This window comes from Odocoileus virginianus, chromosome 30 (genome assembly GCF_023699985.2).
Source record: "Odocoileus virginianus isolate 20LAN1187 ecotype Illinois chromosome 30, Ovbor_1.2, whole genome shotgun sequence".
Taxonomy (NCBI): domain Eukaryota; kingdom Metazoa; phylum Chordata; class Mammalia; order Artiodactyla; family Cervidae; genus Odocoileus; species Odocoileus virginianus.
In genome coordinates, this window is record NC_069703.1 from 6,289,013 (window position 1) to 6,409,311 (window position 120,299).

General features: G+C 39.8%; 3 protein-coding genes and 4 pseudogenes across 8 annotated transcripts; 4 read left to right on the plus strand and 3 right to left on the minus strand.

Annotated features, from left to right (window-relative positions):
• Nucleotides 1–8,167: 8,167 nt before the first annotated feature.
• LOC139032130 (uncharacterized protein C6orf136 homolog) lies at nt 8,168–8,979 on the minus strand. The gene has a single exon (XM_070458429.1). The coding sequence runs from the start codon at nt 8,883–8,885 to the stop codon at nt 8,367–8,369; it is 519 nt and encodes a 172-aa protein (XP_070314530.1). The 5' UTR covers nt 8,886–8,979; the 3' UTR covers nt 8,168–8,366.
• Nucleotides 8,980–9,172: 193 nt separating this feature from the next.
• LOC110142543 (zinc finger CCHC-type and RNA-binding motif-containing protein 1 pseudogene) lies at nt 9,173–19,598 on the plus strand (annotated as a pseudogene).
• A 7,402-nt stretch (nt 19,599–27,000) lies between these two features.
• LOC139032309 (small nucleolar RNA SNORA70) lies at nt 27,001–27,145 on the plus strand (annotated as a pseudogene).
• Nucleotides 27,146–37,363: 10,218 nt separating this feature from the next.
• On the minus strand, nt 37,364–96,173 carry SF3B1 (splicing factor 3b subunit 1). Of its 5 annotated transcripts, XM_020901773.2 has the most exons (26): nt 96,014–96,154; nt 71,739–71,904; nt 61,077–61,243; nt 59,666–59,770; nt 59,197–59,311; nt 57,276–57,355; nt 56,053–56,223; nt 52,114–52,351; nt 50,661–50,873; nt 50,287–50,408; nt 48,663–48,860; nt 48,461–48,562; nt 47,105–47,284; nt 46,374–46,460; nt 45,981–46,251; nt 45,547–45,692; nt 45,297–45,443; nt 45,028–45,153; nt 44,039–44,260; nt 43,575–43,757; nt 43,378–43,489; nt 41,801–41,921; nt 41,373–41,504; nt 40,062–40,334; nt 38,129–38,345; nt 37,364–37,845 (listed from the first exon to the last, which is right to left on the minus strand). In XM_020901773.2, the coding sequence occupies exons 2-26, from the start codon at nt 71,764–71,766 to the stop codon at nt 37,687–37,689; spliced, it is 3,915 nt and encodes a 1,304-aa protein (XP_020757432.1). In that variant the 5' UTR covers nt 71,767–71,904; nt 96,014–96,154; the 3' UTR covers nt 37,364–37,686. The 5 variants fall into 5 exon arrangements, with proteins under 5 accessions (XP_020757432.1, XP_020757434.1, XP_070314597.1 ...); XM_070458496.1 differs by lacking the exons at nt 37,364–37,845; nt 38,129–38,345; nt 40,062–40,334; nt 41,373–41,504 and adding an exon at nt 42,315–42,384 and having other exon boundaries at nt 41,858–41,921; nt 96,014–96,162; XM_020901775.2 differs by lacking the exons at nt 59,197–59,311; nt 59,666–59,770; nt 61,077–61,243; nt 71,739–71,904; nt 96,014–96,154 and adding an exon at nt 57,663–59,144.
• On the minus strand, nt 86,429–96,018 carry LOC139032166 (ubiquitin-conjugating enzyme E2 J1 pseudogene; annotated as a pseudogene).
• Nucleotides 96,174–96,393: 220 nt separating the features above from the next.
• On the plus strand, nt 96,394–113,555 carry COQ10B (coenzyme Q10B). Of its 2 annotated transcripts, none has more exons than XM_070458499.1 (5): nt 96,394–96,621; nt 101,537–101,686; nt 105,588–105,780; nt 110,358–110,459; nt 112,478–113,555. In XM_070458499.1, exons 1-5 carry the CDS (start codon nt 96,479–96,481, stop codon nt 112,643–112,645), a joined length of 756 nt encoding a protein of 251 aa, XP_070314600.1. In that variant the 5' UTR covers nt 96,394–96,478; the 3' UTR covers nt 112,646–113,555. The 2 variants fall into 2 exon arrangements, with proteins under 2 accessions (XP_070314600.1, XP_070314601.1); XM_070458500.1 differs by lacking the exon at nt 96,394–96,621 and adding an exon at nt 96,895–97,249.
• On the plus strand, nt 108,489–108,585 carry LOC139032301 (U6 spliceosomal RNA; annotated as a pseudogene).
• Nucleotides 113,556–120,299: the final 6,744 nt, after the last annotated feature.

The following is a 120,299-nucleotide window of genomic DNA, read 5'->3' on the forward strand; positions in this document are numbered from 1 at the left end:
AAGGAGAAAGTACAAGAGTGGGGAAGCACGTTAGGGAAAAGGAAAAAGCCAGGCCAAGCTGATGAAGTCCTAGCCTCAGCCTGGTTGTGAAACTCTGATCAATTACATCACAGAATCTGTCCTGCCTCAAGGCAAAGGAGCTGAGCTTTCTACTCCTGTGTTAGTCAGTCATTGACTTTTGGCTGCCCTGAGGGCATGAAAACTCCCATTACATTTCAACTATGAGGAGTATTAAGCTGCTTGCATAGCTCTGCGGTAGCTCTCTAAAGGAGTCTGCAGGTGCAAGCTATTAAGAGCGAAGCCCCCCAAAGCAGTAGATGGGGCGTTCTACTGGTAAATGTTGGTAGGGGCACCAGTTATGTCCTCAGTATTCATAGATGGCTGACTTTTCTCCCCATTTGGATAATAAATTTGTATGAAAAGAAGCATAGGTTTTGTAGACCTGGATTTTCATTCTAGGCTCCGTCAGTTATGAAGTTTGTGACCTTAGAGTGTTCAACTACTCTGAGTCTCAGTCTTTGCACCTGCAACGTTTAATTGACTGACATCAAATAAACAAGGCAAAGTTTAATCAGATGAATATATTTTCAAGTTTAAAATCTTTGAAATAAGGATATGTCTTATAATCACCATTGGTCAGACAGTAATCATGACAGAGTTGTCCCTGCCTTTGCCTGGCCTTGGCTGTTCACATCACTGTCGCCTTAATTGAGTTATATGCACTGTTGATAGTTCATATGTTTTCATCACCATTTAAGATATCTGCAATATGATTACATTACAGTGCAACTTTGATATGAAAAGTTTCTTTAGAAATACACAGAAAGTAGAAACAATAGTTGAATACAAATTTGGCATCAAAGATACAAATGTTCCTCTTAGGAGTAATGACCACATTTACCTATTTTCATCAAAGCAATAAACCAGCCATGGTCTTTACAGAACCTAAGAAAGGAAGACACCCACAGGTAGATGAATCTATATTATGTTCTATTACAGAGACATGTACGGAAGGATTGCCTATTGTGACAGAGACATTGCCCAATCCTTCAGAATAGCTGAAAGAAATTTCAAAACAAGAGGTTAGTGTGACTGACTCATAATGGCACAGCACTTCATGTGTCACATTTTAGTTGACAGGTTTTTTCTTTCTTCCTGATACTTTATGTATATATTATATATATATATATATATATATATACATATATATATATATATATATATATATATGCAATGGTGAACAGGCATCTAACGATGCCTTAGATTTTATGAAATTCCCCCAGATTCCACAATCACGTTTGGCTGTTCTCTGGAGCTGACAGTGAAGAATGTGAGAAAATAATGCTACCAGGAAAGAAGAGGCTGTCTGGAAACATCAAACCTCATGCCTGGGACCTGGGTGGCAGCAAAGAGTGAACATGGGGCTGACTCATAACTGATGGGAAGGAAATCTTTAAAGTATGAGAGTAGCTAGAGATGGCACATGGCAAAAAAGCTGTAACCTCAGAGCTGCTCCCTCTGCCCTATCCTCACTAGGATTTCCTTTCCTCCAGGGTGATGTGCAGAGACTTAATAATCCCCAAGCTGCCCAAACAGAAGGCTCCCTGAAGCCCCCTGCTGGGCCAGGTGTAGCCCCTCTGGTTGCTGCATGGGGTGAGACGGGGGTGGGGGGTTCTCATAGGAAGAAAGTGGGAGAGCAGCAGCGGGCCGAGAGAGGCTAAGGATAGTGCAGAAATACTTAACACTGAGAAAGTCATTTTGGCCATGTTGGTGTTTGCCAGCTGAATACCAGTCCTGTTATGACTCTTTCTTCTGTATCTCTTCTCTGTAAAATGTGGAGAGACTGTACAACATGAAGGCATGAGTCAGGCAATAGTTTGCCATGGGCTTGAATCTCTGCTGGATGACTTTAAGCAAGTTATTAACTTCTCATACTCCCTACTTTTTCATTTATATAATACAGAAAACACTTGATCCTATAGGTTTGGATAGATGCTTACACATAGGGCCAGCACATGGCAAGTTCTTCATAGAGAGAAGCTGCTAGAATAATTATCTGTTTCTTTTGCACACACACCCGCACACACACAAAACATCAGTACAATCATTCCTCGGTATCTGTAGGGAATTCCTTCCAGAACCCTCACAGATAGTAAAATCCTCCAGTGCTAAAGTGTCTTATAAAAATGGAGTAGTATTTGCATATAACCTATCCACACCTCCTTTATACTCTAAATTATATGACTTATATTAACAATATCTATATTGTATATGTCTAATAATATCTATATTAGATATTATTAACATATAATACAGTCCAATTCCCTACAGATACCAAGGGATGATTGTACCTGTAAACGCTACATAAATAGATGTTATATCATATTGTTTAAGGAATATGACAAGAAAAAAGTCTGTACCTGTTCAATACAGAAAATCATAGTAGGCCTAACCTCATAGAATAATCCAGAAACAATGTAACATAGTCTATCCCCAATTGATTGAATCCATGGATGTCAAGCCCTGGATTTAGAGGGCAATTGTAACTTGTCCAGTCATTAGTGGATGACTCACCTTAGCTAGGTCATGTTGAAGATGTGGGTTTTAGGCTTTGACTGCTGATAACCATTAAAATACAACCACAATGAGAACATCTGGTTTCAATAGAAATTCTAGTTCCTTTGTTTCTTTGAACCAGTTTAGAGTTTCTTTTTTTGCCCTCCAAAACAATTGAAAGCTTTGTACTAAAGTTACCGTTTCTGAGTAGATTGAAAACTTTCTTTATTGAAAAAAACAAGTAGGCTCCAGGAAAGTATGGGAGAGAGTTTTGGCAAGTTGCATTTCCATTAAGTGCATCTTACACAGTTAATTCACCATGGTAAAGCAGTTGAGACATTTCTCACTGACCTTTCTGGCCCCAATTATCTTACGCTCAGCAAAGCTTTCATGGAAAATATCATCACAACTTATAGCTAATGAATTAGCTGAACACTGTGTCTTTAAAATTTACCTCCTCATCCTATATTAATGTTCATTTAGTACTATTTTTCACTATTATTTATATATTACAGTGAACATGCTTGTAGTCATGGCTTTGTGCCTTTGTCTAATTATTTCCTTAGACATTCTTAGAAATAGGAAACATGTTACATAGTTTTTTTAACTGAACATGTATTCCCCCCCCAGAAAGTTTTTACTAATTTATAATTTAAGCAATAGTGTATGAAAATACCTTTCCTCATAGCCTCAATAACATTTAAATCTTGAGAATTCCCTGGCAGTCCTGTGGTTAGGACTCAGCGCATTCACTGCCAGGGGCCTAGGTTTGATCCCTGATTGGGGAACTAAGATCTCATAAGCCACGTGGCATAGAAAAAAAATTTAAATCTTTACCAGCCTGGTAGATGAAAATATTGTTTTACTGATTTATTTTGCAATTCTTCATTAGTTAAGCATTTTTTTGTTTGTCTATTAACCACATGCATTACTCACTGAGTCCTTTACTCATTTTTCTACAGACTTCTGGCATTTTATTGTTATAAACTTTAATTTATATATAATAAATATGAATACATGTCATTTCATGAATATAAATACAAATGAACAACTCATATAATTTTATTGAGTGAGTATTTTAAGATTTAAGGTAGTATAATCTGGCCTGATAAAAAGAAATTACAAGTCATTCTTATGTTTTAGTTTCAAATATACTATTTGGAATAAACTTGAGATAATTTTGTATTGGTCAACAAGACTTAGCCACAGTGTTTTGATTACTACTTTGGGAATTGAAATAAGCCAATGAGCTATTATTAATTAGTCTTGGCTTCTCTGAGCAGGCCTAAGAGTAAATAAATAGGCCATGCCCTTGTGGTGACAACCTTGGGGAAGGGAAAAAGGAGATTGGTAGTAGGAGGCACGGCAGCCCTGCTCCACATTTGGATTTGTTGAGAGAGGATGAATGGGTCAGGCTGGGAAGAGAGATGCAGCAGGTAGGATCCTCTTCAGGGAGACAGGAGGACTAAAGATGAGCATCCCACTACAGGCCAGGCCAGCCCCCTCCAGCTGTGTGGTGGGGGCAGTAGGCCTATGGGATGACCATCCCCACCAGAGCCTGAAAGCTTTGGGAGGGCTGGTGGGGCCTCAGTGGTATTGGTGGGGCCTCTGTTGATTAAGTTGCCTCAGGAGTAAATCTGTGTATATGCTGAGCTCATGGGTCCTTCTCTGGTTTCTATGCAGTGATGAAATGTATAATGTTGGTATTGTTTTTTATCACTTACCATTTTTATTCATGCTTGTATACATGAATCTCTATTCTTTTCCAACTGGGTTATAAATTCCTTGAAGGTAGAATTTCTTTATAAAATTCTTAATTTTATCAAAGTTTTAAGTACACAATAAATACTCAAATATCTATTTCTATATAGTAGCACACAAACTACTAATACCTAACAGAATTTTTTAAGGTTAAACAATGGTATATAAAATAAATACTTTATTATTGAACTATTGTTTGTTTTCCAGATCTGTAAAATGGGAAGGAAGAAGAGAATATACATAGGAAGGCAAATGGAAAACAAGATGTTCTTTCTAGGTCACAGAATTTTATAATTAGAGAGGGTCATTGACATCATTAATCTAATACTTTTATTTTACAGAAGAGGAAAATGAGACTCAGAAATAAGGAATGAGTAATCTTTTTGCTCTTTTTCTTTTAAAATAAAATAATATCATAGATAGCAGCTTTTTTTCTAATAAAACAAGAATGATTCCCCACATCTTTAAAGATTGTCCTATAGCATCATTTTTAATAACAAACATTTTCATGTAAGACTATGCCACATTTATTAACCAATCCTGGGAAGGCATTTTATCCTAAATAGAAATCTTACCAATTCTTGTAGTAAAAACAAAAAGAATAAAATGAATATTTTGTTACCTTGGTATGAAGATTTAAAGTTTAAAGTTGCTCAGTCATGTCCAAATCTTTGCAACCCCATGGACTGTAGCCTACCAGCCTCCTCCATCCATGGGATTTTCCAGGCAAGAATACTGGAGTGGGTTGCCATTTCCTTCTCCATCCCGACCCACGGATGGAACCTGGGTCTCCCGCGTTACAGGCAGATGCTTTACCGTCTGAGCCACCAGGCAAGCATTTAAAGTTGGGTCTCCTGGAATTTTGCTTTGGCAGCAGACGGTCAATATGCAGATGATTAAGAGGAAACCAGGGGTCTCCTCAGGCGTCCTTCTCTTGCCTTCTAACTTCTCAGCCATTCCACAGTTTCATTCACTCCTGCAGCTTGAGTCACCCTAAAAACAGACTTGACTCATGTCATTGTATGACAAAAACCAATACAACAGTGTGAAGCAATTGCTCTCCAATTAAAAATAAATTAAAAAAATAAAAACAAACGAAAGAGTACTAGTTCACTGTTGTTGGTAAGTCCCTTCTTCCCCTGGCCAGGCCCAGCTCTCACCCTCACCTGTCACCTCACATATCCCCCCAAGGCCCTGCACTCCAGCCTTTGCCCACTTACTCTCCTGCTCTTTAGCACGTGTTGCTCTCTTTGCTAACAAGCCCGTCCTCTACCCCTCTTATGCCTGTCTTTTAAATCACAGCTCAGATACTATTTCACCTGAAGGCTTCCATGGCATTATACCTGCTGCCGCTGCAGTGGGACTAATCCCACCCAACACTCTCCCTGCTCTCTCCAGGACCATGGCATGGAATCATAACACTGTTTCCTTGTCCTCCTCATCCATTTAGTTATAAATCCTTAAGCTTATGGGGATCTTCAGCATCTTGAACATGCCTGGTGTGCTGTAAAGTGCTCAGTGAACACCTAGAGAATGAACTAGGAACTGGTCTTTTCAGTTTCTCACATCATTTCATTCTTTGGCTCCCTACTGAGTACAAACCTCCCTGCCTGCTTTCAATGTCACAGGGAGTCCATCCAATAGTCCTATCCCCCTCCACTCCTGGCATGCACCTCCCTCAAGAGGACAATCTACATGACATCCCTGGTCCCCACCCTCCACATTCCCACCTCTAAACTGCTCTCCCGCCTGTCTGTCCTCACAGCCAACAGTCAAGGACAAATTTGAGACCATCCTCCCACTTAAAGTTGTCCATGATGACTCTTTTCAATGTGTCTGTTTAGTTATTATAGACTTTCTTTTTCTAACAGGCTGATTTCAAATACTTAGTAATCTCTTACTTGTGTTTTGATACTTAGTTTGGAAACCATGCTCATTATAATCACCTGGCCAACCTCTTAACGACTTATCCTGACAATTAGCATGCACAGGCATTTTCTAATTTCACTTAAAGCACACAAAATATAAATAAACATAATTTCTGACTCTCTTATTGCATCCTAGATTTATCGGATCTTCCCATATGTCTTTCCCAGAGAAATGTATGTTCCTTCTATATTTCTGTTATTATTGCTTCATAAAACTCCTAGAATAGTGTCATACACATAATCAACAATAAACTATTAATTTATTTGTTGACTTTATTGTTAAAAAATATTTCTAAATGTTTCAGAAAACATTTATTGAAATATTGGAAAGTAATACATCATTAAAATATTATAGAGGAAAAAGTCATCCTATTCCACTAACAGTATTTAAAGTAATTCTAAATCAATTAAGGCCAAAATAATGGAGTTTTACTGTATTTCACAGAATCAGTCTTACAATAGGAAAGAAACTTCAAAACTGCTTATTCCAACACATCCATCCCATAGCCAGATCCCCTCCAGTAGCCTTGTGGCAAAGCATACAGTGACAGAGAGAGCCCCCCTTCTGAAGGCAGCTCAGTTAGAAGGTGCTTCCTTATGCACGTGTGCATGCTAAGTCTCTTCAGTCATGTCCACTCTGTGTGACCCTGTGGACTGTGGCCTTCCAGGCTCCTCTGTCCACGGGGGTTCTCCAGGCAGGAACACTGGAGCGGGTTGCCATGCCTTCCCAGCCCCGGGATGGAACCCACGTCTCATGTCTCCTGCATTGGCAGGCAGGTTTTTTACCACTCGCGCCACCTGGGAAGCCCCTCTTCCTTTTGCTGACACCTAAGTAGACTTCCCTGCAACTTCCTCCCACCTGTCTTACTACTACCCTTTTGGCACCAAACAGAACAGACCTGGTTCTTCCATTCGGCAACTTTTCTAATATTTGGACGTAATTGTGATGGCCTCTCTCATCCTTCCCCTGCCTCCTCCTCTCTAGACTAAAGCTCCAAATTCCTCAAATAGTGGCCATGGTTCCTGTTCTCTCGCCATCAGTGTGTCTGTGTATATGCATGTGTGTTTCCTGACTATGATCCAATTTGTCCACATCCCTCAAAGAGTGGGCCCTCAATTCTCTTGATTAGAGTTGCAAATTTAGATACTCCCAGGGCCCAGACCCTATCAAAGGTAAATGTGTGGCTATAGCCCGTTGTAAAAACATAAAGCTTGATAGGAGCTGGACTTAACCACTGACTTAAGGCTTTCATGTTTTAACTTTAAACCCATGTGCTGATGAAACAATATTGGTGCATGTGAGCCATAGTTGCCCTTCTGAGCCACCAGTTATTTGACTAAAGTAGACTGTCACCCCTCTGATACAAAAGAGAGAGCTGACATTATGCTAGCTATTATATGTATTTGTGCATGTATATCCATATTGGTATATATAATATTACATATGTTATATGCACTATGTATTTTTTATTTGTGGCTTTTATAGTTTATAATATTTTTATGTAATAGCTATGTACTATAATTTGTATATTATATGTAGCTGAAAGTGAAAGTCTCTCAGTCATGTCCAAGTCTCTGCAACCCCATGGACTGCGGCCCTCCAGGCTCCTCGGTCCACGGGATTCTCCAGGCAAGAGTACTGGAGTGGGCAGCCATTCCCTTCTCCCGGGGATCTTCCCCACCCAGGGACTGAACCCAGGTCTCCTACACTGCTGGCAGATTCTTTACCATCCGAGATAAATGTTGAATTTTATCCTAGGTCCTGTAACCATGGAAACCAACAAAGGTTAAGAAACCTTCCCTCTTATGGGAGGAACAAGATAGGGTTATGGGATTAAGAGATACAAACTGCTATATATAAAATAGATAAGAAATAAAGACATGTACAGCACAGGGTGTTATAGCCATTATTTTGTCATAACTTTATTTTTTTTTTCATATATTCATGTAGATTTTATTATTTACAAGTTAAATTACACAGCAGCTTTACATAGCATGAGATGGAAAGTAGAGGGGTGGAGTGAAGAGGGGAAGTAACTGGCTCTGAGGCTCTCAGCCGCCTCCACCGCCTCTCTTTGTGCGTAGCAAAGTCTTCAGTGCTGCCTCTGCCCCAGTTCCTGATCAGTCCTCGGAACACAGGTGTAAGTTGGGTTCTGGTTCCGACAGCCCCAGAGCCACCAGGGCTCCCACTAACAGCTTCTTCACAGGTGCGGGGGGTGAATGTGAAGGCATCAGTTTGTCTAGGCGATGGCGACAAATGAGGCCGTTGGAATTCAGGTAGAAGGTGGAATAGGCATCATAGGTCCGGTAAAGCTCCTCCTTGTCACGCTTATAAAAACGAAGAAAGAGCAGGTGGATGGGCAGTCCCACAAGCCGCCAGCGGGCTTGCAAGGTCCAATTCTCAGGGTGGCGTGTCAGCTGCAGAATTTCCAGCCGAAGCTGTGCAAAATAGTTCCAAGCCAGGAAGCGGCAGAGAGTCAGTGACAGAATGTACCATGTCCGGCCTTTGGTACGCATGTTCAGGATCTCATTGATGAATTCCACATCCGATGAGTAGAGAGCGTAGTCGTGGGAGTGAAGGAAGAGATTGGGAATCTCTTGTCTCAGTCTCTCATACATGACAGCCAGGTGCTCCTCCATACTTGGATCTCCTGACGGAGTGGCAGGGGAAGGGTGGGCGGTTCCAGGGGCTTGGAAAGGTATCAGAGCTCCAGGACAGGGGCAGGGAGGTCCCTCAAACAGGCTCCTGAGCCCATCCAGGCAGCCGCTATGTAACTCGGGTCCTGGTCCCTCCTCCCCCTTTCCTGGGGGGAGAACCACCCATGGTGAGGTGAGGGCTTGGACCTGAGGGAGAGGTAGTGGGGGAGCTGGGGGAAGCAGTCGGGTGGGAGGGCTTGGGGGTGGGGGAGACCAGAAAAGAGGCAAAGATGGAGAAGTGGTTGTTGTGGAGTGAGGCCAAAGGGGTGGGAATGGTAGAGCCCATGGAGAAGACTGGTCCCCACCACGCCAGCCTCAATCCCGCCTGCCCCCCAAGATCCGGAAGACAGACGTCTCATGCGCGACAGCAGGCTGGCAGCGCCGCCCTCCGGTCCCTGAGACCCCTCGCCCCTCCACGCGCTGCTCCGCACAGGTGGGAAGCAGCGGTGGGACGTCCTTGTCATAACTTTAAATGGAGTATAGTCTTTAAAAATACTGAATCATTTCATTATATGTATAATGAAACTAATATAATATTGTAACTCAACTATACTCCAATAAAAATGCAAATATATATTTTCAATGGAAAAAAAGAAATCTCTCCTCTTTGTGTTCTGAAGAACATTTTACTGCAAAGAATTGCCACACCTCTCCCCATATGACTTCAATAAAACTCACGTATGCCCTCCCTTAAAACTCAACATTCAAAAAACTAAGATCGTGCTACCTGGTCCCATCTCTTCATGGCAAACAGATGCGGAAAAATGAAAAAGTGACAGACTTTATTTTCTTGGGCTCCAAAATCACTGCAGATGGTGACTGCGGCCATGAAATTAAAAGATTCTTGCTCCTTGGAAGAAAAGCTATAACAAACCTAGACAGTGTATTCAAAAGCAGAGGTCACTTTGCCAGTAAAGGTCCATATAGTCAAAGCTATGGTTTTCCAGTAATCTTGTACAGATGTGAGAGTTGGACCATAAGAAGGTGGAGTCTGAAAGAATCGATGTTTTTGAACTGTGGTGTTGGAGAAGACTCTTGAGAATCCTCTGCACTGCAAGGAGATCAAACCAGTCCATCCTAAAGGAGACCAACCCTGAATATTTAATGGAAGGACTGATGCTGAAGCTGAAGCTCCAATATCTTGGCACCTGATTTGAAGAGCCAACTCATCAGAAAAGACCCTGATGCTGGGAAAGATTGAAGGCAGGAGGGGAAGGGGATGACAAAGGATGAGATGGTTGGATGGCATCATTGACTCAATGGACATGAGTTTGAGCAAACTCTGGGAGATGGTGAAGGACATGAAAGCCCGGCGTGCTGCAGTCCATGGGGTCACAGAGAGTCGGACACGACTGAGCAACATGCCCTTCCTAGTTTACAGGACCAACCTTAGACCCCCTCCAAATTTCCTTTCTTTTCCTCATAAATGATTAGCTGAACTGCTCTTCCCAAATAAATTGTGGTTAAGCTTCTCTCATTCCTCCAGGCCCCCAAACTTCAGCCCACTTCAGTCTGAGCTGGTTTACAGTATTCAGTGTTCCTGAGAAGAAACTGGCTTCAGAACAACCTCTGAATCACTGTCTGATCATGCTACCCTCTCTTCTCACTTTCCCACACCTGATTCTTTGCTTAGTTTTCTCTAAAAAGAAAAATCTTTTTCCTTGATTTTTGAGAAGCTTGAGGATCTCATGCTCAAAGCATTCTCCCTATCTCAATACAGTAATCTCTTTCCCTTCCTGGCAAAAATGCTTTTCAAATAAGTGTCTCCTTCCTAAGTCTGGATTTGTTTCTTCATTTGACAATGTACATTATAATATGTTAGACATTAATAACACAGTAATATTACTATATTTGATCATCTAAGTTTGCATTCATTTCAGTGATAACCTTAGCACACTATTGAATCACAGTGATTATAATTCTGAATCTTTTCCCAGTATATTGCTGATAAATCTCAGTTTCCCTCTTTGAACAAGTCCTCATATCAGTTGATTTTTTTCTCTGACAGGATATCTCATTACTTCTGGCTGGTCAAGATATTTTAGGATCTTAATTCTATAATATCACTGAGGTAAATAGTTTTCTAACATTTACCAAATTCACCAAAGAAACTTCAGTCACTTCATTTATGTTATCAATAAAACATGTTCATGATACAGAGCCAAAAATTGAATCCTCAAGAACATTTAGAAAAATTTTCCTAGTCTCTTTTGTTAATAGTTAATGTAAAGTTAATATTCCCTGGAGGAGGAAATGGCGACCCACTCCATTATTCTTGCTTGGAGAATCCCATGGACAGAGGAACTTGGAGAACTACAGTCCATAGGTTGGCAAAGAGTCAGACACAACTGAGTGACCGTGCGCGTGCACAACACACACACACACACACACAGAGTTAACTCTATAGGGAAATAAAGAGGTAACATGTTAAATATGAAAAATCATTGGTACTTCCTTAAGACAGAGGCACAAGGTGAATATCTATGGAATGAATGGTTCAAGAAAGAACCACATTTCAATGTAATATCCTTTGATTTAACTGAGCATTTTTATTGTTTTATATTTACAAATTAAATATCAGTATAGTCATGGTGAAAAAAAAATTGCCCAACTAGCTCTGACCCATTCATTAATCTTCTGAGCACATGATAGTAGAACCAGGTTTTAAAAATTTGCATTCATTCATCCAAGAAATACTTATTAATATTCATTGCATGCCTTCTGGTACCAGATACCATTTTAGGCATGGAGGATAAATAAGTAAGCCAAACCAAGATCATACCCTTGTTGAGCTCACATTCTAGCAGGGAGCACGTAATAAATGTCAGTCAGCTATATAATTTAATAGCTTATAATAAGGGCCTAGTAGAAAAGTAAAGCAGGTTGCAGATAGAGAATAAAGGGAGGAGGTGATATTTACGACGGAGTGATCAGGAGAAAGCTCTCTGAGGTGACATGTAAGCAGTGACCTGAACAGAGCCAGCCACACACATACCTGAGAAGAGAAAATCCCAGGCCGAAAAAGTGCAAGGGCAGCGGCCCGAGCCGAAAATGGTTACCTTACTGGGGGGTGGCAAGAAAGAAGGCCACTTTGGCCACACAGAGTGAGAAGGAGAAGAAAATACGACAGACAGGCAGGGCCCAGGTCACACAGAACCCAAAAAGACATCCTCAGAACTTTGGATTTCATCAGAGGTGACTGGAAGCCGCTGGAGAACTGAGGCCAGAAGCACGCCAGGGCCTCCTCTTCCTTTTGCAGGGTCACTCTGGCTGTTGTGCAGAGAACAGACTGAATGTACTGTGAGCACCAGAGAAGACATGAGTTTTTTTTTCTTTGTGCCTTTCTTGTATCTCTTTTACAACTTGTGTAAGGACCCTTTTAGGGTTTTTAAATATTTTAGCACCAAGAAATGGATGGAATTAGTCAAGCATCCAATCAAAGTTGCATGAGCTTTAGAATAGTTGCTTCAAAAGTTATTGTAAAGTTCACCCATCCATGAAATGTGAAATGCTTAGGTTGAAAATTACTTCCAGCTGTTCATGAAGATATATGTAATACCAGGAAACTAATGTAGTTTTGCCCATGCTAGAACCCTGGAGGCAAACAGCTGGGGTTTGGTTTAACAATGCTTCTCTTAAGAAAGTAGATGCCAGTGGCCATTTCAAAGAAAATTATGTGGAAGCTGTAAGTATATCAAGACTGAAGTAAAGCAATTATCCTTCAATTAAAAAATAAATTTAAAATAAAAAAAAAGACTGAAGTAAAGAAGTAAGAGGAAAGGTAGTAAAACTGTCTGCATTTTAAATATGCTTTGTTTGCTATTAACAGTGAAAATTACACTTATATTAAAATAGAACTCCAATTTATGATACTCACTGCTAGTGATTATTCAAACAGCACCACCATTCTCCACCTTCTACCTTGCTGACTGAACCCTGATTTGGTTTAGAGAAACAATATACTCAGTAGTCTCAGATGGATCAAAAGTGGCCTAAAAATAATCATTATCATCTTTTCTTCCTCTTCCACCATCCTATGCAGGTAGAGGGGCTTTATGACTCACTTCTGGCCAAAGAGGCATAAGCAGAAATCAACCTGAGAGCAAGGTCAGAGAAAGCTTTAGCCTTCCAGATAAAAAAGGCTGGATATAGCTGGCCTCTCCTTCCCCTTCTTCCCGCCTTGTATTTGGGCATGTTGGCCACTATTTGATATCCTGCAACTCTGAGGGAAGGCCAAGAAGTTTATCAAGACATTGGCCACCATCTTTGGCCACAAAAACACCACCATCAGATGCCTACTTCCAGACTTCTCATTGAGTAAGAAATTGAAATTCAGAGTTCCCTGGTGGCCTAGTGGTTAGGATTATGGCTTTCACTGCTGTGGCCTGGGTTCAATCACTGGTTGTGGGGAACATCCCATAAGTTGTTCAGCAGAAAAAGAAATAGAAACTCATGTGTTTAAGCCTTCATAAACTGGATTTTCTGTTACTTAGAGCCAAATGAACTTTTAACTGAGACCCTTTAAGTCACCAATATTCTAGGGGGAAAAATATCCACCATTATGACTTATAAGTTAATATGAACAAAGTATTATATATCAGTCCAAGTTCAGCAATCATCAGGAAATATTGATCGTACTACCTAAATCCTTCCAGGATATCATCAAGGAGCATCTATCCTGATCTTTCAGGATTCTCTTAGATTTGTGTTGGCTTAATTTAATTAATGAGTTATAAGTCAAGATCAAGATAGGCGGGAGAAACATCAACAACCTCAGATATGCGGATGATACGTCTCTAATGGCAGAAAGCAAAGAGGAACTAAAGAGCCTCTTAATGAGGGTGAAGGAGGAGAGTGAAAGAGCCAGCTTAAGACTAAATGTTAAAAAAACGAAGATCATGGCATCTGGTCCTATTACTGCATAGCAAATGGAAGGGGAAAGGGTAGAAGGAGTGACAGATTTCCTCTTCCTGGGCTCCAAAATCACTGCGGAGAATGACTGCAGCCATGAAATAAAAAACAATTGCTTCTTGGCAGGAAAGCGATTACAAACTTAATGTGTGTTGAAAAGCAGAGACATTACTCTGCCGACAAAGGCCCGTGTAGTCAAGGCTATGGTCCCAGTGGTCACATACAGTTGTGAGAACTGGACCATAAAGAAGGAGGAACACCAAAGAATTGATGCCTTCGAACTGGAGCAGACTCCTGAAAGTCCCTTGGACAGCAAGGAGATCCATCCAGCCCATCTTAAGGGAGAAAGACCCTGGATACTCACTGGAAGGACTGATGCTGAAGCTGAAGCTCCAGTATTTTGGTCATCGGATGCACACAGACCACTCACTGGAGAAGTCACTGACGCTGGGAAAGATCAAGGGCAGAAGGAGGAGAGGGCATCAGAGGATGAGCTGGCTGCAGCATCACCGACACAAGGACCATTAACTTGGTCAAACTCTGGGAGATGCTGAGGGAGAGGGAGGCCTGGCGTGCTGCAGTTCACAGGGTGGCAAAGAGTCAGACACGACGAGGCGACCGAACAACAGCAACAGTTTAATTAAAAGCCTTTTGGGAAAGATAGCTAAACTATAGGTAGAATTTTATTTATTTATTTATTTTTTTCCCAATGGAACATGCAATTTATTTATTTATTTATTTTTTATTTTTATAGGTAGAATTTTAATAAGGAAGGAGTGAGTACCTGGTGTGGAGAGATGGACAAACCCAAGAATGGACTTGCATTTGCTCTGACTACGTTGGCAAGTTCAAGTCCTAGTACTTTGATGGCAACCAGTCACATACCAGCCCCTCTCTATGTTGTGAATGCTGAGTCTAGGCTTGTTAAGAAAGCACCTCCAGGACACAGATGTTCACTTTGATTAGCTCAGAACCAGGATGGAGAAGCACAGAAATCTTCTGAATACGAAACATATGTTACATATAGTCTACTACCTACTGTCACTTGTGCCAAGTGAATAAATACTCAAGCAGGATTCTAGTGGACATGTGATTTATTAGCATTTGAGTCCTTTCACCTGATTGATGTGGAAGGTGAAGAGGTGTACCCTGGTTCAAGACTGCCTTTTTCTCTTTGTTTTCCTTTCTTTTTTTTTTCTTTTTGGTGGCATCTGTAAAGCATTTTGCTTTCTAATTATGGATTACAGAGTGCTTTCATGGCTCATGTTACTGTCTTCAACTTTAAGCCCCTCTTTCCACCCCCACTCTTAAATACGAAATAAAACAAAATGAAAAAAGAAGCCAGTGGAATTTATTTTCCTCTCTCTGTAGCAGATGTTAAACCTTTAAAATGAAGGAATATTAAAAGAGGCCTCTTTTTATCCCAGAGCAACTGCCCCCGCATCCTGAGTCCCAGCCTCAAGAGGAAGCCTCCCTGGTCTTTTTATGCAGGGTGCTGACAGAGGCCTGGAGTAGGGCTGGCTTAGCCGCTTTCCCGTCGAGGGCCTTGGGCAAGACTTTGAATCTCTCTGGGTCTCAGCTTACTCATCTGACGGGGGTTGGATGAAAGAATCTCTGAAGTTATTCCAACTCCTAAGGGTCAATTAATTTTCTTAAAAGTTCAAATGTAAAACTACTGTCCATTCCTATGAGGAAAGTCACTTTCTTTTTTCCAGTTCCTCTTCTCAGTAACCAGGGAGCATTTCATTACTTTGAGCTTATTGCTTTGTTTTGGTTTGTTGCTCATCTCTGTCACTTGTGGTGAAAGGTCTCTATTAAAGTAGACGTTCAAGAAGCTGTTCGTGTAATTCAGGGATGTAGTTCTAGTCTGTTTAGAGAGTTTCACAAGACGAATATCAGTGCTTCTCTGCTTCACTATTTCTGATGTGAGAACTATTTATTGTTCATGTCTGATCATAGCGCCTGTAAGTTACTAAGTTCTCTTCCCAGAACCTCTCTTTCTCTCCCTACCCTGTGCACACGTGTGTGTGTTATGATCCCTCTATCTAACTCAGTTCTTCAAATTGCTGGCAAGAATTGTTTTACTTCCACCCCGGCTTGTGTGTATGCATGCACGCTCAGTGGTGTCTGACTCCTTGTGACCCCGTGGACTGTGGCCGGCCAGGCTCCTCTGTCCATGGGATCCTCCAGGTAAGACAACCCGGCGTGGGTTGCCATTTTCTACTCCAGGGGATCTTCCCAACCCAGGGATCCAACCCATGTCTCCTGCCTTGACAGGCAGATTCTTTACCACTGCGCCACCTGGGAAGTGCCATCCTGCCTAGGAGCACCATTCAATTCACAGGGGTCCATCTTTCTTTTTTTTTTTAAGTTATGCACAGTCTGATAAACATCATTACCTCACAATGCTCAAACTATAGATCTTTATGGATGGAAGTTCTTGAGTGTGCCTTTTTAGACAACCTGATCAGATTCTTCCTATAAAAGTGGGTTAGAGAAAAAATAATGAGCTAAAAAGAACTTTCTTTGCTCTTTCTCCTTAGAGACTAGAATTGTAAGCAAGAGCACTTTTGCACACAGTCACGGACAGCCAGCATAGTAGAGGATGGTAAGAAAAAGCAAGATCCACATTCACACAACTCTTTTTCAACTCAAGTAAATGCCTGAGGCCAATTCACTTAAGACTTATTTAAATTTTATAGCTTATTTTTACAGCCTCTGATTCTGAGCCTCTGATTCTGCCCAATTTTGTTATATTTCAACAAATGAAAGGTGATTTTGCTGTTAAGCTGCCTCAAGAACTGAAACATTTGCTCAAGAGAAACACAAGAAGCCAGCAGACATAGGCTGGGTTCATATTTCTCATCGTTATCACCCAAGAACATCTAGCAAGTTTTTTTTCTTCTTCCTTGTGGGGAAGTTTGAAGCTTCAAGGCCCAACTCAGAGCCACATGGTTTTCATTTCCTGGCCTCCTCCCTCGGCTGCTGCAACACCCGCAGCACACACAAAAGCCCCGTCCTCTGTTTGCAGACTCAAGACACTGTCGCTTATACATTTTTCACAGAAGCAAATGAGGCATAAAAAGTCCACACTCTGCATACATATCAGCCTGCATAATAAATGGCCGCTTGCTGGTCCCATTCCGTCTCTTGATTTGTATGAACATTTGTAGTTTGTTCAGACCTTCACAGCTTACAAAGCACTTTCACATTCATTAATCTCACAGAACCCTTGCTGCAAGCCTGAGAGAAGGATACACTTTTCTCTTCATGTACAAATGGCAAATGACTGTGCCGAGGTGAGGTGGCTGGCCAAGGTCACACAGTCAGAGGCAGAACCAGGACTCAACCCCAGCCTCTGACCCTGAGTTCGGGGGCTGTTTTTCTCCCCCACAACCATAACCTGTGCACTGTTCTCTCTAGTTAAATTGGAGATATACATGAATGAGGGCCTGCATGGGTAAGGCTGGGTTCCAGAAAAGCTTGTCTTGGAAAATGCAGTGTGAAGGGGTGCTAAGAACTCAGGCTATGGAGCCAAATTTCCTACATGTGAGCTCTGCTTCCTAATAACTGTGTAATACTGCATAACTCCAGGGGGCTTTGCTCCAATGGAACTTTATGTCAATGGACTCCCTAGAGGTCTTCAGTGCAGCTGTCCTGGGGATTACTTACTTCCCTGTGACTCTGCTGTCCCAGCTGAGAAATGGGCAGAGTCATGACTATTTCCAAGGCTGTTGTGGCAATAGAATAAACTACAGCATGGCCTGATCCAGTAAAAGACACTTCAAGATGCCCTGTCCCCCTGGAAGATTATTCCCCTGACCCCCACTTCCTTGGCTATGTCTCCACCCATATCCTTTTCTGTGGAAATGTTTGCCTCTGATAAAAAATGTCCCCTTATTTTCCCCACATTCTCTCCTACACCAACAGCTGGGCCACCCTGTGATCCCGTCACGGCAGTCACCATGTACTGGGCCAGACAGTGTGCTCAACCCGAACATGCATGCCCTCCCTTGACCCTGTCTTTCTGCATCTCCCCTGCCCCATCACTATGCCCCATTCATCCCACTGATGAATGAGCGTGATGAGTGTCCAGAGGAGTCTGGATGAGGAGATTCTCATCCGGGTTCTGCCAGTAACAACCGAGGTGACCAAAGGACCAAGATGTCCCCTGAGTCTCATCTAAGTCATCTAGCAGGAGAGGTTTCTAATACCTGTCCTGTGCCTAAGAGAACTGCTGTCTCTACAAGTAGGATGAAACATGAAAGCTAATGAAAGAAGCTCCGAATTATTATGGAAAGAAATGGCCAGGCTCCTATTACCTGCAAAGGGCCCAGTTTTAAAAACTGCCTCCAAGTACAAATGGAACTTAACAGACAAGGATGGGGACAAGGTCTAACCACCAACATGATTAAAAAAACAAACAAACCGGGATGCTCTGGTTAACAAAGGTACTGCAGCAATCTGGAAAGAGGGACATGGGGGAATTGGAGCTGAACCACCTAGGATTTCCGGACTAAGAGAGAGAAGGCATCACAGAACCTTAGAATACTCTGTTGAATTCTTTTCTATTCCTAGTTCTGAGCTGACCATGTGGGCTAAACATCAGCTTTCTGCCACCCAGACCCAGCCCATCTGCACGTCTCTCGCCTGCGCGGACCCACGGGGCGACCACATGGACTCTTGCCGTTTTTCTTCCCCCCACTCTGCTTTCCAGGATTTTAAATAATAGGACATTAACAGAGTCCCTCAGGTTTAAGAGGGAATAGTATGTGTCTATGGCATGTTTCTAAATGCAAATTCCTCACTTTGTGTATTTATGGGACAACGAGATGTGAGAAACAACTCAGAAACTCCCTGGAGAAGTTACATGTGATCAGATCAGAGGTGCTTGCTAAATCCCACACGTTTGCTGGGCCGCTGCTTGCTGCATGCCAGGCCCTGTACTATCACTGAACATAAAAAGCGCGTGAGTGACAGGGATCTGTGATGCCAAGGCAGATGCAAGGAGCGGCAGACAGTTGGGGTTGAGCCCCTAGTGAGCGGAGGGTTTGAGCTCTTCTGGTCTCCCGGGCCCACCCCGCCTGAAGACTTGAGTGATAGCCTGTCCTCAAGTGCGAACACAGTGTCTGTATCCAACCTGCCCTCGTCCCTGGTCAACAGTGGCTTCCAGCAGATACTTTCCAGGTACGGTGAAGTTGTAAAGCTACTATAACGAGAGATAAAGATACCAGGAGGGGCACAGGGTTGCATTTATTTTATTTTTGGATAAAGAATCTGCACAAAACTGTACCAAGTCAATAAACAACAAACAGTTGTTTTGTAGAGTGATGAAAGCAAGCATTGCTATTGGCAATGGAAGAGCAGCTGAGTTCATCAAAGATGAAACTGTATAGCTTGATAAGCCTAAGTGTTATGAATGTGGAGAAAGTGGACACTTAAGTTAATGCCTGTCCTAAAAATACACTTGGAGGACGTGAACCTCCAAAGAAGAAAAAGAAAAAAAAAAAAAGAAAAGAAAATTCCTAAGCCAGAAGAAGAAATTGAAGAAGACAGTGAAGATGAAGGGGAAGATCCTGCTCTTAACAGCCTCAGTCAGGCCACAGATTTCCAGCAAGTCAAAATTGAAAAACAACAAAAAATGGAAACCCAGTTCGGGGGGTCCATCAATATCAGATGATTCAAAATGCCCAGGGATAAAGAAAAGAACCATATTTCAATGATGAGGAGGAACTTAGTGATTAAAATTATATATATATATATATATATTATGTAAATATCATTAAAAAGTTTTTAAATCTTGGAGTACTAGGTTCCATTGGGACTAAACATTATTTTAGAATTTGAACATGAGAATGCTTAGTACCAAATACTTTTCTGCTTTAAAATGCTACATAGGAAAATGAAAAGTAATTTTAAAGTATCACATTTATTTTGTATCAAGATTTGCTAAATAATCATTAATCTTGAAAGTAGTTCATTTGAATAAAAAAGCAAATTTAATACTATCATAATAATGCTATCTCCAGAAGAAAGGTAGATAGTAAAAAGATTTGTTTGAGAAGTTCGTTATAAAAGATTATTCATGATTGGTTTATATGAGGACTTTTGAAATGAATTTCATCTTTAAAACAAAAAGTTAATTAAAAAAAGTACACGAGGGACTTCCCTGGTGGCGCAGTGGATAAGAATCTCCCTGTCAATGCCGAGGACACAGCTTTGATCCCTGGGCCAGGAAGACTGCACACGCCGTGGAGAAACGAAGCCCACACACCACAACTTTTGAGCCCAAGCTCTAGAGCCGGAGTCACAGCCGCCGAGTCCAGATGCCACAGCTACTGACGCCCGGACCTGGAGCCTATGCTCTGCAACAAGAGAAGACACAGCGACGAGAAGCCTGGGCGCTGCAACGAAGGGTAGCCCCCTGCCCGCCACTACTAGAGAAAGCCCACGCGCAGCAGTGAAGACCCAGTGCAACCAACAATAAACAAAAGCTTTTTTAAAAATTGCATGAGGCATGAGACTGGCTCATATGTTTGTGATGGGTAGAGGAGAGATGATTTAGACTCTATTTGCTTGCTATTACTATAATTGATTTCATTGTTTGTTTTCTACTTTATATCTTTTTTTCCCAAGGCAGCAAAGGGGAAGGTAGCCACAGCATCTGGTAATAATTTGCAAATCTTGACACTCTCCCTAAGACCAGATGGAAACATTTCATGCCTTAACATAATTTTACAAGTTACTGGCAAAAAAACATAAGCACCCATCTTTTTAAAGATTTTGTCATTGTGAAATAATAGAAAATATTGACTTTTGCCCCAAGTTCCTGAGACATAATTCCTAAATCTCTTGGAATTTCCCGGGTGAATAAAGGCAAAGTTTGGTGGGCTCCTGGGTGAGTGATAGTCACTCAAAAAACCAACTATGGTTAGAAGTTTGGAGCTTTCAATCCCATCCCTTATTCTCTGGAAAGGGTAGGGAGACTAGAAATGGAGTTAGTGGTCAATCATGACCTTGTGATGAGGCCACCGTAAAAATCCCAAATGTGCATGTGGTTTGGAATCTTCCAGTCTGGGGGCATGTGGAGGTGCTAGGAGAGCAGTGTGCTAGAGAGAGAGCATGAACCTCTTCCCACTCACTCACCTTGCATCTCTTCCATCTGGTGTTCACCTGTATCCACCTGCATGTTCTTTTATAACAAACCAGTAAGTGTAACTATTTCCAAATTCTCTGAGCCATTCTACCGAATTATTGAACCCAAACAGGAGGTCGTGGGTACTCACATTTACAGCTGGCGGGTCAGGAATACAGGTGACGACATGCGACTTGAGATCAGCATCTGAAGTTGGCGGCATGGCATGAGTCTTGTGGGGACTGAGCTCTTAACCTGTGAGAGATGATGCTATCTCCAGGGAGATACTGAATTTGAATGTACAGGATATCCAGCTGGTGTCATAGAGAATTCCTTGATGGGAGGGAAAAAAACCCAACATTTGGTGACCAAAAGTGTCAGCATTGCAGTGCCCTGTGAGTAGCAAAGGTGGAGCCCCTAGGAGGAAGAGTGAGGCTTTCCTACTTTGTGACAAAATGAAGGAGATGATTTGCACTTTAAAAAATGACCATTTTTATCCTTTTAAAAGACTGTAAATTATTTATAGTGCCTTCAAAGAATATCATTAATAAAAGCCAGCCTTTACCTCGAAGTCTTTATTGCACAGTGAGGTTTGTCAGATACCAAGGGCTAGTTTCTGCTGAAAATTGTTAACGGTCTGGCTCCAAACGTCTGAAAGCCACCCATCGAAGGGCCTGCCTCCGCTTTCATGGACTCTGCTGCCCCCTGTCGGAAACTAGAGCTGTTACAGGATATACAGTTTTTTGAACAAAGCTTTTCCTCAACCACATGATGAAACAGGATATGCCCATACCTTGTGAATTTAGACCAGAGAACTATTTGCTTTAAAATGAGCCTGCTTGCGTTGCTTCCCAGAAGTTACTGTACAACAGCGATAATAATCACAGCAGTAATAGTCTGTCTGAAATAATTTGGAGCAAGATGGAGTTCCTCAGCCCCTGGGCCCATGCAGGCGCACACCTTTCACAGACCGCTGGGGAAGACGCACAAGTGATCAGCAGCTTCAACACGGATAAGGAGAGGCGTGCGGGTGCTGGGTGCTGGGGGAGCGCACCGAGGCGGCACCTTACCCAGCGGGCTCCAGACAAAGTGAAAGGACCCGTTCCTGCAGAAAGAGCAGCGGGCAGCCAGATGAAGACGAGAGCGAAGCCTTCTCCAGAGAGAGCAGCTGTGTCTGCCAGGGCAGGGAAGCCCGTGAGAGGGTGGCAACACACACATACATGTGTGTACGTATATGTATGCAGTCCTGATACATTCTATGTGCACAAATGTATACTTTATCACAGACTTTCCTAAATTTTAATGCAATAAGTTTAAAAACCTCAATAAACTTATTAAAAAAAAAAGGAACTGAATTATGTATTGAGCCGATTCCCAGCAGTCCAACCGTCAGTGGTCTGCCTGAAAACTGCTGCTGCGAGGCCTCTTCACCTCCCTGCCTCAGAGAGCGGCTGAGTCAACGTTAAAACGAAGCGGAGCAAGAGGGACTCCCAAGGAGGTCAGCTGAGCAGAATATCCAGCCAGCGGCTGCCCTGTGTTCTGCATGCATTCCATGTACATCCACCAGAGGTGAAATAGTTAGCTAACTGAGGACACTCTCAAGACTGGAATCGGGAAGGAGCGCCGTCACACTGTCAGTAAGGATTTGCACATTTTCAGAAAGACTGCTGGGCTTCCCTGGTGGCTCAGTGGCAAAAAATCCCCCTGTCAAGGCAGGAGACAGAAGTTTGATCCTGGACCAGGAAGATCGCACACGCGACGGGGAAACTAGGCCAGTGTAGCACAGCTATCGAGCCTACGCTCTGGAGCCCAGGAGCCACGACGACCGAGCCCGAACACCGCTGCCCCTGAAGCCTGAAGACCCCAGAGCCTGCGCCCTGCAATGGGAGAAGCTACCACAGCGAGAAGCCCGTGCACTGCAAGCAGAGAAAAGCCCAGGCAGCAACGAAGACCCAACACAGCCAAGTAAATAAATACTTCTTTTAAACAGAAAGAAATACTTTTCACAACAGAAAAAAAAAAAAGGAAAAAAATCCAGTGATCATCTATGAGATTTCAAAACATCCTTTGAGAGATGCTTAAAATCTACCGCTCATTTCACCTGTTTTCCTTCAGTGCTGGGCATGTTGCTTCACTTCAAGAAAGTAGTTTTGTCTTTGTCAGAATACACATGCACCAAGGCATGAATTATTTACAGTTTTCCATTATTTATCTCATTTTCGTTTAGTGCATCATCTTTCAGCAAATCTTATGTTTTCCCTTTGAACAGCATTTTGGCCAAGTTTTTCCATTATTCCTTCCCTTTTCTTTAGTGTACTCTTGATCAAATATTAAATATACATTTATTTCTATACTCTTCAATAATATTTTCCATTCTCCTGGTCTCCTAGTGATTTATTTGACTTGACTGGTCCTACATGATTTTGGTGAAAAAAAATTATATGCTTGCATCAAAAAAATATGTATTTCTCATTAGCCTAGAAGAATAAGGTCAAAAACTAATTTTAATAGATAAAATAGTTCAAGTGGTTAAAAATAACACCAAACGGGAATGTAGATTATTACAGTCACTGTGGAAAACAGGATGGGAGTTTCTCAAAAATCTAAGACTAAAACTACTAATATGATCCAGCAATTCCACTCCTGGGTATATATCTGAAAAAAACCAAACCACTAATTCAAAAAGATACATGCACCCCAATGTTCATAGTAGCATTATTTAAAATTGCCAAGATACAGAAACAGCTCAAGTATCCCAAAACAAATGAATGGATAAAGAAGATGTGAATAAATAAATATACACACGCATGCATGCACACACACAATGGAATACTACTCAGCCATAAAAAAGATGAAACTTTTGCCAATTGCAGCAACATGGGTGAAGTTGGAGGGCATTCTGCGAAGCAAAGTAAACAGAAAGACAAATATGGTTTGATGTCACTTGGATGCAGAGTCTAAAAAATATACAAACTAGTGAATATAGCAAAGAAGAAGCAGACTCACAGAGAATCAACTTGTGCTTACCAATTGGGGGAAGGGGGCAGAATACGCATAGGGCTGTGGGAAGCACAATCTGTTGGGTGTAAGATAAGGCTACAAAGATAGGCTACAAGGAATATAACTAGTATTTTGTAACAATATAAAAGGAGTGCAACCTTTAAAAACTGTATTTAAAAATTAAAAAAAAAAAATCCAACACTGAATACCTGGACCAGTGGAAAGATCATTGGTTTGGGGTCAGACCAGCCATGGTTCAAATAATAGCACTACCACTAAACCTCTCTGACATTTCATTTTCTCCTCTGCACAATAGGCATAATAAATATCTGTCTTTATGGCTGTTGTGAGAAGCAAATGAGGAAACTGATGGTAAACTGCTTTAGAAATTGTAAAGCATTAATCAGATGTAAGGCATAGTGTTTAATTGCTTATTGAATAAATTCAAGTTTCATAATTTTTCCTTTGAATGCCAAGGTTCTAATCTTGAAAACATTCTTTATTTGCCAATATTTCATTGTTTTAGGACCTTGCCAAAATCAGGAATGATTTCATTCTTTTTGCTGGCCTCAGTTAATTGATTTTTGTTAAACTACCAAGACAAAAAATTTCAGCACATAAGAAAACAGTATTACATTCAAAAAGGATTTTTCTTCACATCCTTTTTTTAATCCAAGATAATATTAAGGGAATTCCCTGGTGGTATGGAGATTAGGACACTGTGCTCTCACTGCTGAGGTAGGTTCAATCCCTGGTTGGGGAACTAAGATTCCACAAGCTGTGTGGTGCAGCCGAAAATGAAAACACAAAATTATTTCAAAGAACAAAAATCTATATACAAGATAGTATTAAGTAATAAGTAGCTCTTATCCATCCCTTTTCAGGCTACGTTTTTGTTTGTTTTACAAATTGTTTGGAACTCTTTAAGACAGAGGGGTAACTGGTAAGCCATAGCAAACTTCCATGGACTATACTCAGTGACTACAGTAAAGAGACTAAGTAGCTTGATCCCCTTTAATAGCATTTCTTGGGCAGAGATGATTGATACCATTCACTTCTAATTATAAACTTATTTTTCTTACTAGAGCAAGAAGAGGCCATTTTTTTTTCTCTAAGAAAAAATTAAAAAGTAGGATCCGTGTATGATTTCAAGCAGAGACAGTGAAGTATCATTAAAATTTATAGAGCATTAATTACTTCTGTTTCCTTGCCTTGTTATGACAAGTGTACCTGATCTCTTGGGGTGCCTGGCCAGAGCGTTGCAGTGCCCCGCTCCAAGAACAACAGTGACTGACAGCTCATCCATCCCAACTCCCCTGTGGAAAATGTCTGAGAAGTTGCTTAGGCTGCAAGTCAAAGTAGCCATGGTCTTTTGGAAGGTTCACTATTAACCCTTTCCCCCTGAAAAATACAGGATATTCTAGATACTTTGTGGTATAAAAAATAATTTTTCTAACATCCTCCAGACCTCTAAAGACTAGACATCTAGGAAAAGTAGCCAACAAGTAAGTAATTTGAAAAGCATGAAACCAGCTTATATCAATTCCTTCCACAATTGGCCCATTTCTTTTGCAGCAGTGGTCTAGGGTTGAGGCAGCAACCAGCAGGGCCATAGTGTCACGGTTAAGGAGATAGGAGTAGGGTCTTTGGGTAGGGTCTTTGATTTAGTCGGCTTGAATGTCTTCTTTAAACTAATTCTGCCCTGAGAACACTTTCTGAACAAACTTCATGTGTCTATGCTGCTGATCCAGGAAACGAACCAGGAGTATTGGTCTTCCTGCATCATCGTTCAATTCATACCATTTCCTTACTTGAACACCTTGAACAAATATTTGTTGAATAAGTGAAGTTTGAATAGTCAGTGGTTACCCGCTGCCTGTATAAAGTTTAAAAGATGGCCTAGGAAGTGCTCCATAAACTGAAGCAAAATTACACCTCATTCATTCATTTGCTCAATAAATATGTATTGGGTACCTAGAGGAAGGATCTCTACTTGGTGCTAGAGGGTCAGATATGAAGACAAATCAGATACTGGCCTGAACTTCTAGGGCTATCTGATCTTCCACTATTTCATATCCCTAGGGCTGCCCACTGCCCCACACTTTCTTCAACACAACGCAAACCTCTCTACTTTGTTAGTTTTTCTTCCTTCCTCCAACATAATCCAGGCAATTCTAACTTATCCTCAAATTTAAGCTCAAGTGTGCCCTCCTCCTCAAGCTGCCTCCTAAACACACGTTCTCTCCCCTCTTCAACATGAAGAAAGCTCTGTCCTCTGAGTTCATGGAGAACTCGACGAGCAGTTTTGTTTGGGCATTTTCTCTTCTATTACCATTACATCAATATTTTCTCCACCATCTTGAAAGGAAGGACATTTTCAATTCTGTTTAGAGCAGCTGGACTTCAACTAGTTGGCACTTAGTAAATATTTGTCAAATGAATGAATGAATAAGTGAATACCTCATGACTTAAGTTATAAATACTTCTTTTATACCCTTGAGAATACATTTCTCAAATCTCCTTAAAATTATGCTTTCACAAACTTAAAAGCCTAATAGGTCATTTGCTGAAGTTTATTCAATACAATGAAAACGTAGAAATGCCCATGAGAAAATGAAATATGTTATACCACAAATCTCATCAGTTATGTATGTAAGGCAGAATTGTGTCACTATCTCCAAAGACTTGAAGTTTGAGAAGTGAAGTGTGCTTCTATCTACTGCGTGACACCAGTTCTTTCTAAAATGATTCGAAGATTTGAACAGTAAACCTATGCTTTTGGGTCTTCAACTGAACTCAGGCCAGTGCCCTAGTCCTCTCGCACCTTCTGCTGCACCTGACATCAATCCAATCAAATATTTTCCCCAGCCACTTGGGCTGCTGAGCAATGCTAGAGAATATCTGCAGTTTCATGAGACTATCAGGCAATCCTGAAGGGCCCCATTCTTTCTCAAGAGTGTTTTACAAAGTCTTCTCCTCAAGCCACCTACCAACATCCATCTCTTCCAACTTTAGCACGACGAAACGGGTTTCCTCTGTCGTGATAATAAACACTACCATGAGGGCCCAGTGTGCAATGGTTGCAAACAGCAGCCTCCTCAATAGTGTATGCAACCTGCTCCCGCATAGGTTGCCCTAAGGGACCTTGGTGGCAACCCTTTCTAGTGGGCGTTCATGACCGACCCGCTGTCCCCAGTCTAGGCTCCAGACAGGTATGCGCTGTGCCTTTGGAAAGCCCCAGGACATGTGGCCAGGGCCCATATTGGCTAAGTCATAATATCCATTCGCACCAAGTTGCAGAACAAGGAGCAAGTGATTGAAGCCCTCCACAGGGCCAAGTTCAAGTTCCCTGGCCCCCAAAAGATCCACATCTCCAAGAAGTGGGGACTTACTAAGTTTAATGTGGATGAATTTGAAAACATGGTGGCAGAAAAGTGGGTCATCCCGGATGGCTGTGGGGTCAAATACATCCCTAATCACGGTCCCCTGGACAAATGGTGGGCGCTGAACTCATAAGAGCATCTGTGCTGTCCCCTCCTTAATCACGCTCACTAATAAATCCTATTTCCTGTGAAAAAATAAATAAACTATAGCAACATCAAAGCTGTTACTTTTATTAAACACTATGCTTAGGCTTTTTACCTTATAGGCATTATCTCAGTTAATTTTCCCAAAGATCACCACTTATTGAAGCAGATACAATTATTATCCCCTTTCTACAAATTAGGAAACTGAACTTGGGAAATGGAAGCATAGAGGGGTCAAATAACCTGCCCAAGGTCATACAGGCCCTAAGTGTTATATCCAGGTTGTAAGTCCAAGTCCCAGTGAACTCCAGAGCCAACTGGTAAACCTGTATTATAGTTGATTCCCCGTTTTACTCTTCCCTTAGAAGACGGTGAAGGAGGGAGAGGATTCTCACCAGGACGTCTGGCTCTTATCCCAGTCCAGTTCATACAGGCCTCTAAAGAGTACGTTTCCATCCCGTCAGCCTAAGGTTCTCCTACCACCAATGTGAACCAGTTAACAGGAGAAACAGTGTGGATATACCCGTTACATTGACCTAACCAGCTCTTCTTAGTTTCTGTCACTCTAACAGAATATCAGAGACTGGGTGGCTTAAAAGCAAGTGGCTGTTCCTCACAATTCTGGAGGCTGGGAAGTTCAAGATCAAGGTGTGAGCGAGATCCAGTGTCTGGTGAGGGCATGCTCGCTTCCTGTTTTAAAGACAGCCATTTTCTCTTCGCATCCGGCCAAGAGAGAGCACAGACAGAGGGTCAGCTCTCATATCCCTTCTTATTTTTTATTTTTTTAAGTTTGTTTTATTGAGGTGTATAATTGTATTAATTTCTACTGTACAACAAAGTAATTCAGTGTATATATATATATATATATATATATATATATATTCTTTTCCATATTCTTTTCTGTTGTGGTTTAATCACAGGATATTGAATAGTGGGGCTTCCCAGGTGGCTCAGTGGTAAAGAATCCGCCTGCCAAGTGGGAGACGTGTGTTCGACCCTTGGTCGGGAAGATCCCCTGGAGGAGAAAATGACAACCCACTCCGGTATTCTTGCCTGAGAAATTCGGTGGATGGGGAGCCTGGAGCCTGGTGGGGAGTTGCAAAGAATCAGAAACAACTGAGCAACTAAACAGCAGTGGCTGCATTGAATACAGTTCCTGTGCTACACAGGAGGCCCTTGTTGACTCATTCTATATGTAACAATCTGCATCTGCCTACCCCGACTCCCAGCCCAGCTCCCTCCTCCGGTCCTCCTCCACGCTCCCTCCCGTTTGGCAACAAGTCTGCGGGCTATGTTTGAGTCCCTTTCTGTTTTGTAGATAGGTTCATTTGTGTGATCACATTCCTTTTATAGGAACACTAATCTCATTGATGAAGGCTCCACTCTCATGGTCTCTTTACCCCCCAAAGGTCATTTTCTAATGCTATCATGTTAGGGTTAGGGTTTCAGCATGTGACTCTGGGGGGAGCACATTCAGTCCTCAGGTCAGTTCAGTTCAGTCGCTCAGTCGTGTCCGACTCTTTGCGACCCCATGAGTCACAGCAAGCCAGGCCTCCCTGTCCATCACCAGCTCCCGGAGTTTACTCGAACTCATGCCCATCGAGTCGGTGATGCCATCCAGCCATCTCATCCTCTGTTGTCCCCTTCTCCTCCCGCCTCCAATCCCTCCCAGCATCAGGGTCTTTTCCAATGAGTCAACTCTTCACATCAGGTGGTCAAAGTACTGGACTTTCAGCTTCAGCATCAGTCCTTCCAATGAACACCCAGAACTGATGTCCTTTAGGACGGACTGGTTGGATCTCCTTGCAGTCCAAGGGACTCTCAAGAGTCTTTTCCAACACCACAGTTCAAAAGCATCAATTTTTCAGCGCTCAGCTTTCTTCACAGTCCAACTGTCACATCCATACATGACCACTGGAAAACCCATAGCCTTGAATAGACCATAGCCTTTGTTGGCAAAGTGATGTCTCTGCTTTTCAATATGCTGTCTAGATTGGTCATAACTTTCCTTCCAAGGAGTAAGCGTCTTTTAATCTCATGGTTGCAGTCACCATCTGCAGTGATTTTGGAACCCCAAAAAATAAAGTCTGACACTGTTTCCACTGTCTCCCCATCTATTTTCCATGAGGTGATGGGACCAGATGCCATGATCTGTTTTCTGAATGTTGAGCTTTAAGCCAACTTTTTCACTCTCCTTTTTCACTTTCATCAAGAGGCTTTTTAGTTCCTCTTCACTTTCTGCCATTCAGTCCATAGCAGAGCCTTATTGGAAAAAGCAGTTGATTCTATTACCGTAAAAAAGCAAACATTTCTCCTCCTTTTGTTCTCTCCTTTTTAATTTCACCCAAGTTTCAGCAGGGGAGCATCCCAGGATGTTCTGACCATGTTGTGGCTATCTGTATCTGTAGGCCAACCTGCTTTCACACCTACACTCATGTTACTGAAGCTCAACTCTCACCCTCCAAGGTCTAGGTCCGGGCTCTGTTGTTGTTCAGTTGTTCAGTCGTGTCCGACTGTTTGTGACCCCGTGGACTGCAGCATGCCAGGCTTCCCTGTCCTTCACCATCTCCTGAAGTTGCTCAAACTCATGTCCATTGAGTCGGTGATGCCATCCAACCATCTCATCCTCTGTCATCCCCTTCTCCTCTTGCCTTCAATCTTTCCCAGCATCAGGGTCTTTTCTAATGAGTTGGCTCTTCCCACCAGGTGGCCAAAGTGTTGGAACTTCAGTTTCAGCATCAGTCCTTCCAGTGAATATTCAGGGTTCACTTCCTTTAAGATTGACTGGTTTTATCTCCTTGCTGTCCAAGGGACACACAAGAGTCTTCTCCAACACCACAGTTGAAAAGCAGCAATTCTTCCGCACTCAGCCTTCTTTATGGTCCAACTCTCACATCCATACATGACCACTGGAAAAACCATAGCTTTAACTATACGGACCTTTGTTGGCAAAGTAATGTCTCTCCTTTTTAATATGCTGTCTAGGTTTGCAATAGCCTTTCTTCCAAGGAACAAGCATCTTTTAATTTCATGGTTGCAGTCACCATCTGCAGTGATTTTGGAGCTCAAGAGAATAAAGTCTGACACTGTTTCCTTTGTTTCCCCATCTATTTGCCATGAAGTGATGGGACCAGATGCCATGATCTTAGTTTTCTGAATGTTGAGTTTTAAGCCAGCTTTTTCACTCTCCTCTTTCACTTTCATCAAGAGGCTGTTTCGTTCCTTTTTGCTTTCTGCCATAAGGATGGTGTCATCTGCATATCTGAGGTTATTGATATTTCTCCTGGCAGTCTTGATTCCAGCTTGGGCTTCATCCAGCCTGGCATTTTGCATGATGCACTCTGAATATAAGTTAAATAAGTAGGGTAACAATATACAATCTTTCCCAATTTGGAACAAGTCGGTTGTTCCATGTCCAGTTCTAACTGTTTCTTCTTGACCTGCATACAGGTTTCTCAGGAGGCAGGTAAGGTGGTCTGGTAATCTCATCTCTTGAAGAATTTTCTAGTTTATTGTGAGCCACACAATCAAAGGCTTTAGTGTAGTCAGTGAAGCAGATGTTTTTCTGGAATTCCCTTGCTTTTTCAGTGATCCAACGGATGCTGGCAATTTGATCTGTGGTTCCTCTGCCTTTTCTTGAACATCTGGAAGTTCTTGGTTCACATACTGTTGAAGCCTAGCTTGGAGAATTACATCCTGGCGAAGAGGAGGCAGATCTCAGTTGGTGGTGCCCTCAGGGCCCAGTCCCGACCCTGCCCAAATGTCATTACTAAGGAAGCCAGGCGCCCGGGTCACACCTGGCCCTCAAGATCCTCAGGCCACACAAACGGCAGGGGATGGGTCCTGCAGGCTGTGACCCAAGCAGACTGCCACTGCCATTAAGTCACAGAGACGGGAACAGGGGAGAGGCTCACCGCTTCCTCAAGGCCTGCGCCAATCAGTAGTTGGTCTTGGTGGGGGCTCTGGAGCCTTGCAAGACACACCTCCCAGCCTGTTTCCTGGGTGGGTGACCTGGGGAGAAAGCGGGGATCCACCTCTTACCTCACTCTCCTCTCGACCACCACCTCTTGGCCTGACTGTTGACTGAATGGGCCCACTAATGGCGGCTCACTGACTGTTGCTTATGGGAGAGACCCACTGCAGCGCCGACCAGTGGCTGAGCAGGACCACCAATGGTCCCTAGCAGTAACCATTGCCTGGTAAGGCGGCGCAGGGTAAGATTGGCACAGCAATGCCCTTGTGCTAAGGGCTGCACTTGGCCAGGCTAGATTACAGTAGGAACTTCCACCCCTTATATCATTACTACATTGGGAATGCAGTGGTACTGCAGTCTATGCTTCTCAACCTTTAATGTACATATAGGTCACCTGAGAATCCTACTAAAATGCAGATCCTTTCAGGAGATCTGGGGTATGTATAGTATTTTGCTTTTAGTACTAAGTCACATTTGACTTTGTGACCCCATGGACTGCAGCCTGCCAGGCTCTTCTGTTCACGGGGTCCCAGGCAGGCATATTAGAGTGGGTTACCATTTCCTTCTACACTGTAGTTTTAAAATTTTTATTTTTGGCTATATCCGGTCTTGTGGTATGCCATTGCTCCAGGAGGGCCTCTCTCTAGTTGTGGCCTGTGGGCTTTAGTTGCCGGGTGGTCATGTGGCATCTTAGTTCCCCAACCAGGGATAGAACCTGTCCCCTGCATTGGAAGGTGGATTCTTAACCACTGAACCACCAAGGAAGTCATGAGTCTATTTCTCAAAAACTGCAAGTGACACTAACACTTTTGATCTCCAGGCTAAACTTTCAGGAGCAATTGAACTTGACATCTGGCATCTGAAGTTCTTCCCGGGTGATCATTTTGGAGCCAAGTGATTTTCCTCCCCTATGTGTAAATTCTACATTCTGCTTTGGTGATCAACCTACACAGAGCATCCAGTTGCACATTACACTTTATACACATGACATACTACAGATGCCAGTTAACTACCAGGTTTAGTTTTGGGGGGTTTCAATTTTTTGTACATGATTTTCCTCATTTATGACTACTTGTTTCTGAAGTAGTGGTATTACTATTTCTATATTTTGATGCCCATATGCCATGGACAAACTTTTCATGCCTACAAACTACCACATTGCTGTCTTCCTTATGGACACAGGAAAAGATGTTTCTCTTCCTGTCCAAGAAAATCCCTCCATCGATGCCCTGACTTCCAACTCACTGAAAACAGTTACTTGTTTTCTTTTGCTTATCAGCCTGCTCTATTTTATCTAGTCCCAAACTTTCTCTATAGTAATATTGGTAAAAAATTGTTTCATGAAATCACATTATTTAAGAACAGAAAGTGAATGCAACAGAATTTTATTTTTTTTTCCATTTATTTTTATTAGTTGGAGGCTAATTACTTTACATCATTACAGTAGTTTTTGTCATACATTGAAATGAATTAGCCATGGATTTACATGTATTCCCCATCCCAGTCCCCCCTCCCACCTCCCTCTCCACCTGATCCCTCTGGGTCTTCCCAGTGCACCAGGCCCGAGCACTTGTCTCATGCACCCAACTTGGGCTGGTGATCTGTTTCACCCTAGATAATATACATGTTTCAATGCTGTTCTCTTGAAACATCCCACCCTCGCCTTCTCCCAGAGTCCACAAGTCTGTTCTATACATCTGAGTCTCTTTTTCTGTTTTGCATATAGGGTTATCGTTACCATCTTTCTAAAGTCCATATATATGTGTTAGTATACTGTAATGGTCTTTATCTTTCTGGCTTACTTCGCTCTGTATAATGGGCTCCAGTTTCATCCATCTCATTAGAACTGATTCAAATGAATTCTTTTTAATGGCTGAGTAATATTCCATGGTGTATATGTACCACAGCTTCCTCATCCATTCGTCTGCTGATGGGCATCTGGGTTGCTTCCATGTCCTGGCTATTATAAACAGTGCTGCGATGAACATTGGGGTGCACGTGTCTCTTTCAGATCTGGTTTCCTTGGTGTGTATGCCCAGAAGTGGGATTGCTGGGTCATATGGCAGTTCTATTTCCAGCTTTTAAAGAAATCTCCACACTGTTTTCCATAGTGGCTGTACTAATTTGCATTCCCACCAACAGTGTAAGAGGGTTCCCTTTTCTCCACACCCTCTCCAGCATTTATTGCTTGTAGACTTTTGGATAGCAGCCATCCTGACTGGTGTATAATGGTACCTCATTGTGGTTTTGATTTGCATTTCTCTGATAATGAGTGATGTTGAGCATCTTTTCATGTTTGTTAGCCATCTGTATGTCTTCCTTGGAGAAATGTCTGTTGAGTTCTTTGGCCCATTTTTTGATTGGGTCATTTATTTTTCTGGAGTTGAGCTGGAGGAGTTGCTTGTATATTTTTGAGATTAATCCTTTGTCTGTTGCTTCGTTTGCTATTATTTTCTCCCAATCTGAGGGCTGTCTTTTCACCTTGCTTATAGTTTCCTTTGTTGTGCAAAAGCTTTTAAGTTTCATTAGGTCCCATTTGTTTATTTTTGCTTTTATTTCTGAAATTCTGGGATGTGGGTCATAGAGGACTCTGCTGGCAACACAATTTTAATTGCTGAATTTAGCTGAAGGATGTATGGATTTCATTGTACTATTCTTTCAACTCTTCTCAGTATTTGTAAATTTTTAAGTTTGGGAGGGTAAATACAGGAACAATTAACAATTTATCCTTTGTTTCTTCCTAGCACAAAGATACTCCCAGATAACATAAATTCCTTCCAGAGCCTCTCATTCATTAAATATTTCCTCCCACAAATTTTTTTTCCAAAAATTTTAAACATCATTTTGTCTAACCTGACATATAAGCACGTCCTTTTATAATCTTTCTGCATTATAAACTATTAACAAATTTTTAAAACTTCAGCTTTTCTAGCATGAACACTAGAAATGTCGTTTACTCTCTAGTAACTCTTACCTACATTGTAAATCTGTATTCTCTATGTATTCTGCAGTCACCTTACACTCCACAGCTTCCTATCCACTTTTTTACCCTCCTCCGCCAGTCACATGTAAGCAGGGCCCTGAACACTACATTCAAGGCAGGGCACCAACCCGCGTTCCTGCCTGTGTGCGCGCCTGGTTCCAGCCCGGCCACAGCCGGGTTAGTCACTCAACCGTGTCCAACTCTAAGCGACCCCATGGACTGCAGCCCACCAGGCTTCTCTAGCCACGGGATTCTCCAGGCAAGAGTACTAGAGTGGGCTGTCATGCCCCCATCCAGATCCTCCCGACCCAGGGACTGAACTGTCTCCTGCATTACAAGTGGGCTCTTTACCACCTCAGCCACATGTTCTGAGGACCAGTCAACATCCTACGTTTTCAGCTTGCTTACCCCAGGACTGATGCAGGTTTACCCAAGGTAGGTGTTTTTAATATTTATGAAATAGTAAACCTAGTTTCTACTGAGGTAATTGCTACCTAAAATGAAATGCTTTTTTACATTACCCTTTCATCAGACATATGTGAGTCCTGCTTAAAGTATCAAAATAGTTCTCAAGCTAGGGAGGTTTTGCACGCCAGGATATATGTGACAGTATCTGGAGCCATTTTTGGTTATCACAACTGGGGTGGGGTGGTGCTGCCATCTACTGGATAGTCAGGGATACTATACATCCTACAATGCCAGCAAAGTGACCCACACAATAGATGTGTCTGGCCCAAAATGTCAATAATGCCAAGGTTGAAAACCCAGCTGTAATTTCTGCTTTACCTAAGCTTGTAAGATTTAGGAAGCACTGAACACCAGAGGACCAAACAACTGAACCTATATGGCTCCAACTGTTTTTTTCAGTTCTTCATTAAAAACCAGTATTCTTTGGTTTTTCAACATTAAGTTCCCTTAACTGGAAAAAAGCCCCAGAGTTCAATACCATTAAAATGGCACAACCACAACAGTGTAGTGCAGTAATAATACAAAGTCAACTAAGATTAAAAACTGGTCTAAGACTTTGGATATAATAAGTTTTATTCATCTGGTGGTACTTGATGCTCACAGGGCACCATACAACAAACTTTAAAAATACAATAAGAAAAAAATTGAACAGCCAGAGAGATCAATTCCATTAGAGGGCCCACAGGAAAATCAACAAAAGCCCACAGAAAAACCCACCCACTGTCCCCTCAGAACATTAATTTCTTCCTTTTTAAGTTTGGCTTTAAGAAACACCAAAGGAAAGTGCGAAAGAAAAAAGTCTTTGTTAAAACTTCACATAGCGTCTTTCACATATGTATCTCACAAAATGCTTTCCTTATTACAGAAGCATATAAAATAATTCAAACATTTGTGAGCCTCATTTGGTCCCAACTTTTACGATCACAGGCCTCAGTATTGGCCTCACCTCTCTGTCCTCAAGTTTTTGTATCAGTAAAAAACCACTTCCAATCATCTTTGCTCCACACTGCCACTACAAAGCATAGATGTTTTACATAAACAGCAAGGGCCAAAACAAAGTGAACTTATGCAAGAACTTGAATATGTAACTAAATCTTCCAACGACTGGTTTAAAAGCAAATTTTGGCTTTGAAATTTCATTGTATTCTTTAATTTTCACAATTAGTAATTACTGAAGGTCATTTGACATCGAGCATAAAGGAGAACAGCAAGATTTAAAGTTGCATGAGGGATACCGTTACAGTAACTTCTAAAAATAGATGAATTTGGAAATTTTGTACCGTAGACATGTTGTCATGAAGGTATGTCACATAAGTAACTAGTTACTAATTCTGCCTGATCAGCTAATGCTCAATATCAATTTTGTACGTCAGCCAATTATGCTATTTCTCAAGGTTTAAGCCTCCAAAACAGGGAGCCCTAAGTATTAACAGTTCAATAAATTAACCTAATCTCAGGATATTGGTTTTCCTTACTGTGGCAGAGCCATCTTATGTTTAGACTGCTGCAGCAGCTCATTTCTCATTAGAGTTCACGTTAAGTACTATTACATAAGGAGATAAGCTAAAATAGCTATGGGAAGATTAACAACTAAAACTAAAAAAGTTTATACTTTATTATAAAAAAAAGTACTCTATTAATGCTTGGTTCTTCTAGATTTGAATGGCATTTCAGTTTATGCTCAACACCTATTGATCAATTATTATCTCATAATTGATATTATCTGATACTTAAGCAAAACTAAGCAAACCTAGACATTTCAGCTGCTGCCATTGTGTAGTATTAGTACATAAGTAATCTGTAACTAGATGTTTCCCCCTTTCCATTATACTGTATTTCTTAAAGGCAAGAGGCAGGTCAGAAGTACCTCTGCATCCCTGCAACTAACCACAATGGCTGACATACAGTAGGTGCTTAACAGGTAGTGGCTTATGACATGACATGGGCAAAGATCTCAAAGATTGTCTTATTCTAACTAGCATGACTTAGAGGTAGCCTCACTCCCTACAGAGAGAAGTTGAAGCTACTTTTCCCACATTCTAAACAGAACAAGAGTCGGATATGACTTGAATTACTTCCCTTAAGCAAATTCATAAGCATTTTGAGAAATCAGGAGATGAAAGGCGCTATGCAAGTGCAAAATAATATTAAAGACAGTTCAGCAAAGGTGCTATATTTTCTAAGGTGATGGAAGGGTTGTGCTAGTTTGAGGTTAACACCCCCAAAGCTACTCTTCCTAATGTCTTTATCAACAGAGCAATGGAATTTTGACAAAGATACCATCACTTTATATAGCTTGTATTCTACTAACTACTTTCTATAAACCAGGTGACAGAAAACAATATTAAGTCACTTATTCTACAGAAACCAGTACTTTATCAAAGTTCCGCATTTTACAAGTCATGTTCAAAAAACACACACGAGTTAGCATTTTGTACACAAATGTTTATTTCTCAATTAAACATTCCCTTTAAACACAAGGAATGAATCCTAAATCTTCATAAACATGAATTAAAAATGAAAGCCCTCCAGTATAGTGTGTGTAATCACCGTTCTTGGTCACTACTGGCGTTTACTGCTTAACATCAAAAACAAAGGTTATTTAAAAATCATGCTACTGGATTTCTAGCTCTTCCTCTATGACCAGTTCTACGCTGATCTGCAATGTTTAAAAGTTTACATCACCAAATCAAAGCAAGTTTAATGTGTGAAACAGCTGTGCATTAAACACAAAATAAACAATAAAGTTACAAGATATAGTCAAGTTCGTAACGAATATAGGTGTTCTTATCATCGTTGTAGATTCTTGGGTAATGTGCTATGAGAGCATCCTGTGAACCGATGTAAATGGAGTTGTAAATTTTCCAATACACATCTCTGACTTTCCGGGCTGGGTGAAACAAACCCTAGAATAATTAAAAGGTTACATTATTTCAAGAACTACATAACCTTAACACAACAAATAAACCATAAAGATGGTTCTAAACATCTCCCTTTGAGAGAGAAAAAAAAGATGTCAATTGCATAAAACTGCAGTGGGCAAGGACAAAAATCTAATCTTCTCTCCCCTCATAACTGTTTTCCCATATGGTACAAATATATCCTCCCTAAATGATAATTAAGAACAGTGAGTTAATTCAACTAAATTACTTTTTTCAATGAGTACTGTTTAAAAAACCTTTAACCTACCTGTAAACAATACTGTAGCATTCTACATGGTCCAATAGCAACTCTCAGACCCTCCAGGGCCCCCATAACTGCCTGAATTACATGGGGAGATGTCTCAAACACATTGGGCCATACATAGTTCAACAAGTGATTCAGCGAATCTTCGCAACCAAATCCATAAACCCCAAGTGACATGTGTTGCACCACTGCACTAGCAGTCTGTCTGTGTACAAGGTCCCTGTAATGGAGAGGGAAAAAAAAGCTTTTTATTAAGATGCAGTGTTAATTTCACAAAAAATACCTGCCTGCCTGTTAAGAAACTAAATCACAAATTCAATGCTTGGAATGGATGCAGAGTCATCCTTATACCTCATGTATCTGACATAGGATACCTCTAGAGTGACTAATGATTCTACTTGAGAACTTTTGCTTTAATGATTCAAATCTGCTCACTATGGCTCAAAAATAAGCTGTATTTTTCTTTCAGAGTAATATGAGCAAGAAGGCCCAGCACAGTGTATATTTTTGCAAGCTACTAAAAGTAAGAGGGGATGTATGACTCTTGACATACGAATGATTAACAGTAACATCTCATTTTAAACTATAAATTTAAAATCTTTTAAAGTAATTCAATACTGTATACAGTAGATAATTAAATTGAGATTAAATCCCTTCCCTTGAGGTTTTTTTAAAAAGATTCATTCAAGAATTCAATTTGGGGAAAAGGAAGAGAAGGACTAATAATTTTTTCAAACCCAGAAAAAAGAACTTTTATCACCTCCCATGTTTTGACTGACTTTATGACAAACCATTGACTTATTTATTCCACAATTTATTCAACTGAGTACAAGTATCAGATAAAGGTCTATGATAGGTATAAAAACAAGTTCATACGTTTTGCCCTCAAAGGCAGAAAGAGAACCTTAAAAGTATTTAAGATAAAAAAACACCTTTTTCTCTTAAACCTTAAGAGAAAAAAAAAAACACCTGAACCTACTTACTAGCATCTTTATTTCTTATTTATTATAATAATATATTAGGCACAGATTATAATGAAGCTGTATTCCTCCTTGGTAAATTTCCCAACTAATGTTTCTTGGTATTAGGACTCGATCAATCACCTCAAGCAATACTTTATCAGGGGTCACCATCTGAGTAACTGTAGGCCTGCAGTGACAATAGTGTGGCTCTGGCAGGCTATGATCAGTAGTTAAAAGTGTCTCTGCTTCACCTGCCATAACAAAAAGCTAAAAAGATCAGGTCTCTTTGTTGTATCAATAAGCTCATGCTCATCATCATCTTTTTTTTTTTTTTTTAATTTTTTTATCATCTTCTTTTTAAAACAAAAGTTGATTGGAAATTTCCTGATGGTCCAGTTGTTAGGACTCAGTGTTTCCACTATTGGTGCCAGGGTTCAATCCCTGGTCAGCTAACTAAGATCTCATAAGCCTCATAGAATGGCCAAAAAAAAAAGGGGGTGGGGGTTGAACAAAGACGGGGCACACGGGGAAAAACTGGGGGAACCATTACAGCATATATCTTTCCCCTTGGGCGTGCAGGGTCTTTGTTGCTGTCCAAGGGCTTTCTCTAGGGCAGAGAGCAGGGGTGACTTTCTTAATTGTGGTGACTTCTCTTGCTGCAGGGCACGGGCTGAGCAGTTGCAGGGCACGGGCTGAGTTGCCTCCTGGCACTGGGATCTTCCCAGACCAGGGACTGAACCCATGTCCCCTGTATTGGCAGGTGGATTCTTAACCACAGGGCCACCAGGAAAAGTCCTATATCATATACCTTATTTGGAGATAATAGTCACATTTATAGTTTCATAAAAATCCAGGCTAGTAGTCCCTTCTTTAACTACACCACAACAAGCAGGTCCTGTAATGATTACTTCAGTAAGTTCTAAAATAAAAGAATTATTTTAACTATTTTCTTGTGCTTAGTTCAAGTCACTTACCTATCCATTAAAGCATCCTCAAGTAGTGGTGTTACAGCATAAATGTAGTCCTTTCCCATTTCACCAATATATTCAAACAAGAAGGAAAGTGATTTTAACACTCCATTTTGAACATTCAGTTCAGGAACTCTGTATTCATTCATTAAGGCAGGTAGTACTGTGAAGGGTGAACATGTTTCAGCAACAATAGCTATGGCCACAGTTGTACAAACTCTGTTCTGCCTTTCCTGAACTTTTAGGTTGTTGAGAAGTGTAGCCAATACATCATGAGGGCTGGAAAAAAATAAATGTGTCAGCAAACTGTTAGTATACAAGTCAAAATTTTTTCACAGGGAGAAAAATAATCAAAGGATGGGAACTCAGTAATTTTATGCTATGGCATTACTGTTTCTACTTAAGAACTTCATTTTAATTAAAATGTTTACTTTAATGAAAATATTCAAATAGATTCATTTTCAAATATAATTTAGTTTTTAATAAATTTCCTGAAATACAAAGAAATTTCATTACATGTTTAGTCTGAGTAATTCTTTGAGTAGTCAGAACGTGGTCTCCCATTCCATAACATACAAAAATCTGTTTTCCTTTTATCTTCCCACCCACACATCTTTACCACATTTATTCTCCTCCTTTAAGGATTTATCTTACCACAAATTTAAACGGACATAGGAACTAAAAGGCACAGCTATTCACTGCAAATTGCTTGACTTTCATCACAAATGAAAACATACTACAGCTCTACCAAAAAAGGGGTGGAGGAGACTCTAATTATATAATCAACTTTTGTTATGTTTCAGAGTATCTTGTTATTATCCATATGTACATGAAATATCTCATTTTCTACAATGACTGTTCTAAGTTTGGTTCTGGTGGAGTGAAAGCAAATAACCACAGATTATCTAACAAAATAGCTATAATTTTTAGTTGTCAGTGGATTAATTCTAGAAAAATATTTTCAAAACACATGAAGTATTAACATAAGAAGTAAACTATGTTAACTGTTTTAGCAATATCCAAAAAGAACTGGCCTTAATTTTAAACAGTAACCAAAAAGAATCAACAGTCTGAAATCCCTCTGAAATGTTTCCCTCTCTGAAAACACTGAAGTGTTATTAAATGAAATTTTACACCCTTGTTTTAAATCAACTGAAGATGAAAGAAAACATTTCAAAAACTGAAGGTCAGTAGTTAAAGTCTATTTTAAACTGCATTACTCACACCTTACCTTAAAAGAGCTTACAGAAACATCTTTTAACACTAAATCAGTCTACTATAAAGTAAAAAAAAAACACAGATGTAAGTAATACTCACCCAATGGCCTTTGCAATATAACCAAATGTGTTGACTGTGGCTCTACGAATAGCTTTTTTGTGTGCTTTTAAGAGCTCTAAAAGCTCAAAGCAAATCCTCATCCATTCTCTTGCAGACACATATTCAGCTCCCCTAGTTTTAAAAATAAAAGTTAATTTGTTTGTGACAGTAAGTTTTAAAAGGTAAATTTACAAATTTTCTCAAAACATGATTATCAACTCATTTTAAGCCTTATGTAAGTTATTACTGTTCAGAAGAGATGGATTATTTTTAAATAAAAGCAAAATTTAAAAATACACTGCTACTCCCTCATTATCAAACTGAAATTTCACTGAAAATATTAGCCTGACTATATTAGCAAATTTGCAAAGTGAGTAAAAATGTGAAAACCAATACTACTTATAAAAATATTTAGGTAATCTGCTTACCTATCAGCAATACGCCCAACAAGATCAATACAATTCTCCTGTACTTTTTCATGCCTATTCTTTAAGATGGGGGTGAGTCTAGGCAGCAGATCTTTAATTGGTGGGGTCATCTTATGCATACCTATTTAACAAAAGTCAACACACTATCAATTAACATGTAAACTGCAAGCTTTGCTCATTTTATCTTTTACTTAACAATGTAATATATGTGACCAGGCATAAATACAAACTTACAGCTGCCTATGTAAAGAAAAAGTCCCGGATTCTGACCAAACGCAGAATTTTTAACTTTTCATTAACAACTTCTGATTATGTATAAAAATGGAAGAAATTAGTGAAGTGATTTAAAGAATGATGGATACTCAACAACAAAAAAATTCCATTTAGTTCTGAAATGTATTTGTACACTGACATTTAAATATGGGGACAGCTTATGTTCCGGCCATACACAACAATATAAGCCAGAGGGAGACATGTAAATTAAAGCAAAATTTTCCAGAAAGGGCCCCCTTACCCTTTAACTGCAAAACAAACAGATCTCCAGTCTCCCTGCAATGCAGGGCATACTTGGATGGTATTTACACCTATGAAGAGAGAAAAAAGGAGGCAGCTGGCAGGGGCTCTTGTTCTAACTAGAATTGCTTGCTCTGATTCTCTCTCCATTGCTTTTCCCATGTTTCTCTGACCAACAATATGGTTTATAATTCCCTGCAAACCAGAGCCCCACAAGTGGCCAAGTAACTGATTTTTAGCAAATATCTCCAAATATAGAGGACAGGGCTGAACTGCAATTTATATGTAAATGCAATGGTTCAAAGACCTCCTATATTGCATAAAAACCATTTACTAAAATGAGAAAAATAGTGGCTTATTTCAACCTCCTGATAGGTTATTTCTGCCCCTCTAAACTCTGCATAAGTCTGCAATAGTTCTATTCAATTACAATGAAACATAAAACACAAGACCATATTTATTGCTCCATCATAAGACCTTCAAAGAATAAAAGCTTTATTCTCCACACCCAAAAGAATTTACTTGTTTTAACTTTGGGTAAAAAGCTGAAAGGGTAGTTTAAAAGAATTGGATTTAAATAATGAGATTATTTGATCGATTCACTTTTCTCCCTGGTTATCATTCCTTGAACTTAATGGCAAGCAGGAAAACCTGCCATAACCATTTTATTCAAGTTGAGTAAATATACCATATTTAGTCTTAAAATTTCAGAGTTCTCTCCACCCACCATTGCCCTCCTATATATATATTCCAGGTGAGACACTGTATTTTTAGGGCCCTCTTACCCCATGACTTCATAGTTTTTGGGTTGTGACTATTCGCTCCTCTCTTGCAGGTCCTAAAACTTGCCCTCTTTTCTCTTTTAAAGTAAAATATAAATAGGTTTTGGGAGATAAGACTCTTGTGACATCCCAACTTAACTATATTTTTTAGCAGTTAAAAAATTGTATCAGATATCATCACTCAACTCCTAAATGGGATTCTGTATTTTACTTTCAAAAAATCCAAAGAAGTTTTAAAAAGTGAAAAACAAAAAATTCTTCCATAACCAACGAATACCATACCTATTACATTTACAATGGCCTTCAGTGCTCCAAGAATGCTGCCCAAGACTTCAGGGTACTCTTCACCCAAATACTCATACAAAACAACACCCAAATGTCCCATCAATTTTTCCTGTTTTAAAAAAAAAAATGATGAAATGTTACTGTTTATCCTATTTCTTTTGGTGAATAATTAAGAATCTGATATAAAGGTTTACCTCTTGACAAGTCTTCATGACAACAGCTGTTCGAGAGATCAAGTCAGCTGCCTGCTGCCTAACTTTTGCTGATTTGTTATTTAAACGCCACAAAACTGTACCACAGATCTGAGGCAAGTAAGGTTTGACTCGTTTGCCGAGAGCATTGACCACTGTACCAAAGCCGTTCAACATTACCGAGTCCTTATAAAGTAAAATTAAAAAAAAAAAAGCCAAGTTAAATTTAAAAACTATATTCAATGTGAACAAGAATTCAGTTTGTGACAAAACAGTTAAAATATACTAATATTCAGCTTCCAAAAATCTATTCTAAAACTGTGATATAGAAGCACATTTCTTTGTCGTTAACTGCATAAACATGGGCATTTAAAATTTTTAATTACTCCTTAGTGATATTTGCTTGAAACTACTTTTTACAAATATGAGAGTCAATGGCAACTTGCCATAATAATTATTATCATTACCTCTGTAGTCTGTTCTTGGAAAGCATAAAGAATGCCATCAATCAGTTGTTCTTCAAGTTTATGATCAATATCTGCTGCTCCCAAGTTGCCCATAATTTTCTCAATTGTCTCCATCACCATTTTTCTGTACTGTTCAGCTTCATCTTTTAGATCATCCACAATCCTGGATATAATTTCTGCTGCACCTACTTTGTTTGCCAACTCCACAGTAGTATCAACTAACTAAAAAAGAGGGAAAAATTAATTTACTGCTTTTCCAAGGAAATACAGAGACATCATGAAAATGGAATATTCTAAAGATACTATTTAGCTAGTCAATGTGCTGAAAACAGCTGGCTCCTACTGTTAAAGCTTTAAGATGGGACTTCCCTGGTGGTACAGTGGGTAAGAATCTGCCTGCCAATGCAGAGGGCATGGCCAGGGAAGATCCCACATGCCCACACCAACTAAGCCTGTGCACATAATTATTGAGCCCACACTTTGGAGTCCATGTGCTGCAACTACTGAAGCCCAAGAACCCATGAGCCAGAGCTCCACAACAAGAGAAGCCACCACAATGAGAAGCCCATGCCCCGCAACAAAAAGGAGCCCCCTGCTCACTACAACTAGAGAAAGTCCAAGAGCAGCAACAAAGATCCAGCACAACCAAAGACATTTTGTTTAAATAATAAAACTTGAAGAAAAAGGTGGCCAAAAAAATTAAGTATGAGTCTATGTCAAGGGGATTAAGGTTAAGATTATATTCATGCTTCATTTAAGCCTGATTAAGTAGTTCATTTACTAGATAAAAATGTCAATTCATAGTTGGCTATTTATTCTAGAATGCAAACTCAAAATGAAAATTGACTTGCTGACTAAAATCCATCCTCTTTCAAAATCAAGCAAACAATCTATGAGATCCTCAAGGCAAAGTATGATTTATGTAATATGTAATCAAACTAATGGATTAAAGAATTTCTGAAAATATTTTTTTTACAATAAAAACTTACCTGTCGGTAATTTCTTCTATCCAAAGCCATTCTATGTTGCCAAAAGTGTTTAAAAAAGGGAGGAAGGATCTCTGTTTTAATGTAGTTTGCTTCTACACCATCTGTTCCACAACACTGCTTTACCACCTAAAATGTTCAAAAAAATAATAATAGCAGCAGCAAACACAGTCCTGGTCTAAAATATATTTTTTAATGATATAGAATTCTCTTTCAACAATGAAACACATCCAATTTAGATTAATAAATATGGAACAATCTGGAACAAGTACCTTTAGCACAATTTTCTTCATTTCTTCATCAGGAGACTGGAATTCTCGAATAAGAATTAACATCACTTCTCTAGTATAGTAGTTGGCATATTCTGCATCCATGAGAGGAATAAGATACCCAATAGCCTTTAAGAAAGCGGCAAGACCCTATTTTAAAATAAAAAATATATATATACTTAGTAAATTAGATTTAGGTCACTTGAACTTCAATGGGTAGAAATAAAAAACACAACCAAACTGGTGAATTTACCTTTCCTCTGTGTTGGCGGATACCCTTCCATAGAGGCTTTAACACAGAATCAAAAGATTCGATACCATAAGGGGTTGCTGCTTCAGCCAAGGCAGCAATGGCCAAAGCACTAATGGTCCGAACTTTCTGCTGCTCATCCACAAGACCTATAGAAAGCCAAACACAGGTTTCAACTAAGCAACACTGCCTAATTTTAACTCAGATAGTACTACTGAGATCCCAGCAATACATCTAACCATTTAGTCAAACTGTAGAATCTGTTCACACTGGACAAAGGCAAAAACCAGTATGAACTACAGCCTATTACACCAGCTAATATTACAAATCATAAACTATATGGTGTTTATGTAGGTCACCTTCCACTTCTCTCTTCAAAAATCAGTAGCCCAAATTTCAGGAAACCTGTCTGAAAACAAAGTTATCATTCAACTTACCATGTTCAATGATTTCAACTAAACTTCTGAGATGTGGCAAGATGGCACAGCCCATGAGAATAGCTATCTGCTGTACAATCTTTATACCAGTGTGTCTCGCTTGCCAGGACTTCTTGCTTTTGCATACAGCTTTTAAGAAAGGCAATAATGAAGGAATGCCCAGAGCAGAGGCTACAACAGCAAAAGCTCGAGCTGTTGTGTTACGGACATACTCGTCCATGTTATCTATATCAGGTCTCATGGTAGAGATCATAGTAGCCAGTCCAGCAGCCTGAAAGTTCAAGAAAAAAATGATAATAATGAGTTGATAACATTAACCTTCAATCATTTTGTTCTAAAATTGAATAACCCTATCAACAAATATAAAACTTTCTTTTCCAGAAACATAAATACCTTTGCCAAATTAGAAATAATCTCTCTGCCTTCCACTCGAGCGTAGTAATCTTCATCAATCAACAATGGTTCAATGACCACTAGGATCTGAAAAAGAGGAGGAGCTACATTTTCACACCAGTTACTGATGCAATGCTCATGTAACAGAGTACATATAAAGAAAATTTTAATTTCCAGGACTGTGTTAATTAAGGGACAAATTAAGATTTTTAATCACACAACTTTAAACCCAACATAAAAATCAGTATTTGGGAGAAATGGTAATACAAAAAATTATTAAATACAACATACACACATACCCCTATCTGCATTTTACAATTTTAAGCCATAATTACCATCAGCAAAAAGATGGTTCTTAGTACTAAATGGCTAATGATACAGAAACATACATTTTCACATCCTACTATCAATAAAAGCAAATTAAAAATGAGTACTATGAACCCATTATATAGGATGGCCAAAAGTAACATCTATTTATACATGTATTTGTATATGTACCTACATGCAAAGAAAAAGGTCTGAGGGCATGTAAATGAAACAATGGTTAACTGAGCATTCTTTAAAAGGAGCTGAAGTTTCCCTTTTTTATTGTAAATGTATAGCATCAGTTGTTACTTTTAAGAATTTTCACATTTCACATATATATCTATTGATAAGTTGGTAAAAAAAATTATGAATTCTTTTTATATCAAAATATATCAAGTCATTAGAAACACAACTGGAGAACAAACCTTGTGTACATATGGTCGAACCAAGTCATCAAGTTTGTATAATATTCTATCAATAACTTTCACAAGTAAATGACGCTCTTGATCCTCAAGTGTAGGTGACATCAGCAGAGGAAGAATCTGATTAAACAAAGGACCAGCTCCAAATTCACGAGCTTTATCAGTAATCTGACGCAATGCAGCCTGGAAGAAAGAGTAAAAGGTAGGTTTCTTGATTATAAGCATTTTGAATGGGAGCAAAATAATTACTCCATGGTTTTCTGTAACTGAATATTTTAGTGTAAACTTCACAGATATTTTACGTACAGAAGTATGTGTTCATTCCCATCAAAATTACTCTGAAGTTTGAACTCCTGTGATAAAGGCTTAATCAATGTTTTCAGATAATTCTAACAGGGTAACTGAATGCTAGAGAAGGTGTAGAGAAAAGGGAACCTTCCTACACTACTGGTGGGCATGTAAGCTGGTGTAGCCATTGTGAAAACAGTATGGAGGTTCCTCAGAAAATTAAAAATAGAATTATCATATGATCCAGCATCCCACTCCTGGGCATATATCCAGACAAAACTCTAACTCAAAAAGATACATACACCACCTATGTGCACAGCAGCTCTGGTCACACTAGCCAGGCTGTGGAAACCACCCGAATGCTCACTGAGAGATAAATGGATAGATATGATACATGTGTACAACAGAACACTACTCATCCATAACAAGAACAAAACAATGTCATCTGCAACAACACGGGGGCAACTGAGGATTATTACTGAAGTAAGTCAGAAAGAGAAAGACAAATACCATACAATATCACTTTAAGGTGGAATCTAAAATACAACACAAACAAACCTATCAACAAAACAGACACAACAGACTTGTGGCTAGGGGGCGGGTGGGATGGACTGAGATTCTGGGGTTGGCAGAATGCAAACCATTACATTTAGGATGGATAGAAAACAAGGTCCTAGTGTATAGCACAGGGAACTGTACTCAATATACTCTGTGATAAACCGTAATGGAAAAGAACATTAAAAAAGAACATATATAGGAATATAGCTGAGTCACTTTGCTGTGCAGCAGAGATTAGCACAAAACTGTAAATCAACTATACCGTCACTAAAAAAAAAAATGAAAAAATATAAGAAAAAAAGGGTAATTTAATAGGAAGAGTCACAAGAGTATAAGGTAAAACTCCTGAAGTTCTCCTAAAGGACCAACCATTTTCAAACCACATATGATACTAAGTTCCCACATAATTCTACTAATTTTCTTATCTTCAGCATGTTTTAAAGGCTTAAGAGGATAAAATGGAGAATCTCTAAGATTATAATGAACATGAAGATTTAACAAACTGGTACTTACCTTTCTCATAGGAGGTGTTCCATTCTTAATTTTTAAAAGCAACTTCATTATTTTTCTCTCTTTTTGCTCTTCTGGACTAAGAGTTGATTCATCGACATCAACCTAACAGTAAAAAGTAAAAAATTTAAAGGTTAGTGGAGATATGATGACTTGTAACTGCTAAATAAAAAGTTAGTATTTTATATCTGTTATTATCACTTACCAAAAGTTTGTCAAAGTATTGAATATCATCAGGTTTTAAAAACGGAAGATTTCCAGATGGTTGGTCATTAACATTTTTCATAGTTCTATCTTCCGTTTGCATGTGGAAACCTGTCATACCACCCAAAGGTGTTGGAGTTGCTGTCAGCTTTCGAGCTGGAGTTCGAATAGGAACATACCCAGCTGGAGGAGGAAGTACCTAATACAATTAAAAGACAGTTTAGGACTTTCTTAGCTTTATATAGTAAATGATAACAAAAACGAGTAATATGTGCACATAAGAAGCTTTTTGCTTAGACGTAAGAGTTAACATCAATTAACATAAATCTCATTTTTCTATTTTAATTGTATGTTTAAAATATATGGCAAGTATTACTCTTTCTCGTCAAATTTAAATTTAGATTAAGTGTATTAAAAGTGTGGGAAATGATGAGATACATGAGGCAGGCTTACAAAATTCTGATCACTTTCAAACATTAGTCTATATAAACATATTGGTGAACCAGTATCATATAAATGCAAATAAGCTCGCAAAGTGCACAGAATGCATAAAAGATATTAATAAAAAATTTAAAATTAATTCATGGAAATCTCTGCGCTACAAAAGCAAATCTCTTTTAAGACTGTACAAAAATGAGTAATTGCCTAAAAATCCAAAATGTCGAGCAAAGCCCTATAAACACACACCATTTGACTAAAATTAAAAAATTCACTCAATATTCACAAAGGAGGATTTTCCCCTTCTACTTATGAAGAAATCAATGAATGAAATCGAGACACACTCAGGCAGTCAACAGTAGGCTGGAGAGTGACTATACCCATAGTATCACATGGAGACTTGTGGTGATTTAGTCGCTAAGTCGTGTCCGACTCTTTGTGACCCCATGGACTGTACTGCATGCACCAGGTTCCTCTGTCCATGGGATTTTCCAGGCAAGAACACTGGAGTGGGTTGCCATTTCCTTCTCCAGGGGACCTTCCCCACCCAAGATTACAAAAAGTTATGAAGAAGTTAATTCATGCATACTTAAAAACAAATACTCTAGTACAAACCTAGTGAGGAGGGAGGGGAAAACACATAAAACTGTTAAAAAGGAATAGACATTGGCAGAAAAGGCCCAGTAAAACCATCAAATTACTTAGGTTCCAGCCCTGATTATAACACATCAGCTATTATGACCACGTTTAGACCATCAAAAGGTCCTTGAGTCAAAGGTACCTACAAAATTTTATACTTCAAGTTGCTATGGTAAAGCAAAAACATTCTTTGTGTTCACTGGCAATCCATGAACTAAATACACAGGATCTTGTGAGACATCAAGTAAAATAACCATGATCTAATGTGGAAATGAAACACACCTGGAAATATCTAAAGAATGAAACAAAGTAGTATATTTGGGCAAGACCAATGCAAACTTGACCAGTTAATATTTTCAAAGAATATTTAAAACAAAAACCAGGCAATTCCCTGATGGTCCAATGGTTAGGACTTGTCACTTTCACTGCTGGGGCCAAGGATCAATCCTCGGCCCCAGAATGATTGGGAATTGATATCCTGTAAGCCTCATGGAGCACCCCTCCCCACCAAATCCACATTCTAAAAACCAGATTCATGTTGTTATTACCTTATATCCTTCTGGGAACATAGCATCTAATTCTTCATCAGACAATGGGCGATTTCTCTCATCAATTTCGCGCTCCCACCGCCAAGCCTGAAGCTGCTCAGGAGTCATACTCATTATGTGACCTACCAAAAAAGCAAGTATCTGTAATAATCTATATAGCGCAAGATTTTTATCATTACATAGGTCCTTGGGATTGGATATTTAAGACAGTTAAGATCAATTCTGACATTCATTTTTATATTATAAACTCAGACTTCCTTTTATGTCCTGTTACTCTTGCTAAAAATAGGCATTAATAACACACAGAAAACCACAAACAAAAAGTTAAAAATACTAACAGGAAAAAAAATTATTTCCAATGATAAAGTTTCTACCTGGAGTAGGGGTGGCCATGTTCATGGCTGGCGTGCCAATTGGTGTCTTTCCAGGGGTCAGAACAGGAGTACTTCCACCCATCTGACTAGCTGGTGTTTCATCCCAACGTGACTTTCTTTTACTGGCTCCGGGAGTTGGTGTTTCACCAATGGAATCTCCACCTCGATCTGTTCGAGGAGTCTCAGCCCATCCACTTCCATGCCCAGGAGTATCTTTAAAGAAAAAGAGTGAATAAGCCTAAAATTTTAACCACTGTCAAAAAATGACTATTTATTCTCAAAGAGTTAACAAACTCAAACTGATGAAGTTCAGAAACAAGAAAAGGAAACAGGAGCAAATAATTTTTTTAATCACTCACAATACCACAACCCAGAAATAGCCACTTTGTGTATCTTGAGCCATTTTTCATTTTTCCAGAGTGAGGTTACTCTGAATGTGCAATTTTATACTGCTTCTCTTCTGTTTTTGCGGGAGGAGGAGAAGGGGGTGTGTGGTTTGTGGAATCTCAGGTCCCTAACTAAGGATTGAACCCAGGCCCCCGGGCAGGGAAAGCACTGAGTCCTAATCACCGGACTACAGAGAATTTCCTTCATTATGTGTTAAAGTACTCTGCCCTATCATTAAACATTCTTTATGAATTTTTAATATAGCAGATGTACTATTAAATCTTAACTTTCAAAAACTATTCTCACAGCTTCAGATAATTCATACAAACAACGAGATTTAGGCAAATTTACACAAACAAAAAGTAGATGAGAGGTTATCAGACGCTGGGATGAGAAAGAATGGCGAGTTATTGCTTAATGGGTTCAGTTTTTATTTGCAATGAGAAAGTTCTAGAAATCATAGTGATAATGGCTGCACAACACATCAATGTACTTAATGCTACTAAATCGTACCCTTAAAATGAGTAAAATAGCAAACCTGACATTATGTACAATAATGATATTACATGACAATAATTGATGTTATTATACTACAATATAGTATAGGTTATAGCCTATAAACTTCATGTTCTCCTAATCTTCTTCCTGGGAAGCCCTGATGGCTCAGGCTCAGCAGTAAAGAATCCACCTGCAATGCAGGAGACGCAGGTTCGATCCCTGGTTCAGGAAGATCCCCTGCAGGTGACAACCCACTCCAGTGTTCTTGTCTGGGAAATCCCATGGACAGAGGAGCCTGGCAGGGCTACAGTCCATGGAGTCACAAAAGAGTGGGACATGATTTAGCGACTAAGCAACAAGAAATGTTCCTCCTAAAATAAATCTTAAACCTCTTTAAGAAGGGAAAAGATTTACACATATAATCTGCTCAGTTCTTAACCTGTCCCGAAAACATCTGGTTATTTATCTGTCTATCCAGGACTAGAAGAACTGAGTTTTACCCATAGACATACCACTCATCAAATCAGCATTTTTACCCAAACACGTGCCAAGATTCCACTAGAAGTACCTCTTTCTGTTTTGGGGGTCTCATCCCATCTGTTTTTACGAGCACTGGAAGTTGCACCTCCATGGCCTGGTGTTGCATGGCCTGGTGTATCGCCTCGTCCAGGAGTAGCAGCTCCCGCAGGTGTGTGACTAGGGGTAGGATCCCATATTTTTGAGCCTGGGGTTGCTCCAGGAGTTTCGCTTCCCTTTGCACGACCTGGTGTTTCATCCCATCTTAAGGAAGGGGTATGTCCAGGGGTCTTAACAGAGTAAAACATTTTTATTTCAGACATCCACTAGAAAACTTAAAAAAAAAAATGAAATGTTTCAATTCATGATTAAGAGAGTAGATTATCCTTCTGCCTAAAAGATACCTACTTTCTAAGCATACATGTTTATGACTAAAAACAATTTAAAGATTTAATTTAAAGCACTGAAAAAAGCCCTAGCTTAAAAAAAAACAACATATTTTGGGTAATAATCTTGTTATGCCACTGATGGCTCTGTAACTTTGAGAAAACATTAAAGTGTCTCTGTTGAGATCTCAAAAACTTTCAGTTCTAATGATATACACCTCTCAAATCTGGGGCTTAGAAACGTAAGCACCAAATTTCCCACTAAGAATATTTTTGTATTTTTGTTCAATTTTATGTGTTTAATTATTTTAAATATGTTTTGAATCACTTGGGTAATTGCAACTTGATACTGCCACATAATTTCAAATCCTTGAAATGAGGTTATATTTATAATCATGTTTGTATTACTCTCAAGATTAATGAAAACAAAAAAATTAGAAGCTGACTTAATCAAAAGTTCCATGGTAGTTCAAATAAAGACAAACAGTGAGTGATATACGGCATCAGACAGTGTGATAGCAAAATAACCTGCACAATGCAGACAATATCATATCAAAAATGGCAGGTCATCAGTGGAAACAAAATTTGTATTTAAATAATTCTGTAAGTTTTGTAGTATATTTTTACATATTTCTTTTAAAGTTGGATGCTCCACCCAAGAGTTCTATTTAGCTTTATGTTTGCAAATAAGAATCAGTTGTTTTTTTTCTTTCAAAAGATTCTATATATTAATCGGGGTTGAGAAATTCTTAATTAGGTGAGTAAATCATATAAGCAGTTGGACCATAAAGAAGGCTAAATGCCGAAGAATTAATGCTTTCAAATTGCGGTGCTGGAGAAGACTCTTGAGAGTCCCTTAGACTGCAAGGAGATCAAACCAGTTAATCCTAAAGGAAATCAACCCTGAATATTCATTGGAAGGACTGATGCTGAAGCTCTAATCCTTTGGGAACCCGATGTCAAGAACTGACTCACTGGAAAAGACCCTGATGCTGGCTGGGAAAGACGGAGGGGAGGAGAAGGGGGCAACAGATGATGAGATGGTTAGATGACATCACCACCTCAATGGACATGAATCTGAGCAAACTTCAGGAGATAGCAAAGGACAGGGAAGCCTGGAGAGCTGAAGTCCACGGGGTCGCGAAGGGTCGGGCTCAACTTAGTGACTGAACAACACTGAACTGTAACAAGGCACATAAACTGTTAAAAAAAAATCTTTCTGGCAACTGCTCTTCCTGCTCAATCAGGTAGGAAAAAATTCTTCCTACTATCCACTGTAATTCCTACAGACATGATTAGAATGGAATTGTGTTAAATGAGAAGCATGAAAGAAAATATGGTCTGAATCTGTAAAGTTTTTATAAAACAGACATCAACTCTTGGGTCGTCTTTTCTGTTAAAGAGATACAAGGTAAGTTTCTTTTTCTCAGTTTTAAAAATGTACACTGAATGCCAATCACAGAATTTAACTTACTAATAATATTTCTCTGCAGAATCAAGCCCTCTCATGTATCAGCAAGCAAATGGGAAGTCCTCAAGATCTACCTTAAACTAAATTGTTTGGAAATTATGTGTTAGGTTTAGAACTCAGTTCTGAGTTTGGGAAAACACTGCCATGGCCTGACACGCTTTTCCTCATTTGTAAATAAATCTGCAGTAGCCTATACTAGAGTGTACAGTGACTTAGACTAGGGTAGTGGGGACAGAGATCATGTAAAGTGGCTAGATCCTGAATATATTTAAAAGTGGGGCCAACAATTTATTTTGGATAGGATGTCAGATTAGAGAATAACAGGAATATATGATGACCCTGAAGGGTTTGGTTTGAGCCAACATACATGGGAGCAGGATGGAAAGAGTATAGGGAAAATCAATTTTATTTTAGAAATACTGATTTTGAGATGCCTATCATACACATCAAGGTAGATGTGTTGGGTCTGAGGAACAGAGAAGTAAGGATGGATTTATAAATTTAGAAGTTGTCTTACAAAGACAGTATGTAAAGACAGGAGCAAGATCCTAGGAGTTAATTTAGACTCAAAAAAGATCTGAGGCTTGAGCATTAGAGTATACTAAATTTAAGGAAGCTGAGGATGATACAGCAAACAAGACTAAAAAGTAGTAGCCACTAAGAGAAGTATTAGGAAAATCAAGAAAAACTGAAACCCAGAAGCTAGGGGGAAAAAAGGTATCAAAGAATGTCTACTGATACGCTGAGTAATCTGAAGATTGAGACCTGACTTGGATTTAGCAGTGAGGAAGTCACCTTGACAAAAAATCTGTTAGAGGGGGTGCAAGCGAAAGCAGTGTCAAGTATAGATAAATGACTCCCTCAAAGCATTTAGTAGTAACAAAAGAAAGAAATGGGATGGTAGCTGGGAAGGGGATATGAGGATCAAGAGATGATTTCTTGCAATTTTTTGGTTTTTTTAAAAGATAATGATCAGGAAAATGTGTTTTTTGATGATAATAACCTAGAGTACAGAGAAAAAAAACTGATGTTATATCAGAGTCCTTGAGTAATAAGAGATGGGAAACGTACATAAACAGACGGGTTAAGCTGTATATAGTCAATTTGTACCAACAGTCCCTATTATAAGAGATGGAAAAGCAGAGTAGATGAGAACATATACAGGCATACCAATAGACTTCACAGTGGGAACATTTATACTTTTGTCTTTTTTAACTGTTCCTATTTGGGGTGAGAGAGAAATAGAAAGCAAAGTCTCAAACTAAGCAGCAGCAGCTCAGGAGGTACAGGCTTCACAGAACATGAGGAAGTCATTTGAAGGGAAGGGGAACAGAGCCACTGCTTGATGATCAGTGTTTGTCTGAAGTGACGAAAAAGTTTCGGAATATAAATCATGGTGGTTCTCATACAAATAAATCTTGGTGGTTCTTGTACAACATTTTAAGAGTAATCAATATCATTAAATTGTACACTTAAAAATGGTTAGAATGGCAAATTGTTATTTTACCACCAAAAAAAAAGTTTCTAGGAAATTAAACTGACAAAGAAAATGCAGTAGTAGTGTGTATCTGACAGCTGTGGTCCGACTTAAAATCATCCATCTAGAAAATGAAGAGGGCCGCTACGTTATACTTAACCTCCATATGTGACGTACTTCCATATCTGCATTTAATATTTCAAAACAAACATCCTTTTACCCCAAGTTTTAAACAGAACTGTTTCCCCCCGAAGTCATGCTGAAGCCCTTATCCTCGCTATAACTGTACTTGGAGACTGAACCTTGAGTGAGGTAATTAGGTTAAATGAGGTCACAAGGTTGGGCCCTAACCTGACAGGACTGGCGTCGCTTCAGGCAGAGCACAGACACCAGAGCTCCCTCGCTCTTTCCACGTGTGCAAAGGCCACATGAGGACACAGCAAGAAGGCAGACTCGGCAAGTCAGGAGGAGAGCTCTCATGAGGCACTAACCCTACTGGCACCTTGATCTTCAAGCCTCCAGAACTGTGAGAAAATAAATGCCTCTTGTTTAAGCTACCCAGTCTGAGGTTATCTTATTAAGTCAACCAAAGCAGATCAATATATTCCATGAGAAGTAAGTTAAAAATAGTAACAATAAAAGATAAAAGAAAATTACCTCTGCTTGATCCCAACTTGATAGCTTTTTTGGAGTGGCACCAGGAGTCTGATCAGCTGTTTGATCCCAACGTCGTTTCCGTTTCGAGGGAGGCTGGGATGCTGCTGCTCCATTGACGACTTTTAGTTCTCCAGCCTTAGCTTTTTCTGCTAGCTGTTGCCTAATTTCTCTCTGAAAAATACACAAACAAACAGTGAGCATCTTTAAAACACTTTCAATATATTTTCATACCATTAGTAGAATTATTTCTACACAACACCATTTTATTCTTCACTCATTCTCCTTTCTATGCTGCTGGTATTTCCATTCCTTATTTTCCCTTTATTTCCTGTATTTTCAAGCTTTATACACTGTCTTTCTACATAATAGATGAGCAAATATGGAACGTATTGCATAGACAGCCACTGCTTTATATATAGCTAATGAAGTATAATCTTCAGTCAATGGCAGCAAACCAAAATGTTTCCAGTGAAAAATACTTCAAAAAAAAGAAAAATACTTCAAGTAAAACTCATAAAAATAGCAATAAAGACTATGTAATGAGTTGGGAAAGTGATAAATTTTCAAAATTTTATTGTAATTATAACTACAACTACGTATTATATATAATATAGTCACAACAAATATACATTTAATTTACCCTATGATTTTAAAGTGGAGTTCTATAATCCCACTAGATGTATGGAGTTCCATAACTCCCAAGTCTAATATATATTCATAATAAAGTTATGAAGACTAAGTATTAAAACAGAGCAATCTCTGCAGGCCAGCAGGAACTCGTCAGAATATTCAAACTGAATTTTCACACATATTCAAATTGAATTTTGTGGAAGAGTAAGAGGCTTTTCAAAAAATGATTTCACTATTTGACTTTTCCCTTACACAGTGACTTCAGGGACACACCATTAATAGCCCCCACAGATACGTCCACTATAAAATATATATGTATACACACATATATACAATATGCATGCATGTGTGTGTATACATATGGCCAAGGGGCCAGGCACTAGAAAAGGACAGTACAAAGTTATGAAAAGTTCAATTTGGGAGGTGGTAGAATTCTGGATAAGGTTCTTTCTCAGCTTTTTATTAACAGTAACAGAAATAATAAAGTAAGCAGTATTTGCGCAGCAAATAAAAAAGGAAATATAAAAGTCTCTCAATCTCAGCTTCCTTTACACTCTTCCAACACCACGAAAATAAAAAGCAGGTTTACAGACCTCTTCTTTAGTTAAATGCTGTTCTCGCATTACATCCATGTAAGTCCTAGCATTCATTTTGGGATCAGGGGTCTTCCCTCCTGCAGAAAAGAACAGCAACAGGACAAGAGTACAATAAATAAAAGATAATTAGGTTCAATGGATTTATCTGCCCTGCTCTAATATTACATTATTCCATAATCATTTAATTTATTTTTTGATGAAAAACTTTAATAATTATACATCTTACTTTTTATTGAGTTTGCTGATCAATTTAACCTGTTTGAACACAAACATATCTACAGCAGTTTAAAACAAAGATTTTAATGCATATAAAAACAAAATGACAGCACAGTTTAGTGTCTTCAGAAGTGATGGGTTCCTGGGTTGCTAATCCGGAATACGTACACTTTCGTGCCTTTGTCTCCATCAGCAGTTCTGACTTCAAGCAGCAGAATAGAAGCCTAGAAAATTATCTCTTTACCATTAGTAACACTTTGGAAAGATATTTATATTCAAAACATTACCTGTTGCAAGCTGTTAAAATCCTGACTACAAGTAACTATGACTAGATAAGTTCTTCATACAATGTTCTAAAACAGTTACAGTTTAGAAAATCTGACTTTTAAAAAATATACCTCTAATCTTATTCTGATGTCGTTACTAAAAAGGGCTTCATGGGCTTTCCATGTTTTGTTGACCCAGAAACATATTTTTATCTTCTTAGAAAGTATAAATAACAACTGGAAACATATTACTTGAAATATATTACTTCTACCAGTTATTATGATGCATATAGAAAAAAAGTGGTGTACAAAGAGATGTGTTAGTCTCTTGGTTAAAGTTTCAGTATTTGCTTTTCAAACTTCGAAATATCTTAAAGAAGCCCAAACAAAACAATACAAGATTCACAGAGGCACACGATGTTTTAGAAATGTGATAAGTAGCTATACAAGTAGTATAGCATCATAATTTAGGAAAATATAATAAAATTCTAAGACATTTCCTATGCTGAAGATCATGCCCAATTGATAGTGTCATTCTTTCTGACACTAGCTCTGATAAGACTTCCTTTGGAATACTTTTTCACCATAATCTAGAGAGGATGTGTTGAACTGCACCCTTAAGAATGCAGACAGGACTGGCATATAGCAGTACTGCTGTAGGAAAGAAATTAAGGACAGTTAGTATGGGCCTGTGAATTCTGACATACATGTTTAAATCAATTACAATTATGCAAGTAAAAAAAGAATATCCCTACTAATTCATGCAGGCTGAAAAGTCTAATTTATAAACCTGCAGCAGAATCTAATTTTAAGAAACAGGCACCTAATTTTGATTTTGAAACTCACTCACCTGAGGAAAGCATCCATCAGGCTCACTATGCCCCTTGTGCTGACCTGCACACTAAAATCAGCAAAACAGACTCCAACTATTAAAAATATCAAAGTCTTTGTATACATACTTCTGTTTTAACTTTAAGTTTGCTTAGAGCAAAGTAGGTGCATTTATTAAACTATATTGAGAGCAATATGGGGGGAGCTTTAATGTGGAAACAGTTTCTCAAAAGTAACAATCCTAAAAATCTAGATTTGGGATGAAAACTTTCAATAATTTGAAAGTATCTTGGGCAGAAAAACACATTTGTTCAAAGTAAAGAAAGCGTACCCAAAACAAAAGTAAAAGAAAAACCTTTAACCCTTTGCGTTTCTATGGCATTGGCTCATTAGTTTCTTGTCCTTCTACCTGGAAAGAAAACTGGCATTATAAAGATGAAGAATATGGCATCTGTGACTTCAACCAAATCTACACAAATCTATAGTAAGGGGGATTTTAAAAAAGAAAAGCAAATTCATAAGCATGCCAAAAAAAATCAAAGGGCTAAAGACAACTTAACACAAATAAATTTCTGAATACTTATAGAAAAGTGGGAAAGAATTACCATCTGCAAAAGGATCAAGACGCTCAGGGGAAATTATCATGGTCCTCCTGTGCTTTTTGTATTCATCTTCCCGATCTGCAATCTTCGGAGGTCGGTGCTCAGCAAATGGATCATACTGAAAAGAGGTATGTCTCACTTAATATTCACTTATTAAATAACCAAACAGAAAATCACAAACAAAAGTCAGAACATTATAAAACATAAAAATGTTTAATAAATGCCTACTAATATTCTTTATCATTACTTACATTAATGCTACTGTGAGAAAGTAAGGTATATGAGAAGTTTCCATAGTTCAATCCCCTTCATGAAATGATCACCTTTATAACATAACTATTTCTAATTTTCTCAAAATCAACTCTCCTCAAAACATTAATTGACTCCTAAAATAAATGAGTTTCCCAGGGAGTTGAGACATTCAGTTTTCTTTAACCGAATAAACTCTGGTTTAATTTTTTTTTTAAGTTACCTGTTCTGTTGACTGTGGTATATCGTTAAGCAATGCCACAGGGGCATGATACCCTGGCTTCTTCTGACCAAGCAAACTTGTAGATGATGAGTAGTCATCGTCATCCTGCAATGGAATGCCCCCAAAAAACCAAACAGAAATGTCAGAACTTAGAAACTACAAAGTACATAGAGATTCAATATGAAATCAAAATACAGTATGATGAAACTTGTTAACACTTGGGTTTTCTGTTCAACTCAAAAAACTACTTAAAAATTAAATTTATTTTTCTATGCTCTTAAAAAGATTAAATAAACACTGCTTTCTGTGGAAGTCTATTAAAATAAGTTATATATGGACTAGAAAAATGTGAGCATTTCATTTTTCTCAGTGGGCATGATTAAATTTGTTTTTCAGATTTGGAAACTACAAACAGCTTCTTTAGAATTCTCCAGTTTCCTGGTCTAATTCTTCTTTAAAAAACATGGTTTAACCACAGAAAAAAGTAAAATATAATTAATTTTAAATGTATTTCCCTAATAGTATTACTATGTTTAGACAGAATAATGTTATATTATTATTTTACTAATGTAGGAAGTGCCACAACAGGCAGATCTCAAGAAGATCTTAACACATCATTGATTTTATTTAGAACTGAAAAAGCAATTTCCTGCTCAGCTTCTTGAACACAGAACCATTACTGCCTCTTATGATTAAGGTATGATATGCAAAGAGGCCTGACTGGCTTCTACAAATTTTGCTTTGGCACTTTAAAATTTTTCTTTAAAAAAAGTGCTAACTATTAAAATATGGCTTGAATTTCATAAAAACAAGTTTCACAATCTATATACATAGGTTACTGAATCACACAAAAATGACAAGCTACTTCACCAAATTTGGATATTTGGGATGGTTTGACAAGATATAAGCTCTGTGGAATATATGAAAACACTTTAAGAGATGTGTTTCAAGATGAGAGGTAGTCATCCTTCAGAGTAACTAAAACAGGCTCAAAAAAGCCCATTAATGTCAGTACCAAGAAACAGTTCATTCATATTAAGATACCAAGGGAGGAAAAAAACAGTACCAAGCAAAAATCAGAGGTCACAAGCCATTTACAATGAAATCACTTCTTACAGGGCTCCTCCAGATAGAGCTCAGTAGGTAACAATAACTCAGTAGGTTACTTTGTTAATGATTTCCAGGTGCTTTGCTGAATAAACTAGTTTTAAAATAAGAGTCAGAACTGAGCATTTCCAGAAGTCTCAGAAGAGAAAGACACCTTCAACAGTTTATCCTCCCAAAGAAATTATTTCTCAATCTCCAAAATGTCTTCCAAGATTAAACCAGATGACTCAAACAGAAGACTCCTTTATATTTCTTGCTCTCCAACAAAAAAATGCTTGGACTCTTTGTACACTATGAAACCTACATCTTCAAGTTCAGTTGCAGCAATTGATGTCACGTATCCAGCAAACCTGCTGTCACTTCCACCGTAAATTTCCTGGTCATAATAACCCGTAGAATCAAGGCCCACTCCTTGAGCTTCATCAAGAGCTGCCTTCTTGCCTTGAATTTCCCGGATCTGTGCTTCAATATCTGTAAGGAAATAAATACATATTTTCTTAATCTCATTTTTCAAACAGCACTCAACATATTTCTCTACTGGGTATTATCAAAATAACCATAAAAAGTATTGATTTTTAACAAATTTAAAATATCTCCACCTCAACAGAAGGTACTTATGCACACAAAAGAAATCCTATTTCATCAACTACGATTTACTCTTACCTTAAAAACAGCTTGCCAAAGTTTATTAAACTACCGTGATATTCTAACCTTTCCCAACTGAAAAAAATCCTGGTGATGTTGATTAGGGAGCTAGAACAACACTTAAGATTATATAAACACTACCAGAGAGGTAAAAACAGTACTGTAGAGAGTGGGTCCCAAACCCAAATGTACAACAAATCGTCTATGGGTTCTGATTTTGTTAGAATGCAGAAGGCCTAGATCAGACTCAAGTTTCTGCATTCCTAACAAGTTCCGAGGTAAAAACCTAAACATCTTCAATAGTAAAATAACAAAGAATAAAATCTAAATTCTTAAGCATGTAATACAGAGTCCTACAGTTTGGCTGCAACCACCATCACATTAGATTTATAATTTAAGAGTCCGAGCTTTAGAATAAAAATGTATGCCTTAAAGGCTCTTTACCTACTAATTAATACACTGATCTATGTGTCTCAGTCTCCTACAACAGAGAGTTTCATTTTAAGGATTAAATGACATAATGAGCATGAAACACTTAAGCATTCAATGAGTCCCACAAGCACTGTGTCTATCCATAGGTCTGATATTCAGAAGTTGCACATATGGTGAATGAAGTATTAACTCTTAACTGCTTTGCTAATTTTACTTCTTCATCATCTTATAATCTAACTTCTTATCTCAATCAATTATCTAAATCATGATGTCCCAATCATTCTAGTAACATCCTTCACATCCTAGTAACATGTTCTCTTGTTTCCTGATCGTATCAAGAACCACACACTGCATATAGTCATGTCTCTTCAGTCTCCTTTAAATACAGACTAGTCTTCCAACCTTTTTTGAAAGTCTTTCCTGACACCAAATAACTTTAAATTACAAACTAATGTTTCATTTTAATAATCTGAATAATATATAGTGTAAAGAAAAAAAGCATTTCCATGGCCAGCAATCTGTGATCTCACAAATAGGCATTTCTTGCTAGCTCATTACCTTCAACTGAACTAGTCCTTTGATACTAGGCACTATTGAAACACTCGTTTATTAGTTTGCAAGCATCAAAAGGAAAAAATTCAAGTGGTACAAATAAATGCCTGACCCCCACCCCCAGCTAAGGGAGAAAACCCTAAGTCTTCAAGATGTGTGTGGTTTAAAGTAGAAAATGTAGGGATTTCTCTGGGGGTCTGGTGGCTAAGTCTCTGTGCTCCCAAAGCAGGGGGCCCAGGTTAGCTCCCTGGCCAGGGAACTAGATCCCACATACTGCAACTAAGACCCAGTGCAGCCAAATAATTATTTAAAAAAAAATAAAAAATAAAGTAGAAAATGTAATAACATTATCTAGTCCAAGGCACAGCGTGCGGGAGCAAGTCTCAGAAACTCAAAATAATGCAATAGAATTAATACTGAAATTAGCAGCCCGTTTGTAAACGAATCTCTTATAGTGTATCAGAGCACTACCACCCCCACTCATTTTTCCTGCATTTCTCCCCTCCAAACTGTTACAGTAGCCCAGGCAGCCAAGGGCCTCCATCACAATTAACCACAAACAGAAATATCATCATCTGAGTTGACTGATTCATTTTACTATTCTCTCTACTGTTGTTTATATATTTATATATATAAGCTTTAACCCATATTAGCTCCCCCCACAACACTTTTTCTCCTGGTATGATACAAAGAAATCTCTCAGAGATTAGTAAGACTGGCTCAAGGGTGAGTGGAGATCTAGTCTCATTTTTTCCTTTTTGAACATTCCCGTTTTAGAAATGTTTATGGTTTAAAGAAAAAACAACTACTAGGTACATGTATCATTTTTGAAAGTAAATAATTTTTTTTTTAAAAGAACCACAAATACTACTGTCATCAGGACTCAGGCAATAAACACAAATGGGTTAATCACGCCAGCCAAATATTCTGCAATCTCCTCTCCACAGCCATCAGTGCAGTCTACTAATCAAAATCACCTGAGGAATCTGTTACAAGAACAGACTCCTAGGCCTCAAATACACTAAATCAGAACCTCCAGTGTATGAACCCAGGCTTCCACATTATCAGGAAACTCAAACCTAGCCCAACACTTCTCCATTTGCAGCCCCATCCCAGTCTCACCAAAATCACCAATTTTGTATTTACCTCTCGGTGATATACAAATAAAAAACCAGAAAGGGGCACTGTTTCATAGAAACTGCATCACACTATCCTATCATTGTGCAGCGTGCTCAGTCCCCAACTTACATCACAGACAGCTTTATTTCCCCTCTACAGAATTTCTCCATTGTAAGGTTTCACCAACTATGATCCCTTTATTTGGATAATATATTTATTCAGAAACTGTCATCTACTGAATTTTACCTACTGATTTTATGTCTTTACTGTTTAGCAACCGTTTTCTTATTGTGGAACAATTATAGCAAAATATTAAGAATTGGTAAAGCTGGGCAATGGGTTACACTGTGTTCAGTATTTTTTTCCTACACTTTCCTATATTACATTTCATAAAAGAAACGTGATCTGTAGAAGTCTCTGAAAGTAATTTTTCAAAGTTTTCTCTCCAGCAAAGGTTCATAAAATTCCACAGCTTTCAAATTTTACATTCTACATCTCTGGGAAAGACGAAAGAGTTGTCTTTAACTCTTTTGTCAGTTACCTAACACTACATTACAGCTACCAGGCACAAGTATTCCTGTACTTTCTTAAATATGAACTGACTAAAAATAAGCAAATAGATAATTTCAGACAGCAAATGATTAACACGTTAAGACTTGTTAGCAAATATGAAGAAAACCAAGGTGGAACATACCCAAAAGAATAAACAGAGGTCTAAGATATTAAAAAAAGGACGTGAGGAGGCAAAGAAGGAAATGTTTATGTTCATCTAGCTCTAGTTCAATTATGACCAAAATGAACAAATCCTCTATTACTACCTAATCCCTTTCCAATCTAGAATCTCTATAATTTAAGACATTCAGATGTGAAAATAAAGAAAAATGGATACTGTATGCTAGAGTTGGACAAGATTGGGACCTCCTAATGGTCACAAATGTGACTGCCAAGAGCTAGCATTCTTAAGCCACCAAAACGTGTAGGTATGCCAGTCTTCATGTTGTGTGTATCAATAGTGTATGCCTTTTTATTACCAAGCTGTATTCCACAGTACCAGGGTGTTTATCCACTCTCTATTTGAGTGGCATTCAAGCTGTTTGCAGCGTGCAGAGATACAAACAAATGCTGTAAACATTAGTGTACAGGTTTTTGTGTGAACACAGATTTTAATACCCCCAGAGTAAATACCTGTGAGTAGGATTGCTGGGTCTTATAACAAATACATGTTTCATTTTATCAGAAACTTTTGGAGCCCTTTTTGTGGGTTTACTTGAGAAAGTTTAAGAACAGAGGAGAAATGAATTATTCCGTATAACAGAAGAATTTTGTCCAATACAATACGGGAGAGAAATTAAGGGAACAAGTAAAATGAAGAAAAGCTGGAATACATGAAGAAAAAAAACAAAATAAACGAAAAGCTGGAATACATGAAATTATAAAATCCCAGGTTTATGGCATTAAAGGGTAACAGGAGGTATAACATCTTATATGGATTTCTAAATTATCTGCGTAAGTGCCTCACTTCCGTTCTCTACCTAACCATACCCCCATCTTCAGTAAAATCTATCAAGGGGGATGGAGGCTTCTATGATAGCACTCCTGGTTATTAATGCTGAAACTTTAAAACAGATAAAAGCAGAATCAACTACACTCCAATAAAAACTTTTAAGAAATGAATAAAGAAGCAGGAATTCCCTATCTTGATGGTAGATTTAGAATCCTAAAATTAAAATGATGCATGGTTCTTCAAATCCCCAGAGCTGGCATATTCTGGAAGTGGTTAAAAAACAAACAAACAAAGACCTAAGGAAAAAAAGTCAAAGTATTAGTTAAGTATTAGACTGCAAGAGCCTCACTAAAGGATGATTCGAGAGGATAATCTGTCAAGAACAGGGTTTTTCTTAAGTTGGTATTTCCATTTTAAGGTATGTCTATCAGTAGGAGTAAAAAAAAAAAAAAAATTCCAGTAGCAATAAAGCTTATTAGAAAATTTTGAGAGTATATTCATTGCCATTATGGCGCTAGTGGTAAAGAATTTGCCTGCCAATGGAGGAGACACAAGGGTTCGATCAGGGTTTGATTCCTGGGTCAGGAAGATCCCCTGGACAAGGGCATGGCAACCCACTCCAGTATTCTTGCCTGGAGAATCCCATGGGTAGAGGAGCCTAGCGGGCTGCAGTCTGCAGGGTCAAAGAGAGTCTAACCAGACTACAGTGACTTAGCAAAGTGAGAGTGGGAGGGGCACGTAAATTTCCAAGTCCTTTGTTAGACTTCCTTGCCTTGGCTAGTCTAACCAAAACCCGGAGTATTATTTCAGAACTGTACTTTTTCCAAAAGCCATTAATTTTCTTGAGCTTCCCTTGCTTTGTGGGCCTCCTGACACCTTGACTGTCACAGCAGTGGTGGGAGTGTCTAACAGGTAGTTGTGTTTTTATTGCCATTTTCTCCTTTCCCTCCAGACTGTGGGAAACCCTACAGGACAAAGGTAGTGCAACCAATTAATCGCAAGAAAAAATAAAAAGACATGAAAGAGGGAACGTACAGATTTAAAATTACAATATATGAAGTTTATTTGGAACTTAATTCAAATGAATTGTAAAAAAATGTTTATAAGGCAAGCTGCAAAATCAAACACTGATGGATATTTTATTAATCTTAGGTTCAATAACAGATTTTTTTTTTTTGGGCTGTGCCATGCAGCATGCAGGATCTCTGTTCCTCAACCAAGGATTGAACCTAGGCCACCACACTGGAATTGCTGAATTCTAACCACCAGACCACCAGGGAACTCCCAATAATGGTCGTTCCCCCCCCCCTCCGTTAATAAATGGTATTTTTGAAAGTCCTTATATTTTAGAGATACACACTGAAAAATGTATGGAATATGTAAAATAGATAGCCAATGGGGATTTGCTACATGACTCAGGAAATTCAGGGCTTGGTAACAACTTAAGAGGGGTGGGCTGGGGAGGGAGGTGAGAGGGATGTTCATGTGGGAGGGGACATGGGTAAACCTCTGGCTGACTCTTGTTGATGTTTGGTAGAAACCAATGCAATACTGTAAAGCAATTATCCTTCAATTAAAAATAAATAAAATTTAAAAAGAACTTAGGACTTAACATATTTTATTTTTGCCACAATAAGACTGAGAAAGAGGTCTAATAAACAGAAAATAAATTTATCTGTTTATCCAAAAAATATATGGATAAAATTATGTATCTGGGATTTGCTTTGAAATAACAGGAAAGCTGAAAAAGACTAGTGAAGAGATTAAGCAAAGGTGGTGGCTCTGCCTTTACAACTGTTCAAGCCACATGATTAGATGATAAGCACAATATGGGGGTTTATTTCACTATTATGTTTTTGTATATGTTTTCAGTTTTCAATAAAAAATTAAAATGTTTTAAAAGCAATTTAAAGTTTCTCCTTTTTTTCCTCATTCTTGGTTCTCATTTCTTCTAACCCTTTGAAAACACAGCCTCTGGCCCCATGCAACAGAAAATAAAAGCTCTCTCTTCTCTGAAATGGAATCCTCTGGTATACATAAACAGAATTTTTTAAAGTTCTCTGATATACTATCTTAACCCTTAAAAGTTTCAATTCTTGTCATTTTTTTTCTTTTCCAGTTTTACTGATCTTGCAAGTGATGGTAATGTGAAATCTTCTAAACGTTAAGATATATATATTTTAAAAACTAACTATGCTCCAGGGATCTACAGAAATGTCATCATTCAACTGAAACTCTCCTCTTTTTGGAGAGAAACTAATCCTAGGATGATTTTCAACTATTAGAAAACAAATCCTTCCCTAGGAGACAAGAGGTTGATTATATTAACAGTGTGAATTCATGAATAAATTTATGAAGTGGTCCATTTGAAATCTCAAGTCATTTAATAAAGCAGATTTCCATTTTTCATTTACTTAAAAATTGTTGTATTACTAATCCAAAAATCGTGATAATTTAAAACTTAAAATTATAGACATTTTCCTGACATAAATACATCAAATGTTTCATCTGGGAATTGAGTTTGACATCAAAAAATAAAATACTGCTGGAACTTGTACCTTCTAAAAGATGGAAAACATCTAACCTACTGTTTGTATTTTAAACTAAGCCCTAAATATCAAACTCTGAAATAAACCATCACTGGTCACATCTGATACAACTGTTTACCTGCTCCCCACCCATTCTGTCCTACTGGTTTCCCCTTCTGTGCCTTCCCTTTTTTCTCTGCCTCAGACAATGCTACGTCTAGCTTGCAGCACTTCCTCCTCCTTGATCCATCTTTACTCCTCATTTTTAATTTGTACTATTTGCAGCGCTCTATAACTGATCACTTTGCACTACACAGACACAGCCTTTGGTTGTGCTGCAAGGCTTGTGGGATCTTAGCTCCCTGGCCAGGTATCGAACCAGTGGCCCTTGCAGTGGAAGCTCAGAGTCCTAACCACTGGACTGTCAGGGAATTCTCCCAGACACAGCCTTTGGACATTAATCATTCACTAACACTTTTCAGTCTGATCCATAAGTAACATCTAATCACCGCCAATCAGAAGCAAGTGGTAAACAAGGATTTCTCAAATATGAGACTTCTAAAAAACATGCAGAAAAATAGAAAGTATATTCTGTATACCAACTCTCAGTCTTTTCCTTAAACAAAACCCTAGTAGGACAACTAACTATAGTGGTAAATTATTCTACTGAACACTAGAAATAACACTTCCTAAAAGGTTAATTCCTAACTAATATATCAATTAAATTCTTGCATAATTCTACAGGAAGAAAAATTTTGAAATCTTTAAACAACTTTTTTCTTTTATTTTGACTAACAACATTCATACTGCATGTCTACAAAACTGAAATAATAACTATTCTGGATACAGGAAAGTAAAAATCTCAGAAGATGCAGAGAAATAAAATGATTATTCCAAGCCATTCTGCAAGCAAAGAATTAGGGAGAAAACTTTCAGCCTTGAAAATCCATTCAAGGGATAGTGGCCCAACAAGCCAATACATGGAATTTTTGGATAATCCAGCTTTTTTCCTTTCTATACACAACAGCGTAGTGCCCTTATGGGCCAAAATCGGCAGTATCTGAAGAACCGCTGGCTGGCAAGATTATGCACACTAATAACTTTATACACTTGACACAACATGCAAAAAGGGATTACATTTGATTCGAATAAATCCAGTTCTTTTTATATTTCAATACTGGAAAGCTTACAAGTCACAGTGACCCAGGATTAAAAAAAAAATAATCGGGTTGGTTAAAGAGGATGTTAAGGGTAAGAGAAAAAAAAATTGGTTTGGGTCAATGAAGGGAAATAATAGCCAATGGAAAAAACTATACTGGAAGATACAACCATAACTTACTTCAGCTTGAATACTAAAGTATCATTTATCTCACAAGACTCAATTACAAAGTACTGATGCAGCCATATTTTAACAATAAATGATCAGTTACAACAAAGAAATGTCTACCAGAAGCATTATTTAGGATGAAAAGATTGTAATTTTTATATAAAAAAGCAACATGATGGACAACTCTAAGACAAAAATTAAACAAGTATTACATACTTCTAAAAGTTGGTCCAGGGAGTTCCCAGGTGGTCCAGTGGTTAGAGCTTGTGTTTCACTGCCGTGGCCTGAGTTCAGCTCCTAGTGAGGGCATTACGATCCCGCAAGGCACTCAGCACAGCCCAAAAAACCCAAGACTGCTCCAGTGAGATTCAGATTCAAGACTTCCTCTCAACTGCTTCAGCATCCTACAAGGTTGCCCTTACTCCCTCTAGATCATCCTTTACCGCAACCAATGACTTTCCTAAGTCACAGAAGTAACGTTACCTCAGAGAATGAAGAGGGTGCTTTATCCTGTAGATACTGGAAAGTTAAGGTCAAGCCTAGCGAAATACCCTAATTTGATGTTAACTTAACATTTCTCAGGAGGTTCCCAAAATATAAGCTAGGAAGCTCCCAAAATTTAAGTCCTTCCCACTTATCTTAGCCAAACAGAAGTATTCAAACCTACCAAACTGTTAAAAGGTCAGTGTTTAAGTGCCCCCTTTCTGTGATAGTCTTAATACTTTCAGTATAATCTCTCAATAAGTGTTGATTAAAACATTCAGCATTCATACATCAGGAACTGTGGATACTAAAGGACAGTTTCTGTACACAACTGTAAAGTGGAAGAGAAAACCTTAACACTGTAAAATATTGTAAGTAATAAAGATTAGGAGTGCTGTAATAGCAGCACACACAAGTCAAACACACAAAAATCCAAGAAAGTAATTCTGATCCAGTTTATCAGAGATAGCTTAACAAGTAAAAACAGAGATGGATTCTGAAGGACTAGTATTCTCCAGGAAAATGTCATGAAGAAGGAACAAGGAACTATGTAACATTCATCACCCTTAAGACTCCAGTAAGTGATTGGACAATGTCTTGTATACAGATAGTGTTCACACCCGAAACTGAATGCTCCAATACTTTAGGTCTGAGCTAATTCATATGAGTATAATCCCATATAAAACCAATTCCGGTAAATGAATTGTAATCTTCTACAGACCAAAACTTTCAACTGTGCTTCTAAAACACAGGAAAACTAATCATAACTTTGATTTTCCTATCGAAGTTATCCTATCATAAAGATACTGATAAAGTAATCAAGGCCACAAAATGCCCCAAATGAAACATCTACAAGAATAATCTTCAAGATAAACAAGAATAACCAACATCTTTATGTTTTCTAATTATTTTACAAAAGTAGTAGTCTAAAGACAGAAGTGCCCAAAAAACACTTTGGGACTAAAACAGTGTTTCAATCCCAAATACCTAACAAGAACAGTTATAAGTATAAAAGGCACTGCCACTTCATTAGTCTGTTTCATAAGTTGCAGAAAACTGGGATTTTTTTCTGCATTCCCAAGGGCGACACAATCATTAACAGCTCCAACCAACATTTTTCAGAAGCATCTACTTGTTTCCTCCTTGAACTCTCTTTTCCTGCCACAGACAACCAGCCAAACACATCTTTCACGAGTCACTGCTTAGGTACGAGACGTCGTCTCACGTTCAAATGTCCTCCCCTAATTTAAAACCGATTGATCCTTTTAGACCAGGGATACATCACCTCCTCTACGAAATAGCCCTAGGCATAAATTAATGACTCCGTTAACCAGGTTCCCAAAATACACTGTAGCTTATATTTGTTTAAGCATTCAATTGCCTCATAAAGAATGAAGATAGATACCTGTTTCCCCACTAGACTATAAAACTTAATGACCTTAGTCTTTATTACCTCCCACAGACTAACACCAAGCCACGAACCCAGAAACGACGTGTGAAATAAAAGTAAAAAAAGTTTGAAATAGAAGTAACGCTTCGAAGCAGTGTTTGATGAAAATTTCAGATTTCAAGTCAGAAATCAAGGAATGCAGTTCTAACTTCCCAAACCTCGTCTTTTCTCAAAAGTGCCCCTACTTCCTGTCATTTCTGAATACTCCCTGAAGGAGGACTACAGCCTATTTCCAACATTTTCCTAATTTTGCACACTCTGTATTTCACAAAACGACCAACTTGTTCAAAAGCTTTGGCATTAATGTGCCTTTCTCTGTTCCACCGAAAATCAGTCTCAAAAGAAAAAAGGCCCCTATTACACTAAAAGTAATCAAGGGTGGAGAAAACTACCAGATTGTATTTCTAAACCATTTCGAACCACCACCAAAAAAACCCAAGGTGTATCTTAGACGCCTGAAGACATACAAATTAACCAAGCCTAAAGAGTAATGAGTCTCAGTTTGACTAAACTCGACTGAGTGCTGCCCGGAAAGCGGCTGCCCTATTTCAGGGCTTTTCTGACCCTCCCCTGCCAACGACAGTTCCGAGAGGTGAGACTTTGTTCCCACGCCCTTGTCCCCGCTCTCTTACCCAGGAATTATCCTTAGAGAGCTGTTTAAACGAGGCCCCCAGTCAAAGAAGAAAAGCAATGCTGAAATAGCAGCACCCAAACGCGGAACAAAGCGCCTGTCGGGGGTGTACGAGTAGGACGCCATTACGCGGGGCAGTGGCCTGCGGCTCTGGCGCCGAGCAGACAACCCAGGGCCCGAAGCGCGAGTTCGGACCCCCAGAAAAGAAACCACAGGCAGAGGCAGGAACGTAGGGAAATAAAGTCGTAGCAGGTTGGCAGTGGAGAATCTACGTAACAACGGGAAAACCGCTTACCTTCGTGAGTCTTGGCGATCTTCGCCATTTTGTCCACTCGAACACACAGACGGAACTGGCGCTCCCAAGAACTTCCGCTCGTCACCGCTGCCACGGAGAAAAATAGCTGGGGGCTGCTCTCCGCGCAAGCGCCAAGCGGGAGCGCGCGCGGCCGGTGACACGTGACCTAGGTAGAAGAGAGAGGTGCATTGTGGGCGGAGGGAGGAGTCAGGATTACTCCCGCCGACGGTTTCCGTGGTAAACCCGAAAAGCACTACGTGAGCCTTAGCGCCCTATGGCGAGTAACTGCCGTGGAGGAAAGTGGATTCCACCAGGGCAGTTAAAAACAGTCGCTGAAAGAAACACTGAGGTTTCAGGACTGGAAGAAGCCTCAGACCTCAGTCCCCTTTCTCCAAATCCACCAGACGGCGTTTTGAGGCCAAAAACTTTCCTCAGCATGTCTCAGCTGTTGTAGTGCTTAGTTATGTTAACAGTTACAAGTCTCATCCCTCACTCTAATTCAAGGTCGCTTTCTAACTATTTACCACTTGATTAAGAGATTTGACCACAATATACATGCCCAATCGCTATTGAAATTCACATAAAGAGGGTAATTTGTTGTCAACCCCGTAACTCCCACAAAGTGGATAAACTGTTGCTAATCTCATTTAAGAAATGACGGGGAAAACCTAGGACAGGGTTATATGTAAGACTGTACAAGGTCACAAAGTTATTAAGTTACAGAGCAGGAACTCTGCCACTCTTTTCTGAGTTCTTAAAAAAGTCCCGATTGTCAGCACTAACACTAATGAAATGCTTCTGATAATCCTAAATGTCATTCCTAAATCAGGAATTTTTTTTTTCGTAAACATCAGCTGTACAAGCATAACCTTGTCACACTGGCTTTGGACTCTGAAGAACGTAATTATTTAATAGGGAAACTGGTACTGGAAGCAGCCTAGTAAGGCAGGTAAGAGTCAGGTTATAGACATCACAACTTCCTTTGCTGTGTGACAGACTCAGAATACAAATACTTAGTAGAAACTTAATAAAAAACTGAGGTGCTTTTTTTTTTTTTTTTTGGCTGTGTGGGATATAGTTCCCTGACCAGGGATTGAACCTGGGCCCCTTGCATTGGGAGCACAGAATTTTAGCCACTGGACCACTGGGGAGGTCCCCCAAAGTGACATTTTAATAGCATCAATGAAAAAATCAATTTGATGGGTTAAAGTTTTCAGTTGTTTAATTTAGGTTAAACAATAGTTGGAGGAGGAAGGGGATGAGATAAGAGAAGAACATGTAGATTATTAAGTCAATTGTTGATAAATTCTAGTTCTTGGATTGGCAGAGGGTCCATCAGTTCAGTTCAGTTCAGTCACTCAGTCGTGTCCGACTCTTTGCGACCCCATGAATCGCAGCAGCCAGGCCTCCCTGTCCATCACCAACTCCCAGAGTTCACTCAAACTCATGTCCATCGAGTCGGTGATGCCATCCAGCCATCTCATCCTCTGTCGTCCCCTTCTCCTCCTGCCCCCAGTCCCTCCCAGCATCAGGGTCTTTTCCAATGAGTCAACTCTTCGCATGAGGTGAATAAAGTATTGGAGTTTCAGCTTCAGCATCAGTCCTTCCAGTGAACACCCAGGACTGATCTCCTCTAGGATTGACCAGTTGGATCTCCTTGCAGTCCAAGGGACTCTCAAGAGTCTTCTCCAACACCACACTTCAAAAGCATCAATTTTTCGGTGCTCAGCTTTCTTCACAGTCCAACTGTCACATCCATACATGACCACTGGAAAAACCATAGCCTTGACAAGATGGACTTTTGTTGGCAAAGTAATATCTCTGCTTTTTAATATGCTATCTAGGTTGGTCATAACTTTCCTTCCATAGACATTCCTTAAATGGCTTATAACCTACACATAGATTACATATATTATTTTATATATACAAAATAGCATATTTTAAAGTAAAAGAAAAAAAGAATGAGAAATAATGAATTAAGGAAAGATGTTATTATGTCCATCAATAACCAATAAACTAAAATAATTCACCCGTGTTGACAAAAAGAATAGCAAGAATGTTGCATTTCTTGATTTATAATTTTTTAAAAGATAAACTCATTTATACAAGACAATCACTGTCATGTAAAAAAGCACAGGAAAAGGAAATTCGCCAAAATGTTACGAGTGAATGTTTGTGAATGATAGAATTGAGTGATTTTTTTTCCTTTATATTAATAGCTTTTAGTATTTTCCAGATACTCTGCTATAAGCATGTATTATTTTTATAAACAGGAAAAAAAATGAAAAGCATTTTTAAAGTAGGCATCACGTGTCCTCTGTCTTTCCCAAGATATAAGTTGTGCCTCCTGGCCACTTTGTATTATGTGCATATTTCTCTAGGTTCCTAGATATTAAAAGTTACTTTTGTAGGGCAAGGGCATGTATTGGGAAGTGAGATATGAGAGACTTGGTCAAAGATCATCAGAGATTCCCTTCTCCTAATCTTCTAAAAACGAATTGTCTTTTATAAAACAATAACTTGAATTTTTAGACAGTAAGAAATAAGTGTTTTTTTAAATAACTTGTTGTTTAGTTGCTAAGTCGTGTTCGACTTTTTAGCAACCCCAAGGACTATATCCTGCCAGGCTCCTCTGTCCATGGATATCCCAGGCAAGAATACTGGAGTGGATTGCTATTCCCTTGTCCAGGGGACCTTCCAGACCCAGGGGTGGAACCTGCATCTTCTGCATTGGCAGGTAGATTCTTTACCACTTAGCCACCAGTAAGCCACCCTTTGCTTTCCCTTTCTAATATTAATAAATATTAATCACGTATTAGTTGAAATGGATTTCCTACACATTTTTTATTTCAAAAGTCAGAAGTTGGGGGGGGGGTGGTTCGCTGGTGGCTCAGTTGTAAAGAATCCACTTGCCAGTGCAGAAGACACGGGTCCAGTCCCTGATCTGGGAAGGTCCGACGTGCCACGCAGTAAGCCCTGCGCCACAACTACTGTGCCTGTGCTCCAGAGCCCCAGACTGCAGCTACTGCAGCCCGAGAGAAACCACTGCAATGAGCAGCCTGCGCACCACAATGGACAGCAGCCCCCACTCGCCACAACCAGAGAAAACCCCATGCAGCAAAGACCCAGAACAGCCAAAAATAATTTTTTTTAATCAAAGGCTTTTCTGCCCCTCCCTGCCTATTTATAACCCAAATCATTGAGAGTGATGACATCTAATTAGAAGGAAAATCTATTCCTTATCAGTCTCAAAAAAAAATATTGCAAAGTAGTAATTATACATGATTTTTCTAGACAAAAGTGAAAGTTGCTCAGCCATGTCCAATTCTTTGTGACCCCATGGACTAGGGACTTCTCTAGAATTCCATGGAATTCTCTAGGCCAGAATACTGGAGTGGGTAGTCTTTCCCTTCTCTAAGGGATCTTTCCAACCTAGGGATCAAACCCAGGTCTCCCACATTGCAGGCAGATTCTTTACCATCTGAACCACCAGGGAAGCCCAAGAATACTGGAGTGGGTAGCCTATCCCTTTTCCAGGGGTTCTTCCTGACCCAGAAATCAAACCAGGGTCTCCTGCATTGCAGGCAGATTCTTCACCAACTGAGCTATCAGGGAAGCCCTTCTAGACAAAGAATAAGATATAATTTTTCAGAATGTTAAATGCTAGCTGTAACTGCACAAATTACCATAGGAGATAAAGGCCTTGAAGCTCTATGCTGCTTGAAAAGCAGTGACAATTTATCAAGCCCATCTTTTCAGAGATAAAGGGGCTATCACAGGACAAAGTCACCACAGTCCTGATGTGTAATGTTGAGCTTTCCAGAAATCTCCTAAATCAAAGGTACATTAGACTCTATGTACCCCAGGCAAAACATCTACTTTTATCTGCCTTTCAGTTATGCCTAAACTTCCAAAACTAGAGCTTTATTCCTGAAAATTTGGGCATTACTCAGTTAAATAACAGATAACCCTAAGATGATGTTCTGAATATGTTGGTCAATGTGTCTGTCATGCCTGACTTTCCCTTCCAGCTTCAAATGACCTGACCAAACTCTGTTCAAGGGAACAGCACTGGGTTGTTCTGAATAGACAGGTACCTGGCCAGCTACCTAGAACCCGGCCTGGAATACAGCACAACCTGTCTAAAACTAAGGAAGTTATTGGCTAAGTCAAGATGCCTTCTCTTGGAAATTTTAACTTGAAGTAGTTGCTACTAACAAAATCAGTGGAAATTGTCACTTTGTCTGAAGAATGACGTACTCCTGTTGCTTGATTCCCCACCACCACCTTGAATCCAGAACCACCTCCAGCTCCAAGCTTCCAAAGAGTCATTCTGTAGATACTACTTTTCCTGCAGTAGCTTGGGTGATCTCTCTTCCTTTCAGCTATACCAGGTCTAACTAGAACTGAAAAGCATATGTTAATATATTAGTGTGAATTCATTAACTGGCTTTTTTTCCTAACTAAAGTCATCAACCAAGAGCAGTCTTTGATTCGTAATGGTAAAATACCTAGATTCAGAGCACACATAAGCAGGTGTCCCAGGTGGCTAGGAGGACTGCGTCTCAGAAGCGTCCAGATGCCTAGAATGCCGTGATGGTCTTCCAATGTGTCAATGTGGCTAAGCCACAGTCCCGTTACTCATACAAATACTAACCTAGGTGTTGCTATGAAGGTCTTGTGGATGTGCTCAAGTGATATAACTGACTTTAAGTAGATAGTCCTAGATAATCTGGGTGGGTTTTAATTCAGTCAGCTGAAAGGTCTTGAGAGCAGAACTGAGACTTCACTAAGAAAATTCCACCTGTGGACTGCAACTTCAGCCTGTGCCAGAGTTCCAGCCTGCCCGATAGATTCTGGACTTGTTTATTGGTTGATTCCCACAATTGTGTAAACCCATTCCTTCCAATAAATGTCTTAATAGGTATCTCTTACTGGTATGTATATCCAGTTGAACCCTAATTAAAATAAACAAAGGTAAATTTCACCATTCATTTATTGAAAAAATATTTTAAAACCTGTCAATAAACAATCAATAAGGACCTATCATATACCAGACATCACTTTAGATGCTGGGAATACGATGTTGAATAAGATACTGTCCTCACAGAGATCAGAATCTTTGAGGGAAAGATTAAAAATCTGTATTTGGGGACTTCCGTGGCGGTCCAGTGGTTCAGACTCCATGCTCCCATGTCCCCACTGCAGGTTCAGTGCATGGTGGGAGAACTAAGGTCCCACAGGACTCACAGCACAGCCAAAAAAGAAAAAAACCAAAACTGTATGTGTTTGCATAATTTCAGGTACTATCAAATGCTATAAAAAAAATAAGGCAAAGTAAGAGGAGTGGGCAGGGTGGCAGGACAGGACAGGCAGAAAAAGCAAGATGTCTGGGAGGACGACTTCTCAACAGGTATGTACATGAAATAAGGGAATGAGGACATGGGGGAAGAGGTATTCCAGATGTGGCAAATGCCAACGTGCCAAGGTGAGCATGAATGCAGGGCTTCCAAAAACAGAAAGGTTGGTGAACGGAGTAACAGGGGAAGAGTGGTATGAGATGTGGTACCTGACAGAACAACACTGTTGAATGGGTAATTAATACTGAATGAAGCAATCTCAACTGTCTTGCTATCTAATACAGAGACCTGCCACATAATTTTGCCCCTGGATTCTCAATGACAGATGCACCGTACAAGGGCAAGAAACCTTGTCATTAATGATTCCGTTTAGGATGGCTATTTTCACTAGCTGAACTAAGAAACTGGCAGAAGGTAGAGGAAGGTGGGATGTCAGGACTAGAGAAATAGTGTTTGTGAAACAGGGTAAGGGATGTTCAGCAGATAAGTCATTGGGTCAATGACAGGTAATCTGTTTTAGGCAGATACCAGAGTCAACCTAGATATGCTGGCAATTTGATGACAGTTGCCATACAGTACAAAGCTGGCAGTTTTTTATGTCACCCAAAGAAACCTACGAGGCATAGTGTTCTTTCCTAGTGATGGGAGGTACAAGATGCAATAGTGTGTCCTTTACTTTGGAGGGGGTGTCCCAGCATGCCCCTGGACACTATCCCTAAAACACTGGTTCTCAGCTGGGAGTGACTGTCTCCCAGGGATATCTGGCAATGTCTGGAGGTATTTTTGGTTGTCACAACCTAATCTTCTTTTACTAGAAGGCCCGCCTTCCTATTCCCACCCTCATTTCCTGTACAGCTCTTCCACCTGACACTGACCCAGTGTCACTCCACCCAGGAACTCTCACCCGAGGAGTGAGATACAGATGGCATGCTGTGATACTGCTGTGCTCCTAAAATAGCAGAAACATCTGTAACTACTCAAGCCACTATGTATTGTAACTTTTTCTATGTGTGAGCAATTACTGGTGTCTAGAGCATAGGGTACTGCTGAGTCCTATGTTCCACAGGAAGGCTCCCCACAACAGAATTTTCTGACCCAGTATGTCAACAGTGCCACCACTGGGAAATCCTGCCCTATAAATATAACTAACAGAGCAGACCTTAATTTTCATTGGGTTTATCTCCTACCCTCTGGAATATATATGTTTTTCCAAAGCCTCTAGTATACCTAACATTTGTGGTCATTTAGTCTGACTGACAAGATTAACACAACGCCCATCCATATGATGAACTGATATGACTTTCTGCTGTCTGGGTCCTTTAAGACTACATGTATTATGATAGTTATTATGACAGACCATATTATGGAAGAGATAACACAATCCAGGAGTCAAACTTAAAATACATACACTTGTGCAGCTCAAGTAAGTGTTTTAAATCCTTGTTAGGGATGGAAAACAACTCTTTCCCTCAAATCAGTACCTACTTATCATGTACTTGAGGTCATGTTAACCTGCTGTAGCCACATCTGGCACAGCAACTGCAACTGGGGCTATTCCTTGGTTTAATGTGTGATAATTCACTGTCATCCTCCAGGGTCTCTGCAGCCTTTTGAAGGGCCAGACTCCAGTTTAGACATGATGGGGACCACAACCTTTATATTCTTCAGGTCTTTAGACACTAATATCTGCCATACTTCCTAGGCTATGAAAATGTTTCTTATCTGCTATCTTGGCAGAGTGTTCATTAGCCTTCCCCACTATGTTCTTATTCCACAGGCCAAGCAACCAATATGAGGGTTTAGCCAATTTCTAACTATATTCATTCCAATTAAACATTTGGGAACCTGGGAAATGATACTTAGCACCATGAGCCAGACCTGGGCCCAGACTCCATTTGTGACCCTAGACTTCCACTCTAACAGGGACCATTATGACAATTTGGGTATCAGTGTCAAGTTGTAGTGTCCATAGGACTCAAAACATTTGGTTATTCTACTTTCCCCAATGTACACTTTCCAGAGCAAATGATAGGGGTCTTTGAAGAAGTACTAGAGGATTCTTTAGCACCATGGTGTTATATGTTCCCACTTCCTGGGAATCTGTTTTAATCAAATAGTCTGAAATTAAAGTTCTACATCTGAAAGCTAGCTCATGTACAGAAACTATTAAAGGATCAATTTAAAAAGAATTTACTGGAATAGCTGCCTTCAGCCTCCTGAAGAAATCCACCCTTGATTTCTCTTGGTTGTATAGAGTAAGCAACATCCTTGTAGGCTGCCCATCAAGCTCGCCTCTAAGGACAGCCAGTTGGGAGTAACTGTCTCTGTATCTTTTCTCAGGGCAGGAGCTCCCATGCAGCCATTTCGGCCTCATGCTAACTACAATTGTACCCACCTTGCTTCTGAGAGTTAAACATCACCACTTGGCCTCTATTTTGGGATCCTATCATCACCACTGCTCACATGGAAGTCAGCTATGTAACTTTTTCTGCTGTCATCACCTAAGGCCTGTAAAGGACAGTCATCATGAGTAACAGGGCTGTGTTGAACCATATTGGAGTCTGAGGCAAAAGGAAAAATCAGTTAATATTGATCCTGTCTTTATTTAAAAATTTGACATCTTGTTCATCTTGGATTTTTCTGCACTAATATTTAAATATCATTAAAATATTATTTATCTTAGTTACTGAGCTTTTTGGCACCCCCTTACATTTTGAAGCTGAGTCAAGTACCTCACTCCCTTCACCTCAGTCCTTTCCAGTGATGCTGGTGCCCCTTTCACATTCCTTCTTGCGTTAGTGAAGTGTCCTCTGAGCCTTCCTGTGGAGCAGTTTTCTGGGCTTAGTGTAGAATACCTACTCTAGCATACTCACTTCCTTCTGATCCCTTCTTCCACCATGTTTCACAATAGTTCAGCCATTTCTACACCACTTAATGTGAGCCATCCTAGTAGAATGCTAGCACTGCCTCCCCAGATCCTAGTCGGGAGTATTCCATATTATGGGACAGTATTCCCACATCGATCAGTTCAGTTCAGTCACTCAATAATATCCAACTCTTTGCAACCCCATGGACCGCAGCACGCCAGGCTTCCCTGTCTATCATCATCTCCCAGAGCTTGCTCAAACTTATGTCCATCGAGTCGGTGATGCCATCCAACCATCTCATCCTCTGTTGTCCCCTTCTCCTCCCACCTTCAATGTTTCCCAGCATCACGGTCTTTTCCAATGAGTTAGTTCTTCTCATCAGGTGGCCAAAGTATTGGAGTTTTAGCTTCAGCATTAGCCCTTCCAATGAATATTCAGGACTGATTTCCCTTAGGATGGACTGGTTGGATCTCCTTGCAGTCCAAGGGACTCTCAAGAGTCTTCTCCAACACCACAGTTCAAAAGCATCAATTCTTTGGCACTCAGCTTTCTTTATTGTCCAACTCTCACATCCATATATGACTACTGGAAAAACCATAGCTTTGACTAGATGGATCTTTGTTGGTAAAGTAATGTTTCTGCTTCTTAATATGCTGTTTAGGTTGGTCACAGCTTTTCTTCCAAGGAGCAAGCATCTTTTAATTTCATGGCTGCAGTCATGATCTGTGGTAAATCCTATCCATTACATTCTGCTACCCAGCCCTAACCCTTGATCTAAGACCCCTCAGAATTTAGTTCTTTATGTCATCTTCTACCTCCTGGTGGTATATACTGGCTAGGTCCTTTGATTATTTGAGGTGTCCCTTTCCTCCCATAGCAGGCCCAGCATTTCCTTCGTCAGGTGATGTATGACTTAACCCAGTTATTGTTGTGTTGTCTAGGAAGGAAAGTTCCTGAGGGTAGCACCTGACTTCTAATAAGTCAACAGTTTTTGTATCTTCCTCAAGCAACAAGGGAGCACTAGTTTTTTTTTTTTTTTTTTTTTTTACAGGATTAGACCACTTCCATAGGCCCAAAGGATTCAAGGGAATCTAGGATTTCAAGCCGCCTGAGTGCACTGACCCAGAAGTTCTGGTTCAGGTTCTTAGGACTGAAATCCTTCCCAATTAGGGCCCTCGCCTTGTATAAAATACATGTTGAGACTGAGTGTTTTGTCCACTTTTAGAGCTCTGCTATTCTCATTTAGTCTCGGACCTGACATCAGCCTTTTTGGCTCTCTGGCTGGAGACAGAGACAATGACACTCTCTTTATATACTACCAAAAAATGATGCCCTCCAGCCTTAACACTGAAACTCTTCTGAGTGACTAACCCCGGCCTTTCAGTGTCTGTCTCCCAATATCTCAACAGCAGCTGTTAGTGCTTTACCTACCACCAGTGAGAGGGTCCTCATCACCAGCCAGACTGCAGGTGATCCAGATTTGAAAAGTCCCATTTTAGAGTCTGCTTTCTTGGATCACAGGTGGGGTGCCCTATGAAGCAGACTCTGAGATGGAAACTGGCAGAAGGAATCAGAACTGGGCAGGAGAAGCTGAACTACCACCCAGATGCAACCAAGACTTCAATTATATGGGGAACTCTGGAGATGGGATGGCCTTTGAGAGTTGTTCTAAACTGGCACAAGGAGTTGGGCCTTTATTTTTTTTTTTTTCAGTCTGCTGTCATTTTACTTATTTATTTTTTCATTTATTTTTATTAGCTGGAGGCTAATTACTTAACAATATTGTAGTGGTTTTTGCCATACATTGACATGAATCAGCCATGGATTTACATGTGTTCCCCATCCTGAAACCCCCTCCCACCTTCCTCCCCATCCCATCCCTCTGGGTCTTCCCAGTGCACCAGCCCTGAGCACTTGTCTCATGCATCCAACCTGGGCTGGTGATCTGTTTCACACTTGATAATATACATGTTTCGATGTTGTTCTCTCAGATCATCCCACCCTCGCCTTCTCCCATAGAGTCCAAAAGTCTGTTCTGGACATCTGTGTCTCTTCTTCTGTCTTGCATACAGGGTTATCATTACCATCTTTCTAAATTCCATATATATGTGTTAGTATACTGTAATGGTCTTTATCTTTCTGGCTTCACTCTGTATAATGGGCTCCAGTTTCATCCATCTCATTAGAACTGATTCAAATGTATTCTTTTTAAAGGCTGAGGAATATTCCATAGTGTATATGTACCACAGCCTTCTTATCCATTCGTCTGCTGATGGGCATCTGGGTTGCTTCCATGTCCTGGCTATAAACAGTGCTGCGGGGTGCACGTGTCTCTTTCAGATCTGGTTTCCTCAATGTGTACGCCCAGGAGTGGGATTGCTGGGTCATATGGCAGTTCTATTTCCAGTTTTTTAAGGAATCTCCACACTGTTCTCCATAGCGGCTGTACTAGTTTGCATTCCCACCAACAGTGTAAGAGGGTTCCCTTTTCTCCACACCCTCTCCAGCATTCATTGCTTGTAGACTTTTGGATAGCAGCCATTCTGACTGGCGTATAATGGTACTTCATTGTGGTTTTGATTTGCATTTCTCTGATAATGAGTGATGTTGAGCATCTTTTCATGTGTTTGTTAGCCATCTGTATGTCTTCCTTGGAGAAATGTCTGTTTAGTTCTTTGGCCCATTTTTTGATTGGGTCATTTATTTTTCTGGAATTGAGCTGCAGGAGTTGCTTGTATATTTTTGAGATTAATCCTTTGTCTGTTGCTTCGTTTGCTATTATTTTTTCCCATTCTGAAGGCTGTCTTTTCACGAGTTGGACATTTATACTCCCAAATCAACATGACTTTGGATGTGTTTCCCCAAGCAAAGGGCATGACCTTGGAAGATGCAGCTCTCTTTTAACTACAAGCAATACCCATAGAGCTGTCACCAAAAGAACTCCCAACAGCTCCAGTTATGAAGGGAAAGAGAAAAGAATCTGGGTAGCCTATAGCATCCACTACAAGCAAACATGTCTTCCATGAAATAACAATAATGCAGCCAGATAGAGGATGACATTATACTCTAAGAATATGAGGCTCAAAGAAGCTTGGGCTTTCACAAAAACGTGAATAAATAATAATCTGAAAGCAGCAGTGAGGAGTGAGGGAGACAACAGTCCTAGATTGGTTGGTCACCAGAAAGACCAAGCCGTAATTAGAAGCTTAAAATTTTCTGCCATCCAACTCCTCACTTCTCCAAAGAGGGCAGAGGGGCTGGAAATGGAGTTAACTGATCATGCCTATGTGACTAAGCCTCCACAAAATTCCAACAGTATGAGATTCAGAGAGGCTCCAGGTTGGCAAACACATCTGGACTAGGAAGGTGGCACACACCAGCTCTGTGAGGACAGAGTCTCTTGTGCCTGAGACCCTCTGGGATCTCACTCTAAGTGTCTCTTCACCTGTATCCTTTATCATAGCCTTTAGTAAACTGGTTACTGCATTTCCCTGAGTTCTATAAGCCTCTCAAAAAAATTAATCGATTCCGAGTAGAGAGTTATGGGAACCTCTGATTTGCAGCCAAATGGGACAGAAGTTGTGGGTTACCCTGGGGACCCACTGCTTGTCACGGGCATCCAAAGCAGGGCGGGCACAGTCTTGCAGGGCTGAGCTCTTAGCCTGTGGGCCCAGCACTGTCTCCAGGTATGGGGTGAGAACTGAGCTAAGCTGTAAGACACGCAGCTGGCGTGACACAATTACCCGGCGTGGGAAAAACTTCCACACGTCTGGGGACAAGAAGTGAAGTGTTTTGTGTGAGTAGCAAAGGAGACACACAGGAGAAATACACAGGGGGGAAACTAAGTTTATCTAATTCACTATGTGTTGACTTTCCCTCTGGTGACAGTGTCTTTTGATGCAAACTTAACTTTGATGAAGTTCAGTTTACCTTTTTTTTCCTTCTGTTGCTTGAGCATTTGATGTCATATCCAATAAATCACTACCAAATCTAATATCATGAATAATTTAGTTCTGATTCCAAAAAACAATGTATATTATAAATTATTCAAATAGTGCCTCCCCAAAAGATATAAAATGAAAAGTAAAAGCCTTACCTCACATGTCTCATTCCCCAAAGGTTAGGCATGATTTATGCATTCATTGATTAATATTATGCATATACAAAGAGACTCAGTATATGTGTAATTTAATTTTTACACCAAATTCTTAAAGGGAAGACTGTTTAAGAAGCAGGATATTGGCAGAAATTACTCTAAAATCACAAATTTTTCCAAAAAGGAAAGAGTTTAAACATAAAGATGTTAATATGAAAAATCAAACTTTAAAAAAGTCAAAACATGATAGAAGGCTTCCAAAGAAAATTAAGTTGGGAGCTTCTGGGCCAGTGAATACACGGGACTGGGAAGACTGGCACTCTCAGAGATGGATGCTTCAAGCCCCTGTCCACATACCTTGCCCACGCACTTCTTCCACCTGACTTCATAGTCCCGAGTTATATCCTTCTATATATAAACTGATAATCTAAGGATATACTGAGTGAACTGAAGGTTGGGAATGTGGAAAGTGCACTATAACACGACTGCCTTATCTCTGCACACATCATAACGGCTGTATCAATAAACGGTCTGAAGCATTGACGCTTCCATTGCTGCGTGGGCTTTTCTCTAGTTGTCCTGTGTGCACTTCTCATTGCGGACGCTTCTCTTGTGCAGCTACAGGCTCCAGGGCCTTTGGGCTTCACTAGTTGTGACATGAAGGCTCAACAGTTGTAGTGCAGAGCTTTAGTTGCTCTGAGGCATGTAGGATCTTACCAGATCAGGGATCAAACCCATATGTCCTGCATTGGCAGGCAGATTCTTAAATACTGAACCACCAGGGAAGCCCCAAAAGTTGATTTATTATTAAATTCTCAGAGCTGTACAGCTAGTTGTGTTTTTTTTCTGTTTGGGAATCTCTATTTTTCCCAACACGGTGCTTCTGTACTCATCTATTCTTAAATTGAATACCATGTAATTTACTTCTTATAAATAGGTGAAACCAAAACATGTAATCAAGCAGTAAAACATTCTCTGAATGGGTACCATGATCCAATTCTTCTATTTTTTCCCCTCAAGAGTGGAAAATAGACTTCTACATAAGAAAGGTATGTTAATATTTTAAAATTAAAGTTGTAACAGTATCAGGACACTGCCCAAAGAGTAAATCAAGTGCATAATTATATTTTATTAATTAAATCTAAGATTGTCTACTGAATTCCAATTTATTAAATCTATTGTGTCCTCTTAAATAAAACTGATAAAAGTTAATCAACAAAGAATCATCTTGTAGCTATGTAACTTTTAAGCTATGCAGCTTTTAAAAAATACTAATTACCAATTTTAAGTGCTGCCAACTATAGCAACTTTAACAGGTACTTTTGTTTGTTCATGTAATTATTTTATTGTGCTTTGCATTTCCAAGCAGTTTTCCCAAATTTGGTTGGCATTTTGGAACCTAGATTTCAAGTAGATTTCCAACATTCCCCCAAATGATAAATCTGTCTACTATGTCTAAACTGTGTAAGCAACATGGCTTATGCCACAACAGCTTTCTTTCCTTGGAAGTGCTAAATTTCACTCCCAAAGTGAGTTTTTGGAGTGAAATTTAGCACTCAGGTAGAGGGTGCCCATGTGGTCAGCCCCCAGTAAAAGTCCTGACACTGCACTGAGGCTCTGATTCTCAGCTTCTCTCAGTTCAGTTGCTCAGTCGTGTCTTGACTCTTTGTGACCCCACAGACTGTAGCACGCCACGCCTCCCTGTCCATCACCAACTGCCGGAGCTTACTCAAACTTATGTCCATTGAGTCGGTGATGCCATCCAACCATCTCATCCTCTGTCATCCCCTTCTCTTCCCGCCTTCAGTCTTTCCCAGTATCAGGGTCTTTACAAATAAGTCAGCTCTCCGCATGAGGTGGCCAAAGTATTGGAGTTTCAGCTTCAGCATCAGTCCTTCCAATGAACACCCAGGACTGATCTCCTTTAGGATGGACTGGTTGGATCTCCTTGCAGTCCAAGGGACTCTCAAGAGTCTTCTCCAACACCACAGTTCAAAAGCATCAAGTAGTTGGCAACATTTCACACATGTTGTCAGAAATTGTATCACCTTAATTCTCCAGCCTCTGTTTAACAATGTCTTTATATTAAATTTCCTGTTAAAGATAACTGGTATAATTTTCCTGATTGGTTCCTAACACAACCATATCAGTAAGAACAAACTGTCCAGTTAATTCCCTTTTACAGTCAGTTTTTATTGGAAACTAACACCTATAATTACACTAATCTCTCATTCAGTAATTCAGTTCCTGATTCAGTCAAGGAAGATGTTCTTTCAACCAAAATTTTCACAAAGATAATCCCTGTAAGAGATCACTGAGAGTGCTGGGAAGATTATGATATTGATCAAAAAGGTCCCAATAAAGAGATTATGTTAACTTTGAAACCTTGTTTTATTTCAGGAAAGAAATATTTACGAGTGATGTTTAAACATTTAAAAGTCTTAATCTGTGGTTAAAATTCACCCTGTAATTGTTTTGACCAAAGGGTTGATTTAAAACAGTATTAATATGCAGATGACAACACCTTTATGGCAGAAAGTGAAGAAGAACTAAAGAGCCTCTTGATAAAAGTGAAAGAGGAGAGTGGAAAAGTTGGCTTAAAGCTGAACATTCAGAAAACAAAGATCATGGCATCCGGTCCCATCACTTCATGGCAAATTGATGGGGAGACAGTGGAAACTGGCTGACTTTATTTTTCTGGGCTCCAAAATCACTGTGAATGGTGATTGCAGCCATGAAATTAAAAGATGCTTACTCCTTGGAGGAAAGTTATGACCAACCTAGATAGCATATTAAAAAGCAGAGACATTACTTTGCCAACAAAGGTCCGTCTAGTCAAGGCTATGGTTTTTCCAGTGGTCATGTATGGATGTGAGAGTTGGACAATAAAGAAAGCTGAGCGCCAAAGAATTGATGCTTTTGAAGTGTGGTGTTGGAGAAGACTCTTGAGAGTCCCTTGGACTGCAAGGAGATCCAACCAGTCCATCCTGAAGGAGATAAGTCCTGGCTGTTCATTGGAGGGACTGATGTTGAAGCTGAAACTCCAATACTTTGGTCACCTGATGCAGAGAGCTGCCTCATTTGAAAAGACCCTGATGCTGGGAAAGATTGAGGGCAGGAGAAGGGGACGGACAGAGGATGAGACGGTTGGATGGCATCACCGACACAGTGGACATGGGTTTGGGTGGACTCTGGGAGTTGGTGATGGACAGCGAGGCCTGGCGTGCTGCGGCGGTTCATGGGGTTGCAAAGAGTCGGACATGACTGAGTGACTGAACTGAACTGAATACAAAGTCATAGCCATGCCTATTTATCTGAAGACTTTATGGTTCTGTTCAATCTATATTAAGGGTTCTGAAGTGAGCAAAAGATCAAAGTATATTTCTACATAGAAGTCAATCAGAAAAATGTCATTTGTTAAGATTATATGAAAGGCAGAAATTAAATATACACATATGACAGCAAGACATAGAAGCAACCAAAATGTCCGTTGACTGAGGAATGGATAAAGAAGATGTGGTACATATATACAAAGGAATATTAGTGAGCTATTAAAAAGAATAAAATACTGCTATTTGCAGCAATATGGATGGACCTAGAGTGAAGTTAAGTCAGAGAAGAAATACCGTTGTATGGCATCCCTTATATGTGTAATCTAAAAAGAAATGATACAAATGAAGTTGCTTACAAAACAGAAACAGACAAAGACTTTGAGAATGAGCTTATGGTTATGGGGAGGCGGGGGAAGGAGGGGGGAAAGGATAGTTAGGGAGTTTGGGATGGGCTTGTACACTGTGCTATATTTAAAATGGATAACCAACAAGGATTTACTGTATAGTAAATGGAATTCGGCTCAACATTATGTGGCAGCCTGGATGGGAGGGAAGTTTAGGGGAGAATGGGTACATGTATATGTATGGCTAAGTCCCTTAATTATTCACCTGAAAGTATCACAAAACTGTTAAGCAGGTGTACCCCAATACAAAATAAAAAGTTAAAAAATAAACATACACATGTATATATACGTGTGTGTGTGTACAGATACAGAAAGAATACACAGAAACTTCAAACATCCAGAAAAACTAGATACAATACTATTACAAATTCCTAATTACACTTATCCAGTCCAATAATTATCAACAAATGATCAATTTTGTTTTATATACTCTATTCCTCTACCCTCACTGGATCATTTTAAAGTAAAGCACAAACATATTTTACCTCTAATCTTCAGTATGAATCTTTACTAAGGTAGGTATTTCAGTTGAATTTCCCAGTCTTGTATGTTTTTTTAATATTTGGTTTGTTCAAAACGAAATGTAAATAATGCCTCTTAAATCTTATAAATATACAACAGTCCCCCTACCCCCAATCTTCCTTATTTGACATTTATTTGTTGAAGAAATTGGATCAATTGTCCTACAGAATTTCCCATATTCCACATTGGCAGATTGTATTCCTTTGGTGTCATTTAACATGTTCTTCTATCCCCCGTTTAAACTGGCATATCCACAAGCTTGACCAGATTCAGCTTCAATTATTTTGGCGGTAACATTCAATAGGTGGTGGTGTATCAGATATATTTTTGGCAGCATAGGTGGTCTGAATTCTGAATTACTGCTTCCCACAGATCTCTGCTGAGTTTTAACATATTACAGATCTTTTCCTATTGTCAAAACAGATTTTTTTCCCCTATAATATATGGAAGCACTATCATCTACTAAAACTGGAACCAGAGTTTCTTATCACCTTTAAGCTTCTTTTTTTTTTTACTTTAAAAATGCTAATTTATTAAAATTTATGAAAACTGTGCATTATATCATAGTACAATATGTTCTTATTTTAGATACAGACATAAACTGGGCTATCAAATGAAAGCAAATGGTGTCTAACAGTTCATAGAACCAAAGCCCAATGAGAGCAGGAGTAAAAACTAAATTGGCCTTTAAATCATTTTATAAATTGCTTCTATATTGCCCATAATAAACCACATAAGGACTTTATAAACACCACTCTCCGAAGTACTCAAGATACATTATGGACGAACTTTTGTCGTCCTGCCTAGAACCTAAACACAATTTACAACACTGAGTTGTAAAAAAAAAATAATAATAACTTACAAATGCACTTTTAGAGCATAACCTATTTGAAAGTTGGGGACTGCCTGTATTTAAAAATTAAATCTTCATTAGCAATACTCTCGCAAGTGCCCTCAATGCTGCTACTGAACATGCTGAAGGCAATGTTTTCCTGTGACTATATGTTCTCACCATGCATTATTCACAATGATAGTTTAAATTATCTACTAGAGTCTGTGGAGCTAGCTAGCACTAAGTTATATATTGATTTTTGCACTGAAAATGATCTCTTGGGCTTTGATTAGGGAGGCAATTCTAAGTAAGAGGTTTTTCTAATTTCTATCACTGTTACATGGGCCCTGAGCTTTTTTATTAAAATGGCACATGAAGTAGTTCAATATTATGCATATTACTAAAATAATTAAATTTATAGTGATTATAAAGCTAGGAATATAATACAACTCAAAAGACATACAAGTCCAAGTAGAGCAAACATTCAAATCTTAAGACCCTCCCATTTAACTTTGGGAAGAAAATCAAGCAATTTCCTGGCTTGGACCCTTCCTTCCTTATTTCAAAGATCTAAGGAGGATTGTTTTCCTTCTTTTCTAAAAAAATCTTGTGTGTGAACTGGAGAGAAGGGGATAACAGCATATCAAAGTGGTTACAGAGCATTATTTCCCCTTCAAATAACATCCAGTAATAAAGATGTAATCTCATTTCCTCAGAAATGTCTGACCAAAATAGTTAATTTCACCAAAGAATGTTTAGGACAAAGAGTCAGTCATAGAATGGGCAATCCCAGTATCTCTCACATGAACTCGTTTTAAGCAAGCTATTTGAGTTTTATTTTCCCTTTTCAACTCTTATCTCCATGTCATTCCACATAAGTAGAAACAGAGTACTCAATGGTATTGAGTAACTAGTAATACTCACTGGAACTTAAAATATCATCTTTTATCCAAAAATTCCAAAGGGCTATACAGAAAAGAATCACAAATTTACATAAAGAAAAGCTGAGGCATGAAAAACAGCAAATAAGTTATTTCCCGGTAGAGCAGGTTGGATAGAGACGAGGGACTTTGACTTCCAGTCCCTTCAACTAAGCAGGACACTGAATGTCTAGATATATTTATACTGAATTTATAAGGATCAAAAAAGGAATGAAGGGTAAATATAAAATAATTATTTTGTAAACAATTCTTAGATTATACCCAATGCAGACTGTTTAATGAAGCAGCTGAGTCACAGCTCTTAAGACACAAAACCATATTATAACTCAAAGTCAAATATGTACTCATTGGCCAGATATATTCGCCGGAATATAAGAGCTGCCAGTGCCAAAGTCAAGATGACAATCAAGACACCAGACCCGCCGTGGTTGGTGTGGTTGCCTCTCGGCTGCTGGCCCTGGGTGGCGTCTGGGGAAGTAGACGGCCTTCTCTGACTCTGCTGCTGGGCCCGGCGCTGTCGAGGGCTCATGGAGGTGCTCTTAGCTACGGGCTGGGCAGGCTGTTGAAGGGATGCTGCTGAGGGGTTCTCGGTTCCATACAATGTCCTTGCAGTAGCACCCTGGAATGCTGCAGGTCCATCATCCTGTAAACCACTTGGTGAAAAAGAGTGGTTTAAGTCCGACTCAGCAACAGTCTTTCCAGATGAATTAACTTCTGCCTTAAAACTGATTTGTCTAGCCAGTTCCTTGGCTTCTTGGTCAGCCTGGCTTGAATGGCTTCCAGATTTTAAAGGCAACAGGACATCCTTCATGGCAAAGCCACATCCCTCACAACAGGAATCTTGTGATTTTTTGGCAAGAGCTCTTCTCTCCTCAGGCATGTAATCCAGAGGGCCTATGGCTCCCTCGCCTTCCGTTGGCATAAACCCAGTGATGGCTAATAATGCTGTCCTTATGCTCCATGAGGGCTGCCAAGTTTCAGGATGATGTCCTGAGATGCTCAAACAGATTTTCTTGCCTACTTCAAATCGTCCATTAGCCGTTAGGAAAATGATGCTGGGTGGTTTCATGGGGTACTCCGGTGGCAGCACTATTCGCCCATGATAAACTCCTCCATCAAAATCAGAGTCTGGGGGCCCTCTAACTGTGAAGTGCCATTCAAAAAGATTATCCTCTAAAGGCTGTGCGTGGTAATGATCTGTTGGGTCTTTCAACTCTGCTGCTTCTTTCATTAAGCGTTTAACAGCCGGACTCTTCAGGTTGTAGCAGGTCTCCATGGCGGGTGGCTGGCTCGGCTCCAGCCTCCCGGCCCGCCGCTGCCGCCTCTGCGCGCCGCCGCCTCCCGCATCTCCGCTCAGTTCGGGCCAACCGGGTCTGGCCCACCTTTAAGCTTCTGACATATAACTCTATCCTTTGCTAAGAACTCAGATGAGTACCATACACTGTCAACTGTCACAAAGATTCCTTTATTTGCCTTAAACAAAATCTTGGGGGAAGAGCAGGGGAGGGAGAACGATTCAATTGAATGAGACAATTCAGTAGATTATTTTCTTATGTCTGAGAAGAGTTCTAAGAGAAAATGTTTGGTGGATTTAACAAAAGAAACCCTTCTATTAAGTTCACAAGTAAATCATGTATTATGTCGAAAAATACATTTAATAGGCCATTTAGGAAGATCCCCTGGAGAAGGAAATGGCAACCCACTCCAGTATTCTTCCCTGGAGAACCCCATGGACAGAACAGCCTGGTAGGCTACAGGGTTGCCAAGAGTCAGACACGACTGAATGACTGAAAGACTTCACTTTCATTTTAGTTAACAAAGGGCTTCCGAGGTAGCTCTAGTGGTAAAGAACCCACCTACCAATGTAGGAAATGTAAGAGACGTGGGTTTGATCCCTGGGTCAGGAAGATCCCCTGGAGGAGGGCACAGCAAACTATTCTAGTATATTCTTGCCTGGAGAATCCCATACAGGAAGCTGGTGGGCTATGGCCCACAGGGTCACAGAATTGGACATGACTGAAATAACTTAGCACGCGCACACAGACTAGTCAACAATTTTGTAGGATGCAGCAATAGAACCACCTCAATCAACAATTACATCCCGTTTTGAACTCAAAACTGCTTGACTCTGTAGCTGGGGATTTGAATTCACACCACAAAGCATCCAGTAAGGGGTAACTGCAAGGAAGGACCTACAAGACTTTCTAGAACACCAAAAAAAAAAAAAAAATGTCCTTTTCATCAGAGGGGACTAGAATGCAAAAGCAGAAAGTCAAAAGATATCTGGAGTAACAGGCAAGTTTGATGTTGGAGTACAAAATGAAGCAGGGCAAAGGCTAACAGAGTTTTGCAAGAGAACGCACTGGTCATAGCAAATACCCTCTTCCAACAACACAAGAGACGACTCTACACATGGACATCACCAGATGGTCAATACTGAAATCAGACTCTTTACAGTTGAAGATGGAGACACTCTATACAGCCAGCAAAAACAAGACTGGGAGCTGACTGTGGCTCAGATCATGAACTCCTAATCACCAAAGTCAGACTTTAAAGAAAGTGGGGAAAACCACTAGGCCATTCAGGTATGACCTACATGAAATCCCTTACAATTATACAGTGGAAGTAACAAGCAGATTCAAGGGATTAGATCTGATAGAGTGCCTGAAGAATTATGGATGGAGGTTCGTGACATTGTACAGGAGGCAGTGATCAAGACCATCCCCAAGAAAAAGAAAGGCAAAATGGTTGTCTGAGGAAGCCTTACAAATAGCTGAGAAAAGAAGAGAGGCGAAAGGCAAAGGAGAAAAGGAAAGATATAGCCATTTGAATGCAGAGTTCCAAAGAATAGCAAGGACAGATAAGAAAGCCTTCCTAAGTGATCAATGCAAAGAAATAGAGGAAAACAATAGAATGCAAAAGATGAGATCTTTTCAAGAAAATTAGAGATATCAAGGGAATATTTCACACAAAGATGGGCACAATAAAGGACTGAAATGGTATGGACCTAACAGAAGCAGAATGAGCTTCCCTGGTGGATCAGACGGTAAAGCATCTGCCTACAATGCGGAAGACCCAGGTTCAATTCCTGGGTTAGGAAGATCTCCTGGAGAAGGAAATGGCAACCCACTCCAGTATTCTTGCCTGGAAAATCCCATAGATGGAGGAACCTGGTGGGCTACAGTCCATGGGGTCGCAAAGAGTCGGACACGACTGAGCAACTTCATATCATATCATATCATATCATATCATATCATATCAACAGAAGCAGAAGATATTAAGAGGGGACAAGAATACACAGAAGAATTATACAAAAAAGATATTAATGACTCAGATAACCACAATGGTGTGATCACTCACCTAGAGCCAGACATCCTGGAGTGTGAAGTCAAGTGGGCCTTAGAAAACAACACCATGAACAAAAATAGCAGTGGTAATGGAATTCCAGCTGAGCTATTTCAAATCATCTTTTACGATGATCCTGTTAAAGTGCTGCACTCAATATGCCAGCAAATTTCGAAAATTCAACAGGGGCCACAGGACTGCAAAGGTAGGTTTACATTCTAATCCCAAAGAAAGGCAATGCCAAAGAATGTCCAAACTACTGCACAATTGCACTCATTTCACATGCTAGCAAAGTAATGCTCAAAATTCTCCAAGCTAGGCTTCAACAGTATGTGAACCGAGAACTCCCAGATGTTCAAGTTGGACTTAGAAAAGGCAGAGGAACCAGAGATCAAATTGCCAACATCTGGGGGATCATAGAAAAAGCTAGAGAATTCCAGAAAAATGTCTACTTCACTGACCACAATAAAGCCTTAGACTGTGCAGATTACAACGAAGTGTGGAAAATTTTCAAAGAGATGGGAGTACCTGACCACCTTATCTGCCTCCTGAGAAACCTATATGCAGGTCAAGAAGCAATAGTTAGAACTGGACACAGAACAACAGACTGGTTACAAATTGGGAAAGGAGTATGTCAAGGCTGAATATTGTCAATCTGCTTATTTAACTTATGGGCAGAGTACATCATGCAAAATGCCGGGCCTGATGCAGCATAAGCTGGAATCAAGACTGCTGGGAGAAATATCAGTAACGTCAGCAATGCAGATGACACCACACTTGTGGCAGAAAGCGAAGAGGAACTAAAGTCTCTTGATGAAAGTGAAAGTGGAGAGTGAAAAAGCTGGCTTAAAAGTCAACATTAAGAAAACTAAGATCATGGCATCCGGTCCCATTTCAGTTCAGTTCAGTCGCTCAGTCGTGTCCGACTCTTCGCGACCCCATGAATTGCAGCATCCAGTCCCATTACTCCTTGGCAAATAGATAGGGAAGCATTGGAAACAGTGACAGAATTTCTTTTCCTGGGCTCCAAAATCACTGCAGATGATGATTACAGTCATGATATTAAAAGATGCTTGCTCCTTGGAAGAGAAGTTATGACCAACTTAGACAGCATATTAAAAAGCCGAGACATTACTTTGCCAACAAAGGTCCGTCTAGTCAAAGCTATGGTTTTTCCAGAAGTCATGTATGGGTGTGAGGGTTGGACCATAAAGAAGGCTGAGTGCTAAAGAATTGCTGCTTTTGAACTGTGTATTGGAGAAGACTCTTAAAAGTCTCTTGCACTGCAAGATCAAACTAGTCAATCCTAAAGGAAATCAACCCTGAATATTCACTGGAGAGACTGATGCTGAAGCTGAAACTCCAATACTTTGACATCCTGATGCGAAGAGCCAACTCATTAGAAAAGACCCTGATGCTGGGAGAGACTGAAGGCAGGAGGAAAAGGGGATGACAGAGAATGGGATGACAGAGGATGAGATGGTTGGATGGCATCACTGACTCAATGGACATGACTCTGCTCAAGCTCCAGGAGATGGTGAAGGACACGGAAGCCTGGCGTGTCCGCAGAGTCAGACACAACTGAGCAACTGAACAACAGCAGCTGCAATGAAGAAAGCAAGAGTAGAAAATAATAATCATACAGATACACAAAAGCTGGAATATTTATGTTAATGTAAATCAGATCAAGTCATCTCAAATGACTTCCCTTTACACTTAGAATAAAATCCAAAGATAGCACCATGGGCTCCCAGATACTATGAAAAAGCCCTCACTACCTCTGACCTCATTTCCTACCACTCTCACCCTCACTGACTGTAATACAAAGCCCTTGCTTCTCAAAACAGGCAAGACTGTTTGAGGCCTTTGCAGTTGCTGTTCCTTTCCCAAATATTCACATAGTTCACCTCCTCATTTCATTAGGCCTTTTCATTATCACCTCAGAGGCCCACCTGACCATCTTATATAAAACAGCACCCCACTTTAGCCCTCTCCATCTGCTTTTCATACTTTTTCCTACAGCATGTGATTATCTGACACTGTACTAATTGAATGAAAATTTATTTCTCCTACTCTAGATTATAAGCTCTATTATAGTAGACTTTTGTTCATTTATCCTGCACCTAAAACAGCGCAGAGTGAGTGGTCAATAAATATTTATTTAATTTAGTCAGCTACAATTTCTCAAAACTGTGTGCACTTAAATATTGACAGTATGGCTACCCTCACTTTACGGTTTACAAGAAACTACGGCATATAAAAGTTAAAAAAGGACCTAAGAACAAAGCGAGTACAAATGTCAAGACTTGATGAATGATTCCTGAAATGGGTGAATGGACGCAAAATCCGGTTTGTACGTGCTGAGGGAAACCCAAACCATACATGAACACCAGTTAAAATGCTGGCCACACAGAAAGAAGGCAAACAGAACCAAGTCTCTTTTCTAAGGCCATAACCTTATTATATTGCCCTCATAACAACCTCACGGCGTAAGGACAGCAGGTACGTTCATTAACAGCAAGACTGACGCCACACTTCGCAGCTGGCAGGGGTGGCAGGTCCAGCCCAGCACTCACCGGTTCGTACAGTTACATAATCGATACTCAGAACCTCGGGCTTTCTCCCGCCCCTGCGCTGGGCTCACGTGGCGGGCCTCCCGACCGGAAGCAGCCTCAAGCGAACCTCGGCGGTTGGTGAATCCGAGGAACAGTTCCTGAGCTGGAGCAAGGGTGAGCGGTCACGGTGATGCTTACGTCAGAGCGCGGCGGGAACTAAAGACCCGCCGGCCTAGAGGGATTCGTCCACGCGGCTCTGCGGTCCCTCTGATTGGCCGACAGGATGACGTAGCACGTTTACAAGGGGCTCTGCGGCAATGGCAGTGTGCGTCAGCTCTGCGCTATCGGAGAGAGGAAAATGGGGCGTGCCTGACCGCCCAGGGGGCCCGCTGATTGGCTGGAGGGCGGCGGCGCCTGGCCCGGGCCGCCGGAGGAGGGCGGTGCCGTGGGCCTGCTCCGGGTTTACTGGCGACCGGCTTCAGTAAGATGAACATGGCAGCTCGGACAGGTCAAAGAGCCCTTAAAAAGGCGGTCTCGGGATGCCGTCCGAAGTCGGCGGCAGCCGCCAGAGCCCCGGCTCCAGCCGCCAGAGCCCCGGCTCCAGCGCAGGTGCCTGCGAGGAATGTCAGGTAATGAACAACGGGGGCGCCTCAGCGAGGGTAATTTCTCCCTCCCCACGGCCTGCTGAGCAAGGGGACCCGGGACATTTGCGGTGAGGTAGGCGGATCGGATGGGTTTCCGCGTCTATGCAGACAAAGGGCCTACTGCCTTCGGCGAGTGACGAACTCAGGCCCCCTCTCCCCGCCCCCTTGGCCGGAGGGTCGCCAGCCTGTCCAGGCCGTCCCATCTTGTGTTCGTGGTTCCCAGCCCTCGCGAGAGGCGGTGAATCATTCCGCTCAGCTACTTGGAAGCCGCTGATGAAGCCACTGGATGGGGCGGGGGGGTGCCTTTGCGCTCTTCCGGTCTCCTCCCCTACGGCCTACTACTGCTGTTCTCCGGAAGTTATAACTGCGGCGCAGGAGTTGGGGGTTGATGGACGTGGGGGTTTGTGGCCTGTCAGTGAGTCCCCTTTTGTTTCTAAAGAGTGTCCGATGGCCAGAGGTGCTTTCCCCAGTTTCTAGTAGGTGGTCTTTGCCCACCTCCGCCCCCACTTTGGTGCTAAACTAAAACGAAGTATGGGACTTGGATTTTTTTCCCCTGCCTTTGTAAATTAGCAGTCCTGTAACCTTGAGTCAGAGTCTGCCTTCGATTTTCCAGGTTGGTTCTTTTTTGGTAGATAGTGGAAGAGGAGACCTGAAATTTTCCATATTTCCACCAGTTTCCTTTTATTAATGACACTTCAATAAATTATGCTCGAAAATTTAAAGTTAACTTTTAAAATTAATTTAGTTGTAATCTGTACGGGATGGAGGGAGAAAGCACAAATCTGGTTGAGCTCCTTCCAGGACATTTAGAGTCAACGAATTTTTTAAAATATCAACAACCCAATGAACTCTAAATCCTTTTAGACATTTTTTGGTCGAAACTGAAATAAAATCATCTCATATCCTTCACCCTTGCTTTAGGAAATAGCTTTTAAAAAGTTCCAAGCAAAACACTGTATCATACTTTAGATCTGCTTGTATTGCTCTTATAAAATGCTGGCTGTTACTTTTGAGAAAAAAAATTGCTTTAGTGATCAAATTAAGGTTTAAGTTTCAGTATAAATATTTACTGTTTATGATAATGAAAAGGGAGATAATTTATGAGTTCATTGCAAGGCTGATTCTGGCCTTTATTATAATACAGTATTTAGGAGGTAGCACTGGGCTTCCATGGTGGCTCAGAGGGTAAAGCGTCTGCCTGCAATGTGGGAGACCTTGGTTCGATCCCTGGGTCGGGAAGATTCCGTGGAGAAGGAAATGGCAACCCATTCTAGTATTCTTGCCTGGAGAATCCCACGGATGGAGGAGCCTGGTAGGCTACAGTCCACGGGGTTGCAAAGAGTTGGACACGACTGAGTGACTTCACTTTATTTCACTTCAGTTCACTGGAAGTTTAGTGACCAAAAATCTGTCCTTCTTTTGTTCAGTTTTCATTCCATGGTTTAATAAACATGTGTATGGCTGTAAGGTTCTCATATTGTAGTTGAAGATACACTGTTCTTGATAAAGTATGAAGATGGATGTGCTGTCCAGGGCATTGTAACCGTAATATGCAAACTGATCAGAAAACTCCTGTTGTGCTCAGTCCGGTCCGACTGTGTGTGACCCCCATGGATTGTCACTTGGTCACTTTTCCTCCACCCACGTAGCATCTGTTACATCTCACCTGCATCTCTAGTTCACTGTTACCTTCTCTCTCATTCTGCTCTTTTTTGTACTAGTCATTGCTGTTCTGTCGCTGTCATGTCCAACTCTTGACGACTTCATGGACTGCAGCATGCCAGGCTCCTCTGTCCTCCACCGTCTCCTGAAGTTTGCTCACACTCCTGTCCATTGAGTCAGTGATGCTATCTAACCATCTCATCCTCTGCTGCCCTCTTCTCTTTTCGCAGTCAATCCCTCCCAGCATCAGGGTCTCTTCTAATAAGTCGGCTCTTCACATCAGGTGGCCAAAGCATTGGAGTTTCAGCTTTAGCATCAGTCCTTCCAGTGAATATTCAGTGTTTATTTCCTTTAGGATTGACTGGTTTGATCTCCTTACAGTCCACTCCTGATCTTCTTACTGAATGGCCCCAATTTCGTCAATCATTCTTTAACTCAATTTTCTCTTCCAGCCACACTATGAGATGTTGGTGTCCTTAAAGAAGTTTTATTTATACGTAAATCATATTTTATATGAATCAAATTTTGTATACAACATGAGATTTCACCAGGCCACTCCGTTCTCTGTTAAAAAAAATAACTTGAAGACTTGATTTAATGAGATATTATTCTCTTAGGTGGAACACTTTAAGAGCATCTCATTGAGAATCAATCCCAGATTGCTTTGTCCTGATCAGTAGTCCCCAGCATGATCCAGCTCCAGCCTCTCTCTAACATTATTTCATTGTGCTCTCGCCCTGGCTTGCTATACTGCTGTTGTAGTGTTCATCTTTTTGAGAGTCTGGATGCTGCCAGGCTTTTTCCTTAGTACTTGCAGTGGGCTGTATCTACCTCACCTCCTCCCATGTGCAGACAACACATATGTGTGTATGAGAGAGAGATCTTATGTATGTGTACACACACATTATGTACATACATAACTATTTCACCCTTTACATGGCTGTTGTTGTTCAGTTGCGTCTGACTCTTTGCAACCCCATGGACTGCAGCACGCCAGGCTTCCCTGTCCTTTACCATCTCCCAGAGGTTGCTCAAGCTCATGTCCGTTGAGTCAGTGATGCCATCCAACCATCTCATTCCCTGTCATCCTCTTCTCCTCCTGCGTTCAATCTTTCCCGGCATCAGGGTCTTTTCCACTGAGTTGGCTCTTCGCATCAGGTGGCCAAAGTATTGGAGCTTCAGCATTAGTCCTTCCAATGAATATTCAGGGTTGATTTCCTTTTATTATTGACTGGTTTGATCTCCTTGCAGTCCAGTGGACTTTGAAGAGTCTTCTCCAGCACCACAGTTTAAAAGCATTAATTCTTTGGTGCTCAGCCGTTTTTATTTTCCAGCTCTCACATCCATACATGTCTATAAAAACCATAGCTTTGACTATACATACCTTTGTAGGCAAAGTAATGTCTCTGATTTTTAATACGCTCTCTAGGTTTGTCATAGTTTTTCTTCCAAGGAGCAAGCATCTTTTAATTTCATGATTGCAGTTACCACCCACAGAGATTTTTGAGCCCAAGAAAATAAAGTCTGTCACTGTTTCCATTGCTTCCTCATCTATTTGCCATGAAGTGGTGGGACCTGGTGCCATGACCTTAGTTTTTTGAATGTTGAGTGTTAGCCAGCGTTTTCGCTCTCCTCTTTTACCTTCATCAAGAGGCTCTTTAGTTCCTCTTCGCTTTCTGCCATAAGGGTGCTATCTTCTGCATATCTGACATTATTGACATTCCTCCCAGCAATCTTGATTCTTATGCTGCATCCAGCCCAGCATTTTGCATGATGTACTCTGCATATAAGTTAAAATATATATACAGCTCCTTTATATATATATATATATATACACACACATACATACATGTATATATACATACTCCTTTCCCAGTTTGGAACCAGTCTATTGTTCCATGTCTGGTTCTAACTGTTGCTTCTTGACCGGCATACAGGTTTCTCAGGAGGCAGATAAGGCGGTCAGGTATTCCAGCTCTTTAAGAATTTTCCACACTTCACTGTTAACCTTCACAGCCAAAGGTTTTAGCATAGTCAATGAAGCAGATGTTTTTCTGGAATTCTCTAGCTTTTTCTATGATCTGCCAGATGTTGGGAATTTGATCTCTTGTTCTTCTGCCTTTTCTAAATCCAGCTTATACATCCGAAGTTCTCAATTCACATATTTATTGAAGCCTAGCTTGAAGAATTTTGAGCCTTACTTTGCTAGCACATGAAATGAGTACAACTGTGCAGTAGTTTGAATGTTCTTTGACATTTCCCTTCTTTAGAATTGGGATGAAAACTGACATTTTCCAGTCCTGTGGCCACTACTGAGTTTTCCAAATTTGCTGACATATTGAGTGCAGCACTTTAACAGGATCATCTTTTAGGGTTTGAAATAGCTCAGCTGGAATAACTCCTCCTTACCCATTATGTCTCAGCTGAAATACAACCTCGGAGGACTTCCTGGATCACCCTGTCAAAAGGAGGTCCTAATTACATGTCCCCACACCCATTTCTATTTTCGTGGCTTATTTAATCCTCAACTAGAATGTAATCTTTATGTTTGTTTTATTCACCATTATATGTCTGGTGCCTGGCACAGAATAGCAGCTCAGTAAATATGTGAACTAATGCACAGATAGTGGTGTATAATAGCTATTCAATAATCTTAACTAGTGTAAAGGCTAAAAATAGGTGAACAAGAGCGTATCAGGCATCTGTATTACGAAGTACCCTAAACAGTTAACATTCTAATTACCTTGACATATGTTTTTACATGTACACATAGAAATGGAGATTGGAAGGTGAAAGATCAATTGCACAATAGGTCTGGCAGGCCTGCCACAGACACAGTGAAGAGGGGGGCCTAACTTCAGATCTCATAGAGTAGATCAAGAATTAAGGAAACCCCTGTGGATGCAGCTGGGAAAACAAGGTGGGTAGGTTAGTTAAAAATTGGACAATGAATATTCTCCCACCCTAGGGCAGGAATATGTTGTTTACACATGTCTGCAGACTAAAAGCCAACTCTGAGAGATACCTTTTGAGCCTGAAGGCTCCAACCCTGACTGTAAGCAGGTGTTTTTAGTTTTCTTTATGGTGCTCAAGAAGCTTATTTTTTGCATGTGTAATTTTTTTGGGAATATTCTAAGGTTGTAAACACCTTCTGAAGTATGATTGTTATTTAACTGTCTCTAATTTGTTTCCTCTTAATTGTCAATGTTACTCAATCAGGTAATTTTTGTCTTTTCAGTTATTTAGCTTCCTGTGGTATACTGATGAGCAGAGCTCTTCCACTACATACCTCACTTTTGCCTAAGAAGATACATGCAAGAACCTTCTTCAGAATTGCTGCACCATTAATAAACAAAAGAAAAGAATATTCAGAAAGGAGAATTATAGGGTTTGTATATAGTAATAGGTCTACTAAAAGAGCATGTTCACAGTGTTCTTTAGAATATTGTGCCTCTTTTTTTCTAGATTCGTTTCTTACAGACCAAGCTCTGATTTTCTCACCCTTGCTATTTTATAAATATTGGTTGAATGAATATAATCATATGGTAACTTTATAGGATAGGTTTAAATCTTGACATTTAAAGAAAATAAACTGTTTATGTCCTGCATTTTTGTACACTGTTCTTTTTTATAGTGGCATCATTACTGATATGTTGGGCCAAATATGTTTGTATAGCTCCCTCACCTGCACACATACACACATACATAGGTAAGTATCTATAAACATGCTAAGAGGCCCCTGCCATCCAGAGGAGAGGTTGGCAAACTTTTTCTGTCAAGGGCCAGTTGGTAAATAGGTTTGTGGGCCATACTGTCTCTGTTGCAACTACTCACACGGTCAGTGTAGCCCAGAACTAACCATGGACAATGTGCAATAAATGGGCATGGTTGTGTTCCAGTAAAACTGTTTACAGAGTCAGGCAGGAACCCAGGCTCCCTCCCACTTGGTACTTTTGTAATTGCTTGGTCTTCAGGATCTCTTAAAAAGATACACCTGATGCTTAATCATGTTGGTCCTGGAAGTGACACACAGTGCTTACTCTTAGATATTATTGGCAAGAAGTAGTCATGCGACAGCTGTTTAATTTGTAGCCTTCTGGTGGCCAGCAATAATGCCACGTAAAGCAAGCCTTAAGACTTGGATAGGTGGACATCTTTCCCCCAGCTGGTGTCTTATAAAAACAGAAATGGCAACAAAAAGATGAGAAATCAAATAGTGAATTGGTCTGCTTTACTTTTGAATTACTAATAATATCTCCCTTTGACTGTGACTTGTCATTTGACAGGCCTGCTGGGTACTCTATATTGTTTCTTTTAAGTCTCACAGTAATCATGTGATCTAGGTATTTTTCCCATTGTAAAGATGAAGAAACTGAAGCTGAGAAATTATGTTGTGTCGTGACTCCAAAGCTTATTTTTCCCACTATATTTATTTATTCTCTCTTGCTTCCTTATTCTTTCTGGTACTAAAATTCTTTTTATTACAAATTGGTCTTATCTAATGATCACCTTCCCCCATGTATTGTTTGATGTAAACACATAGTAATAGCTGCCATTTATGAAATGCTTAATAAGCATTGTGCATTATGCCAGAACTCTTTCCTTTAACCCTTAAAATAACTCTGTAGAGGTATTTTTCAATTATGGATGAAGAAAATTGAGAGGTTAAGCAACCTAGTCAGGGTCACATGAAATTACTATGTTTTAAAATTGATATTTGAACACAATAGAGTATGTTTATGCGAATAGCTTCCAGGCTACTGGGTCTCATATATCTTCATGGGATTTATATTGGCATTTATTTCCAAGTGTCTAAGAACACGGGGAGAGAAGAGTAGGTTTGTTTAGTCTTTCCTCTGTGGGCCTCATTTCATGATCATAAAGATTAATTTAAATATACATGAACACTCATTCTGTCATATTCCAAACATACCCTTTGAAAATTTAGAATGTGGTGGTTTACTGCAGCATTTTGAGATGAATTCTACTTTAGCAGTGTTGACTCTTTATAACCAGGAATGACACGTGTCTGGTTTTCATTGTTCAGTTGTCTTTTTTGTTGTTGTTGTTCAGTTGTCTTTATATGTATCCACAGTGTGTTTTTTTTTTTTTTTTTTTTAAACCCTGATGTGTGGCTTCCCTGGTGGCTCAGAGGTTAAAGCATCTGCCTGCAATGTGGGAGACCTGGGTTCGATCCGTGGATTGGGAAGATCCCCTGGAGAAGGAAATGGCAACCCACTCCAGTATTCTTGCCTGGAGAATCCCATGGACAGAGGAGCCTGGCGGGCTACAGGCCCCGGGGTCGCAAAGAGTTGGACACAACTGAGCGACTTCACTTCATGTGATACCTTACTGTAAACCCTTATGTGTCTTTGTTGAATTTATTTCTAGGTATTTTACATTCGTATGCTACTGTTTTCTGCTTGTTAGTATAGAAACAGTATTAGTTTTTATATATTTCTTAACAGGCTACCTAACTGAATTCTTGATTGATTGATTTTTGATTTGATAGTCATATCACCTGCCAGTTTATAATTTTGCCTAATTCTTTTCCACCCGTGTGCCCATATTTCATGCTCTGATTTAATTTCTTTGACATTTTAGAACAATGTCAAATGACAGTAATGATAGCATCATTGGCTTCTTTCTTTTTTTTTTTCTCCATTGGCTTCTTTCTAATGCTAATAGTAATGCTTCTTATATTTTACCATCTGTGAAGGGACTTGTACAATGATTTTGTTTTGGCTAAATAATATGGTTATAATAATTCTTAGTACTGCACCATCCATACTATGTATGTACTATGGATGGTTCATCCATACATCCTTAGATGAGTTGTATATGATTGTTTTATTTTTTTTAATATATTATTGGGATTATATTTGCTGGTATTTTACCTAGAAGTTTTGCTTCAGTACTCACAGGTAATATGGGTTTATAGATTTTGTTTTTATGTTCTTTGTGAAGTTTGGGTTGGCAGGATGTTACGCTGGCTCATAAAGAGTGAGAAGTTCCCCTTTTTTATGTTATAGAATTGATTTTTTTTCTTAATTACAAAATGTTTGCATACTTGTATAAACACTTAACAATTTAGGAGTATATAAACTAGAATGAAAAGAAAAACAAAAGAAAATAGAAAAAAAGAATTTAAAAAAGACAGAAAAAAAGAAAAAATAGAAATATATATATTAAAGAGTTAGTCTGTTTTTAATCCTACTCTTTTTTCCTGAATTAACAACTGGTAATTGTTTAATTTGTATCATTTTAGGACTTTTAAAATATATTTTCATTACAGACAGTCTATTAACATAATTTTCAGAAAAAGCAAATATCAATTGTTTAAAATTGAGGAATTACAGTATACACTTATAATATTTCTCAAATGGATAATAAAATTGTATATAAAGCAGACAAGATATATTCAATTTTATTATCTATTTAAGAAATATTGTAAGTGTATAGTGTATTTCCTCGATTATTAAACACTTTGATATTTGTGCCTTTTTTCATGTAGCAATATATTTCAGACCTCTTTGCTCTAAAGTATATGGTTGACCCTTGAAAGATGGGGGGTTTGGGAGTACAGACCCCCCATGCAGTAAAAAGAAAAAAAAAAAAATGCATGCTACTATGTCTGTTTCAAAACAAGGAATTGATAAATGATTTATCCAAAGGCAGGAAGCTGAAACAGTTTGTATAAAATCAAGACTCAAACCTTAGTTTATTTGATTCCACATATTGTGACTTCTAATTGAACACAAACTTTCCCCCACATTTAATTTAAAAATCTGTAAAACAAAAATACAGATACTATATTTTCAAAGAAATTCTTATGTAAGTAGACCCACACAGGGCAAAGCTGTGTCTTTCAAGGGTGAACTGTACATTTGATCTTCATCCTTTTAGATAACTGATTAATTCCACAGTATGAATGTACCATAGTTCATCAGCCATTTATTATAAAGCAGTATTAATGTGTGTACCAGATGACTTATTGCCTCGTACACAGTAAATTTTATTATTTATTCAGTTTAAAGCAGGGGTCCCCAACCTCTGGGGTCTAATACCTGATGATTTGAGGTGGAACTGATGTAATAATAATAGCAATAAAGTATCCAGTAAATGTTGTGTACTTGAATCGTCCTGAAACCATCCTCTCTTCCCCATTCCATGGAAAAATTGTCTTTCACAAAACTAGCCCCTGGTGCCAAGAAGGTTGGGGACTGCTGGTTTAAAGTGTGTATGCACTGTCTAAATAGGTGCAGTTAACACCTTTCCTTTTTTTTAAGTTATTCTATGCAGGAAATGTATGATGTAGTATCTGGAGTGGAGGATTACAAGCATTTTGTTCCTTGGTGTAAAAAATCAGATATAATATCAAGGAGATCTGGATACTGCAAAGCGCGATTGGAAATTGGGTTTCCACCTGTGCTGGAGCGCTACACATCAGTAGTGACATTGGTGAAACCTCATTTAGTGAAGGTAACGGTTTTGTTTTTTGTTGTTCTTAAATATTCTTCAACTAGTGATATATTAAATGGATTAATGTATAATAGTTTAAGAAGATTTCCCTGAACTAATAGGAAGGAAAAAAAAACTGTTATATCACTTAAGTTGTGTTATTTTATACAATATTAGCATAATTCTTTCCAAATAGAAATTTAACTAGAACATGGAAATGAGAAGCTTTTTCTTTTGTCCTTCTGTTGAGAACTACTGACCTCTAGGAAAGATTCAGCCACACAAGTGAGAAATGTTTTAATTTAATATTGATACTTGTGTTTTTTTTTTTAAGTTAAGGCAGGGAAAGTGGTGAGAGGATGAAGAAAGATAGAAAAGATATAAATGTGGAGCATATAAACATTGTTGAAGTCATCCTGCCATGTACCAGGTACTGAAATGCCAGGTACTGTTGCATGCATTATATTAATCATCTTACCCTTCTCAGAGAAGGGTACACATACAGAAAAGGTACTCGGACTTCAACACATGAAAAAAGAGAATTCCAGAGTTACATTACCATTTATTTTGACTTCCTAGAGTGCGGTGAACAAAGGCTTTCAAAGCTTGGATTGTGTGGTTTTGTGCCCACTTGATTTAGTAGTGGTATCATTTCTTGGTTATTGGCCAGAGCTAAGTGCCTTTTTCACCTCCTTGTCAGTCACTGAGGACATGCAGCTCTCATACCAGAAAGAATATACTGTCCAGTGAAGCTAAGACATGGGAGTCCACCCTAGTCCCACTGTCAAAACATCAACTCCACTTAAAAGTCTGTGCCGCATTCTGAGACTTTACTATTATTATAACTGTTTTCACCTGTTTGCCTCATAGTTTTGAAGTTTTTACTTACTATAGTGCACTGCCTCTCTTATAGTAGCTAATGCATTAAGCTCTATAGTGCTTTCTTTACTTGAATTGTTTAATCTTCACAACAGCCCTTTGAGATGCAGATTTTATTATCCTCCATCATCGTATGGTTGAGTATGCTAAGACTTCAAAGAGTTAGATAGCTTGCCTAGGGTTACACAGCCAAGACTCTGTAGTCTGTCTGACAACAGTGACTATCTCTATAAATCTTAAAATTGAGTCCCCTGACCTCAATCTCTTACCATTCAGATTCTTACAATTTTGATCTTAACATATCCTGCATCTAACTAAAGAACTCTAAAACCTTATCGTTTTCTCCCCCTGGCTTTCTTCCTTCCCTGACTTCCACGAGTGTACCGTAGGGTACTTATCCCACAGCCCTGTGCCTTTGCATGTTGTTCCCTCTTCTATCTGTAGTGAACTTGATTCCTTGCCTCTTAATCCTTCAGATCCCAGCCTGCTTTTTCATCCTTTCCTTTCATACGGCTAGTCTGCTGTACCTCGGTGATTGCTCTAGGCTTTGCATGTGCTTGATTTATTTCTCTTACCACTCTTTTGTATGACTTCTTTCTTCCTTTGGATTTCTGCTTGACAGAATCGAGCTACTTAAGGGAATGGGAGATCTTCTTTTTCATCTCTGAATCCTCAGTCATGAGGGCTTTTGTTTATGAAGTTCTCACTGCTGTGTTCCTGTGTTCCTGTATATCCAGATGTTCATAGTAATTTCAGTAACCTTCAGCACTGCCAAGGAGGCAGGAAACTTTTTTTTTAATTATAATAGTATGTATTATATATTACTATCTTAATTTTAGGAGGCTTAGAGAACTTAAGAGCCCACACAAATTTATACTGTGTGTGTCTGATTCCAAAATTATTTTTCCATTAAAATAAACTGCCTCACTTAATGTGCTAATTTATTATTAAAGGGCTTCCCAGGTGGCACTAGTGGTAAAGAACCCACTTGCCAATACAGGAGACATAAGAGACGGGTTCAATTCCTAGGTCAGGAAGATCCCCTGGAGGAAGAAATGGCAACCATCTCCATTATTTTTGCCTAGAGAATCCCATGGACAGAGGAGCCTGCAGGCCACAGTCCGTGAGGTTGCAAAGAGTTGGACATGACTGAAGCAACTTAGCATGTTAGCAAGACCTAAAGGTTAGGCAGCATTTGAGGGTTGTTCCGGAGACCCAAGGTACACACAAATTCATACTGTGTATGTCTGATTCCCAGATTATTTTTCCATTAAAATAAGCTGCCTCACTTAATGTGCTAATATTTAAAGACATATTTGAGAATAAAACACAGCTATGTTCAGCTTTTAATTTTCCCTGGGCTCAGGTTCTAGATATTAGTACCTAATACACATATGTGACATATAATAAAAATTAGAACCAAGAAAGCAACGAAAGCTATGTGACATTTTTTATTAGCTGTCCCAAATGTGCCTGTGACTTAACATGTCAGGGATTCTACATGCATCATGTAGATTCATCAGTCTGTAGTGGCCAGAAGCCTACTTGCTGTGTTCAGTATCTCTGTTAGGAATGAGCTCATTGGCAGTATTGTCCCTATCAAAACATGCCAGTAAAAATCTGTGGATCCTTGGGCTAGGTTATTGATACAAGTACAGCACTGCCACATTTTGTTAAAAAATAGTCAGAGGAAGGTGCTATATTGTAGTGATTATTCCCAACAGCTGCTTCTCCCTTACTGTTAGATTTCTTATAAGCTTCATACATGATTGTAAAGAAGGATGGAATGCTTTACCTTAAAGTTGGGTAACTGAAAAAGTTGTAAAAAGTTAGAAATAAAAGTAAATGGAGTGCTTGCTTCAGCAGCACATATACTGAATTTGAAACAATATAAAGAAGATCCCTGCACAAGGATGAATGCAAATTCACGAACCATTCTGTATTTTGGGGAGCTCACTGTAGCACTCTGTGACCACCTAGGGGGGTGGGGAATTGGAGGGAAGTTCAGAGGGAGAGGAAGTATGTGTACTTATGGCTCATTCACATTGTTGTATGGCAGAAGCAACACATGATTGTAAAGCAATTATCCTCCAGTTAAAAACAAAAGAGGGGGTCGTCCCTGGTGGCCCAGTGTTGAAACCCCACTTTTCCACTGCAGGGAGCACAGGTTTGATCCCTGATAGGGGAACAAAAGATGCTACAAGCCACAAGGCACAGCCAAAAAAAAAAAGTAAAGTTGGATAACTGAAATAATATTTTATTATAGATTTTTGATGGTTTTAAAAATTAGATGTTCATTATTGAACCAAATAAAGCCAAATGCTTTGGGGAAAAAAATTTTTTTTTTAATAAGAACTGGATTTATTTAGAAGAAACTTCGCAGAATGTGGGCCATCTCAGAAGGCAAGAAGCCTTGAAGAGATTTTTTTACTTTAATGACTGTTACTTTTCATGTCTAAATAAGTTTTAAATTTTCACTGGTTTCCATATTAAAAGTTAAAAAAAAACTTTATAATGTGAATAGAGCATTTCTTTTTAAGTGCTTTTTAGTATGGGTGCAGTTTATAATGATTCTACAGTGGTGAAAGTGAAAGTCACTCAGTCGTGTCTGGCTCTTTGCAACCCCATGGACTATACAGTCCATGGAATTCTCCAGGCCAGAATACTGGAGTGGGTGGCCTTTGCCTTCTCCAGGGGTTCTTCCCCACGCAGGGATCGAACTCAGGTGTCTCTCATTGCAGGCGGGTTCGTTACCAGCTGAGCCACCTGGAAGCCCAAGACTTTGAAACGAGTTAAAAAATAGCCTGCTTTTGAGGGAACATAGCATATATATTCTTGAGGTCAGTTGTCTACTAGTATAATAAGGCCCAGATGGCATCTTAGGATAGTAAATAAAGAAGTTGAACTTCATTCAAGGTCATAACCAGTTCTGAAAGTGTTTTAGTAACTGTGGTCCTGGCCACCTTTTTTCACACTGTGGAAGGCAACTCTTGTATGGGTCTCAACCGGCATTTTTTAATGATAGAGAATGGGACGTGTCAGATTGCACTGCACATAGTATCACTGTGTATTATGTTTCAGTGTACACACATCTGTGAAATAACCAGCACTGAAGAGATGAGAGGTCAGAAAGCAATGAGTCAGGACTAGACTTATAAGAAAACTGGAACCATAGAGGCCCCCAGAGGTAAAGACTAGTGAGTTAGAGAAAGACTAAATGTGATTGATAAGGAAGATCTTTGGGCAGGCAAGAGTTACAGAATTGTTCTAGGGATCTATGCCAGGTTCCTTACAAGTATTAAATTTAGCTGTCTCATAATGATGGTAAAAAATAGGCATTATGCTCATTTTAAAGGTTAAGGAAATACATTACAGGGAATTAACTTGTTCAGGATCACTAATAAGTGGCAGAGCTGGAAGTAAACTTCCAGATGGTAACTCCCTATTTTGTTATGGGGGGAGAACTCTTAAGTAGCAGTGGGTGACAGTGGAAGAGAGAACTGGCAGTAATCTTGGGAATCCCAGGAGGAAGGAAAATGGCTTATGTCAGCAAGAGATCTCTTCCTAGTACCGAGCTAAAGAGATCTTTTTGTCACCTGTGGTCTAATCTATAAAAATACCTACTTTCAACTAAAGCATCCTCAATTGTAGATTCTGGACAATCCAGCTGGTACTTTACTGTTTTTTGTTTGGTTTGGTTTTGTTTCGTTTTGTTCTAGGCATCCTGTACTGATGGGAAGCTCTTCAAACATTTGGAGACTGCTTGGCGTTTTAGCCCAGGTCTTCCCGGCTACCCAAGAACTTGTACTTTGGATTTTTCAGTAAGTCTCGCATAAAGCTCTCTATTTGTTCCAAATATCAGATAAAGTTGGTAAAGAAGGAGTAGTTTATTTTTATTAGAACCCACATGCTATAATTAGTAAACTGCATGCATAGCAATTGGGCTTCCCAGGTGGCTCAGTGGTAAAGAATCCGCCTGCCAATGCAGGAGACGCTGGAGATTCAGTTCACTCTCTGGGTCAGGAAGATCCCCTGGGGTAGGAAATGGCAATTCACTCCAGTATTCTTGACTGGAAAATCCCTTGACAGAGGAGCCTGGTGAGCCCCAGTCCATGGGGATGGAAAGAGTTGGACACAACTGAGCGACTGAGCGCGCGCGCGCGCACACACACACACACACACACACGTTTATGCATAGCAATTACTATAAGACTTTTTTTAATCTCAGATTTCTGAGTATTGAATATCTCTTTCTGCACTGACTTTTTTTTTTTTTTTTGGCACTAATTTTATAAGACAGAATGCTAGGGGAAATTCCCTGGCAGTCCAGTGGTTAGGACTCTGCACTTCCACTGCAGGGGAAACTGGTTCAATCCCTGGCTGGGGGCTAAGATCCCTCAGGCCGCCTGGCACAGCCAAAAAAAAGGAAAGAATGCTAATGACCTTTTCTCTTTTTCTCTCTTTCCTGAAACTTTGAATGCCTTCTCTATTTTCTAGTTTTTACAAGTCCATAGATTATAAGACACATGTCTTGCCTACTACCAGCTTAATAACAGTGTAGCACCAAATGAAACTGTACATTGATCTTTATCTTATGAGTTGCAGAAATAAAATGCAAAGGAAAAATATATTTTTAAATTTAAGCACTATGGTATTGGTATTTTCTCGTTCATATCACCTTAGCTATAGAAAACTTAAAGTCACTTGTCTGACTTTTTATTTATATGAGTTGGTTCCTGTATTTGCAGCTCAGGCTTACATTTTAAAATATGGTTATAATTTTGAGTTAATTACTGTATGCTGGTCTCAGCTCTTGGGTTGCTTTCATTTTCATTTCATATTTTTTTCATAAAAATTAGTGGACAATAATGGAACACTTGGGGAAATTTGAATGAAACCTCTATAGATTAGATAATAGCATTATTATCTAGTAATATTAACTCTGTTAATCTCCTGGTTTTAATTGCACTGTGGTTATATAAAACCTGATATCTGAATGGCGGGTATATGAGAGATCTTAGTAGTAGTATTGCAACTTTTTAATAAGCCAAATTATTTTAAAATTAAAACTTTCAAAAGTTGGTGGATATTTCATCCTTAAGGCATTATTTCTCAAACTGATTGCTTTGAATTCAGTCTTAAGGGGATATAAATGAAATTTAAATCCTTGTCTACTTTAAGATTGAAGCACCTTTGCCATCTAGTTTGTAGCTTAACCTCACCTTTCTGATATTAACTTGTGGGAATAACCTATCAGAGGGATCACTTCCCTTCCTTACTTCCTTTTGGGAAGTCGTGCCCGACTGTGACCCAATGAACTGTAGCCTGCCAGGCTCCTCTGTCCATGGAATTCTCCAGGCAGGAACACTAGAGTAGGTAGCTGTTCCCTTTTCCAGGGGATCTTCCCAACCTAGGGATCGAATCCAGGTCTCCTTCATTGCAGGTGGATTCTTTACCAGCTGAGCTACCATTTCTTTTTGGGAAGGAAGGTGGCTCTTAAAGGGACACACTAATAAGTAGCCAAAGTGATAAATATATTCATTTAGCAAAGCTTTTTTTCCAGTTTTTTTTTAACTTAATACAATCAAACTCTTTGCCATAAAATGAGATTCATTGACTTTGTTTTACTTAAGTTTGTTGTGCAGCCACTGTTGTGCTTACTGCAGTAAATAGTCTCCCTCTTAGCGATGTTAAAAGTCTCATCTAGATATAGGCCCATATTGCTCTGCCTTAGGTATTGGGCCAGTGAGCCCATTTCACTGTGCAAACACCATTACCCTAAGTAGAGATTTAGTAAAAGAAAGGTCTTTCTAAAATAGTTATTAACATTTTCCTACAGATTTCTTTTGAATTTCGCTCACTTCTACACTCTCAGCTTGCCACATTGTTTTTCGATGAAGTTGTAAAGCAGATGGTGACTGCCTTTGAAAGAAGAGCGTGTAAGCTGTATGGTCCAGAAACAAACATACCTCGGGAATTGATGCTTCATGAAGTTCATCACACATAAAGAAAAAAGGAAATGGTCACCTACTCATATCTAGTTTATTCACTTTTAGGAAGTGCTTTCATCATTTGCTTTCAGACGTCAGAAAGCATTTGTCAAACCCAGCTTTGATTATAAACCCATACCGTTGAAAATTTGCACTTGGAATATGGAACCATATGTACATAGAATTCAATCAAGTATAATTCAGAGTAGTATGTATATTAGCATATTTACGATAATAGGATGTCATCACTGTTGCTGGAATACTGATAGCACTCTTCTGAGCGGAAATTGGAACTGTAAATGTAAACCTTTTAATTATTGCCTCACCTGAGGGGTTGGTTGAGATACTCCTGCAGTGTGTACTATATTAACTATATCACCTTTAAGTTATTAATTTCAGACTGTTTATAACTTATTGTTAGGGCCTGCCTCGTGGCTCAGGATATTTGAGTAATCATCAGATATTTAAAGTAAAACCTTTGACTTAAAAATACTGTTAATGAAGGTTCCCTGGCACTTTTCTCATTTTAAATTGTTCCTATGGATAGCAGTAGATAATTCAGTATTATACTAAGGTTAGCTTTCAGATAAACAATTATTTTTTATTTTTATTTTTTGGTGAGTGGTCCAGAGAGGTTTTTTTTTGGTCCAGAGTTTTAAACTACTTTTCTCATAGTTTGCAAACCTCTCCCTGATACTTTGCTGTGTCAGTAATGCTGAATCTGTGTCAAATTTTGTCTACAGCAGTGGGCAACAGATCAAGATAAGTTGGTTGATGTGTCTGCAGCACCATGCATCCTTATTTTCTATTTATTCTGTGTGTTCACTTTCGATAATGTATTTCAAACTGATATTTTTGTAAACAAATCAACATAAGGACTGAAGTGGTAACTTAATAAAGTTAATTTGTTTATTTTTTGTACAGTTATTTTGGTTATTGAAATGTCTCAGAATACTTAAACCAAAACAAATCTGGGCAAAATTCAGTCTTCCTTTAATCAGTGTTAATCCCCTTCCCTTCCTTCATTCCCTGCCCTGTAACTCTTCTGCATTAATCGTCCTTTGTTCCTCAGCTCAGCCAAGGACTCCACGGGTTAGGTCCCTCTGTGAATGCGTGTTTGCAGTTGTGAGTGGCTGCTCTCTGCCATGTGGTAGGTATACTGTAGTCAAGGATTCATACAGTCCACTCACATGGAGCTTGGTTTGTGCCTTCACACAGGTAAAGTAAGTTTCCGCTTACAAATGAGGTGTCTTCCCAGGCCACAAGTAGTTTTTATATAATTATGTACCTTTTGGGACTTTTCTTGGCTGTCCAGTAGTTAAGATGGCAAGCTTTCACTGCAGGGAGCTTGGGTTCAATCTCTGGTCAAGGAACTAAGATCCTGCACGCCAGATTTTTTTTTTTAAAATCGTGTACCTTTTAAATGAGAAAAGTATTTTTTGTTGTTTTTTTTTTAAGTGACAAAGATAAGACCTAGGTAGTTTTTTTCCTGGTACAGTACTACTCTGTTTATGGAAATAAGAACCCGTACTTTACTACTATTCTTACAAATGCCGTAAGTCAGTTCTTAGGTTCAGAATCTAACTTAGTAGTTGGACATAACTGGCTGGTGTTATGATAGTAGGTAGATTGTATTTTAGTGAGGGAACCCAGGAATACCCAAATATTGCCTTGATTTAGCCATCCCTTTGACCCATGAGGTTCCCCAAGTATCATTAGAATGCGAGTCTTAGAAGCAATAGAGAAAAAACCCAGGCAATCTGGCTCCAATATTTATGCTCTTGTGTTTGCTCTGAAGGCTGTGACCTGTGGCGTCAAGGTGGCGCTAGTGGTGAAGAACCCACCTACCATTGCAGGAGACGTAGAGACCCGGGTTTGATCCCTGGGTCCAAAAGTTCCCCTGGAGCAGAGAACAGCAGCCCACTCCAGTATTCTTGCTTGGAGAATCCCCACAGACAGAGGAGCCTGAGAGACTACATACGTCTCACCGGGTCCCAAAGAGTCAGACACGACTGAAGTGACTTAGCACACATGCACACACCAGTGAAAAGTAAAAATGGGGGGCATCTATACTTTGCATATCATAAAGGGGAAAAACCCCACCACCTCTAGAAACTTTTCTTGGAGTGGCATCTGGTCAGGGGAATCTGAAGGGAAGATGGGTAAGACCTACCAGATAAGATTTTTGTCTCTGTGGAAAGAAACTTCGAAGAGAAACTTCTTCCTTAGTTTTTGCCTGGTTACATGAGGACGTGAAGTTTGCAGCTACATCTGCAATCTTCATATAAAGGGAAGGGGCGTTGATTCCAGAAAAGCCGATTCAGAACCCTAACATCAAGGGTTGAATGAACCAACCTAGAGTGGGCACTTCTGCTGCTGCTGCTAAGTCGCTTCAGTCATGGCTGACTCTGTGCAACCCCATAGACGGCAGCCCACCAGGCTCCCCCGTCCCTAGGATTCTCCAGGCAAGAACACTGGAGTGGGTTGCCGTTTCCTCCAATGCATGAAAGTGAAAAGTGGAGGTAAAGTCACTCAGTCATGTCCAACTCTTCGAGACCCCATGGACTGCAACCCACCAGGCTCCTCCGCCCATGGGATTTTCCAGGCAGGAGTACTGGAGTGGGGTGCCATTGCCTTCTCCTGGGCACTTCTGGTTATGTGAGGTAACAGACCTCTAGTGTTCAAGTCACTTAGAGTTGAGTATTCTGTTACTTGCAGCCACTCTCCTGCTCCAGTCTGGACTGGTTGCTCTCCAGGCTGTTGAGTAGCTGTAATCCCTGGCAGTTATGCTAGAATTACCGACCCCGCCCCCCATCCTCTTGGGGTACTTACTTCCTGAAATTTGGCTTCCTTTTTTTTAACTCTCAAAATGCAAAAGTAATCATCTAGTGGCTTCCTGACAAAGGGTAAATGGGAGCTAAATTTTTAGAATCCTTGAGTATCTGAAGATGTCATTGTTTTATAACTCACTTGAGGCTAGAACTCCACATTAAAAATAGCCCCCCTCCATAATTTGAAGATCTGACTTCATTCTATTCTGGCAGCTGGTGCTGCCCCTGAGAAATCTGATGACGTTCTTATAGTCAGTACTTTTGACATGCTTTTTTTGATCTCTGCAAACTTTTAAAATTTACTCTTTGAGTAGTCTTAAAATTGGAGAAGGAGATGGCAACCCACTCCAGTATTCTTGCCTGGAGAATCCCATGGACAGAGGGGCCTGGTACATCCATGGAGTCACACAGTCGGAACAACTGAAGTGACTGAGCAGGAGCTCTCGAAAATCCATGCCATCTGCCTGGCTGCCTGTGTTAACTGTGTTGGGCAACTTTCGGATCCTTTCAGTCACAGGCTTATTTCTTTGAGTCCTGTGGAATTTCTGCGAATTATTTGTTTGATAATTTCCTCCTCTCCATATACTGTGGTTCTTTCATTCAGAAATTCCTAAGTAATTAGACTTTCTAATTCTTGTATTAAATCTATCTTTTTACTTCCTATTTTCCATCTGTTTTTGTTCTGCCTTTTAGATTTCTTCAATTCTATCTTCCAGCCCTTTCAGTTATTTTTATATTTGCCATAGTTTTCACTTTCAAGACTTTGTGTGTGTGTGTGTGGCTATGCTGGGTCTTCATTGCTGCACTGAGGCTTTTTCCAGTTGCAGAGAGTGGGCGCTACTCTAGTTGCAGTGGCAAGGGTTTCTCGTTGTGGCTTCTTTGTTGTGGAGCACAGGCTCTAGGCACACGGGCTTCAGCAGTTGCAGCGCATGGGGCCCCTTAGCGGTGGCTCCCGGGCCCTAAAGTGTGCGGGCTTCAGCAGTTGCAGCGCATGGGGCTCCTTAGCTGCGGCCCCCGGGCCCTAAAGTGCGCGGGCTTCAGCAGTTGCAGCGCATGGGGCCCCTTAGCTGCGGCCCCCGGGCCCTAAAGTGCGCGGGCTTCAGCAGTTGCAGCGCATGGGGCCCCTTAGCTGCGGCTCCCGGGCCCTAAAGTGCGCGGGCTTCAGCAGTTGCAGCACATGGGGCCCCTTAGCGGCGGCCCCCGGGCCCTAAAGTGCGCGGGCTTCAGCAGTTGCAGCACATGGGGCCCCTTAGCGGCGGCCCCCGGGCCCTAAAGTGCGCAGGCTTCAGCAGTTGCAGCGCATGGGGCCCCTTAGCGGCGGCTCCCGGGCCCTAAAGTGCGCCGGCTTCAGCAGTTGCAGCACATGGGGCTCCTTAGCGGCGGCCCCCGGGCCCTAAAGTGCGCCGGCTTCAGCAGTTGCAGCACATGGGGCTCCTTAGCTGCGGCCCCCGGGCCCTAAAGTGCGCAGCCTCAGCAGTTGCCGGCTTCAGCAGTTGCAGCGCATGGGGCCCCTTAGCTGCGGCCCCCGGGCCCTAAAGTGCGCCGGCTTCAGCAGTTGCAGCGCATGGGGCTCCTTAGCTGCGGCCCCCGGGCCCTGAAGTGCGCAGCCTCAGCAGTTGTGGTGCATAGGCTTAGTTGCTCTGCAGCGTGTGGAATCTTTGCAGAGCAGGGATTGAACCTGAGTTCCCTGCATTGGCAGGCAGATTCTTAACCACTGCGCCACCAGGGAAGTCCGATTTTCAAGATTTTTTTTTTTTTTTTTTTCTAATTAGTCCTTTTTTTAACAAATAGCTTTCTTCTTTTGTGGAGACAAGATTTCATCTCAAGTTCCACTTAGATGCTTTCTGGTTTTTGCAGTCCTCCCACTGAAGTCTTCCTTGGCTGTCTAGTGGTTCTTGTTTGTCTTTCATATTTCAAGGCACTGTACTTACCAGTTTATTGGAATTAAGATGGGGCATAATGACTGGTGAGTTTCATTATAAGGTGACCCGAGCCAGCCTTTTCACTGGGGGCACTCCACAAATGGCAGAATCTAGAGGTCTTTGCTCAGTTTTTCCTCAAAAGGATTCTCCTGTCTGTTGCCCTAGAGAATAGGAATAGGGACAGATGAAGCAGACACAATGCCTGGCAGTTGGCACTCCGTAAGGTTGTAAGGAACCGAGGATCCCAGAGTTTGGAATGTAGGCTTTCTGTTTTCAGTCCGTCTCTACCCTAGCTCTCCTCTCTTCCTGGTGTCCCAGGCTGACACTCATTCCTACTCATTTTCCACAGAGTTAACCAGTAGGCAACTCACCTGGTGGTCTGAGAAAAGGGGATAAGAACTGGGAGTCCAATGTCAGTAATCCTTCAGGTAATTTCACCCTCGTTTCCATTCCCACACTTGGCCTTACCTGAAACCCTAGACCCCCAGCATCCAGCGAGTCCAAATGTTAAGTCTTGGGGGTGGAGTTCTAGGGGACTGAGTACCTTGCTTCTTTATTCCTTCTTTACGTTCTTAGGTTGTAATTATATCAGCTCTAAGTCACATCATTTTTCCATCAATTTTTTAACTTCTATAGATCCACTGATATCTACTCCTTCTCTTTGCCTGGGAATTCCTTATGTGTTCCTAATGATCATTTTTAATTAAATTCCTTTTAAAATTAAATAGCATTTCTCTAGATACTCACAGACTGCTTATGTAACTGGACAGTCTAAGTGTATGAAATTAAATTTCCCTGAACATTTAAGTACTGCTTATTTAATCAAATACTTCTGAACATTTAAAATTGCAAGCCCAGTATATCAGATTTTCTTGAATGTCTTAAATGCATTATGATAGAGAACCCTACCTACAATGTTATGATACAATAAAAATATTTACATACAAAAAGGATGAGTGTTACTATTTCAGCCTCCTATATTTATTACTTCTGTTTCTCCTGAGGTTGCCTGTTTTTTATATCCTTCTGGACAGTCAGTATATTAGACTAAAAAAGACACCATCTTAGACCAGCTGAGGTTGCAGGATGTTGGTAACCAAGAGTCTTGTTAATGGTGTGTAACTTGATGGCATAGGTCAATGTGATTCTGAGTCTTGGGTCTTTGCGTGAATTGGTTTTTGTTGGGCTTCCCAGGCAATGCTAGTGATGAAGAACCTGCCTGCCAATGCAGGAGACATGAGAAGTAGGTTTGATTCCTGTGTTGGGAAGATCCCCTGGATGACATGGCAACCCACTTTAGTATTTTTGCCTGGAGAATCCCATGGAGAGAGGAGCCTGGAGGGCTATAGTCCATAGGGTTACTAAGAGTTGGGACACAAGTGAAGCAACTTAGCATGCACACACATACTCATCTTAAAATTTTTGGTTTCATCAATCACTTACTTCAGTACAGTCCTTTATATCCAACCCAGTTTAAGAATCATTGGTTGCTGTGATCAGGAAGATACCCCTGAAGACTTAAGCCTAGCTGGGACTGCCCAGGTTGCAGTAGAAACAACCTATTTTCTCAACTCTTCCTGAAATAGCAGGATCTGAATTCACAGTGGCATTCCTTTTCATTTTTCCATTTTTAAAAGCTAGATCCAGCTGCCTTGACAAATGATCACCTCCATGGTCAGGGCTAAATACCAGATCCGTGTTTGTGTGTCTTCCATGCTTCTTTTCTCTCAGACTCATACATTTATTATAACACACACCTGTAAATTTTGCCTTGGAAAGGACCTCTGTGGCCGTGTGCTCGTTCAGATAAATCCACTTGCTTTCACAGTATGGCAGTCAGGGCCTGGACATTGTACTCTGTGTGGTTTCCCAAGTGATTTCCATGTGTGCCCAGAGCAGGTTTTCTCGGAAGATCCTGCTTGCTCACCTAGTCATTAGCATCCTTTGTCTTGACCAAACGGTGTTTGAAGGAACCCTCTTGATCCTTGGTACTTCTGCACTTCTCTGGAATCTAAAACTTCAGTCGCCTTGTACAGTTATTCTAGTCTAAGGAAAAAGCAATTTCCCCATTTATCTATGGTTTTCTCTGGCTGGAGCTCTCAGGTTTCTTAAAATTACCTAGATCCTGGTTTAGGGGTTCATTCCAGGCTTGCTCTTTGGTTTGAGCTCTTTCAATTAAACCCTGGTTCAAATTTGGGATCTACCACTAATAGCTGAGATTTAACAGCTACCACTGAATAGCTGAGGTTAATAGTTATGTAACCATTCAGAGCCTCAGTTCAGTAACTATAGCATGGATTTGGTAAGTAATTTCTAACCTGATTGTTCTAAGGGTTGAAATAATGCAAGTACTTAGTCCAGTGTCTAGCACACTAGACTAATTGCCCATTATTCATTCAGTCCTCTTTCATCTGTTGCTTTTCTAACCTAACCAATTTATTAATAACGAAGCAATTTCTAGGTACAGAGTCTCAAGTGACTTCGGTTTTGTATCTGTGATAGACTTTTTCCTTCTATTCTGTCCAAACAATTCCAACTAGATAAGGAAAGCAGAAACATTCATCTTGGTGCCTAGCTTATACCAGACCTCTTAGCAGCAACCACAGGGCCAAACTGAGCAGCAGACTGGAATTTATCCCCATAGAGCAAATGATTCTATAGCTCCAAGAGTACATTCTTGACACATATTAAAGTAAAACATATTGCACAAGATCTTGTGCTTTAAACTTACAGTGTAAAAACTAGAGAGCAATGTTTTACTTTGCAAATCAGTGTCTGTCCTCAATAAACACACAAAACTTTTACAAGTAAGCCATACTTCTATGCCATTTATTAATAAAGATCAGGTGCACTGAGACAGGAACCTATTTCAAGTTCTTAAGAAACAGAGGTGGTAGCCCTGGGCTGGGCGTATCAAG

Bases quoted from the DNA above. Each gene is read 5' to 3' on its own strand.
- COQ10B (XM_070458499.1), top strand. From the start codon at position 96,479: ATGAACATGGCAGCTCGGACAGGTCAAAGAGCCCTTAAAAAGGCGGTC. The intron at 101,687-105,587 runs GTTTGTATATAG...CTTTTTTTTAAG, and splicing joins TCAGAAAGGAGAATTATAGG to TTATTCTATGCAGGAAATGT. The intron at 105,781-110,357 runs GTAACGGTTTTG...GTTTTGTTCTAG, and splicing joins TGAAACCTCATTTAGTGAAG to GCATCCTGTACTGATGGGAA.
- LOC139032130 (XM_070458429.1), bottom strand. From the start codon at position 8,885: ATGGAGGAGCACCTGGCTGTCATGTATGAGAGACTGAGACAAGAGATT.
- SF3B1 (XM_020901773.2), bottom strand. From the start codon at position 71,766: ATGGCGAAGATCGCCAAGACTCACGAAG. The intron at 57,356-59,196 runs GTAATTCTTTCC...TCTTTTCTGCAG, and splicing joins TCTTGATCCTTTTGCAGATG to GAGGGAAGACCCCTGATCCC. The intron at 43,490-43,574 runs GTAAACCTTTAT...TTTTTAAAACAG, and splicing joins TCATGAAGACTTGTCAAGAG to GAAAAATTGATGGGACATTT.